Below are 144,179 nucleotides of genomic sequence, written 5' to 3' on the forward strand. Positions count from 1 at the left end.
AGGGGAGCAAGAGGCTTATCAATGCAGAGCCATACCTAGGTAAGAGATCTAACGTCCCACCTTAAAAAGGTCCAGCTTTCTAAAAATAAAATCTGCCCCACCTTTCCAATGGAAATAGCCTTCCAGATAGCATACTGGAAGCTTTCAGTACTGCCTGCATTCTTGAGAGTTTCGTTTTTATTTTGAAGATCATTTTTTCCTTTAAAGGTTTTTTTTTCTCCCTGTTAATTGAAAACAGTACAGTCTAATGGAATGAACAAAAGACTAAGAACTGAAAATGTGGAGGTCTAATCCCTGCTTTGTCAGTGACTACTGCTTTGTGTTCTAACCACATTTCATGGTTTGCTATTTGGGGGTGGAAGAAGGCTCAGCTTTCCCATTTGTAAAATATAGAATTGTGCATGGATAGTGGAAGAGCACTGGCTTTGGAGTAGATGTTTTGTATATATTTCTGTGTCTATATATTGTTTTCCCAATAGATTATAAGCTCCTTGAGGATATGGACTGTTTCATTTCTGACTTTACAAAGGAGGTATTCATTAAAGGCTTGTTGATTGGTCCATGTATTGACTGACAGGAAGCCCTAGGTGTGAATCTTGATTCCCTTACTCTCTATTTGCATAACCTTGGCGAAGTTACTTAATTTCCTTCAATACCACTTTCTTCTCCAATATATAATGAAGACATAGAACCCTATGATCTCTAAAATGCTTTCCAGCTCTAAATCCTACAATCTAGGTGCATGGTAGCAATGTATTCTTCTAGAAACTGAGGGAAGGAAAACTTTCCATCAATCAATATTTATAAAGCATGTATTGTTTGTAGAATGCTCTATTCCAAGGGGGAGAGGGAACTGAGGAGAGAGGAAATTCTAAAGCAGAGTCATAACAGGAATTCTAGAGCCCAGACAAATTTAGTTTACTAGGAGAAAGGGAAAGGGGGGAAAGGAATAGAAAAGGAGAGTCCAAATAGGAGTTTGGGTGAGAAAGACCCAAGAAGAGAAGTGACATAGCAATGGAATTGTGGTGGTAGCAGCTCCGAAGTGGATCTACTACTTAGCTCAGACCAGCAGAGGAGTGGGAAGTGAGTTTGTGAAGTGGAGAAGACAGATGTGGGAGGGAGGAAGTGTGTACCTTGATTTTATATGAGTTTCCTTGGGACAAATCTCTGGCAGCTCTGTGTTAGTTATGTTTCTGAACAAAAGGACAAACTTCCTGCCTTCTGAGAAGTTAAAATCTCACCACCAGACATATATACACACCTATATGTGGCAGAACAGTATTAATATGGAATTGAAAGTACAAGTTAATAGCGATTTTGTAAGTTCTTTAGAGATATAGAGTAAAAGAGCATTAAGAGTTAGGTGGGGTTCAACCAGAAAACCTTTCTGGAGGAAGTAAATCTTTTTTTTTTTTTAAAGTCAATCTTTAAATCAGATTTTGAAGAAATCAGCAAAAGGAGTTATTTCAAGAACACTGTACCTCTGAAGTGGTATGCATCATGTCAAAGGGAGATTTCTTACCCACTGGTCTTTCTATTCCTGCTCATTAAAACAAATTTTAGAGGCTGTGACCTAGAATGATTGTTTGTAGAACCACAAAATATTAGAACTGGAAGAGACCTTAGAGGTTTGTAGTCCAACTCCATTTATTTAACAAGTGAAAAAGATAAGAGTATTTGAGGCCATTTGAGGATTCCCATGTTTTTTAAGGGAAATGTCAAGAAAACTATTTCCAGGTATATCTTAATCTATTAGTAATTAACTGGTGGTAGTCCTGTAGAGCTTTTAAAATAAAGCAACATTCTTGTTCAAATGGATTATTGTATGAGTTATAAATTTTTTTTAAAAAAATGGAGCCAATGGCTAAGAGTCTAGCACACAACTAGTATGTGTATCTTACTTTGTGAGATTTTTTCTATGGCTTTGTTGATGTTAATGACTGTATTAATAAAGCCATGCTCTCTAGCCCAAATTCCCTTGTAATAACCCACATAGTTGTGAAATGACATAGGGAACGTGGTTTTAAGGATGCCTTCTTTGTACCCAACAATGTCATTATGAGAAATATGCTCCAGAGGTAAAGAAGGAAAGAACCCATATGTACAAAAATGTTCACCAGAGCACCTACTTCCGTAGCAAAGAAGTGGAAACTAAGAAGGGTGCGTGTCCATTGGAGAATGGCTGAAATCATTATGATATATAAATGCAATGAATATTACTGTGCCATAGAAATTAGAAAAGAGTATTGCAAACCACTCTAGTATCTTGGCCAAGAAAAACCCAAATGGAGTCATGAAGAGTTGAACATGACTAAAAAACTACTGAACAGCAACATGAAATTAAGAAAAATATGGACTCAGAGAAACCAAGGAAGATTTGCACAAACTAATGCAGAGTGAAGTGAGTAAAAAGACAAAAATAATTTATACTACAATATTGTAAAGCAAAGCAGCTCTGAAAAATTTAGGAACTCTGATCAATGTAATGAGTAATCCGTGATTCATCAAGCTACCCAATTTCTTACAGAAAAGTGATACATTAGAAGTACAGAATAAGACAATATATTTATGGACAAGGTCAATGTGAATTTTTTTTTTTTTACTATATTTTACTCATCCGTTACAAGGGTAGGGATTTTTTTTAGATGAAGAGGGTAGCTAGAAGGGGGGGGGGGTGTGAATCAGTGATAATAATGCCCAAAATAATAAAGGAATAGTGTCACTGAAGCATTTTTTTAATGTGCAAAAGAGAACAAAGAAGTTCAGAGGGAGATACAGAAAAGAAAAGCTTTAAAACTGGTGAATTTACTTTAAGTGTGTGTGTGTGTGTGTGTGTGTGTGTGTATGCGTGTAAAATATGCTGTATGTATAGACATTATTTCATACATAGTTTTCTTTTGTTCTTTATATATTGAAATGTTCCTCTTCGTTGGTGGTTTTTTCCAAGTCCAGAATAACAAAGTAATTTTAAAAAATATATTCTCTAGCCATTCAGCAGAAAAACTAACTAGTTCCAGACTGAACAAACTCATAATTTTAGCCTAGTTATCAAATATAAAATTCGCTGGCATTTAATAGTCTTTGAAACATGATCCCTTTCTATTTTTTATAGTATTCTTATATATGACTCCCTTTTCACATATTCTATGGTCCACATATACTGACCTCCTTTCTGTTTTTCACACATCATGTTCTGTCTCCCACCTCTGAACCTTTGCACTGGTAATCCCCCATGCCTAGAATGCTCTCTCTCCTCACTTTTGCCTCTAAGAATACTCATCTCCTTTCAAAACTCAATCCAGATACCATCATCTGCAAGCCATTCAGTTGCTTGCATCTTCTTTTCTAAGGTTGACTTGTATTCAGCTCTGTACATAATGTATGTCTACTTGTGTATTATGTATGGAATATATTATACATATTAATTATATATTATGATATATTATATACAATACTACATATATGTACATGTATTACATGATATACCCACACATGAACACACATGCTCTGATTCACTATTCAAGAGCCAGGCTGCTAACATCTCCCCATTAAGATTCCAAGGGGTAATCCTGAGGGACTTGGTATGTTACTTCTCTCAACTTTATCACCTCAAGCCCCCATTCTGGGTGTACTCTCCCTCACCTCATTGTTAGCTTCTAGTGACTAGCTACCCAGTTCCTTCTAACCAATTAACATGGATTAACATTTACAAAGGAATATCTACCTCAAAGATACAACAAGCAGAAAAATACAGATATTTCAATCCAACAAATCAGTCATGTTTTCCTCCTTTCCTAAAACCTGGGAAGAGTGGGCTCAGACTTAGCACACTTTCTACATAGTGCTGGTTCCACCAAGTTCACTTCAATATTCAGTACTGCTGCTGGATGAGTCATCTTGATATTCTAGTTTGGGTCCCAAAGGCCATTCATCCCTCCTCTAAGCATCAATGCTGGGCTAATGCAATACCCAGGAAAGACTGAACTCCTGGATTCTCAAACTTGAGTAGCTAACTCTCTTGACATTTGGAAATTTACAAAGTCAAAGCCTCTAGCTCAAGGCTTAAACTTTTTTCCTCTCGGGACCCTTTCAGCACTGCACCTCACTTGAAAGAGTAAATAATAAACACTGATACAGGGAAAGAATGGGGGCTTATATTCACAAGGCCACATGTTAACCACACATAGAAAGAGCCAAAAGCCTCTCCTTTTGAAGTATTGTCTCTTGATGAGCATCATCATGGAAGGAGTCAAAACCAGAAAGAGGACAGACTGAGATGAAGGCCTTTTGAGTGTCACCAGTTCCAGTTTCAAAACTTCAGCCAAAGAGGTTGCCGTCCACTGTATGGATAGTAGGCTAGAACCAGTTTGAAAATGTCTGTGCATGCTCTAAGGGTCTATCCAAGGCTTCTATTACATGTCATAATTACTCTTCTGAAAGAAGGCTCCCCAGACTCTTTTGAATTTCTAAACCATGCCAGGCCCAGTTACTTGAGGATAAGGACTTTTCACTTTTACTTTGTGACCACAGTATATTGCCTATCACATACTGAGGATTAACTAGTAAGGACTTAATAAACGTTTGCTGATTGGTTGATAGATGAATCATGAATTTGGAACTCCCCAAACAAACAAAATCAGCTAATGGATTACAAATACTTTTTGTCAAACCCACATAGTATAAGCACAACTGTTAAAAAATTAGCCCAGAAAATGCAGTGAATCTGTATAAGTGGAAAGTTAAGACAGCCCTTAGAGTGTTAATAGTAGCCAAGGAGGTAACGTATTAGTGAAGGTAAGCCTAAAGCTAGTAATTAGTAGAGGGAGGAGGAAGAAAGAGGGGGAGCAAGGAGCAATGACACATTTAAATGCCTGCACTTCACTTTGTATTGGTATCAGCTTCTGAATATTTCAGCGACACTGCATCTCACAGCTCATCTACATATCCACGGAGAATTGTTGAGCAGAAATTTCTCTTTGTTCTAAGGCTTAGAATCCAACTCAGGCTATAACTTATGGCCAGACTTTGGACCTTCAAAATAGAATGAGCTTTGTGACGATTTGCTGAATGAGCTTTAATCTCCCCTTCAGTAAGGTAAAACCACAAGATTATCCTATAGAACTCTTTCAAATATTCCTATTAACCACTTAATGACAACTGATCTTTATATTTATATCCAAAGGGGATATTGCATTCTATATTCATGTATGAAAAGTTTGAGACTGTATTGGGTTAGATAATTAGGGACACCTGTTTTACACACTCATCTTCTACAATGTGTCTCACATCTCACTCTCTTTCTGTTCTGATACCACTCACGCATCATAATGGACTCCTAAACTAATTTCTCCATCTCCAGTCTTTACCCTCTCAAACCATACTTTTCATCTGTTGGAAAACCTTAAATTGTTTCTATTGTATATAGAATAAACTCCAAAATCCTTAAATGAAAATACGAAGTTATTGATGAGCTGGCTCCATCCTAACTTTAAAGCCTACTTCTTACTATTCCCCTATTCATTTGTAGGGATATAGAAATTTTCCCACTGGCCAAAATAGGGCTCTGCTCCTGACAAATATGCAGAATAAAGGCAGGAATAAATACTAGCTGGAGAATTATGACCTTGAGTCAGAAGGAAAGATAAATTAATGAGGCAAATTCATTTGCTTGCTAAGCCATAGAGGATCTTGGAAATGCCTAATGATAATTAACAGAATTAGTTATCTGTAACAGAAGATTAAAATTTCTGCTATTCATTGGCTCAAAAAGAAAAGACAGAATTTTAGACACAGGGCATTCTGACTGGCTTTTTTTTTTTTTTTTTTAAAGATGGATGTGGTGGCTATACCTAACTTACAGAGCTATGGTGAAGATCAAATGAGGTACTATTTGCAAGGCACTTAGCACAGTGCCTGGCATATAACAGGTGCTATATGAACATTTATTTCCTACTTCAATAAACCAAAATGCTCTCAGTTCACCCTGATGAAGAAGAGGTTCTAGTACCAAAGCTAAGATAATGAGGCAGAGATGAGAAGAGATGGTGACAGAATGATAACTAGCAGATTATGTACCTAGCAGTCACCAGTCACCATAAGGCCATCTGAGATCAAGGGACAGTTGCCCTCAACAGCTTGTGCTCCAAAACCATCATTAAAACAATATCATGTGTTCCATACATGCAAGTTCTTTATGTATGATTCCTAAAGATGTTCATTCTTCCCAATCATAGCATATTTGTGGGAAAATAAGCCCTATAGAGATATATGGAGAGAATGTTCAATTAGAACTTTTCTTATCATGCTATTTCACTAAATCCTTTTATATAAAAATTGTGTCCAGTGACTAATGGGGAAAACATAGAGTGAGGGGAGGGGTTTTGTGGAGTTAGTGGGGAGGTCAGGAAGGGGGGGATGTAGTTGTTTGAAAGGGCTTTCTAGGTCAAACTGGGTTTAGCTGAATCCAAAGGTAGTCAAATTTGTATATTATCATTAACTTTAATCAGAGAGAGAGAGAACACGAATGTACCCTAGGTGGAGTGATGAGGACTCAGAACAAGGTGAATTTATCACATCCACAGAATTCATATCTATTTTATATTTTGCTATCTCAAATTCTTCATTAATTAAAAATTCTCTCATAGCTACTGTTGTGAAAGGTACTTCCTTTGGATCATATGTAATTATTTTTACTTGGAAGATCTTACACTTAAGTTTGACATGTACACATGGAACTTAGTACAACAGAAGGAATAACGTACCAATGTAACCACTCCCCTACTCTCACACCAAACATCTTTTTTGTTAAAACAAATCTTTCTAGTTTACCAGGGGTTATTGTCAAATTAAGAATCCTTCCCCAAGTAGTGTTGGGTGATTTAGTAATAGGCTAACTAGGTGAAATTTTAATAGGGTTTTGTTGTTTTTGATTCTTCCTTGTCTAGTATTTTCCATACTTGTCTTTTTTAACTAGCACCAAATAAGTTTGATGATTATTTTATAAGATACTTCCAGGTCTAAAAGTGCTGAACCTTATCTCCTTTCTTTTTATTATATCTAAATTCCTCCAAAGGAATTTTGTTTCTATTTCGTCTGGTTTTACAAGTTTAGTAATATGATAAGTATAGCACTAAATACATAAATGAATTCAGGCAGTATCATTTTTATTATATTGCTGTGAGTCAAATATGAGCAATAAATATTCTACCAATTATTTGTCTTCATTTTTTAAAGAGTGTTTTGTAATTTTATCTGTTTATGTCTTTGGTATGTCTTGATTATTTCTTCCCCAGGTATTTTATTCATAATTATTTTGAATGAGATTTATTTTCCTATAATTCTCTCCTGATTTTTGTTATCGCTATGTATAAATGACAATGGGAAGGCACTTTGTGTACTGATACTTAATTGAAGCTAATACTTTTTCAAATAATTTTGGTTTTGATTCTTTGGGGGTTTTCTCAGTAAATCTTTAAGTCATCTATAAATGGGGATAATTTTGTCTTCTTCTTCATGATATTTACACCTTAACTTTTTACCACTAGCATGTCTACACTCTGTCAAAGAACAGTGGGAGAAAGGAATTTCTTGAGCAAGAGTTTCTCTCTTTCAAATATTTTTGAGCACGCACACACGCGCGCACACACACACACACAAGCCTGGCAGTTTCAAGGTTCGATGAATGTTGAAATTTTTTACTTTTTTCTGAATTGATATAATCATTTGGCTTTGGCTGGCCTTGCTTTTAATGTAATTATTATATTTGTTTTCCTAATTTGAACCACTCTTGCATTGCCAATACAAATTCAAGAGAGTTTAATCAGGATTTCATTTAAAAATTAAAATTTTTCTATATTTTCATTTTTTGCTTTATCTTTCTGCTGATTTGACTATTAACATTTGGTTCAAGTCCATTTGGTAGTGTTTTCTTTCTCAATTAGCAATAATAATGTGTATATAAGTACTCACTCTTGTTAAACATTTGATAGAATTCACAAGTAATTTCATCTTGACAAAGTTTGAATTTTTTTTCCTACTCTTTTTTGGTAGTTCTTTTGTGGCTTATTCATCCATGCAATTGCGTGGCTCAATATCACAATTTTATGTCCTGTTAATCTCAGTATTTTATATGATTTCAAGTAATCATATATATCCTTTTAGTTCTTGGTTTTATTTGATTATAATTGCATTTAGTGCATTCTAATAATTCTCTTTTAGCTGCTCCTTTTTGTGAATTCACCTCATCCTTTTCATTCTGGAAATTTAAATTTTTCACAATTTTTTTTTTTAACAAGTCCGCTGAAGTTTTCATTAACTTTTTCAATGACCCAGCTTTTAGTTTTAAGCCTTTCCACTGATCTCTTGTTTTCCATTCTATCTTTCCTCTAAATTTTCCACTGTTTCTTCTTTTGCCTTGGTTAATTCTCTGATTCTGAAGACATTTTTTAAAAAATATCAAACATTCAGTTTACTAGTCATCTTGCCCCAACTCAATTTATTAATGTATATTGCCATCCCCTCCTTCACCCAGGACTACTTAACTTTACCTACCATACTTTGTTATGTAATTTCTATCATTCTTTTTCACATCTTAACTGTTGCTACAATTTATTATTTAACTCATTTATTATTCAGTATTCCATTTGTAAGCTTTCACATAAGCCCATACATTTTACTTTTTATTTTTTACCAATTATTTTTATTGCATTATCAGAGTAAAAAAATATGGTCAATATTTCTTCCTTTTTACATTTACACATAATTTCATTGGGCCTTAGTATATAGACCATTTTTGTCAGGTACCATATGATGTTGAGAAATATGTACATTCTTTTTTGTTCCCATTAAGATATGTCTTTCAAATATAATTTCTTTAGTCTGTTCAATTCTATATTTTCCTTTTGAATTTTATTTCCAATAGATATATCCAGGTCTGAAGGAATAATAAAGTCTCCCAGAAGTATTTTATATCTATTTCTTATAATTCAGTTGTCCATACATATTTAGCAATAACGCTTCATTCTTTATAGTGCCTTTTTGCATAACATGTTGTCCCTATTTATCTCCCCTGACATAATTTTTAGTTTTGTTTTGATAACATGATTAACTCTCTACTTCTTGGGTTTTTTTTTAAAGTGAACTCTGGATGCATGATACATTTTGCACTAGCCTCTAATTTTTTTCTGTATGTTTTTATTTTTTTCAATGTGATTTTTGTTTGCAAGGGATTTGGGATTTTGTTTTCTTGTCATTTCTTCTATTATTCATGTCAACATATTGTTTTATCCATTCACCGTTAAGTTTTAGATGGTTAGATTTTTTCCTCATTATTTTGTATTAATTTTTATCTCCTTCTACTTTAAAGGTAGTACTCTGTCCCTGTAACAAGTTTTGTTTGTGTTGCACATTTTGGACATACTCTCCCAATCTCCACTTACACTGACCAGTAGGATCCCCAAAGGGCAGCTACTACCTGCCCTTAGCATCCTAGGGTTAGCCCTAAAGCATAGCAGATTTCTTTTTTACAGTATCCCCTCATTGTTACCAGCTGATATTGCACAGCTAGATATAGTTAAGTTTTAGACATGACTATTTACTCTAAAAATACAGTAGTATAAAAATATTGCTTCCAAAAGTCTGTTTTATGCTTTCTCCCTAGAGCATACAAATTCCAGGAGAAAGCACCCTCAAGCTTGGATAATATATGTGTTAAGGAGATAACTGACAACTTCTCATTCCTGAAAGTCCTTCTAATGGACTTGTTTGCACACTTCTACCAATAAGCTGCTAATCACTTGAATTCCTCATTCCAAACTAGCTTGCTGGTTTTACATATGCCCCACAGAGCATATGAAGGACCAAGTCCTTCAGCCAATCTACTTCCTGTGGCACCTAGTTTAAATGTCATATGTCACTTTGTTCATACCTAGTGAATACTTAAGATATGTTTTTACCTGATAAGGGGATTAGGGTATCGCATCTTGGCACTTAACTTAGGGGGGTAAAGTAACTCGAGTAATTGGTGGTTTATCCTTTTGCCTTTATACTTGACTCAATTTGATGCTTGTTTGCTTTAGAATTACTTGCTAAGTCTAAAGTTCCTTGTGTATGAATTACTATATTATTAATTTATGCTTATTTTTAACTTTCACCTGCTTTTCTTACCCTTCCAAATAAGTGTGTATTTCAGAATGTGTGTTCCTCCCCCAAATCCTTAGCTTAAATAACATTCTATGGTGGCATCCCTTTCCAAGAAGGATTTACTTACTTTGCCCTATTCCCTATTTCTATTACTTTCTACACTATTCCAAATTCTATTCTACTGTTCATGGACTAAAAACTTAAATGTTATTTATTTTAAAAATTCTTTGAGTCTTTCATGATGGACCAAACTTGTAGAGTACATACACATTAGAGTCATTTCATTTATCCCATTTCTATGTGACATGCAGGAATCACTGCATATTCCAAGGTGTGATGCCCAATCCTACCTTCTGTCCTTAACAAGTGTACTCACTCCTACTAAACTCAATATGTCCTATCTCTGGGCTAGTGCTCTCCGGAACAGTCAATATGGTTTGCTGCCCGACAACTCCAGGAGAAATGCCAGGAGAAGAACAGAGGTCTGTGCACAACATTTGTAGATTTTACTAAGGCCTTTGATACTGTCCATCATGAAGGCTTATGGAAAATGTCAAAATTTGGTTGCCTGAAGAAGGTCATCAGCATTGTGCATCAATTTTGTGATGGCATGCTTGCCCAAGTTCTGGATAATGGATGATATTCTCAAGTTTTTCCAGCCACCAATGGAGTGAAACAAGGCTGTGTGCTTGCTCCCATGTTTTTTAGCTTGATGTTTTCAGATACAGCATCAAATGCCTTCAATGAAGATGAACATGGCATCAAGGTCAGCTGTCTCACTGATGGTAAATTCTTCAACTTGAAAAGACTACAAGCCAAGACCAAAGCGGAGGGAGTGTTGGTGCATGACTTTCTGTTTGCAGATGACTATGCACTCAGTGCAGTCTCTGAAGCAGAGATGCAACAAATTATGGATCAATTCTCTGCTGATTGTGTTAATTTTGGCCTAATAATTAACAAGAAAACACAGGTGCTACATCAGCCACCATCCTACCATCCATATGTAGAACCATCAGTTACATCAAATGAAAAGTTTAGAATGCTATGGATAAGTACACTTACCTTGGTAGTGTACTTCCCAGGAATGTACACATTGATAATGAGGTTGATGTATTTCCAGAGTTAGCTCAGTGTTTGGGAGGCTCTGAAGGAAAGCATGAGAGAGAAAAGGTATTAAACTGACTACCAGACTGAAAGTCTACAGAGCCGTTGTACTGATTTCATTGTTGTATGCCCATGGAACCTGGAGAATATACTAGTGCTATGCCAGGAAACTGAATTGCTTCTATTTGAATTGTCTTAGAAGATTCTGACGATCACCTGGCAGGATAAGATAACAGACACTGAGGTCCTTTCTCTAACTAAACTGCCAACCCTTCAAACTCTGCTTCAGAGAGTGCAACTCTGATGGGCTGGTCACATTGTTCAAATGCAAAACGTGCACTTGCCAAAAAAAGATTATTTTATGGAGAACTCACACAGGGCAAGTGTTCACATGGTGGTCAGAAGAAGCGATACAAGGACACTCTCAAGTCTCTCGTAAAAACTTTGAAATTGTGTGACATGAGAGGCACTGGCACGGGACCACATCAGAGATGGTACTGTGCTCTATGAGCAAAGCACAACTGAAACAGCTCAAAGGAAATGCAGGATTCACAAATTTAGAAAATTCACCTCAAATGTTCACATGGACTATTTGTGCTCGACCTGTTGTACTGATCTGATCAGTCACAGTCAAACACACTGTAACCTGACTCTAGCATAATGATGTCATTTTGGTCCTCTTTGAGAATGAAGGACAACAACCAAACCAATTTTATCTCCCAAACCCATTACCCCTTCCTCAAACTCTTTTTATTCTACTTAACAATACTTGTTGGAAGGCTAAAGAACACACTGTTCCTCCTTCTCTGCAGGGTGCTAGCTCATCTTCTCTTGTGCTCCCTCTACCAATTCCAGTGATTCTCCACTGTTATTCCTCATACCCTCCAAAAATATTGCTTTACCTACAGGAGAATCTCAGATTTAGTTCACATGAAGTTAATTCTGTCCTTCATTTTCTATGACTTTAAGATCAGCTTAAATGGCTAGCCCTTAAATCCTCCTTAGCCCATGATCTCTTTGTTCTTTTACCTCTTAATTTATTTAAACAACAGCCTTAGAAACTTAAGAGTTTTACTTCACTACTTAGTTATTTTACTTCACTACTTAGTTATTTTCATGGTAGTTATACTTATTTACTTTTCTTGTGTTTCTTTTCTTTGGAGTATTTTCTATGGCAAGGATAGTATAAAAGGAGGAGACTAATCATTGAATTAAACAGAAGATACTCTTAGTTAATCTGTGAGGAAAACAGTCACACACATGTTTGTTGAATTGAATTTCATTTCTCAAATACTAACCCATTTTAAATAGAACTACTCGTGGGAATATTTGGCAAAGAAATAATACTTTTTTGCATTTTTTAAACCAACTCATCCCAAGTTAAGATTTGGGTCTCCATAGTAAATCAGAAGAAATGACACTGGAATTGTAGTAGAAATGGTCACAAATCCTTACTGTTGCACCTGGTGGGTATATCTAGGGTGTCTTTCTTTTGGAAAGCTTAAAGGATTTTATTTGCATCATTACTCATTTCTAACATTGCTGGGAGCAAAATACAACATAATTTAAATTTTTACCCAGTAAACTGAGGCAGACTGCAAGCAAGTTACATTTTGAGGTTAAATAGTATGCCAGATTTAGAACTAAGACTCAGATTAAGCAGACAGTTGCTATGTTAGGAAAAAAAAATAATTCCGTTTCTAGCTTTATTCTGTGTCCTTAAAAAAAACACGAAACCAAGGGAGGTAAAGAATGGGAAACATTTAATACAGTGGGGAAGATGTTTAAAAAGTGGAATATTTTTCAAAATTTTCCCCCAAAGGAACTTTAACCAAAGAATCATCTTTTTCATGTCATGTTCTTATCTATTTCCACCCTTGCTCCACAGTCTCCTCAAAGCTTCCTTTGCCAGGCAATTTTAGCTGTATTATAAACATACTCTTGTGAACAAGAGCAGTAATTCTCATAGATGCAGGGGATCCTGCTGCTGATGACAATCAGTCCCAGGTATCCATTTACTTACCAGTTGCTGTTGGTTCCAAAATAAGTTGTTGTTTTTTTTTTTTTTTTTTTTAAGCGAATCCAGGCTTAGGCATCCAATTGATAAGTAAAACTAAGGAATGCTTGTGTTTTCACAGCTTGTACCTTCTAGGTGGTCAAAAGTCACCGAGCTGACCCCACCTCAGAAAGCCCTCATCATTGCATTCATCTCTTAACAGCTATTTTTGTTTAAGTTCAGGATGGTAACCTTTCTTCCAGATTCACGTTTAAAGATTAGTCTTACAGAGGGGCTATGAGCAATTTTTCCAAACTGAAACAAAATGTGTATTTTCCCTGTTATTCTGTGCTAAACTTTCAACTAGATGGTATGAATTTCAACACTTGGCAACAGGAGACATTAGAGGTTCTAATGGAAAAGGTGAGGAAAGAGTTATACTATTAAAAATGCAACTGAGCCACTATCCTGGGGAAGGGAAGAGTCAGAAAACTCAGTATTCAAGAAGGTCCTTTGGTAGAGGGGGCCTTACTTCTAATCCACTGGGCACTAACTCAAAGTGGCACCTATGAGACTTGAATGACAGCATTCTTTCCCTAGATCCAAACTGATCCACTTTCACTAGAATAGCCCTGGGTGGTTCACAGCCTCATAGATACAGTAGCCAAAAAAGACCTTGAAGACTACTGAGTCCAACTCTCTCATTTTACAGACAAGGAAATTAAGAATTGGAGATAATAAAACCCTTTGAGACACTGGGACTCCACCAGGTTATATTGTTCTTAAGTGCTTGAGGCAGTATTTGAACCACCAGTCCAGTGTTTCATGCCTGGAATACTCTCCCTCCTCATCTCTGTCTCCTGGCTTCCCTTTAAAACAGCACCTTCTTTGGGCAAGAAGCCTTTCCCATCCTCCCTAATGCTTATCCCTTGCCTAAGGGATTATCTCTAATTTATCCTGTCAATATTTTGTATGCTCGGCATGTTGTCGTCCCCCCCCTCCCCCCCCCCCCCCCGTTAGATTGTGAACTTCTTGAAATCAGGGACTTGTTTTTTTAAATCTTTGTATCCCTAGCCCTTAACACAGGACCTAGCACAGAGTAGGTGCCAAAAAACCAGAAAAAAAAGAACTTCCCCCCCAAAAAAAGCAAAACAAAACAAAACAAAAAACCTGCACGAACCTGACTATTACAGCAGATTTAACCTAATGGAAATTACATTTTAATGTGAACATAAGTTTGCTATGATGAATTTCTGTGGACACAGCAACACACAAAGATTTCCATCTAAGGTATGGAGGAGTCGGAAGCTGTATTAGCAAGAGGAGCATCGACTTGAAGGCAATCTAATTCTTAAAGTACAATTTTCTCTTTTTCAAATAAAGCCCTACTAACTAAGGCAAAAGGGAAAGAGCACTCCACAGACAACAGGCCATCCACATGTGTATGACCAAAAGTTTGTTGTACTTTAAGATATGTTTTAAAATATTAAAACAAACCATAACTCTGTCTTAGTGTCAGGAACATTTGGAAGCCACAGTCCTGTGCTGAAAGATAAACCGAGAAACTCTATGTAAGTCTGAACACTTTCACAACTGCACACATACCAAGTATTTATTATAAGTGTGTACTACTGTTACATAGGCAGGTGAGAAGAATGACTCTCTGGTGCAGATTGTCAGGATGTTTTATTGAGAGCTGGACTCTTGCAAGGAAAAGCAAGGTCAATGAGAGGGTAAAGTTTGGGTTGATTATTTAAACTTCTGAGAGGGTGAGTGCCATTTGGAAATAATGTGTTTCTTATTAAATAAATCTGTCTCACAAGATTAAGGTGCTTCACTGGTAAGAGCAGACAAAACCAATCTGAAGTACTGAGAGGTTGGGAGCAAAAGGTCAGGGTCATGGGTTAGAGGCCCCGAGGCACAAAGTGCCCCAGGTTGAAACTGAAACAGAGAACAGGGAAAAGATGCAAACGAAACTCTCTTTCCCTTCCAATTTTAGGAGGCTTTATTTGCGTATAAAAACTATTTCTATGTCATTGTTTCCTCTACCTCCCCATGACTTTATATATATTTTGCATTTATCTACCTGCATATATACCAGTTTTCTACAGCAGAAGGTAAGTTTCTTGAGGATAGAGACTTTTTCCCCCATTTCTTTTTTTCTTTACATTGCTAGTACCCAGAACAAAGGATGCTACATGATAGGGAAGTTTCTAAAATTCTGAAATTATTAGCTTTTGTATGTGTTCTCCATTAATTTATGTTTCTCTTTATAGAAGATGGAAACAGGGAGATTCTTTGAAGAGAACCCTTAGAATGAAGGAATAGCTTTTCCCTCCCTTGACAATTCAATTAGTGTTGACATTAAAATGAAGTTATTAAGTTTTAAATAAACAAGGATTTGCTGTGACTGATACAGAAGCATGCCATAAATTTTTACTATATATTTTATGAATTGTCAAAAAGCTACTTTATATCCATTTCCCAAATACAATAGGCAAGTGGTTTTGTTTTGTCTTCTTTAAAAGTCAGCTTAAAATTCACAGGTTCAGAGCTTCTAACTAGACTCTAAAATTGCGTGGCTTGGGACCTTCATTTAGCAAAATAAAGTTCCTGTGCTTTTTTCCCCAGTGTAAAATATTTTTTCATCTCATTAAGAAAAAACAGCATCTCTTTATAGCTAGAAACTGTAATATACATATGTATGTATTTATTTTATAGTTACACAGTATCTGTATTTCTGATTCAATTCTAAAAACAAAGGTTATGAGTGCTTTCTTTATAACATGCAAAATTCCTAAAATGAAGAGGAAAACCTCTTGCTTAGAATGGATATAGAACTTAATTGGAACCAAAGTCTTAGGAAAAAAATAATTGAGAGTCTCATCAAAAGAGCATGATAGAAATGGCCCAAATCCAAAATGTATTAGCAGAAGAACATTCTTACTTTGGGGTTACTATTTTTCCCCAGATTGGTGAATGAACAGATTGCTAATAAAATATATCTATTTAATAATCATTTGACCTCTGGACTTTTATAGAGTAGAGAAATCTTGCTCAGTCTTTTGAGGACAGTCAGACGACAAAGCCCAGTGATAAATGATGAGAACAGTTCACACAATAGCCCACCTCTACTGCAACATAAAGGATCCTAGGAGCTCCTTTCAGTCTCAATAATCCCTGTCAGAATCAAGATACTCCACAGGATCATGAAAATGCTTAATGTATATGGTGAATTTAGATAATCTAGAGGTGACAGTACATTCATAATTCTTGGCCTTTTCCCATTAGGAAAAGACTCAGAATGGAGGAAATATAGACTCTCAGAAAGTTTCTTAAGCTAATAATGCTCTAGAGACCTAGAAATATATGGAAAAGATTCTTGATTTTCTTCAGAAAGGAAACCACAGAAGTGCTTAAGTTTGCTTGGTGAAGGCAGCAGTTTGATTCCTCAAAAAAAAAAAAAATCACAAAATCTCAAGGTCAAAAGGGACTTGAGAGGGTCATCTGACCAAACTGAGCCCGAAAAAGAGCCCTTTCTACAATGGCTCAGACAAATGGAGATCCAGTATTTTTTGAAGACCTCCCTCCAGGGAAAGGGAAATATACTGCCTCCTGTGGCATCCTGTGTAACTTTAGGATAGATACTTACTGTCAAATAGAGGGATAAGAAATGGAAGGAAGCAGTGTCAGATTTTGTATTCTTGGTCTCAAAGAGCATTGTAGACTGTGACTACAGCCATGAAATTAAAAGACATGTGATCCTTAGAAGGAAAGCTGTCGCAAATTTGTATAGTATTTTTAAAAAGCAGAGACATCACCTTGTCAAGAAAGGTCCATATAGTCAAAGTTATGGTTTTTCCAGTAGCAATGTATGGCTGTGAGAGTTAGACTATAAGGAAAGCCAAGTGCACAAAATCGACACTTTCATATTGTGGTGCTGAAGAAGATTTTGAGAGTCAAGGAGGTCATATCAGCCAATACTTAAAAAAGTTAATTCATGCTATCCCCTCAAAGGTCAAATACTGAAGCTTAAATACTCTGGCCACATAATAAGATGTGACCCCTTGGAAAAGACTCTGATGTTAGGGAAGAAAAAGGAAAAGGGGACAGCAGAGGATAAGATATTTAGATAAGATCATGGAAACAACAAACATGAAATTGGAAAAACTTTGAGAGATAGTGGCGGATAGAAGGAACTAGTGTGCTGTAGTCTATGGGATCACAAAGAGTTGGACAACCAAATTGTTAGGCAGTCTATATAGAGCCATAATTTGCCTTTTCCAACTGGCACTCATTATTTCTAGTTCAGTATTCTAAAGCCAACAGAACATCATCACTAGTGCTCCCTGTGCCTTCTTTTGTCCTCTTTATTATCCAAACCATTTCAATTCCTATTTTTATGACACCTCTTAGAATGAAACATGAGAAAAATGTAAAAAAGTAATGTCAAACTGAAATAGAAACAGAGGTCACTAAACCGTACTCAAAGATCCCTATGGGCTACATACTAATTTAGAAAACCACACATTAACATCTCTACATTCTATTGTATTTTTTTACTTCTTGTTAAATGTTTCCCAATTATATTTAAATCTGGTTCAGGTGCACTGGGGAATGCTGCTGGCATCACCGTTTGAATCCTTTGGTTTAAAGGACCGCAGAAGTTTGGACATAGGTATAGAAATTCAGGACAAAAGTTGCCAGCTTCACCCCAACTGTATGATATTACTAAGTAAGGCACTAGGGTAATCTCCGATATTAGTTGTCAGAAGCATGAGAAGAACTGAAAAAAAAATTTAGTCACCCCAACCCAATATGAAGTGTCTCATTGAACACTCAATGAGAGATTGTAGTCACCACCAAGATTTCCCATTCTCCATCACAGTTCTTGCTCTATTTGCTCAGTCTTGGTTCTTTTTTTTTTTTTTTTTTTTTTTTATTTTTTTTTTTTATTAAATTTATTTATTTAACTTTTAACATTCATTTTCACAAAATTTTGGGTTACAAATTTTCTCCCCTTTTATCCCCTCCCCCCCCAAACACCAAGCATTCTAATTGCCCCTATGACCAATCTGCTCTCTCTTCTATCATCCCTCTCTGCCCTTGTCTCCATCTTCTCTTTTGTCCTGTAGGGGCAGATAGCTTTCTATACCCCTTTACCTGTTTTTCTTATTTCCTAGTGGCAAGAACATTACTCGACAGTTGATCCTAACACTTTGAGTTCCACCTTCTTTACCTCCCTCCCTCTCCACCCCTTCCCTTTGGAAGGCAAGCAATTCAATATAGGCCAAATCTGTGTAGTTTTGCAAATGACTTCCATAATAGTTGTGCTGTATAGGACTAACTATATTTCCCTCCAACCTATCCTGTCCCCCATTACTTCTATTCTCTTTTGATCCTATCCCTCCCCATGAGTGTCGACCTCGAATTGCACTCTCCTCCTCATGCCCTCCCTTCTATCATCCCCCCCACCCTGCTTGTCCCCTTATCCCCCACTTTCCTGTATTGTAAGATAGGTTTTCCTACCAAAATGAGTGTGCACTTTATTCTTTTCTTTAGTGGAATGTGATGAGAGTAGACTTCATGTTTTTCTCTCACCTCCCCTCTTTATCCCTCCACTAATGAGTCTTTTGATTGCCTCTTTTATGAGAGATAATTTGCCCCATTCAATTTCTCCCTTTCTCTTCCCAATATATTTCTCTCTCACTGCTTGATTTCATTTTGTTTTAAAGATATGATCCCATCCTATTCAATTCACTCTGTGCACTCTGTCTCTGTGTATGTGAGCGTGTGTGCATGTGTAATCCCACCCAGTACCCAGATACTGAAATGTTTCAAGAGTACAAATATTGTCTTTCCATGTAGGAATGTAAACAGTTCAGCTTTAGTAAGTCCCTTATGACCTCACTTTGCTGTTCACCTTTTCATGGTTCTCTTCATTCTTGTGTTTGAAAGTCAAATTTTCTTTTCAGCTCTGGTCTTTTCATCAAGAATACTTGAAAATCCTCTATTTCATTGAAAGACCATTTTTTCCCCTGAAGTATTATAGTCAGTTTTGCTGGGTAGGTGATTCTTGGTTTTAGTCCTAGTTCCTTTGACTTCTGGAATATACTGTTCCATGCCCTTCGATCCCTTAATGTAGAGGCTGCTAGATCTTGTGTTATCCTGATTGTATTTCCACAATACTTGAATTGTTTCTTTCTAGCTGCCTGCAGTATTTTCTCCTTGACCTGGGAACTCTGGAATTTGGCCACAATGTTCCTAGGAGTTTCTCTTTTTGGATCTCTTTCAGGCGGTGTTCTGTGGATTCCTTGAATATTTATTTTGCCCTCTGGTTCTAGAATCTCAGGGCAGTTTTCATTGATAATTTCATGAAAGATGATGTCTAGGATCTTCTTTTGATCATGGCTTTCAGGTAGTCCCATAATTTTTAAATTGTCTCTCCTGGATCTATTTTCCAGGTCTGTTGTTTTTCCAATGAGATATTTCACATTATCTTCCATTTTTCCATTCTTCTCTCTTTGTTCTGTGATTTCTTGGTTTTGCATAAAGTCATTAGCCTCCATCTGTGCCATTCTAATTTTGAAAGAACTATTTTCTTCAGTGAGCTTTTGAATCTCCTTTTCCATTTGGCTAATTCTGCTTTTGAAAGCATTCTTCTCCTCATTGGCTTTTTGAACCTCTTTTGCCAATTGAGTTAGGCTAGTTTTCAAGGTGTTAATTTCTTCAACATTTTTTTGGGTCTCCCTTAGCAGGGAGCTGATCTGCTGTTCATGCTTTGACTTCATGTCTCTCATTTCTCTTCCCAGCTTTTCCTCCACCTCTCTAACTTGATTTTCAAAATTCTTTTTGAGCTCTTCCATGGCCTGAGCCCATTGGGTGGGCTGGGACACAGAAGCCTTGATTTCTGTGTCTTTGCCTGATGGTAAGCATTGTTCTTCCTCATCAGAAAGGAAGGGAGGAAATGCCTGTTCGCCAAGAAAGTAACCTTCTATAGTCTTATTTCTTTTCCCTTTTCTGGGCATTTTCCCAGCCAGTGACTTGACCTCTGAATATTTTCCTCACAACCACCTCACCTCCTGATCCTCCCAGCCCGTGTTTGTGGTCTGAGATTCAAATGCTGCTTCCAGCCTCAGGGCTTTTGGCGGGGGCAGGGCTGCTATTCAGTATGAGATTATGATCTGGTGCTGAGATCGGGGCAGGGCCACCTCTCAGGCTCAGTTCCCTCAGGGGGTTTATGCGCAGACCTTCCGCAATGGATTCAAGCTCCCGTCCGCTTGGGGAGCCCCTGTCTGCAGCCGCCTCTCAGCTTCTACCTCCAGGGGGGGGCCTGAATTATGGGGGCACCCCACTCCCCTCTCGACCCGCCAAAGAGACTCTCTCACCCACCCCTGTCACCTGTGGGTGGAGGGACTTGTGCGGCCGCTGGAGATCCCGACCCTGAAGCCTGCTCAGATCTCTTTCTCTCGGTGCTGCAGCCGTGGCTGCAGCGGGTCTGGGCTGGGCTTTGTGTCTGCAGCGCGACGGACCTTTTGCGAGAGGTTTGCAGATCCCTCTGTGGGTGGAGGGACCCGCGTGGCCGCTGGAGATCCTGTCTGTGAAGCCTGCTCGGATCTTTTCCTCTCGGTGCCGCGGCCGCGGCAGGGCTGCACTCAGCTCCCAGTCCCGGCGCCCAGTCCGCGGCGCGAAGGACCCCCCGCGAGAGGTTTGCAGGTCTCTCTGGAACAGAAATCTCCCTCGCTCCTATGTTCCGTGGCCTCTGGGTGCGGAATTCGCCGTGAGTTACTTCCCTGTAGCCATTCTATGGGTTGTGGGTTCAGAGCTATGTGTATGTGCGTCTTTCTACTCCGCCATCTTGGCTCCGCCCCCCAGTCTTGGTTCTTTTTACCAAAACCAATCCTATGAGAAATAACATTAGTAGTATCTCTGTATATTAAATCAATAAGATTTATTATGTACTCATTACACCTTGCTAAATGCTGGGGATATAAAGAAAGGCAGAATCATGTCTCTGCCCTCAAGGGGCTCACAATCTAACAATATGCAAACAACTATGTATGAATAGGATTTATTCAGGAGAAACTGGAGATAATCTCAAAGTGAAGGTCTTAACATCAAGAGGAACCAGAAAAGACTTCTTGCAGGAGAGATTTTAGCTGAGGCTTGAAGGAAACCAAGAGGTGAGGAGGGGGAAGAGCCAGTGGAAATGCAGGAATCTGAAAATGGACGCGCACACGCACTCACTCATGAGACACATGGTTAGACTTATGTTTTAGAAACATCACTTAAGCTTCTGATTTAAGGATATATAGACTGGCATGAGGAAAGATGCAAGGTAGAGAAATCAAACAGCAGATTATTCAGTTGTCTAGTTGTAAGTGATGAGGGACTGCATCAGGGTAGTGTAAGTATCAGAAGAGAGGTCAGTTTTCAGACCAGTCTTTGGCTTTGAAAAATTATTTACATAATGAAGAGAGCACAAGCACATACTTCTACTTAACGCCTGTAGTCCAGGAACCACCTATCAAAGCAGTTCCTTCTCTCTTGAAATACCAGACAGAAATAAATAGGCATGGTATAATGCTTTTGAGCACAATGTAGGCAAACTGCAAAATAAATAAATGATCATGAGGCCTTCTCAGCCTTACCACCACTATCATCACTGACTACCTATAGTCTAGGTGCTCAGCACCATGACACAGTCAATTCCTAATTGCCTAAGGTCATTGGAAGCAGGGATAGCAAGTATTAAAATCATCAGAAGATTTATACTTCACTTTTGGCAAACATCTCAATCCACTTTCCTATTAAATTTTTTGCTAATGCCATAACAATCAGAAAAAGTTTGCGTCTACTGAGTCTTCTCATTCTTATCAGTATTAGACAGGTTATAAATGTCATTAAGTAGCTCCTCATTAGACTAAAAAAACTCCCAAATCACTGAAATTTGGTGCACCAAATTTCAAAACATTGAAAATTTCTATCTATCCTCTGTACTTAACTTAATACCAGAGTTACAGTTATATGACTTCAATTTTTAAAAATTAAAAGAGCAGCAAATCCAAATTTAAAATTCCAAGCCTGCCATTTTGTCAGAGTGAAATAATTAAAATAATCTGGCATAACAGAAAGTAAGGCACATAGACATGTTTTTCTAAGATGTGCTAATGTTACACATTATATAAATATCAATGATTAATAATAGTTGGCAGTTTTCAAAGTCTGCAGAAAGGTTTCAAATCTCAAAATGTTTCTTATTAGAGCCAAAACAAGAAGTTAGCTTCTCAAAGATAACATTCCCTATTTTTAAATTCTCTAGTCACTTAAAATTGAAAGCATCATTTGTTCCTTTTTTCTTACTTCCTCTAAACTATTGAGAGCTTTCAAAATTTTGACATATTATTTTGAAATAATTATACTAATGTGCCCAAACTGTTTAAGTGTTCAGCAGAATTGGTAACTTTAATCATTTCTGGAGTGGATTTAAATTCTCTATAACAGTCCTTTAGGCCCCCAAATTCAAAATAAGAAAGGGGCACAATGGATAACACAACTCATTACAATCACATCCTGCCACATTTATGCCATCGTACTAGGTGCTAGAAAGAAAATTTACAACAAATTAATATTTTTCTAGAGGAGAAGACTAACTACTAGGAGGAATTAAGAAAGATGGCAGTTGGGGTGAACCTTGAAAGAAGTTAGGAATATCAAAATGTAGCATATTACTGGCAAGAGAGGGAGAGCTAGGAGTAGAAGTAAAGGATAGTTGGGGGAACAACAAAGAATCCAAAAACGTCATTTCTATTTTATTATTGTAGTTGAAATAGACTCAGAAATCAAAAAAATCTGGTTCTAATCTCAGCTAGAAACTTACAACTAATTAGCTGTTAAACAGGTAGCCAGTCATTCAATCTATTAATTTCCTTAGACATGTGACATGCAGGGCATGGGAACCACCTATCAAAGAAGCCCCTTCTCTCTCCCTCCTTTCTAAGTCTTCTGTCATACATGGTGATAAAATGATCATTTATCTCATGAACCAATTCAACAAGAATTTATTAAAATTGCCTGCTACATATCAGATACTTTGCTGGATGTTCTAGAAACTAAGACAGAAGTATGATAGTCCCTGCTTTCAAAGAACTTAACTTTTTACTAGGGGGTTACACTATGTTCAGAGATAAACATAATCAAGAAATATACAAATAAAATAAATAGTCATTTGGGGATAGTTCACTAACCACCAGGGAAATCAGGAAAGGCACCTTGAAGGACATGGCACTTGAGTTGAACTGTTTAAAGGATTAGTATTCAAGAACTAGAGGTGAGGAGGGAGAGCATTCCAGGCATGAGCAACCTTCTCAGGGGGAGTTAAAATGTAGGACAATTTGGTGAGATTATTTAGTGTATGAGGGAGAATAATATGTAATCAGCCTAGAAATACAAGATGGAGATAGATACTGAGGGACTTAAAAAGCCATACAGAGGAGTTTGTCTTAAGTACAATGGGGAACCACTGAAGCTTCTCAAACGGGGGAGGAGAAATGCTCATATATGAAGAATATCAAGTTGGCAAAATACGAGACTAATGCAGCAATCCAGACAAGGCCAGAAGGGCCTGACCTATAATAATTGTGGAGTGAGTAGAGACAAGACAAATATGAGAGAAGTTGAGATCTAAAACTGACAGAATTTGGTAAATGTTTGGACATGTGAGAGGGTCAAAGAGAATGAGAGATCAAGGATCCTGGTTAATAAAAATGGGTAAATGGAAGAATTGAAGTGCCCCTTAACAAAATAGGCAAGCAAGATAAGGGATGAATTTAAGAGAACAGATAATGATTTCTCTTTGGCTATGTTGAATTTGAGATGGTTATGGCACATCCAGGTACAAATGTCAAGAAGGCTGCTGAGATGTAGAACTAGAACTGAAGAGAAAGATGGCGCCTAGATAAGCAGATTTCTAAGTCACTGGCAAAGAGATGAAAATTGTGCATTGGAACTAATGAGATGACCAATAGAGTATAAAGAGAAAATGTTTTTGCACAAACAAAGCCAATGCAACCAAGATTAGAAGGGAAGCAGAAAACTCAGAAACAATTTTTATAGCTAGTATCTCTGATAAAGGCCTCATTTCTAAAATATATAGAAAACTGTCAAATTTATAAGAACACAGGTTGTTCCCCAATTGATAAATGGTCAAAGGATATGAACAGGCAGTTTTCAGAGGAAGAAATTAAAGCTGTCTATAGTCATATGACAAAATGCTCTAAATCACTGGTTAGAAAAATGTAAATCAAAACAACTCTTAGGTACTACATCACACCTATCAGGTTGACTAACATGACAAAAGAGAAAAATAATAAATGTTGGAGATGTGGAGAAATTGGAACACTAATGCATTGTTGGTGGAGTTGTGAACTGATCCAATCATTCTGGAGAGCAATTTGGAACTATGCATAAATGACTATTAAACAGTGCATACCCTTTGACCCAGAAAAACCACTTCTATACTACTGTATACAAAAGAGTTCGTAAAAATGGGAAAAGAACCTACATGCACAAAAATATAGTAGCTCTTTTTGTGGTAGCATAGAACTGGAAAATGAAGGGATGTCCATCAACTGAGGAATGGCTGAACAAGTTGTGATATAAGAATGTAACAGAATACTCTTGTACTATAAGAAGTGATGAGCAGAAGAACTTCAGAAAAATCTGGAAAGAGTTATATGAACTGTTGCTGAGTGAAACAAGCAGAACCAGGAGAACACTGTACACAGCCACAGCCGCATTGTGCTATGACTGACTCTGATAGACTTACCTTTTCTCAGAAATGAAAGGATCTAAGTCAGTACCAAAAGACTCACAATGGAAAGTGCTGTTCACATCCAGAGAAAGAACTTTGAATGCAGATGGAGAAATACTATTTGCTCTCCTTTTCTATTGCTGTTTTATTTTGTTTCTTCTTCCTCATGGTTCTTCTCATTATTTCTAATTCTTCTTTACATCATAACTAATGTGAAAATATGTTTAAAATTAATGTATAAATAGAACCTATATAAGCTTGCTCACTATCTTGGGGAGAGGGGAAGAGAGGATGGAGGAGAAAATTTAAAACTCAAAATCTTATGGAAGTGAATGTTGAAAACTAAAAATAAATATATTATATTAAAAAGAAATACAACCTGAAAAATAAAGAGTACTTAATAAATTGTAAAATGTAAAAAACGGGCTTACAGAAAAATAGAAAAGGAAAAGACTGAGTCCAGGATAGATTCCCCTGGTACAAAGGGTAATAAATGGATGATGAACCTGCAACAGAGACTGAGAAAGAAAAGCCTGAAAAATAGGAAGAGAACCACAACAGAGCAGGAAAAACTCAAGAAAGAGATAGTGATGCTTAATAAAGGGTGGTCAGTAGTGCCAAAGTTCCAGAGTTCAAGAAAGCTGAGGAAAAAGCTAATAGATTTAGCACCAAAGAACTCAGCTCTGATCTTAAAGAAAGGAGTTTCAGCCGAGTTTGGGGGTCTTAGCTCCACCTGTGAAATCATAATCAATTCATGCTTCTTATCCTTTCCAATTATTGCCTACACCTCATTAAAAATTTCTCATAGAGAAATACTTTCATAGACAGTATTTACTCCAAACCTATGTTCATGTCCCATGATTCATAGACAAATATCATTACTGGAATTACTGACACAGAGAATCAGAGCTAGAAGGAATCTTTAGAGACCATTTAGTCCAAGGGTGTGGAACCTGTGCTCTGAAGGCCACATGTGGCCTTTTCATTCTGTGAAATGTGGAGTCAGTTAAAGGGCCACACTTGAGGATCCAGAAGACTACATGTGGCCTCGAGGCCACAGACTCCCCTTCCCTAAACTCTAATCCAATCTCCTCATGATAGTACATAGAGAGAGCATTTGTTAAATGCTTACTCTACCAGCTCCTATGCTAAGTAATGTGAATACAAATACAAGAAAGCAAGACATTCTTTATTCTCAAAAGCTTACATTCTAATAGTGGAGAACATATAGTAAGAATAAATAAATGGAAACTGGAAAGGAGGAAGGGGCAAGAAGAGATTAATCAGAGGGCAATATAGTAGAGAGGGAGATTTCTGTTAAGAACTCACTCATGAATGAAGTGAATCAAGTCTGGGGTCCTTTCTAAAATGGTGGCCCTAGAGAGAAAATCACCCTTCAAGAAAGGAGGACCCCAAAGGAAGAAGTTTCTCTGGGTGCCAAAGTGTCAGTCAAAGAGAAAACTGAGGTTTCTGGAGAAAATCCTCATTTTACAAAAGAGGAAATGAGAATCAGAAAAAATAAATAGCTTGCCCATAATAACACAGGTATTAAAGTAGCAGAGCCAGGATGCAAACATTTACCCAAATCCAGTCAGTGGTTTTTCCATTGTACCACAATCAAGTTTTCCAAAGACAACTTTCTGCAATGTAGGATAACTGAAAGCATTATTAGATACCCCAAATGTGACCAAATCCACTTTATTGTCCATTTACAGATGATCAATAAACTGCAAGGCTCCCATGATTTCTGGAATAAACTAGCAACAAAGGACTTAGAAATTCCAAAGCAAGAAGGACTTAGAAAGTCTTGTCAAAGGTATGACCACCATTAACATTATTAGCAATGTCCAAAGTCCTTTGACATACACTGCTTCAGAACTTCTAGGAGCTTTCAGGAAGTTCACTGTATGATACTCGCCTCACAACATAAATCAACACAGGGGAATGCAAACATCTACACCCAGAGAAAGTCACCCACATGAATAAACTCCCCTGAGTTTTACTTCTTTGTCATGCAGAGATCTTACCTGATTCTCTCAGTCTCTCTTCCAGCAACACAGTCAGATCTTCATTGTTAGCCCTGGGTCAAAAAGTGCATTCCAGAAGCCTACATTAACTCTGTTTTTACAAACTGGCTATAAGAAACCTCATGAAATGGAGATCATCTGTTGTCTTCATAACAATGATAAGCAAGAGCTGCCTCCTTCCTGACTGTAAAACTAGCAGCACTTGTTCAAGATACAGAATACAATTGCATGCAATGATCTGGGCAAAAAGTTTTCTTTATATGCACAAACTGCATTATCCATGTCACTTACCAGGCTTTGCTAAAGTACAAAGAATTAATGGTATGATAAAATTGAAATTTTCAAGACTTTCTTTCATAGGAGTTGCAGGTGTCCTGACCTGATATTATTCCCATAACCCTATGACTAAAAAGTTAGCACCATAAGATTCACACCAGTTTTCACCATATGAAATAAATACTGGAAAGCCAACTTAATTAGATTCTTCAGGTCATACTAATTTTAGTAAGTCTTATCACTAGTGGATTTGAACACCATTTTTTTGGGAAACCCCTTCAAGGTGAGGCACTGAACAACCTGGAATCTGGCAAGTAGATCTATTGAAAGAAACACCTCTGGTAATTCTGCCTTAGAAATACAATGGAAGGGTCCAACCCAGTTATTTACAATTGACACTGCAGTTAATAGTTTTTAGTGCAAGTCGACCAAGCTAGATAATTTGTGGACAGTGACACCTTAGACTAAGTCTTACCAGGGAAAAATATTTTTGGAAGCAGACTTCATGCAGCAGACAGGTAACCCCAGCATTATAGAAAAAGTCATGTCAGGGAATATTGTTGTTCAGGTGTATCCAACTGTTTGTGATCTCATTTAGGGTTTTTTTGGCAAAGATATTGAAGTGGTTTGTCATTTCCTTTTCCAGCTCATTTTACAGATGGGGAAACTGAGGCATAGAGGATTAAGTGACTCATCCAGGTTTATATAGTTAGTAAGTATCTGAGGATGGATTTTAATTTGAGAAGTCTTCTGATTTCAGTCTCAGAACTCTGTCTACTGTGCCGCCCAGCCACTTCTTATCAAACAGAAAAACTGCCTGAAAAATACAATTCATTCTCAAATTTTAAATTTTAGTTATCTTCCCATAAAAGATCTTGATTATAGAGAAACCACATTATTATTACAGAATAAGTTTATTAGATCCACATTTGAGAATTTTTCTGATGAAAGAACTCACTAAATGCTACATCTCATGGCCTGAAATTGATTGTGATAGGAAAACAAAATATAGAAAAAATATAGCTCATTCAAGGTTACTCAGTATGGAAATGCAATTGTTTTCCATGGTAAGTGACAAAGAAGCCTTGATCAAGAAGTCATTTTTTTCATAACAATTCCACATGAAGAACTTATCATTTATTGTAGACTCATCAAAATGGTTGAATTTTCTTTTAGTTCCACTTTAATCCTCCTCTGAGTCCATTACAGCTTTCATTAGTTATATGCAACATATGTGGCTATAATACAGATTAGTATTGTGGAAAGGATTCTGGACTTAGAGGACATGGCTTTAAATTTCACTTCTGATGTTAAATTTCAGTTTACTGTGTGGTGCTGAGCAAGTCACTCAAGAATGTTAGTATAAAGTACTCCCCTGGCTTCATTTTCCTTATTTATAAAGTGGGGAACTGGTTTCTGACCTCCTTTCCTGGGCAGTGCAGCGTAACAGTGAATTGAGTGCCAGCCCTGGAGTCAGGGTAACTTGAGTTCAAATCTTGCCTCAGATACTTAATAGCTGTGTGACCTTGGGCAAATCACTTAACCTTTTTGCCTCAATTTCCTCATCTATAAGATGAACTGGAGAAGGAAATGGCAAATCACTCTGGTATCTTTGCCAAGAAAACCCCAAATGTAGTCACAAAGAGTTGGACGTGATTGAAATGACTTTACCACAATGACTTCCCTTTAAGCTCTATATCTAGGAGACTATGAGCCTGTGTCACCATTATTCCTCATCTCCCTTAAGAAAATTGTTAAAGTGAAGGTCTAACGTTGTTTGCCACTACTTGGAGCTGATAGCTGGGGAACCATAAAAGTAGTGATGACAAGACCTAATTAAGAGAAGTTGTAAGCAAAAACTCACACATCCCTGAAGGATGTTGAATGCAAGGAAATTTTTTGTCAAGCATATCTTTGCTGCTGACCTCTGTGTACAATGCTCTGGACTCTGGATTAAGTCTCTTTACTTTCCCCAGTTGGACTTTGTTCTTCATACTGTTTCTGATTCTACTTCTCCTCTGGATACCACTTCTGGCCTTGGCCCTTATGAGCCTCTATCTCAGTCAACCAATTCTGGCTTAACACTCAATGTTTGTAGTCCCTAACTAGGCGGGAACTTTTTAACCATGGCCTTCTCTCATTATCCAAAAAGAGAAGCTTCAACCTGTATCATAAAATTGATTCAGTCTTAATCAGTTGATTGATCAGTCACAGCATCTACTGAGCACTTACTTGGTGCCAGGTAGTATGTTAAGTGCTGAGGATACAAATAAAGAAATAAAACAGTCTCTGCCCTGAACAAGCTCGCTTTCTAATGAAGGAGACATAGACACAGACAAGTACCTACAAAAAGAATAAAAGGCAATTTGGGGAGGAGATGAACTAACAATTGAGCTTCCTGAAGAAGGCAACACTTTACTGAGTTTTTAAGAAAAACGAGGATTCCAAGAGGCAGAAGTGAGGAAAGAGTATGTTCCAGGCACAGGAGAGCCAATGCAAGGGCATGGGCATGGGAAATGTGCTTTCCATGAGCAGAACAGTGAATAATCCAATACTGTGGGAGAGCAGAGTGAGAGGAGAGTGGCAAAAGTACTTCTTTAACTCCTAACAGCATGAATACTAGGGTTTCCTACCAAAAACACCCTGAAACAAACTGTTGAAGGAGTTAGCCAACATGGTTTGCTTTCTGTCTACTTTTAATAATATAAGCCTGCACAACTGCTTAAAAAAACCTAAAATCCTTTCCTAATTTTCTCACATCAGAACAATATGAGGAATTTTGAGACAAAAAAGAATATATTTAGGATTCTACTCTATCTGTACCTTCCCTTTGCTTCCTTTTTCTCAAAGATGATTTTTTTCCTAGGAATCATAAGGCTAGACCAAAAGGGGTTCCCGACATAGATGAAGTCATAGTGCCTTGAATATCTGGAGTACAAGGAGGCTGGTGTGGCACACTCATGTTGCTCAACACTGAAAACATTTCCTTTAAAATGGAAATACATACAAGATGACCCAGCAAGCATCTGTTAATCTTATATTATATTCAAGGAATACCGATACTTTTGGGGGAAACAAGATAAAAATAGTCCTTGCCTTCATGGAGCATACATTCTATTGGGTCCAGTCATGTTGGTCTACTCGTTGTCCTATCCAAGTGGTGTTCCATCTGTTGTCATCATCACCATCACCATCACCATCACCATCACCATCACCATCATCATCACTGGTATTTACATTATGCTTTAAGTTTTATAAAGAACTTTACAGATAATATCCCATTTTATCCACACAACAACCCTGAGAGGTACTCCCATTTTATAATAGAAATTTTTTTCATGGGCTGTCCCCAAGGCATGCAATGCACTCTATCCTCATTTCCACATCTCAAAATGCCTGGTTTCCTTCAAAATTTAGCTCAAACACCACCTTCTATGTGAAGTCTTTCCTGATCCCAATTGCTACTAGTACTTGGCTGCTTTCTAAAAACCTTGATTTATTATGCATACATTTGTAGGTATACATTTTGTCTTACCTATTAGAATGTTGAACAGCTAGGTGGTGTAGAGGATAGAGCATCAGACCTGGAGTCAGGAAGATAAATCTTCCTGAGTTCAAATCTGGCCTCGGATACTTACTATCTGGGTGACTTACTGACCTTGGGCAAGTCATTCAATTCTGTTGGCCTCAGTTTTCTCATTTGGAAAAGGAAAAGACAACCAGTCTAATATCTTTGAGAAGAAAAACATAAATGAGGCCACAAAGAGTTGGATATGACTGCAATATGAAATATGAACAACAACAACTGAATGCCAGCTCCTTCAGGGCAGAGATTATTTCACTGTTGTCTTTGTGGCGTGTTTACACCACACTGGAGGTACTTTAAAAGTGCTTGTTTATGGATTGACTGACAACAGTAAATATTAAAAGCATCTTCTCCAGAGTCATGTGGCATTGATTTTTCAGCGACAATTGCTGAGGACTCACTAGATATCTTCTCTAGTCACCAAGAAGTGCTGAAGTGTAGTTACCTTACATCTTTATGTCCAAGAGTATTAGTGAGAGACAGTGTCACTCCAGGGTTCCCCCTTAATGGTTGAAAGGTCATGTTAACTAAGGGGGAGGAGTATTTGAAAAGGCAGAAGGATACTGTAGTTCAATGTGACTTCTTTCATTCCTTTTAAATTTCTGTTAGTGTTTTGTTCCTTTGGAGTTCCTCTAAGTGTACACCGCAGGGATTTCTAAAGTGGAGTTAGCCAGAATGACTTTTGCAGGGATAAAATACTGTGATATGAAGAAGTTGATCGTCTCTTTTCTTTTTAAAGAAATGGAACACAATAAAATGGAAATAGGATGCTAATCCTCACCATTTTGTCCTTAATCTTCATTTGACAGTTCTATAATTTACTTCTACTTTTTAACCTTGTTAATGATTGATTAAAATTTATTGTCCCATAGCAAAATGGTTCTGATTTGGTTAAGATAGGCAAAATGGCTATGGAGATAATAATTTATAATTTCAAGCATTTCCAATGACTTAGTAATATGTAGTGATAAGATCAGATATCTCCTCATATGTGCTTTTACCATATTTGAAATAAACAAATTAACCAAGGAATGGTCAGTTCATTTGTACTCCCCAGATATGACCTTAACCTTGAACTGTGAATGGAGTTTATGTTAAGGAGTTTGGTTTCTTATCTGTCTATCAAGGATAATAATATTATAGTCATTCTCCTTAGGGAGAGCACTGGATCTTTGTTTTCAGGTGATTATAAGCCAATTTAAGAAGCCCAAGGGAAAGAACTCTCTTGTGTAAAGAGGGTGTGGTCCAAGCCTTGTAAAATAAACAGGATTCAGTGCTAGGTCAAGCTAGAGTTCATACAACCCAAGTGCAAGGGCTAAATAGAAAATAAAGAGTCCATACAAGTGGTCTATAGCTGGGGAATTTTAGTAACATTCTACAAAGATGAATGTAGGCATAGTGAGATATGGCTTGCAAATTCTCTGCCCATTAAAAAAACAGTAGCAACATGTTAGCCACACTCTCCTCACTCTAGTGAATAAAAATTGCCATGGTCCTATTCTATGGGGTCATAAACATTTGTATGAAAATTATTTGTTCAGGCAGAGTGACATATGAATAGGGAGAAACTGTTTTATCTGTTCTCTCCCTAATAGACTCCTGTGGTATATTAGCCACCTAAATGGAATGATGCAACTGGAGAGAAAGACAAACCACAGAAGACATTGTGTGTACTATTATATTCCATATGCAAAGATTCAAAGATATCATAGATACCATATGATCACAATGAACATACCAATGATCAGTGCCTAACATGTGGAAAAATCATTTTAAGCTCTCTCTAAAAACCCAACAGTCATTTGCAGTTTGTGTCTAGCATCCAATTCTATAAATCTACCTGTGTTTTCAGTCTAGAAAAACCTGATTCTAAGAGGAAAGGTCATTATCATTATTAACTTTTATAAGAAAATCAGTACATGTACCAGTATCTATTTAATAACTGAGACATCATGAATGTCAGACTTAACACACTTTGCAGGTTGCTAATAACTCTTTAAGTGTACCCTTGTCTAGAATTGAAGACAGTATTGGAAATTTTATATTATCTTGCTCTGCTGGAAAGCATTTAAAAGTATTTCTGTAATAGCTAGGTTAAAAAAATACAGTGACTTTTCACAACTTTACCTAATTTTTGGTTCCTTCTCAAAGTTGATGATACTTGAGCATAATTCATGAGTCACAGAATATTGGAATTGGCCTGGATTTAGTAAAGAGAATGTCCTTATTGCATACAATCCATGGCAATAGTAGGACATCATGAATTTTTTTTAAAGTAACATTTTCGGCCATGTCAAAAGTACTTTTTTAAATTTCTTAGTGGTTGGATACTATATGCATATGAAATTCATTTATTCAGAAACCAAACCAAAAACTTTCATAATTTCTGCATTACAAAGCCTTTAATTCAAGTCCAGTGATTGGTTAAGAGAGGTTGCTTCTTTTTCTATTATATATTTAAATTAAAAGAAGGATGATGTAGTTTCTACTAATGAGTTTTGTAGGGCTGTTTTAATATTATGCCCCTTAGGAGATTTCCTTACTCAGTATGAAGGCCTCCTAAGAGATGCTTGTGCACCTGATTAATTCATAAATGGCATTGAGGGCTGCACATTTGCACAATCCTAGTTAAATCATGGTACATGGCAATTTCTCTGTAGGTAGCATTGCAAATTGTGGTGCTGATATTATGCACCCAATTGCATCCTTCTACCCCAGTTCCATTTCCCTGCCATAAATTCTAATAGGATATACTCATCTATACTAATACTATCCAAATAAAGGTCACGTATTATATAAAACCTGGGTAAGCTATAATCAGCTTTATCCTCCACTATATATGATTGTATATTATGTACTCTGTATATGTGTGTATATACATATTAATATATGAAGGTATATGTATATAGATTCTGTCAAAGACATCTCATTTTAAGGATGAGTCATATCTGGGGACTGCCTGTATTCATACTAATTGTAAATTTTAGATGAAACATCAAATTGAGAAGTTAAAGATACATAGCCATGAGTGTATTTCAATGATCATAGGAGGAGAATAGCTTGATGTGCAACTAAAGAAAGACAATACCAGAATGGAGAGAGAGCTAACCTTGGAGCCAGAAAGAAGTCAGGAAGACCTGACTTTAAACCCCATCTCTGACACATATTCGCTGTGTAACCTAGGGCAAGTCCCTCAGCCTCTCAGTGTCCTAGGCAACTCACTAAGACAATAAATTGCAGGGAAGGTGCCTACCTGTATTGTGATTTTCTTATCTGACAGTTTCTGATACCACTGAAATAATTTATCCCTATAAAACTAAAGCTCCCTCTGAAATTATTAGTGGCATATATGTCACTGAAAAAATCAAGATGCCTATGCATTTTAAAAGAATGATCAGTGGTGTAGTGGGACTGCATTGATAATGCAATTGCCTTAGCAGAGAGGAATAGGAAAACTAATTGATGCCACTCTTTAGTTTCTTAACACTATTAGTTTCTTTATCTCTCAACCATCAATTGAGTGAATAATACAGTTTGTCACTATCAATTAGCTAATAACAACTACTAATAACAACTATTATGTTGTGTTCAGGTAGACTTGGACCATAAGGTCCAAGGATCATAAGGTTCAATAACTATAATATTCTTTTATTTCAAGTAATCTAAGACATCTACCATATTCTAAAATCTTGCTAAATAGATTTGTTTTCCCCATAGATAATAAGGAAAACACAAAGCCAATTAATTGGTCTCAGGGCACAGAAGAGCTCAAAAATGATTTTGAAAACCAAATAAGAGAAGTAGAGCAAAAATTGGGAAGAGAAATGAGAATGATGCTAGGAAATTAATGAAAAATGAGTCAACTGCTTGCTAAAGGAGACCCCCCAAAATGCTGAAGAAAATAATATTAAAAAAAGACTAAAGTAAGTGGCAAAAGAGGTTGAAAAAGCCAATGAGGAGAAGAATGCCCTAAAAAGTAGAACTGGCCAGATGGAAAAGGAGGTATAAAAGCTCACTGAAGAAAATAATTCATTAAAGATTACAATGGAACAGATGGAAGCTAATGATTCTATGAAAAATCAAGAAATTATGAAACAAAGCCAAAGGAATGAAAAAATACCAGACAATGTGAAATGGAAAAACAATTGACCTGGAAAATAGATTCAGAAGAGACAATTTAAAAATTATGGGACTACCTGAAAGTCATGATCAAAAAAAGAGCCTAGACATCATCTTTCAAGAAATTATCAAAGAAAACTATCCTGATATTATAGAACCAGAGGGCAAAACAGATATTGAAAGAATCCACCAATTGCCTCCAGAAAGAGATCCCAAAAGAAAAATGCCTATAAATATTGTAGCCAAATTCCAGAGCTCCCAGGTCAAGGAGAGAATATTGCATCAAGTATTGCGGAAATACAATAAGAATAACACAAGATCTAGCAGCTTCTACAGTGAGGGATCAAAAGACTTGGAATATGATATTCTAGGGGTCAAACAAGCTAGGAAAAAAAACCAAGAATCACCGACCCAGTAAAACTGAGTATAATACTTCAAGGGAAAAAATTGTCATTCAATGAAATAGAAGACTTTCAAGCATTCTTCTTGAAATGACCAGAGCTGAATAGAAAATTTGACTTTCAAACACAAGAATCTAGAGAAGCAAGAAAAGGTAAACAGAAAAAAGAGAAATCATAAGGGATTTACTAAAGTTGAACTGTTTACATTCCTACATAAAAAGATCATATTTGTAACTCTTGAGACTTTTCTCAGTAATAGGATATTGGAGGGATTATATTATGATATCATATCATGATTTGAGATGACACCCAGAATACATTTCTCTTGGAGGACACTAGGACAGCACAGTCTTCAGGGAAGGAAATGCCAGATCAATGATGAAAGTCCTCAGGTTCAACTGGGCACTACAAGTCTGAAACTTCCAACCAAGTCCTTCATTTTCCCTTGAGGAAATGCATGCTCCATAGGCCTTGGCCTCTAACACAAAAAAGCCTTTCCCATAAATAGTCCAATGGATTTTTAATGGGTTTTTTTTTTTATCATTCTCAAATGTTTTGAATACATACCATTTTACCATCATTTTTTAATTCCAGAGGCAGCTTCTGTTAACTGTCATAGTTAGAAAACATGCATGTATTTTGGTATGTAACATTAGCATTAAGACATTAACTAATGTCCAGTGATCAATGGAAACTAACATTAGAAAAACCTCTCATGACATATAAATAGGTTAATTTACCAAATAATTAGTGAGAAATAAAATCACAAAATTAAAATGTGTTCATGATATCAATGGATTTTTTTCCCCTTGTGTTTTGGTTCACATTAAGTAAGGGTGAACAATCCCATAGGGAACTATGAATGCTGAGAGGAAATATGTAATGGAGAGGGCTAGGTTTGAAGTCAGAGGACCTGATTCTAACTGTTCTGCTACTTACTATCTGTGAAATCTTGGGCAAACTTACTTAACCTTTATATGCTCCAGTTTTTCAACCATGAAATAAGGGAGTTGGACAAGATGGTTTCTAAAATCCCTTTCTGTTCTAAATACAAAATTGTCAAGACAAACAATAAACTGATAAATCAATCACTGATTTGTAGCACTTCCTGATTTCCTGATGCTAAGTAGTAAAAGCTCACACTAAAAATTTAATAATTGGGTCTCAGAAGCCAATCTGAGCTGGCTTCTGCATCCCCTGGATGCCACTATCTAAAGGAAACCTTGAGTAAGATTCAAAATTGATACCACCCAAGTTACATTCAACTCTAATCCTTAAGCCACAATCTTTCTAGGGTTAATAACTTAGGTCCTGATTTGTTATCAATCTGATTTCTGTATCACTTACTTACCTTCACTCTCCAGGCTCCAACACCAGAAAATCAGAATGTGCTTAAAGGGAATATCTATATTCCATGTCACATACTCCTTCCTTAGAACAGAGCTAGACTGAGTCATGGAAAGAACCTTAATCACAGGGATGGACAGAGTAGGGCCAATATTCTGCAGCACTGATTTCTTCCTATTACTGCTTCTGTTGCCACTGCTGACATGACAGCCAGGTAATAGAGAAAGAGTCCAAAGCAGGGAAATACCTAAGAGCTAGCATTAAATGGGTATAGAACCTATCTTCCCACCATGAGGAAGCATTCCCACTGGCTCTTCTCTGTTTCCTCCAAGTGAATGGGAATGCAAGCCAGGATGAATCTGCTTAGACTAAGCTCCATGCACATGCACTAGAGAACTTCTTATAGCTGAATTAGGCTCTAGCTCTATTAGGCCTGGAATATAAACTCCAACTCACCTTGTGATAAGGCCAGGTCTGTACTTGTACTTAAAATCACAATTAAATGGCAAACATTATGGGAGTGAAACTTTACTGACAACAAAGAATAATGATAATATCTTCTATGGATATAGCAACTAAGCTTCTATCTCTTCCAATTGATATTAACACGGTGTGTTCTATGACAATTTAACATCTTAGTAGCAGTCTAATAACCCTACTAAATCGTAGACTGTGTGCCACCATAAAGACCTACTATATTAAAAATATTTGCATATAGCATTTCCTTTTTCTGAAAATTTACGAATTTTAATAAAGTTCCCTAGATTTTATGGCCCACCATTATAATTGTTCATAATATAGTAATATTATTTAAATAGATTTGAAATTACATGAAAATACTTTAAAGTGAAATCTCATCTTCCCATTTTCCCAATACCCTTTAGCTGTTGATTTTTACTTTCCACCTAGAACATTGAGTAATGGTATCAGATCTTTTCTGATGGTTGTCTTAGTCTAATAACTAAACATGGAAATTCAAATATGTAAATATGTTTAAAAATACATATATTCATATTTGCATGGGTAACTCAGCTTGATCTAGTACTATTAGTGTAATATCTAGAAACAATTGTTTCTAGGCCAAAAAAAACTTATCAGAAATGTTAACCAAACATTAAGATAATGAACAGTGATAATACTACAGTTTAAATCAACAAAAGATATTTAATTATTTATTTGAAAAAATATTTCTTATACATTAAAAAAATATGAACCTGAAATATAACTAAACATTATTTTAAAGATTTGTTTTAGGCAATCTTCTTTCTTGGAATAGATAATTTGAAAGCTCTCTTACTATATCTGTCCTTCCCCCATCTCTCCTTCTCCCCACTCCCATACATTATTACTTCTATTTTATTTGGATATGAAACTTCTATTTGAAAATTCATAAGGGTTATTTTGGATGGATTAATGAACAATATTGCCTCAATTCTTCATTTTACTTAGAATAGACAACATCAAAGGGAAAAAAACTGGAGTGGGAAATCCATAATATTCCAAAGAATAGGGTAAACTGATCTGCCCTGTAGGATTTAAGCAGAGAGCCAATTTTTAAAAGAGATGTGACAGTCATTAGGCAAATCCCATGGGCCTTAGTTCTTCTGGAGAAGGAACAGGTAGGCTATATGAACTCTAAGGTGCCTTTTTCCCCTATAGGCCTGCTATTAAAAGAGCAACATGATCTAAAAATAATCATTGTGACTTCATAGGGACTTTCAAGTACAGATGACAGAGTAAATGCAGATAGGGTATGTGCAGAGTCCAGTCAAACCTGAGTTCAGATATCCTTTTGAATACTTGCTAATTGTGCTGGTCACTTAACCTTTTATGTTTCTCAAGCAACTACCTTAGATTTACCTACCTAGCAATACAAGGATTTAACCCAGCAACTTCTTCAAGCTGGGAAAATTGCTGATCCTTTGAGTAGTCAGTTATGAGCTTTCTAAATGCAATCTGCCTCAACTGTTTTAATAAAGTAAACATTTGGGACAATGGACTCAATTCAACTCAATAAACATTCATTGACAAACTACTCTGTGCTGGACTAGGTAGCAGAAATATCAGTATAATACATATCCTGATCTCAAGAAGTTTATAACCTAATGTTTGGAAAGACAAATGTAGATATAATTGAAGGAAAGGAAATTTTCTATGCCCAAAGGGCTACAAAAATGTGCATACCCTTTGACTTAGCAATATCGCTTCTAGGACCATATCCCAAAGAGATCATAAAAATGGGAAGCGGTCCCATATGTACAAAAATATTTGTAGCAACCCTCTTTGTGGTGGCCAAAAACTGGAAATCGAGGGGATGCCCATCAGTTGGAGAAAGGCTGAACAAGCTGTGGTCTATAAATGTAATGGAATACTATTGTGCTATAAGAAATGACGACCAGGAAGACTTCAGAGAGGCCTGGAATGAACTGATGCTGAGTAAAAGGAGCAGAACTAGGAAAACTTTGTACATAGCAACAACCACAGTGTGTGAGGAATTTTTCTGGTAGACTTAGCCTTTCACAGCAATGCAAGGACCTAAAAAATCCCCAGTGGACTCGAGGAAAAATGCCTCCCACATCCAGAGAAAGAACTATGGAACTGGATCGCAGAATGAAGCAGACCATTTTCTCTTGTATTAGGTTTTGTTTTGTTTTCATGGTCTCTCCCATCCATTTTAATTCTATGCAACATAACAAAGGTAAAATGTATTTAAAAAAAAAAGAATGAAAGAAAAAAAAGAAAGGAAAGTGTTTTGTTTTTCTTTTTTTAAAGGCAAAGGAAAACTCCAGGAAATGTGATATGAGAAATTTGGGGAGGGAAAACTCACTTGATTGCTTTTACCACTGAGTGAAGGGAAGACTTCATTCATGAAAGAGGCATTCCTGACAAGAGTTTTAAAACAGCAAGAGCCCCAATGAATGCAGATCGTAGGTTCATAGATTTAGAAATGGAAAGTACCTTAGTGGCCACTGAGTGCATCCATTTTACAGATGGCAATACTGACAGAAACAGAGAGGTTAAGAAACACACTTAGTCATACAAACTAGTAAACTAAGGCAGGATTTGAACTGAGATCTTCTTGACTCATTGCCTCTACAGGGTACGGTTGGGGAAGTCAATTTCAGGTATGCAATGACAAATATATATTAGTATTTTGACTGGACCTGTGATTTCATCAGAATAGAAAATTTCTTTTAAGAAAATTTCTGTACTTTGCACATTCTTAAATCCTGGAAGAGTTACCTAGAGCCCTGAGAGTCACTTAGGATCACAGATCCAGTCTTCCTCAGATGTGAAATTCTAACTCGGGTCTATGTGATTCCTAGGCCAGCTCTGTACCTATTATACCACACTGCTTCACACCTATATTGAAGATTGATTACACTTAACGATATTAATACTTGGGGAAACTTTTTTTTAAAGTGACTCTCTACAACTATTTTGACTTCACTAAATTGTACTAAACTCTTTTGATGACTTTTGCTAAGAAAAAAAATGGCCATTCCACAGAGCTTGCAGTAGCTATATAATTTTGAAGATGAGAATGGAAGTTATTTAAAGTTTTAACAAAAGTTTGGAGCACTGAAATTTCAGAAAGACACATCCTAATATGTCCACGGGTGGATAAATGAGTTAAAATAAACAACTTCATAATTAGGAATAATAAGAAAAATAACAATAATTAACATATGTAGCACTTGGTTTGCAATGTGTTTTATGCATATTTTCTCTTTTAATCCTCACAACAAGCCTGCAAGGCAGGGGCTCTTATAATCTCCAATTTTCAGATGAGAAAACTGAGGCTGAGAGTATTTAAGTGACTTACCTACCATACCACCCACTATGCATTCAAGGCAGGATTCTCTCTCAGGTATTCCTGACTCCAAGACTCTATCCATTATAGATCAGCAGATGGTGTAACAATCATAGACTTGCATTACTGAAGAGTCCAACCAGTCCAGGCCCTCTAAATGTAAACAAATGGATAGAAATATTCAGACTTTGAATCTACTTCTTTGTAGAAAATTAGTAGTGAGAGCTATGTCTGAGATATGATCTCAGAATGACATTTAACCTGAATAATTTTGGTACCCATAGGACAAAGATGAAGTAGTTACTAAAATCAATAAATATGAGTAAAGTAAAGGAAAACATAAACCAGACTGAAACATATTTTCCAGACCAAAATTTTTAAGTCTTCTGTATTTTGTCATTTGTTAAACCATAAATAGTTATAAACAGAGCTGCAGTTCAGGGCGCCTTTGTTTCTAACATAAATAAGGTATATGGCACCATTCTGTAAGTGAGCCAGAAAGAACTATAAGTTACCAAAATTACATGTACATAAATGTACACACATACATATACACATATTTCTGTATATATGTATGCATACATGTATGAATACATACATATATCTATGTATATGTTTTCTAAAGTATCAGACTCTAATTAAATATAAGAAACACACAAAACTCCAGAGGCAGTAAGAATTTGGTTGGGAAGAGAGAGGAAAAAAAAGACATTTTTATTCCCCAAATAGAAGTAGCTCCTTACAAGGAGTCCACCACTTATTCTACCTACTACACTGAATCCAGCATAAAAAAAAAAAATCTCACAAAATGAGTTTTAAACCATTTTTAGTATCTATTCACAGTTAATCTTGTTTGGTTCTCACTAAGTAGGTTATATGTGGATGATAACATCCACAATGAAAAAGAGTTTTCCTTAAATAATAATATTACTCTATCTTGACACCTCTAAAGTAGAATGAAACCGAACAATAAATGAGAACAAAGTGCCTAAGATGTGTTTTTTTCACTAAAGGGAATGATATCTAAAATTGGTGCTTTTCCTAACCTTCACAAGGGTAAATTTCTACCTTAATGCATACTGCCCAGGCAAGATAAGAGTCCAGGAGCTGAAACTGACCAATGTTAGTTTCAAAGTCATGATTTCAAATGACTTTTCACCAGTCCCTCAATAAAGAGAGTATTAAAAGAAATTAAGGTATAATTCCTGAATCCTTCAAACACTTATAACAGAAACCTTTTCTATGGAAAAAAATATTCCACTATAGGTTTCTAAGTGCAGTAAACAATCGCTCCCAGCTTACAAAGCCTGCAGAGGTCAGTATAGCAACAGCAACAAAAAAATTACATATCTAACTGAATCAATTCTAAATTAATATCATTAGATCATATACTTATCATGCACATCCTTCATTATATTGAGCGTTAAAATACATTTCAGATTAGTTCAGATGTGCTGTTTTTGTTTTATTACATCCTTTACAAAATTTAACTGTTTCAAAGGAAACTCACATTTTGAAGATCATCTTATTCATATGAAATAATAGCAATGAATTTAATTTCAAGGCAATAAGCATTTTATTCATCTATTTTTTCATGATATTCAAACACTTTATGTACCTAGGGTAGGTTCAGAGATCTGACAAATGTTATGTACACTTAAATTGGGTGGGGCACTTTTTAGGAGTTATAAAGTACATTTCATACCAGTCCATTTAACCCTGTGATTTTTTTTGACATCAGGGTCTCTATGCAGTAATATAATTGGATTCATAAATATATTGCTGAAATTCAAGCTAAGACACTTATGGCCAAAATAAATTTTATAACAATCCATTAACACTTCTCAGACCCATTTTACAGCATTCTCTACATTCACTGAGAATAAGAATTTCAAACATGGGCATGGTAATGTATACGTGTGTGTATGTATATATATATATATATTTTTTTCTCTTTTCATCTAAATATTTTTTCCTATCTTTTTTCTATGCAAAAGTGAAGGACTGACACTTCAGCCAACGACATTGCCCTCACTAAAAGTTGTCTTCTCCATGGTGACCTGTCAATGACCTTGGTTATGACATTGAAGAACTATGCTCTCCAGGGGTGAGAAGTAAGTCGGCTTCAATAGCTTCTCTGCTCCAGACATGTATAAAACAGAGACTGTAAACATATACTGTAGGTTTATTTTGGCTCGAGTTAAGCTGACACCATCAAACTCATTTAGCTTAGCACTTGCAGACACTATGGCAGTATTAGCCTTCTCCTGAAATCCAAAAGGTTAAATGCAAGCTTGTCTAAATCCAGTGAAATTGGACTTTCTGTGGCACAGCCATGGCTGGCAGTTGTCTGTGGCAAAATGAGCTCCTCATACATTTAAACTTCAAGTCGTTTATCCCACCAAGTGTTTTCCTTATGCCCCTGAATGCAACAATAGATGAACTAAGAGTGGAAAAGCAATCTTTAAAGTCCTGTGAAGTGGGGGGAAAAACAAACATACAAAAATAAAGCCTTTTTTTCATTTAAGAACTTTTCATGAATAAGGTGTAGGTATACACAGAATTATGGGATCTCATGTAGAGGATGAATTTTTATGATATACAAGCAAAAGTAAGTACTAGTTAAATCACATGTATCTCCTACTTTTTTCTTTCTTGTATGTTTTATTTAAAATTTCAAAGCCTTCTTTTATAATCACATTTTCCCTAATATTTTTATACCCAGATCCATGGGAAGCGTTTAGGAGAGGATTGCCAAAACCTGTGAAAAAAAGCTGGAGGGGACCAGAAGCCCTTCTGCACATTCTCTTGGGGGCAAGATGACAGTAACATGCTTCCTAGTTCATTTTCTTCTCTGTTATAACAACTGGCTGCATCTGTACCTCTGGCTACATAGAGGTCAATAATATATCCCTGGAACTAAGTTTAGTATTAGCTCCTCAGCAATCTCAAAAGGCCCTTGGAGAAGGCACTTTTGTCCAAAGACCACAAGGGACACATCTTAGTAAGTCTATTACACTGGGACACCAGCCTGTATTTGAATAAAAATTTCCCCAAATTCTTCTATCCTCTAGATGAAAATTTTTTGGCCTCAAAATTGGAATTATAGATGACCTTCAGCTTGATAAAGGAAAACTGTTTTTCATTAAGATGAGAAAAATAGAGCATCTGAAATATAAGCACTTAGCAATTATTTGTTCTGATTATCAGGGCCATAAGCAGCTTTATCTATTCATTCGTTTACTTATTTGTTCGTTTATTTATGTGATCATTCATGCAACCATTTATTTATTTTTATTTTTACTAATGGGAATCCAGAAATGGGATCTTGAACATTCTTAAACATAAGCTAGCTCTAAGTTCTTATTTTAGAGATGAAGGAAATGATGTTCAAAGAGTTAAGTGACTCATCTGAGGTCATGTAGTTAGTAGGTGGCAGGGCCATAATTTGAATGGATATTTTTCTTACTCCAGTCCTCAGGCTATTTCTGAAACACCAAGCTACTGGACACATTCATTTGCAATGGTAAGGAGGGAGAATTTCTGGCCGGGGATCTGGAATCCTCAAATGGAGCAATGTTCCATGGTAATCCCAAACCCATAAACTCACAGAATTAAAAGGGACCTTTGAAATCAATTAACCCACTCTTTTCATTTTAAATACAAGGAATCTGAGACTTTCAGAGGTGATGCCACTTCCCTATGGTCACACTCCTAACAAGCTTCTGAGGCAAGATCTGAACTTGGGTCTTCCTGACTCCAAGATCTCAGGTTCATGATCTAGTGTGACACATATAACCCAAGACCATGAACTGGCACTCTGTGTTTACATGGACCAGGCTAGATGTTGGGAACTTCTGCTGAAATCTTTCTTTTGGCTCATGTTCCCAGGGGCCAGCAACTCCAACTGAGTGTTTTTGAGGCTTGGGATAAAGATATAAACTCATGTTTTTTTGTCCTCTCAACTCTTGTTGTGCTGGAGCAGCCAGCTCCTGGGTCTTGAAGATTGCTTTTGATAAGATAAAATCAGGCATTTGATTACATTTGAGGGGAGGACAGAGCCAAAGACTTTTGTCATGCATTGTGGCCATTAAGGTAATATACACACCATTATAATACAAACTTGAATATCATAAACTCAGGAGAGATCCAAATAAAACACCACCAGAGATGAGGTAATTTCTAGTTTTGAAGACCAAGGAAGGACATCAAACACTTCTAATCTGGCTCAGGCTTCAAATTTTCCACCTCCACCCTGACACTCTCATGTTTCCATGGAGGGGTTCCTCCCCAGAGCCTCCCTCCAGAAGGTGCCCACACTGGCCATGCTCACTTCAAACTAGACTCAGACTTAAGATTCCTGAATTATTTTTTCATCTCTTCTCCTCCCCTCTACCAGCTTTCCAGCTCCCTTTTAAGTGCTGTCTTCCCGTATTAAGTTCGGGAGTGTCTTTCTTCCTACTTGTTGTATTCTACAGTTGTATTCTCATAGCTTATCATAGCGCTTAAAACGCTGCGCTTAAAGCAGCCCTAAGGGCTTATCAATAAATGCTTTATCTAATCTAATCTACAGTTATGGCTTGGAGGTGGAAATCAGAGAATATGAATGCAATGTAAATGATCCGTGTCTCACAGGGCTCTGTGCTGAGCCTTCTCTTTTCCCTCTACATTATTTTACTTGGTGATCTTATCAGCTCCCAAGGATTCCATTTTCATTTCTCTGCTGATAATTCTCAAGCCTCCAACTGCCCTTTAGACATCTCAATGGATGGCCAATTGACATCTGAAACTCAACATTTCCAAAGCTTAACTCTTTATCTTTCTCCCCCTATTCTCCCCTCTACCTAGCTTCCCTGTTACTGTGAAGTAATCCAGTCACACAAGTTTGCAGTCTTGGTCTCATCCATGACTCCTTCCCGTATCCAATCTGTTGCCAAGTCCTGTGTATTTTAGCTTAGTACCATGTTTTCTCTCCTCTGATATTGCCACCACCCTGGTGTAGGCCCTCATCCTTCACATCTGAACAACGGCAATAGTCTGCTGGCTTGGCTTCCTGCCACAAGTCTTTTCTCACTCTAGTTAATCCTCCATTCAGCCAACAAAGTGTTCTTCCTAAAGCATGGCCATGTCATCCCTCCTGTCCTCCCCACCTGGTTTCATTACAGCATTCAGGATCATCTGGCATTCCATGCAGAGCCATCATAACCTTTCCTCCTTCCACCTTTCTACTCTTGATACATTTCATGTATGCTCTCCTCCTCTTCTTCCACATATTCTGTGGTCCAGCGACACTGACCACCTTGTTGCTTGCTGCACAAGACATTCCATCTCCTAACTCTGGACATTTCTCCTGGCAGTCCCCTGTACCTGGAAGGCCTACATCATCTCTTCCTCTTGGCTTCCCTGGCTTCCTTCAAGTCTCAGCTAAAAATCTATCTTCTGCATGAAGCCTGTCCTCATCCCTCTTAATTCTAGTGCTTTCCCTCTGCTGATTATTTCAAATTTATCCTGTATATATCTCCTATATACCTAGAAATTTTCATGTTGTCTCTCTCCATTAGACTGAGACCTCCTGGAGAGCAGGGACTGTTTTTTGCCTTTCTTTGTATCCTCAGTGCTTAGGACAATGTCTGGCACATATTAGGCATTTAATACTGACCAACATCAATTCTACTTTTGGCCAAATCTTGAGGGCTCTTTGGTCAGAGATTTATAAAAAGGATATTTGGAAGTAATTTACTGGGGGGGAAGAGAAAGGAGGAGGGGGGGTAAAGGAAGACTCTCACTCTTACTAGACTTCTTTCACTTTTCCCATCTTTATAGGCATCTTTCTGGGGGCTTATTATACATCAGTCTCTTTTACCACAGGTTGGAGAATTGAGTCAAGCAAGAATGAATCTTCAGTCACTGAATCTATACCAACCCAGCATTTCAAGGCACTCCTTAAAGTTAACTAACTTTGACTAAGTCCCATACTGCCTCACCTACTAAATATTTTCCTTTCATTAACAATAATACAATAAAAATATTTTGCTTCGGAGTTCAAAGGCATCCATTTTATGCTTATGCTTTCACCTCATGGATGAACGATAAGTTCCCAACTATCTATCAGGCCCATAGCTGTAGCTTGGAATCAAGGCAGGCAAGCAGATTAAGTTGAATTGTGGAGAAGAGGAAAGGAGTCAGAAGAGGCAGGCTACAGCCATGTGCAGTCAGTCATTCTGGGAGAGTGGGCAACCCACTCCCTCTTCTTATGCACTAACACCTGCTGGCTTACAACTCTATTCCCCCACTCTTTTCCTGGGGCCACTTCTTTCCCCTTGCCCCACTTCAAACTCCAATGGGAACACTGAATAAAGTAAAACTCTGAGACGTGGGGACCAATTCAAAAAGGAAGCAAGTCTCTCCAAATATTGGTGACTTGACTAAAATTATAGCCATCCCACCTGTTACAGTTCTAATCAGACTAATAATAATAATGAGTTGGCATTTTTATAGCACTTTATGGTTTGCAAAGTATTTTACACATTAACTTATTTCATGCTCACATCAACCCTGTGAAGTAGGTGCTATTATTACCCAAATTTTACAGATGACAAAACTGAGGCACAGAGCAATTAAGTGATTTGTCCAGTATCACAGAACTAGGTAATGCAATGGATAGAGTGCTAGACTTGAAGTAAGAAAGACCTGAGTTCAAATCCATCCTGAAACACTTATTACCCGTTGGACCCTGGGCAAGTTCAGTTTCCTTATTTGCAAAATGAATATAATAATAGTGCTCACCTCCCAGGGTTATTATATGGCTAAGATAAGATAATATTTGCAAAGCACGTTACAAACATTAAAGTGATATATAAATGCTACCTATGAATATGCACTAGGATTTGAACTCAAGCCTTCCTGATTCCATGTCCAGCACTTTATTCACTGAAAGACATAGCTGCCTAGAACCATTATAATTTTATACATAATTAAGATTGTACCACACAAAATGTAAAATTTTATATTCAAAAGCATCATATCGATTGAGATTGAGAGTAGCCATGGATTCTTATGCAAGTTTCCATACTTCAGTTAAGTTTGTATGTAGATACAGAGCAATGAGAAAAAAATACAAATATTCCTCAAGGTTTATGCAACTCTTTCTTCACAACTACTCCACAGAACGATGACAGAATTAGTCCTCCCATTTTACAGACAAGGACATCGGGGAGCCAAGATGATTAGTGATTTGTCTAAGGTCATACAATTTGTGACAAAGCCACAAGTCCAACTCAAGTTTCTCCTGAGTTCATATCCAAATGTTTCTATTCATATGAACTTCCAGAGGTCTCAGCTCAGCTTAAAGAGAAAATTAAAGTTAGTTCTGTGAACACAAATTGGTTTGTTGCTTTGGGATGAATTAGTTCATTCAAGCAACTGGTCAAGTCATGAGAAGGCAAAGGCTCTCACATGCTCACAGGAGTGCACACATACACATACATATGCACAGAACAATAAAACTGGTTATTTGGTACTCTGTAAGCAAAAGGCATTACTATTTTTTCTCTCCCTCTTCCAGTGGTTAGAGGCTTGCTTTTTATTGCTAAGGCATTTTGTGGGAGAAGGTTAGTTATATTCCATTTCCCCAATTGTGTAACCTACTTGAGAGTTTGAATCACAATCAATATATTTCAACAAATATTTTAAATTGGTCCCTAGTTTGTATTCTTCTTGATTTGAATAATCCACAGCTGACCCTATTTGTGCAACTACGTCTAGAATATTTTCTACTTTTTTACATATAGAATAGAGCACTTTAAATAGCCATATGAAGACTCTGAGATTTCTCCCTCTCTGCTTTTGCCCTCAAATTCCAAGATTTTATATGGTTGCAGAATGTGTGACTTTGAGGTACTTCCATCTGTATTTACTTATATTCTAGCAAAGCATTTGATAAGGTATGCTACCCTTATTGACAAGATGCAGACACAGATTAGTTGATAATATATTTATTTAGATTCAAGAGTGTGTGGATAGCTAAACTCAAAGAATGCTTGTAATTGTTCAAGACCAATATGGCAGGAGATGTCTGGTAAAATACACAAAGAACTTTGCTTAGTCCTGTGCTCTTTAAAACTTTTATCAATGACTTAAATGAAGGTATAGATGGCACGCTCACCAGAGGGACAGCTTATTTGATGATAGAATTCAAAAGTATCTTGACAAGTCAGAGTATTGGGATGAATTTAATAAAATGAAATTCAGAATGAAAAAATATAGTCCTACTCTTAGGTATCAGCTTTATCAATAGAAGATGAAGATATCACGGTTAGATAATACTTGTACTAAAAAAAATCTGAGGGTTTCATTGGACCTTCGTTATGTTGTACTTATGTTCAACACATGTCAGAAGTGTGATATGGTAGCCAAAAATGCTAATGTAATGTTGAGCTGCATTAAGAAAGGCAGAGTTTCTGAGAATAGAAAAGTAATAATTCCAATGTATATAACAGTAACAAGCTCTTATATAATACTTTAAAGCTTGCAAAATGTTTTGCAAAACTATTTCATTTGATTCTTCCAATAATTCTGAGCAACAGGTTCTATTATTATCTCCATTTTATAGATAAGGAAACTGAGGCAGCAGAGGGTAAGTGACTTTTTCAGGGTCACCTAGCTGGTAAGTAATGTCTGATGTTAGACTTAAGCTCAGGTCTTTCTGACTCCAGGTCCAGTCCACTATCACTGTGCCACCTAGGTCTTTGTTTAGCTTTGGGTGTCATGGTTCAAGAAGAATACTGAAGTGTCCAGAGACAAGCAATCAGGATAGTGAAGGGGCTCGTGTCCACATTCTATGAGGATCCATTGAAAGTACCAAGTATGTCTGGGCTGGAGATGAGAGGATTCAGGAGACTATGACAGCTATCTTCAAGTATTTAAAAAGCTGTAATGTGAAGGAAGAATTAGACTTATTCTATTTGATCCCTAAGGGCAGAACTAGGAACAAGGGATAGAAGTTAGAATGAGGCAAGTTTAGGACTGAGGCCAAGAAAAAAACTTCATAACAATTAGAACTATCCAAAAAGTGAGATTGATTTATCTTAAGAGGTGACATCTCCCCTCATCTCTCCTTGGAGAACTTTACACAGAAGCTGAATGTCCATTGAGAGTTGTGATAGGTTCAATATCCTAACCCCCTCCCCCATGCAAGTTAGACTAGTTTTTCATTAAAAGGTATTGAAAACATGCTCAAGACTTGGTTGATTCAAGGGACTATCACGGCCAATAGTTAGCAACCCAGTTCCATTTAACCACTTAATATCTACTTTTTTCTGGAGGGATATTTATTTCACATCTATACAGAGCACAAATGCACAAACATTTTCCCCAACACTTCAGCAGCATAATCACCCCCATCCCAACATGGATACACATACTGCTTCAGTCTGTGGTGGTGGTGGGTAATTAGGCTTGTAACTTAATCCAGTTCCTACATACCATTAGGGTCACCAAATTCATGTACAAATGTGGCCTTCCTAGCAAATGATAGCTCATTTCAGTTTTCTAGCATGAGTCCAGAAGGTTACTCCCAAAGATCTCTCCTTGTTCCTCAGGGTATCCTTCCTGTGAAGCCTCGCCTAGTTTCCAACATAGGGATTCACATGGCTCACTCTCCTAGTCTTTGAAACTACCAAGAATGGGAACTCCACTCCCTGAACCCAAAGTGGAAAAGAATGAACAAAAAAGCCAAGGAGGCTTGGCTACAATTCTTAGGTGCTTTATGGCTTTAGAGATTCCACAACCCCTTCCCTTTATAGCCTGGCATGCAGCAGAATGGAATGAAATGAATAGCAACCAAGAGAAAGTAGGTGAAGTTGACAATTCTTTTTGAATGCATCCAAACTCAGAGAGCTTCTCTTTCAGCATATGATTATAACCAACTGAAATACTGAGTGTTCACAAGTACTGCAGCTTTTAACGCATTTTCCTTACACCCTTCTCTGGGAAGCAGTCTTCCATGTGCAGAGATGTCATCTGCTCCTCAGCATCCTCCTCCACATGGAGGAGTCCTATGAGGCACTATGCATGTATGTCAAATTCCCAATACATGATCTATGATGGAATTTTGTTTTGGACATAGGAATTTTGATGTGATGAAACTATTTGCATGGAAAAGTTCAATAGGCACTTGGAGATATAAATGAAGTTTAAGGAATAATTTGGCTAGATAGATAATGAGGAAGTCATCTATATAGAGATTATTACTTCAGTTATAAAATGGATGAGCTCTCCAGTAGATAGAGAAGAAACATGTGCCAACCACTGAAACTTTGCAGACATACTTAGGATCTTCTTCATCATCCAAGAGAATAGGGTTTTCAATAGGTTCCAGTGCTACAGAATGGTAAATGATGAAGAAGACTGAGGAAAAGAGCACAGGATTTAAGTGTTAAAAGATAAATGATCATATCTGAGAATCTAGCTTGCATGAAAGGCTGAGGTCAGAAGTCATATTGCAAGGGACTGGGAAATGAGTAAGTAGTAAAGATATGGAGCTAGAGAGTAGAGACTACTCCCTCCAGAAGTCTGATCCCAAAGGATAAAAGAGAGACAGAGAGGGTAATAATTTGAAAGGATGAGAGAATTAAGAGAAGTTCTAAGTTCTTTTTTTAAGGTTTTTAGTTCCTTCTGGGGGGCTCCATTTTGAGGACAGACATCAGACATCCATGATTTATTCCCCTCCCATTGTATCCTCAGCACTTAGCTTAGCACCTGGCACACAATAAGCACTTAATAAATGTGCTGCCTGCCTATTAGGTAGGATGTGTCATGCCTTGAGCATGTTTCCAGGTAGCAAGGAGGAAGCTAGTAGATAGATATTAAAAGTAAGAAGGAGGAGGAGCAGGCTAAGGATTTTTGACTGGAAGAAAGGTTACCTCATCTTCTGAGGCTGGAGCCTGGAACATTCTCCTTTCCAACTTAAAACTCTTAGAAATTCTCCAGCTTTCTCTAAGACTCAGTTTAAACACCACTCCCTTTTTCTGGTCCTCCCAACTCTAAGTGCCATCTCTCCTAAGGTTACCTCCCATCTCTTCTGTATATATCGGGTACATTCTAATTTATTGAGATTGTCTATCTTAGAATATAAGTTCCTCAATAGAAGAGATCGTTCTTGCTTTTGCTCTGTATGTTCAGTACTTAGCATGATGCCTGGCATGTAGTATTTGTGAAAGAAAGACTCATAGGGACATTCAGTTGGTAGTTGATCAGGTATTAGAAAAACCTGAAGTAGACAGTTGTTTGGGGGATTATAAGCATGGAAAGGAAGACATCTGCTGATGCTGTCCACAAAATGTAGATTTCTTTGGTACTATGTTTTTACAATGAGAGAGGAAGGGATAAAGCCTAGTAGCCTAGAGGGGTGTTCTCATAAGCAATTGTGGTGGTAAGTGGTTAGAAACACACTGCTACGTTTAGCATGTAGTGATCTAGTGACTGTTAAAATAATTCAGTGCTGTTTACTTCCTAGAACATAATCCAGTCTAAAAGATGGCTAAACTGGACTGAATTACATTGGAGGAGATGGAGGAAGACAAAATATAGGAAATCAGAGGAGACCACAGAAATAGTACAGGGATTTGGAATTTCTTCTTCAATAGATGACACTAAGTATCTTATTATGTGGATGCAAAACACTGCTTTATTAATTATTCTCCATGCTCCTGCTGTAGTCTGCTGTGGAACACATCCTTCCAAACTTCTTTCACTATATAAAGTGAAGAAATTCCAGTCCTGATAGCTACAGCTATCTCAGGACTTAAGTCCATTTTTCCCCATCTAAATACTGTTCAGGATATTTTGAAAGAATGAGCTGGAGCCCTTACAATCTGCCCATGCCCAAGGTCAGCCATCCTGTCAGGTAAGAAGAAGAATAGTTATGGGGAACAGGGAAGGAAGAACTCCCCAAATCCCTGCATGTGCAAAAGCCCCATTACCTGTTTTCTTTTTATCCCTACTCTTCTGAAGAGGAAGACTAGTGAAATAAGAATTCGTCCAAAGCCACATGAGTAAAAATGAAACTGTGTGTTTTTCACACACTTCAGAAGAGACAGAGGGATAAAAATGAGGGCGAGCTCCCTATAGTCATACATGCCCAGAAGTAGGGAAACTCTGACTTAGCCACAAGCCAAATAAGCTGCTCCTGAATAATCAAGAGTTGGTTCTAAATCCTTAGAGATGTTCTTTTCAAGTATGTAAGATGGACTTTTGATTTCATCCCTGGGACAAAGATTGAGGTTATTTTTGCAACTCTAGCATAAAGAATGAAGGAAATCCTGAAAGTAGACATCTTGTGTAACCTTATTTTAAATATGTATTTTAATCTCTTCTGTTTTTCATGTAGTGGACCCTCAACTCCTTAGAGTTCCAAGGTCCCTGGTACTTATACGTATGTGGTAGCCATACAGAATAGTCCTTTAAAATAAATTCCCCAGACACCTACCTATCTCTGCAATACCAAGATATTTAAATATAAATATTATACTAGAAATTAACATAGAGATCAGTAATATCAGTATTGGAATGCTTTCTATCAATCTGGATCAAATACCTCTCTGTCTTAATAGATAGTCTTCATGGATAATAGTAATTTAAAAAAATTTATCAATGGCAATCAGCCTGAGTCTTTTCAAACTTAACTAAATTGCTCCTTAGAAAGGAAGTTCATCACTTGATTTATAATTTCCAAGTTGGTAGCATTTACCTTGAGTTCAGCATTTCACCACAACAAATGCTAACTGGGGAAAAATAGCTGAATAATTGTGCTAATTTAAAATTTAGTCAACAAAGACTTTAAAAATCTAATACCCCAAGAAGTCCCATTCACTTCCATTCATAATGAAGTATTGGCAGAAGCCTTTAGTGGGATACTAGAAATTAAAGAGACAGCTTCTTTCCTTTCTCTTACATCTAGCATGACAACAATGACATAATCATGAATCAAAAATATCCCTTTGCAAATGGAAGACATACTATATAACATATTCATAAATCCTATAAATGATCACTTCCTAAGCTTTTTCAGTTTAATTCAAAAGGCTATCTCAGAAGATATGTGCTGAATCTTTTTTTCCCACTTTCCATGTGTCAAGAACTGTGCAAAGTGATGGATATTTAAATACAAAAGTTAAGATGTTCCCTGCCTTAAGGAGCTTACATTCTAACTGGCAGACAACACACAGAAGAAGAATGGTTTTGAGAGAGGGCCACTTGGTCCAGAAAACTACTCATGTGTTGAGTCTACCCTAAGAGAGAATATTAACACACCCCATACAGGAACAATGGTGGAGTTGATTTGATCATGGTTCATAGTTCCTTAACTGGACAAGGTATGGAGAGAAAATGTTCCAACATGTGGAGGCAAGGTGGTGGGTGGACAGATTGAGGAGGAAGTACTAAGAATAAGTGAAATATAGGTGAAGTTTTCTTGAAATAATATTGTAAGAGAAGCTCTTGCTAATCAGGTGACAGGTTATAGGTTGTAATGACAGAGATGGAGCAACATACACACTGGTAATCAAAAGGAAGTGAGGTACTGAGCCTAATTCAATATTCCTCATTTACCTGTGTTTTTCACATGATGTAGTGATGCACGCACTGAATATGATATCAGAAGACAGACTTAAAAGCAAGCTCTACTACTTGTATGACTTTAAACAACTCACTTGCTTTGGTCATCCTTTGACCTCAGTTTCCAAAACCTATAAACAAAAATGAAAGGATTGGCCTAATGAATCCGTAAGGTCTCTTCCTTCTCTAAACCAGTCAGTTAGTCAGCAGTAAACATTTATTAAGTGCCTACTATGTACCAAGCACTGTGAAGATCACCAAAGATTAAAAGGAAAGCCAAAGACAGTAATTGCTCTCAGGGAGCTCCCAGTCCAATGAGACAACATGAAAATTAGGTACAAAAAAGCTATACAGAGGATAAGTAATAAATGATCAACATAGAGAAAGCACTAACATTAAAGGAGTGGGGATGGGAGTGATCAGAAAAGCCCTGTGACTCTGTATTCTCCAGGATTCGGGGATGGCTCCTTTGTTAGGGCTGCCCAAACCACCAATTAGCAGAAGGCCTGATGTTATAAGGAAGCCAGGAGATAATGAAGCTAGAATACATTAAGGAATGTTATTCCATCTTCCAGGCATAGGACACTGTACTGAAATAAAACTCCTAAACACAATACAGCATCAATTTTGGAATGAAAACAAAGGGATGCTAAGATACAGAAAACACCTTGACAAGAAACCCCTGAATTTGATTAAATAAAGGTTCAAGTGGTGGAATGAAAAATAACTGAAAAAGCAGGGAGTACCATCTCTTCTGGCCAACATCATTCAAAGCTGCGAAAAAAAAATCATTTAAGGAGAAAAGAAACTTGGTTAGGGAAGGAAGGTAGATCTGGACGTTTATTATTGTGTAGAATTCCTTATCTGCAATAATATTTGTGCACATCCTGCCATATGAATACTTGGATTGGGTCAGTCATCAAAAACAGTTGGAATCAACTTTGTTTTTGGCAAAAGAGAAAGCAGTATGAGACAGAGCTGTCTGTGTGAACTGGCACTGATATAAGGACCCATTCAGCCATGAAAAATCTTCTCTTCTTATGGGAAACAAAGAGAATTGGCTCAGGTTCATTGGATAACCTGACAGGTCTCAGTGCATTGTACTCAGGAGGGGTTATGAAAGATTGCAGGATGACCCATTTTGAGTCAGAAGAGATCTTACGGGTCACCTAGCCCAATGTGCTCACTTCATGGGTAATGAAGAAAGGCACAGAAAAGTGAAGGGACCGGCCCAAGATCCCTCAGACAAGAAGGGGCAAACAGGAGTTGAACCTAGACCCTCTCATCTCTAACCAGGCTCTCTCTAGAGCACTATAAACTGATTCTTAGTAGTGATCTGTACTTATTTGTCTATTTGTATTCCAAAATTTGTGTGCGCCAGGACCCCTTCACAAGTGTGTGTATATACACACACATGCATATGTATATATGTATATATATATGCAACTATATATATATGCAACCACCTATCTGTATCTATCTCTCTATATACATATAAATACACCACACACAGTATGTGTGTGTGTATATATATACATACATACATATACATAAAAATAATAAGAATAAAACATTTGTAACACTTGCTATGTGCCAAGAACTGTGCCAAGTGCTTTACAATTACTATTGCACTTGATCTTCACCAGAAATCTGGTAGATAGGTGCTATTATTATCATCCTCACTCTGCAGATGAGGAAACTGAAGCAAACAGGAGTTAAGTGACTTATCCAGGGTGATACACAGCTAGTAAGTGTCTGAGACTGGATTTGAACTCTAGGCTCAGATCTCACTCTACTGCATCCCCTAGCTGCCTCTGTGTGTGTGTGTGTGTGTGTGTGTGTGTGTGTATGTGCACGTGTGCTGTAGTTATTCTATGAGTGAGGGATAATAAGTACACACAGATCCGCTTCCTCAGGAAAACTGGCAGTCAGCTTTCAGCAGAAAGCACACTAATCAATATATATATGTATGTGTATATATATATATATATATCCTTGCTGAAAGCAGAATAGGGCATGTGGACATGCTTTGCTGATAAGTGTCCTTAATAAGAACTAGAAAAAAAATCACAATTAAAAATGGGAAGAGAGTAGTAGTTGATTACCTCTCTCCTGTCTATCTGTCTTTTTATTTCTTTCCTCTGCGTATAAGGCCTGAAGAGTATCCAACAAGGCATCTCTCCAGACCTAACCCACAACTAATGTTACTCAAGTTATCTACTGGAGTGGCAGTGGAATATCAGCCTAGCTGTTCCAGGCTGTATCACCAACCAAATGGCAAAACTGGCTCCTAGGAATATCCCTAAATTTCATGTATGAATCTACTCATCAGGAAGGCATAATACAATGAAGTTCACTCTCTCTGGCCTCCCAACCCTGACACACCCACATTCCACCACCACTACCACTGTCACCATCACTAGACACCCCTAAATAATGACAGTGACTCAAATCAAATGACTATGACAGAAACAGGATTTTTTTTAAACTTTAAAAGTACAATTAGTAAAGACCTCCACAAAATTATGCAGTCCTTAAATGTCTCCATGTATATGAATTATGTGCCATTAAGAAATTTCTTAAAAGATTTCATTAGCTATAAAATAAAATCGCTTTGAGCCTTAGAATGTTCTACTCAGGTGGAGACACTCATGCCTTTGTGATATTTCCGTGACAATTTCTATTTTAAGTGTCAAAAACAACTCTGCTATCTGGAACAAGTAGTGTAGTATTCTCTCCTTTTAATATTCTAATCGTGAGGTGTAAAGTGAAATGGTTGCACAGTGTAATGGTGGTAAAGAAACTGAGTGTCAATGAGACGGGAAAGGTGACAGACACAGAATGAGTCCCCAAGGTGCTTTCCAAGTGCATTGGATAAAGATTCCCCTGGGAAATTTTTCTCATTAGTTCTAAGACACAGTTCAGTAATTCAATAGCACCAGGTTACCATTAGTCACAAGACCAAAATATGTTACTTTCCATGCTTTAGTTCCTTTATTTGTATATGTCATTTTCAGAGTGAAAATTATGAGCTCTACTATCATTCAAAGCTATTCAGTAACTTGTTTACATACTGAAGTATGATATATGACAAGCAGAATCTATGACAATTTTATTATGAAAGTGAGATACTAATAACACATGGGAAAAATAGACAGGGCAAACTAATTCAATATAGTTAGTAGTTCCCTACAAGAAATCATATCAACAAACTCTGCCTTAAGTTTTTTATGTCCTAAATATAAACAGCAATTCAGTAGATAAAACAAAACAAAAAAATAACTAAATTAAAATGCGGATTTATTTACAATGGAAAAGTGTGTTTCCCTCAAAGTTCTTAGGTTTTCTTTTGGGCTTCTTGTTGCTGAAGTCAATGTTAGTCACTGTTCATTGAATGACTCGATTTATGAGATTCCATTTATAAAATGGTCAACCTTCAGTGACTACTCCTTCTGCTTGAGACATGTATTAAGGTCTTTCTTACCAAGATATAAAAAAAATTGCACGATGCCATGATCAAACATGGAAAAGAGTACTTTTTATATCTCTCATTAAAGCCCTATGTATAGATACATGTGTGTGTGCGTGTGTGTGCATGTACGTGTGTTTGGGAGGGAGGGAAAGAACCTCAAAAACACTGGTGATTAGTTAATTTTCTGAGTAATCATTGAGTAAAGATGCTAAAATGAATATGTTATTATTCTCAGTGTTTTTTTCTCAGCCATAAAAAGGTACTTATTTCATGGTTATCAAAGTTAACTGCACTCCCACTCAGAACTCCAAGGGATAATGGGTTAGAGTGTTGTCTATCTCATTACCCACCAGGTCAGGAGAGGAAGGAGTATCTGTCCCCACTAGTCATTTAAAACCTCCTAGTAACATTAGGGAAGTAGTAATGAAATACGGAAAAATGAAAATTAGGTGGGTTAACAGGTTGTTGAATATCCTTTACATAAAAAACAAGGCTTGTTTGTGTTCATTTGAAAAGGTAATACTTCCCCCCCCTCTCGCTCCCGGGACTTTTATTTATTTTTTTTGCACAAACAGCCACTATTCATTTTAAAAAACAACACCAGAGTGTTCTTCCTAAAATGCTTACTTAAAAAGACAGTTTTCCCCCCATTATGCTCCCAGGTAAATAATTTGAATTTATTCACTTAGGGAGAAAAACAGAATGACAAAATGAAAGAAGGCTTTCAGTAGGTGGAAACAGTACGTTCCTTGCTTGAATACCAACACAAAACACCCCCAACTCAAAGTACTCTCCTACTTGCTACAGATTTGTTCAATGAAATCCTTCTAAGCTATTACTTTGACAAGTAAATTGAAATATGAATTTACCTGTTAAACTATAAAGAAGGCATTCTTTTTTTTCTATAGAAGGGGAGAGATTTCTAAATGTGTTGATTAGAAGCTTTTCCTAATAGTATCCACTTCCTATCTAAACAGTAATCATTACCCAACCTTCCCCCAATAATTGTCCAATATTTACTCCTATTTGTGTGCTACTCATATAATCGTCATGGACTTAGCAATGGTGAATATTTATAAGTGGTTCATATTAAAGTAGTTGTCAGCTGCAGCCACAGTTCTTCACCTTCTGTCACTCTCAGATATCAAGAGGACGGATTCAATCACTTTCTTGTCAGGCTACCTTTCTTCCTCTGCATCCCCAAACCCCCCAACACAACAAAATATAAATGAATGAAAAGTGCTAATGATGCCTCATTACCAAGAGGTATCAAGTTTTTTAAGGTCCTTTGCTGACTAAATTTTAAATTAGCACAGTTATTCAGCCATTTCCCAAGGTAGTGTTCATTATGCTGAGCTGCTGAACTCAGGCAAACTGCAAAGATAAATACATACACACATATACATACATATGTATATGTGTGTGTGTGTGTATGTATGTATTACGGTCTCCATGTCTGTCTGCTTTCCTGCATCACCAACCTGGATCATGTTTCAAAGTATAAGTATATATATTTGAACCTATTTGTACTAAAAAAGAACTCAAAAAGCTAGGCTAGGCAAATTTTATACATAAGTTAATATACAGGCAATTCTTACATATGTATAGTCTCAGATAAAACTAAAGTCAATATAAATTGAGCATCATTCATGCATTTTTTAAAAACTGATTACATAAAATGAGTTTTCCTGGCTAATCAGGTTGAGTAGAAGAGATAATACACTGACTAAGGGTATACTGCAAAAGATCCTCTACGATAGAGATTCTTTGGCAGGCTGTACATCTCAGAATAAAGCTTTTCAATGCATAAAATACATAGAATACAAAAGAAATCAGTAACAATGAAACATCAAATATTATTTTATATTTATCTAATTTATCTTGCTAAAGATATTTGGTATTTTGATAACTTATCAAATACTACAAAAAAAAGTTCATAGGCTTTAGACTAAAAACCTCTTCCTTAGAATTAGCTGTAAAATGTCAATGCTGTAGCAAAAATTGTCATCTCCAGTTATTTTGATGGTTCTGATTCAACATAACCTTAAAAAGTCTTTATTGTTGTTGGCTTGGCCTGACTGAATCAGGTTTCTGTTGACCCAGTGTTCTGTGGCCTTTGTAACCTTTGAGAAGAAATTTTTTTGTGGATTAAGACAATTGATGGAGTTATATAGAGCTCTACAACTGTTCAAAGTTTCGGAGAAAGGTTCAAAGGTTCAGAAGGTTCAAAATTTCAGAGGCACAAAATGCTCACTAGGACTTTTAATTCCACTATTGTACTTACAATTGATTTTTTTAAAAATCTTTTGTACTCTGTATTGTAAGAACTGTTCATGTTTACAAATCACAAATTCTAGGTAATTATTAAATAAATAAGTCCAAGAGCATACTTACACATTAATGAAATTTGAAAGCACTTTTTGGTGTTCTCATCATATCATGCCCCTGGACATAAACAGAATTGATAGAGAGCCCAGTAATTGTTTGAAATTCCAAATTAAGTTGGTGTGTGTGTGTGTGTGTGTGTGTGTGTGTGTGTGTGTGTGTGTAGAAATTACAGAGTAGTTTCAGATCTTCTTGGGTAAAAGGAGTTTCCATTCTATAAGTTTCCCACATGGATTAAATTCCAGGTCCTGATGCTTCCCCTCACCCCCACCAATAAAAACCCCAATAACAACTAAAATAAAGTGAATTAGCAAATCATAATATCATAGACCAAGGATTATAAGGGACCCCTAAAGACAACTAGTCCAGCCTCCTCATTTTACAGATGAAGAAACCAAGACCTACTGACCTGACTGAGGTCACACAGCAAATTATTAAACTTTTTTTAAAATTTGGGATTATAGATCTAGAAATTAGAAGAAAGCTTAAAAGTCATCTGGTCCAGCCCCTCATTTTACAGATGAGGAAACTGAGATTCAGGGAGATTAAGGGATTTGCTGGTCACACAGGTAGAATAAAAGTGTTGGGGACTTGGAACTTGGCCTGTGAAGGGTCAGCATTCACTCTCTGTGGGGCACCGTAGTCTGAAAGTATTCGGCACATCTGCTCTTTGTATTGGTTCTAATGAGCCTGTTTTTCAAGGCACTTTTGCTATCTTTTGTAAACCCCTCTATTACAATTTTAGCTCGGTAACATCTTTACATATGTTCTCCCATGTGCCCAAAAGCAGGCAGACAAATGTACAGATGCACATATACACTGATACAAGTCAGGCTCCACCACGCAGATAGACGAATGATATCACTTTTCCTGAGACACCAAAGGCATGACTTTCAAGCAGTTTTAAATTTCAAATCAGCTTAGTCCATATTTTAATCCAGACATGTTAGTTTAACACCAAGCCACACCAGACCTTTTAAAGTTCAGTGGCCATGATATAAAATTCTTCACTGTGTTGCACCAATAAATTGAAAAACTCAGAATAATTCTCCATAATCACTGCACCTATGGTGAAATTAAACAAAGGGTTAGATGGTGGTCCTCAGTCAGGTGTATACGCCCTTACTGCTTGGTTCAAAATAAACACTCAGGAAATTAACAAGGATACAGACATGAGCTAGTTGATGGAGTTCATGGAGGGACCTGGTAAAGCCAAACGTGCCATTATTTCTTTTGGACACATCACACATCGGTAGATGAAAAAAGGGCAAACCTCTCCAGTGAAGGGGGACCACCTTTGCTGCTAAGTTATTTAGAGCTTGTTGTTCTTAGTTTTAAACTAGGCAATCCAAAGACAAAAGCCACGTGATACCTCCCACATGTATCTCCCATTCTTTTCATATTGTCAACAGCTCCAGAGATAGCGCTGTTCTTTTGACAGCTAAAAGCAGATGTGTGGGTTAAGTATGGGAGCAATTCAAATGTCCATAGTAAACTGCAGGGGGGCAGAGAGAGCTCAGAGAGCAGCGGCGTTAAAGTAATTGACTAATACAGTAAGGATATTAAAGTCATTTAGTACCAAAAGGGAACACACTGATCCCTGACCCTCAGCCACTTTGGAGTAATCTAGTATTCAATCCAGCGTGTAATGACTGCCAGGCCTGTCAATCCTCCAGGCTCTCCAGTCAAATGCCTGTGGCTACTATTGGCTTATGGTAAAAGGACAGAAATGCAGGGAAATGCCTCTCAATCAGAATATGATGTGATAATGTTATTGCTCCAATGTATTCTATATTGTCCCTGCATAGTTTAATCTGTTGAGACCCATGTCAAAAAATTGCCCTTGTTCCCCAGAGGTCTTTACTCAACCTTTTAGTAATACAAGTGGATTTGAAAGGAGAGGGGGTACCTCACTTGATGAATTGTTTCCAGTTAATATAAAAAAATAATAAGAGGTCAACTGTGGCTTAAAGGCTAAATGAAGGTATAAATTAGAGTAAGTGTGCTAGTAATCTGATTAGTAAACCCTTAGTCCTCATTTACCCCAGGGGGCAAAATACTTTACAATAAATAATATTGACACAGAAATTTATTTACAGGGGTGGTGGTGGTGGTGATTTCAGCTGGTTTAAAGAGGGCAAAGGAGCTTTAAGGCGGAAGATGTAAGGACAAAAGATTTACTTTGTTTTGCTCCTTTGAGTCCTTAAAAGTTGGGCAACTTCTGGGAATCTTGCATTTGAAATGAGGCGCTTTGCATTTGAAATACATAATTATGGCTACAGGCTGAGCTCTCCACTTAAATGAGAGTGCTGGAAGCTGAGGATTTCTATTTTTTTATTTTATTATTTTGATTTCACTAATTAAGGCGGTGAAAACTGACCCACATAGAGTCTCTTGAAGTTAAAAAGTCAAAATTGGGTAATAACAATTCAAATCTCCCTTTATGGCTTAATAAAGAATCTTTGTATTTCCTTAGTCATTTTCCCCTGTCTGCTTTTCCAAGTCCTGCATGGAGGAGGCATGAGAAAGCTCAGGTGATCCTAGTATGCCATTATTTTTAGAGAACATTAAGGTTACATAAGAGGCAATTTGCCTACTTTTTGTTCTGTGCAAACCTACAACACTTTTCACAGGAGAAGGCATGCTACTTTAAAAAAAAAAAAAAAGGCAAAAAGTGAGTACCATCTCCTGAGGAGTCTTGCTTGTAAGTCTGAAATAACTTTGGTGTCAAAAACAAATGACTTTCTCCCAATTTCTGCCTGTCCTCTTGCAGTTCAGCGCCCCAAAGTCATTACTCAGTGTAAGGTTATATTTATAAAACCATTCTGCACACTCTACCTGCTCTTTACACTTGAGAGATTATGAATTTTTGTGTACAGTTTTCTGGAGTGGCTCAGGGACAGAGGAAAATCATCCTTCTGCCTTGCCTGGCTTCCTAAACCTCAGGAGTAGAGGTGCTGGGCAGATTGTACAAACTGGGAGCGGGCCCATCAGGAGATCTCCAACAATTTTTCATTAGTTCCTAGGACAAGCCATTTTTTTTTAAACCCACAGGCAATTGTTTTCCTAGAAAGTTAAGCTGTGCAGAGATGGGATAATGGTGTGCTCTTGCCACCTAATGACACAATTATTGCCTATCAGAAAGGAAACTGACCTTTGTCATTTGGAGCATTGTTTTTCATCATTGGGCTGTACCTCCCTGGAATAAAAAGAAGCTGTTGGACTGTTGGAGCCTTGTTATTTGTAACTCTTTGATTATCTATGGAAGGTGTTACAGCCACACTAGTGGAAGAAGGACCTCTGCTTAACCTGCTGGGAAGAACAGAACTGTGGGGCTGCCAGAGGCCTCCGAGGGTCATGTAGTCCATCCCCCTGCCATCTGACATGACGCTAAGCTGTCCCATTCAGATGACCCATTTTCATCAAGTTCCAGAGCACAACCTCCCATTCTGATCCTTCTCTATTTTCATGTTACAGAAATCCTTGCTCCTTTCTAAACCACAGCTATAAAGCGATGGGATTTATCCTACCAGCCCTACACTCGTTACTTTATCAGCGTACCTTGTACAACCTTAAATCCCTCCTGACAGCTAAAATTTTATCAGTGGAAATAGTAGAGCCAGTTACCATCCTCTATGTAATAATCTCATGTATGTGAAGACAGTTGTTAAACCTCCTTTCGGCACTCTCTAGGCTAATAATAATAATTATGATGGTGAGTTAGAAGAGAATACTAACAATTCACATTCCCATAGTGCTTTAACATTTACAAAATGTTTTCCTCACAACAACCTTATGACAAAGGTAATAGTAATAGTTCACATTTATATGGCCTTGGAAGGTTTAAAAAGTGATTTTTTCTCATTTGAGCCTCATGATAACCCTCTGACATTGGCAGCATGGTTTTGATTCCCATTTTCCAGATGGAGAAACTGAGTCTCAGAAAAGATCAAAGGGCCCTACAATGATCACAGACTTGGAAATTCAGGGTGCCTTCAAGCCATTTCACTCAGACCACTAGTTTATGGGTAAGTAAACTGAGGTCCAGTGAGGTGGGTGACTTGTACAAATTCGCACAGATAGTATGTGCCAAAGCAGAGACTGGAACCCAGGTTCTCTCGTTGCAAACTGAGGAGTTTTGTTTTTTTTTGTTTTGTTTTTTTTTTAGTTCTACAATGCTGACTTTTCCAAGATTAAACTGTTTATATATATATATATATATATATATATATATATATATCAGAATTCAGACTGGAACTCAAGGTTTCTGAGTCCAAGATAAGAATTATTTCCAATGTACCATGGAAAAAAATAAGAGATTGCTCTGAGTTTTGTTCTTGTTATTGTTCTGTTACTGGGATTATATTGATTTTGGGAACTCCCAATGAGGAAGATCCCTCTACTAAAGATGACTATCAAATGTTCTGCAACTTGTTCTGCAAGGGTGGGAAAGCTGTGACCTCTAGGTCCTCAAATGCAGCCCTTTGACTGAATCCTCTAAATAAAAGGATTTGTTCTGTACAACCTAGACTCAGTCTAAAGTCACACCCAAGAACCTAGAAGGTCACATGTGGCCTTAAGGCCTCAGGTTACCCATCCCTGTCTTAAATAAATCATGTATTCTTAACCTGAGGTCTATGAACAGCTTTAATAAATTTTATAAATTTCCTATACATTTAAGAATATTATTCTGAGAAGGGGCCACAGGTTTCACTGGATTGCCCTAAAGGTCCATATCACCAAAGAGTTAGGAACTCTTAGCATTTCCTGGGAAACTGAGAAGTCACTAACCTTCATATATAAGCAGAGGAACTTGAACTCAAGCCCTCCTGAAGCCTCCTCTGAGGCAACAGGTCTAGAGAACATGGAAAGAGTAGAGGACCTCCAGTAGCTGCCCTATGCTGATCTAGAGCTTTCTCCAGGGCTTAAAAAATTTAAAGCTTTTCCTCCGCTAATTATTTCTTATTTATCCTGCATAGAGTCTGCTTTGTGTATATTTGTTTGGGTATATTGTCTCCCCTATCAGAACGTAAGCTCCTTGAGGGCAGGGTCTATCTTTTGCCTCTTTTTGTACCCTAGTTGCTCAGCACAAAGCCTGGCACATGGTAGGCACTTAATAAATGCTTATTAATTCGTTATTTTTGTAGATCATTGTTTTAGGAAAAGCCTCAGCCCTGCTGCACTTTACTCCTAACTCTGGCTCCCTCTTCCATAGCTTTATAAAGCATCCCTCTAACTTGCTGGATAAAAGGGCTCCTCCTGGGCACCATTCCACTACCTATCTTGTTTACTGCATTAGAATATAACCTCTTGAGAGCAGGAACTGTCTTTGCTGTTGTTTTTGTATTGCCAGAACTGTTTGGTGACATAAAAGCTTTAAAACACTTATTCCTTCACTCATTCATTGGTTCATTCATTCATTCATTCATTCAGGGTATGGAATTTAATTGGTTAACTCTTAGTAGGAACAAAGGTGATTCAGCAAAACCCCTCATCGCCTCTCATCTAGACTATTATAGCTATCTTCCTAACTGGTCTCCCTGCAACTAGCTCCTTGCCTTTGCAATCATTCTCCATCCAACTGGTAAATTGATATTACTAAAGCAAAAGTATCACTATGTCACTGCCTGGCCCAAGAAACTTCACTGACTCGTTAATGAATTTAGGGCAGGGATTCTTACTTAGTCTGGCTCTGGAAAACTGTTTCCCTTAATGCTTCATATTTAAGTATAATTTAATATTTTGTATTTCAAAATAATTATTTTTCTTGGTAATTCTATGTATTTTGTTTTATGTATTTAAAAACATTATTCTGAGAAGTTATCCTTAGACCGCAACACACTGCCAAAGGAGTCCCTGACATAAAATGTTTAACAACTCCTGCTCTAGTATAAAATATAAACTCATCCAATTGGCATTTTGAAACCTTTCCAATCTATTATCAGCCTATATATTGCCAGCCTGATTACATGTTACTCTACTAACCTCCACACCCACCCTTATTCTACACTGCAGACAAACAGTACTGTTTGCTACTTTTTGTAGAAGACAATGCATTTCTCATCTCCATATATTTGTATAGGTGGTCCCCTATGCTCAGAATTATTTTGTCCTCTTTTGTTTTTTTTTAACCTCTCATTATCAGGTAGCTAGGGGGCACAGTGGATAGAGTGCTGGGCCTGGAGTCAGACTCATTTTCCTGAGTTCAAGTCTGGCCTTAGACACTTACAAGCTGTATGACCCTGGACAAGTCCCTTAACTCTGTTTGCCTCAGTTTCCTCACCTGTAAAATGAACTAGAGAACGAAATGGCAAACCACTCAAGTTATCTTTGCCAAGAAAACCTCAAATGTAGTCATGCAGATTCGGACAAGATTGAAAAACAATTAACAACAACTACCTTCCCTATTCTCTTGGAACCCTTAGCTCTCTTTAAATCTCAGTTAAAGTACTTCCTTCCACAAGAGGTCTTTCCTGCTGTTAGTGGTCTCCTCAGGACCCTCCCAAATCACCTGGCATTTATTTTAAATATATTTTGTATTGGCTTATCTATTGTACACATTGTTCCCCCAGTGGAAGGTGAACTCTTTCAGGCCAAGATTGTTCTGTTTTTGGCTTTCTATCCCAATGCTTAGCACAGGGTCTGATACAAAGTAAAGTGTTCAATCACTCCTTGTAGAATTGAAGATTCTCATATGTGTATGGGTAAATATATATTTGCACTCACATAAATGATATGTGTATGTAGATAGATTTCCAATCTTATGAATATATGCACCTATAAATGTATAGCATGCTTCTGTTATACAAAATTATCCTGTAACATCCTTTATATATGAAGATAACAACCCTTAAAAAACCACCAGTAGAGCATGAACCTGGAATTGTTGTGAAAATGCACATAAATTTACATAGCTGAATACACACACACGCACACCCACAAATGGCATTCTGTTATATTCATAGTAATTTTTAGATAGATGTTTTTCATTAATCAAAATTATGTACATATTTATACATGTGCATTTGTATCCTTAATGAGTATATGTAAGAAAGTATGTTACAGATATATCAAATATTCTCAACATGGAACGTTACAGGAGTCTTTCATATGTCTGATTTGTATTGAGTCATACTGTGGCAATTTAGAAAAATCTGTGTTCAGCTCCAAGATGAAATTAATTCTTTTTGTCACTCAATAAGTTGAACTTGAACTTTCTGGCTGGAAGGTGGCAATAAGTCTAACCTATATCGAGACGCTTAACACCTAATGGAGAGAGGAAGACAGCTTCCTTCCTTTACCCTCAACTGAGTGAGTTAGAATGTTTTCTCAACAAACAACCAATCAAAAAGCATTTACTAAGTGTCTATTATGTGCCTATGTACTAGGCAGATACAAAAGAGGCATTCAATAGGTATGAATTCTGGCCCAAAGGAGCTTATAATCAGTCAACAAGTATAGTTAAAATGAACACAAAGAAATAGTGAATTGCTGAGTTACATGATGCTCACCATAGTAGGTGGGAGATGGAAAAATTAATTTGGAGAAATGGAAGACTTCACAAAGGACATGGGACTGAAGCGAGACCTTGAAAGATGGATAAGCTTTGCATAGGTAGAAGAGAAAAGAGGGTGTTACAGGTGGGGACAACAGCATGAACCAAGGCCAAAAGTAATTAATGTGTATATGCTCAGGGATGATTACATAACACATCAGACTGGAAAAGTAGGGCAGGGTCACATTACTACTTTTTAAAAAAAATAAGTTTTATTAATGCCTTTCACATTTCTATCATATTTGTTCAAAAAACCAGTAAAAACAAAAAGTATTACGGGGTCTATGAATGACAGTGTATGTAACAATTTGTACCTAGGCATTACCTCTCTGCTGAGAGTGGGAAGATACATTTTAGTATTTTTTTGTGGGAGCAAGATTGGGTATTAGAATTACTAAGAGTTAAGTTTTCGTCTAGTGTTCTCTTCATTTATGTTACTGCAATCATTGTAATTGTTGATTGTTCTTCATGTTTTGCTTATTTTTTTTTGTATCAATTCATACAAATCTTCATAAGCCCAGATTCCAAAAGGTCTTAAACGGCACCCCTCCCTCTCAAGTTGGCTAGTATCTTTAAATAGATGAGTATGCATTACAGACAATATTTTAAATTTTTTTAAACTGGATTTTCATAATGTTTTTGAACAAAATGGGCAAGGAGTGATGAAATACCAAGTGGCAGCTCCAACAATGGTTCCTACCTCCCTTCAGTGCTGCCTTCTTACTTATACTTCAGAACTCCAGTGAATCTGTGATTTCTTCAAATATGAGTATTTTCTTCACGTGTGGTTCCAAAGGAGTCAACCAGCTTCCACTGGGACTTTCTCATCCCATGCTATACCTGTCAATAATCTTCCATAGATTCCCCCATAGAGAATTTCCCCATGTTTTAGACACCATCCTCTAGGTATCTTACATTTTGAGGGCAGTCTAGTTTGCCTACCTCTCAGCACATCCCTTTTCCCCATCATGCTTTTCCTGAGATATATCCCTTATATCATTTCTTGACTCTAGGTCATTCCTCCAAATATTTACAGTATTCGTTCCTGGGTGATCCTTTTAGTCATTCACAATCATAATTCTTCATAGATTGTGAAATTCCACAATTAGAAATCACAGGTTCCCTTTCGTTTTCTTTTTTATTCAATGGACTAAAGACTGGCTCAAGAGCCACCTAAGTGTTTGTTGAGTGACTCAGAAGCAAACCCCTCTAGCCTTTTATTTCACACATTCAAACTACATAATTTTATTCTTGCAAAATCAGTTATTTCTTTTATAATCCTCCCTCAGATACATTTTGATCCAATAGTACCAATTTGTAAACATACTCTAAACAGGCAATGCAATCTTCCCCAAGTTAGATTTCAAACCCCCATCTATACATACAATGCTTAAACACACACACACACACACACACACACACACACACACACACAAATTTGCAGACACCTCTCCCCTCCCCCTTTTATTACTTTGGAATAAAAATGCAAATGAATTTATTAGCTTAAGACTGGCACCAAATGGAAATTTATACACATACATTTAAAAAACAGAACCCTTGAAAATAAAGCAGTTGCAGCCTATTAATTTTCCTCTTTGACAGTTTTTAAAATTCCCCTAAAAAAATGAAACAGCACGAATACTGTCAATATATCACAACAGCCACATTAGGTTTTGTGATATACATCATAATATAAAGAGTACTATTAGAGCACAACCTGGGAACCATTAAATCATTCTAAATCACTGTTACATTCCATTAGTGTCAATGGTGAAACCACATAATAGGCTTTATTACAAACTTCACCTTGGTAGGCCATTGTCTCTAATAACCACTTCTCTATGATGTGGTATCATACCCAGAAATCCAGGGAGATAATAAAGGCTCCCTTATTTCTTTTTTATTGGATGGGTAAAGTTAAATTTAGCTGTAAGTAAAAAAAAAATCTTGAAGCTTTGTTCACTAACTGCAAGTTGCTGCTATTTGGACAAAAAAAAAATTAGGCAGACTTGGGGAGAACAGTTTGAAATAAATTTAAAACCTGGCAAAGCTGAGGCCAGGGTAGGTTGGGCAGTCCCAGCAATTACGATGTCATTTCTGAAATGCAGTTTAGTACATTTGCGCTCCTCTTTACACTTTTGTTCAGGAGCAGGGTATTGATTATAGAAACACTGCAAGTTTCAAACCTGCCCTTTCTCTCCTTCTCCCCCAGTTTGAGCCGTACCCTTTAAAAAAGCCGTTTGGGCACCTCTTTGAGGTGAGCCGAGTAAGGACTGCAGCTCCAGCTGAGATCAATTTTCAGATGGTTCCCTGAAAATTGTTGTACAAACTTACACTTTGGGCTTTGTTTTGTTTGATAGTTTTTAAAACCCTTCTCCTTTAAAAAGAGATCTTCCTCAGCCCCTCCTCTTGCTCCAGATCTTATTCATAATTGCTTGATTTTATTTTCCACATAGAATTATATTGAAAAGCAGCGCCACGTAGGGACATCTATTTATAGAACACACCTTTCTAATTCTTTAAGGGAATTTTAGGATGAGCAATGAAATATGTAAAAAGCAAATCCAACTGGATAGGTGAGTGCTTTGTAATGAAGTCCACCCGCTGAAGGGCAGGAGCTTCATGTTTCCTTTTGAATTCCATTCTCTTAAATTGTTCCTAAGATTTTTGAACATGGCTAAAACATTATCTCTCTCCATCTGTGTCTGTTTCTATACCTCTGTAGCACTAGAGCATCTATGTAGAATATTTCTCTCTTTCCCTCTTTCACTCTCCTATCTCTTATGTCTATCTGTGTGTCTGTCTATCTATTTAATGTAATGGTGCACAGTGCATGGTGGACTGACATTATAATCAGGACACCCTGGTTTCAAGTCTAGCTTCTGACACATATTAGCTCTGTGACCAAGAGCCAGCCACTTGACCTTTTAGGGCTCTACTCTAGCCCCTTTCCAGGAAATTATCCAAGATTATAAATTATAGTGAGTTGCTGAGATGAATCTGTGGAAGGAGTTTCCATACCAGTTCACTGGCACTAATGAAGTCACAGGTCCAGACCACCCCCCAAAATGAAAATATTTTTATTATAAATATTTCATATAAATAGGCTCTGATTCCTTAGGAAGTGTTATGGTCTAAATCATATTTCATGGTTGCTTTAAATTTTTAATTTGATCATCTTAAGGGTCACTGTTGTCTTTATTTTTCAAGTCTGGTCTCAGAAGAAGGTGACTCATTAAGGAAAAGAAAATGTTTGGAGAGCAGGTTGGTAGAATTTGAAATTGGGGCCAGTAGGGGATGCGATCTGCTGGAGCTCTGATTCTTTCAGAATGGGAGACTCCTAGTATGGAAATTCCGTCTGTTAATACAAATATGTAACTTCCCTGTAACTTGGAGTCTTCTAATATTTTTGTAAAGCATACGTTAAGTGTGTATATGTATGTAGAGGAAGCAGCATGGTATAATGGTTAGACGGCTAACCAGGTATCAGAAATCAGTCCATCAATCCATAAACATTTATTACATACCGAGCATGTGTCAATCACTCTGTTAGGCCCTGAAAATTCTACTTCTGACTCATAAGAGTTAAATAGCCCCAAGCTAATCACTTTACCTTTCATTGTCTCACACAACAATCAAGAGCAGACATTGAAGAGGCACAGATTTCACTGTCAGAGAGAGGATGCTGTCTACCTCCATCAGCTTTCCACATTGATGAAATTATCAACTTGGATAAATATACACACGCATGCATGTACACATGCATGGAAACACATTCATGCCAATGCATATGCGTACAATATGGCAAACACACACAGAGATGTGTAATGTTCCCTTTAGAAAATGTTTAGGTCATTCAAGGAGGAAAATGGATGATAAATGAAGGAATAAAAGAATAGATGGATTAATTTTAGAGGATTAATTAGGTAGTTATTATGTACCAAGAACTGTGCTGAGCACTGGGGATATATAAAAAAAATAAGGCATTCCTTGCTCTCAAGGAGTTCATATTCTAATTGAGAGAAACAACATAAAGGAGTTTAGCTGCAAGGAAGATGGAAAGGCCTAGAAAACCTAAGAGCATGGGGCCGATGATAAGGCCCAAGTAATCTTAGGGTGCATCTGCACGTTAAATTCCAGTTCCCAGGGTTCTGAAGGTCGTAGAAGAAGGGCATGGTAAGGCTCAGAGGAACTTGAGATGCAACTGCATGATACATAAGGTCAGGACATCTTCCATATCAAGGTAAGCCTTGTAGTTGGTTATTTTCAGCTCATGCAAGTGCCAGGAAGAGCACTGTAGCTACTCCCACCCCAAGGGGCTGCTGGAGTCAGGCAAACCTGGGGTTTTCAGAAGCAGGGCAAAACAAAGGCCATGTACAATTCTGCTCCCCCTCTTAGAGTCAAATCTTTCCCCTAGTTTTATTCAAGCAGGCCATTTTTCTTCTTGCTAATGTCCCTTAACTAGATTTGCTCTGCAAATTTATTTCCTTCATTTTCCTCAATCTCCCCTATGGTTAGACTTAGAAGTAAAGTTGGTATGCTGTTCAGATATCAAGGCAAGGAGAGAGAAAGACCTGGAGTATGTGGGAAAAAATATTTTGTGAGTATGGAAACAGAAATGAGTCATCAGGAATTTCATAGTAAGTTTATTTAATTTAGAAAGAGGCAGAAACAGAATAGCAAAGTGTAAGACTGTATGTTTCTGAAAGAAAGCAAAAAGACAACTTGTTTAAAGGACATGGCACATGAAGAACCAGTAAAAAGGGGCGAGGAATGAGAGCAGTGGAGTGGCTAGGCCTCTTAAGTTAGCAACAGGATTCAGAAGATGTTTAAACCTCCCAATTTTGATATTTTCCCATTAACGGATTTAAGGTGCTAGGCTAATTCAAATAGGGTTCCTAGGATATTGGTTACTCACTGACCTGGTTCTCTAAAGTTGGTACTTTAAAGTATCCAATAGTAATGTTTTACAGTGAACTTATCTTCCAAAATATCACTAAAGCAGAGCATCTTAACCTTTTGTGTACCATGGTCCTCTCTGGCAGTCTGGTAAAACCTATAAACTCCTTCTCAGAAAAATGTTTTTGCTTTGTTTCAACTCATAAATGAAGAAAATGTTAAATTTCAGTTAGAGGTTTGTAAAAAAAAAGAGGTCATTTCCCCCCCAACCAAGTTCATGGATCCCCTGAAATCTATCCATAGATGACCTCTTAAGGGAACCCCTCCACTAGAGATAAGGGTTAATAAATTAGGGCACAGAAATGATGGCATAAAAAACAAGACAGAAAGTAACATTTTTGTGAGGAAGGCTTTTTGTGAGGCTGTGGGCAGAGTAAAAGCACTAAGTTTGATTTAATTTCTTTGTTGCCTAAAGGAAGCCTTTTAGCTAAAGCCTCACCTCTAACCTTGTTTTCTACTTCCAGGGTGCATTGTGTCTCTCTTTTTTGTTATATGACTGGTTTGCAATGCCATTGATGTTCACAGGGAAGTGAGAGAATTACTGTTTGAAAAGAACATGTTCTACTTTGTGATGGTTGGTTTTACTTTCTATTTTTGTGATTTTTTTCCTTTCTTTCTTTTTGCCATATATGGGGAAAAAATGCCAGTAGAGCTCAGGCTGTTAAATACTTTGAAAGCCTCATTCCAGTAAATAATATTACACTACTTTAGAATGTTAAGAGTTTGCCTGCAATTGGTTTTCATTTTCCTCTAGTGTTAAGTTGGCACCTCAGGCACTGTCCCTCCTTCTGAGATGTGTCACAATATATCATGCATTGGTATCAAAATTAAAATGAATTCATTGTTAATTATAATTTTTAAAAAATAGCTGACTTTCGGCTGCAAATGATTAACATGGTAGACTAGCTATGATTTGATATTGCAACTGTTACCAGAGGTTATCCGCTACTCTCATCAAGGAAAAAAAACATCATTCTAGTCATGATGAGATTAAATAAGATGAAAGAAGATACAACTTCACAGGCTATCTGGCCAACATCAACATTACACCTGAGGCTATGTCCCTTATGATTTTTTTTTTCAAGGAGTTGGCTACAAGGAAAATCTACTAGTCAGAAGCAGAGGAAAATTCTTTTTTTTTAAACTTTTATTTTTATTTTCAGTTCCAAATTCTTTCTGTCCCTCCAGCCTTTTCCTGAGAAGGAAAGAAATAAGATATCCATATATATGAAGTCATGCAAAGCCTATTTCTCCATTAGCCATGTTCTTAAAGGGAAAAATAACACAAAAAATAAAGGAAAAAAATGCTTCAGTCTGCACTCTGAGTCCATCAGTTCTCTATGTGGAGATGGATAGCATTTTGCATCATGAATCTTTTGGAGTTGTGGTAGATCTTTGCCATGATCAGTTACTAAATCTTTCCCAGTTGATTATCTATAGTATTGCTGTTGCTGTGTAGGTTGTTCTCCTTGTTCTACCTATTCCACTCTGCATCAGTTCATATGTCTTCCCAGGTTTTTTCAGAAAGCATCCCCTTCATTATTTCTTATAGCATAGCAGTATTCCATCATGTTCGTGTACTACAACTCATTCAGTTCTTCCCCAAATGATGGCCTCCCCTTAGTTTCTAATTTACTGCCACCACAAAAAGTGCCTCTGTAAATATTTTTTGTCCATATGGCTCTTTTTTTCTTTTTCTTTGATCTCCTTGGGGTATAGACCTAGTAATGGTATTGCTGGGTGAAAGAGTACACATGGTTTTATAGCCCTTTGAGCATGGTTCCAAAATGTTAATGGCTGGACTAGTTCGCAGTTCAATCAACAACGCATTAATATACTTGTTTATCCATGTTCTTTCCAGAATTTGTTATTTTTCTTTTTTGTTATTTTAACTAATCTGAGATATGTGAGACTGTCCCTCAGAGTTGTTTTAATTTGCATTTCTTTAATCAACAGAGATTTAGATCATTTGATTTCTTCCTCTGAAAACTGCCTGTTCATAGCCTTTGTCCACTTGTCAAGTGAGGAATGGCTCTTATTTTTTTTTATAAATTTGGCTCAGTTCCCTATATAGTTGAGAAATGAGACTGTTATTAAAGAAATTTACTGCAAAAAAATTTCCCAGTTTTCTACTTTTTATCTAATTTGGCAGCAGGTACTGGTTTTGTTTGTACAAAATCTTTTTAATTTTATGTATTCAAAAATATTTGCTTTACCTCCTGTGATCATCTCTGTCTCTTCTTTGGTCATAAACCCTCCCCCTAGATATGAAAAGCAATTTCATCCAAGTTTCCCTAATTTGTTTATATCATCACCTTTTATGTGTAAATCATGTACTCATTTTAAGTTTCTCTTTGTATATGGTGTGAGATGTTGCTCTATGCCTGGTTTCTGCCAGACTACTCTCCAATTGAGGGCAAAGTCTTTAGGCACATGACAGTTCTAACTTCCCTGTTTCTTTCATGGGCATCCAGTCTCCAGTGTTGGAACCTAAGAATCATTATTCATTTTTCCTTCTTCTTTACATGCTATTTCCAATCAGTAGCCAGTCTTTTAAGAATCTTCTTCAATATCATCACTTGAATCCATCTCCATTTTTCAGCTCAAAAAGCCACCATCATAATTTAAGTCCTCACTACCTCTCACTAGGACAACAGTAAAAGCCTCCTAACTGTTCTCCCTTCACCAGTGAAGGTCCTTCTTTCACCAATCGAATTCTAATGCATTATATTATATTACACCTTTGTTCAAAAAGCTTCAATGGCCTTCTCTTCACTTTAAGAAGAAATGCAAATGCCTCGATACTTTTCATTTTAAGTATTAAGAATGTGGTTCTAGGTGTTTCCTCAACCATTTCAGATTACTCATTTCTCATACTCTATATTAGCCAAGTTGATTACTTGTAATTTCCTATCTTATAAGGCATTCCATCTCCTACCTCTTCTCTTTCCTGGCTTCCTAGAATGCCCTGTCAGCTACACTGCTCTTCTGAATAGGCTTTCCTGATCTTCGATCCTCCTCAAATCCCACTGGTAATAAATACTTGGTACTTATTTATTTTTGCATACATTTTATCCATCCATATAGAATCAAAAGTCCTTGAGGGCAGGGAGTAGTTTGTCTTTGTCGTTGTATTCCAGGTATCACATAGGTTCCCAGAAGGGGTGATATTGTTGCCTAGGGGCACTAGAATGAGCCAGAGGGGTGGTAGGTACACATGGGGGGAACTGAATAAAAATAAGAGGGCAGTAGAAGAATTAGGAAAGAAGAGAAGAACATTTTGAAAAACTGTTAGTGCATGTTTCATCTGTTGCGCAAGAGTTAAAGTTGCAGTGATTACATTATTTTCCAAATAAATACACAAAATGTAAGTTATAACTGATCAGTGGTCAAGTGTGCCAACTGCTCTTAAGAAGCAAACTCTGGCAGGCAAGGATGAAATGCACTGTTGAGAAGTCCAGTATGCATCAGCAGGAATATGTGTGTGTAATGACTTGTTTATAATATGATACTATATGGTTACATGACACAATATTGAACCATCAAAATTTAATGCAGGAAAAAACTACAAATTTATAATAAATTATTAAATTTAAGATGTATTGTTACAAAAAGTAGATTTCTAAGGGGGTGCTGAGTAATTTTTCTTTGAAAAGGGGGCATTAGGGCAAATATGTTTGGGAACCTCTGGTCTAATAAATTACTGGGCACATAGTAGATAATAAATACTTGAATGAAATAGTGTATTATCATAATTTTATCAATAATGAAAGAGCACATCTTTGAAAGGACGGTGTCTTGGCTCCTATCACATAACCACAAAATGTTGGAGTTAGAACTCAAATCCTGGTCATTTGACTCCAAATCCAGTGTTGTTCCTGCAGTGACATGAAGTTATTTCATCATGCCATCCTATTTTGCCTTTTCATATAACAACATTTTTGTGCAGTCAAACAACAGCAAAATCCCCTAATGCTTGACGACATAAAAGCAGTCTTCATACTCATATTTTTAAAATCTTTACACAACATTTTTCAGCCTTCATACACATTACTGCCCTTCATATACACTATGATCCAGTAACAATGGCCTCGTTTCTGTTCTCTGCACACAACATGCATTTTCACTGGTTGTCTCTGATATATGGAGTTGTTTGTTTGTTTTTTCTCCTCAGCTCTACCTCCTGGTTTCCCTGAAGTCTTAGTTAAAATTTCACCCTCAGCAAGAAGCCTCTCCTAGTCACCCTTACTGATAATGCCTTCCTTCTGAGATTATCTCTAAATTTTCCTTGTATCTTATTTGTAGTTTCCATGTGTCTTCCCCCTTTCCACTCCACTGGATTGTGGGCTCCACAAGAGTAGGTACTGTTTTTGCCCTTCTTTGTTTCCCTGGCATTTATTAGTCAGTCACTCAATAGTATTTTATTAAATACCTACTATGTGCCAGACACTGTGCTAAATGGGAAATAAAGAAAGGTAAGAGTCCATCTCTACTCTCAAATGAGCTATGAATAGGAAATAATATACACTTAGAAGGCACTAGAATCAAGAGATTAGGAAAAACTTCCTGTAGAAGATGGGATTTTGATTGGTACTTAAAGGAACCCAGGGAAGACAGTGCTTGGCACACAGCAGACATTTAATAAAGCTTGTTTGAGTTGACTTGGTAGGTCCAGTAAGAGGTTTAGAAATAAGATTTTCTTTCTTTCCTTCCTTCCTTCCTTCCTTCCTTCCTTCCTTCCTTCCTTCCTTCCTTCCTTCCTTCCTTCCTTCCTTCCTTCCTTCCTTCCTTCCTTCCTTCCTTCTTTCACCAGCTCTGGAGTCAGGAAGATCTGAGTTTAAATTTGGCTTCAGGTATTTAGCATTTGTATGATCCTAGGTATAAGTGGAGATAATAATAATACCTACCCCCCAGTGTTGTTGTTAGGATCAAATGAGATAATTATAAAGTACTTAGCAAAGTGTCTGGCATATAGGAAGTGCTATATACATGTTGCCTGTTATTATTATTTATGTGCCACATGATCAGTGGGGGTGGTAAATAGGTTGGGGAAGAAACTCATTAAAAGCCTTTTGCTCCTGCCTAACAGATCCCAAATATTTTTGAGAACTATATCCATTTTAATTTTTTCATGGCCTTAAAAATCCTGGAGCAACTTATATTACTATCTACAAAATCAGGATTTTTAGGTTGAGATTTTAGTTAGTCAAATATATTATGAAATCTTTGAAGTGACTGGCTTCTGTGAGAATATAGTTGTGATATGAACACATCTCTATAGATTAGATAGAAATCACTTATTTCATAAATATCTTTTTGCATAAAAAGTTTCTGGAGTTTTTAATGTATATAGGAACCATCAGATAAATGTTTAAACCTAAGTTTTCTTCATGAGGGTGCCTGAGCCAAACTATTTTCCCGTAAGTCTTCATATAGACCACACATATATTGAAATATAGGGAATTTCGAAGTCTTTAACTTTCTGAGACAATCACGAGAGGTCTAAAGACTGTTCCTGGAAGGAGACAGTTAGTAGTATTTCATGCAGGCTTTTTATGACTCTGTGTTAGAAAGCTGTTGTGTTAAAAGAGGAAACTCATCCTATTAATCCAGTCCTATAACCTTGAGCTATCAAGACTTTTAGATGATAATGCAGCATGCGTCTAACATGTATATTATTCACACAATAAGCTTTTTGTCCATTAGAAATATGTTAATGGTGCTGATTATCTTCAATATAGCTAGCAGAAGATTATAGCTTTCCAAATATGTAGAAAGCTAAAAAAATAAAAATAAAAATCATAGAGCATTTGTGCTTGTTAAAATATACATTATACCTATCAATCACTGGTCATCAAGTTTTTATGAAGAATCTCCACTGTGCTAGGTTCTAGGGTTACAAATACAAAAGTAAGACAATCTCTGCTCTCAAAAAGCTTTTGGTCTAATTTTTTTCTATTTATAGGCTAAATATTTTCTTTTATCAAGGATATCTCTGTGAGGAAGGCTTTCTTATTTGCATTAGTACAATACTTTGGCCTGCTTGTTAAAGGAAGACGTATGAATAAAAAAGTGATAATAACGTAGTCTTTCTGTAATCTGGGGGCTACAGGAAGCTGTTAAAAGGAAAACAAGAAGAAAAGAAAGTGATTCTATTTTTTAAAACCAAAAAAAAACTAAATTCTAGTGCATTTCAATAACTTTTTTTCATTTCAGGCATTGTATCAAAGCATTGTATGAAGACCAATTAGATGTCTAGAAACTGAGCTTTTAGTCTTTTCACTGACCTTAGTCACCCTATGCTGCCATGTCAGGGATCCATGAACCAAGGCAGATTGTCTATTCATGATTGACAATATCTGCTCTGAGAGTTAAGGACAGGTTGATTCCTTTCCTTGAAGGAAAACTCTCCTACTTGTTATATGCTAATATACTCTATTCTACAAACCTGAGCACTTAAGGAAGCACAGAGTTAAATAAGGGAACAGATATAAAAGTGCATTGGAAAAGTTACTCATTTTACAAATGTAAGGTAGCTTCTTCAATGGGCCAAAAATATTTTAGTCAGATAGTTCCAAATTTGAATTTCAAAATTTTTGAGAAGTTGAAAAATACAAAATGTCATTGTAAAAACTGCTACCTATGTCTATTGAGTTTAATTCTTCCAGTAAGTATTTGTGAAAGTGCTTGACCTTTTGTATGAGGTTCAAGTTTCTATCATGCCTTTCAAATCACCTGCTTACTTTGATTCTTTGTTAGGTCCATAATCTCATCTATATGTGTACAAATTATAACCCATCCATGTCCTCTTATCCTGTGTACTTTTTATCGTGCCCTCTATCTACCCCAATATATTGAAGACTTTTCTTACAAACCTTTTAATATTTCATGGTGTAGAAGTTGTCATCTGCTACCCCTCATTCTGACTACATATGTAGCTCATTTTGTTTTCTCATTATGCTCCAAATCATACAGAAAGCTGGAGAAGTAAGGGACCTAAGAAACCATATAGTCCAATTTATTGGTCTCCAAAGTCTTGATAATATCATTTGTGCTTATTTTTACATATATCACCAGTGCTTGGCACACAATAAGTACTTAATAAAATGTTTCCTACCTGTTGGTTAGTTGCCTATTTGTCTCCTTCTTGGATGGCAATCATTGGTAGAATGTTTCATTCTTCTTCCATCCAGTGTTGCCCTTCTGGTAAAACACAATTTTGATTTTTTTGGCAGACTTAAAGCAGTGATGCCCTGAGCCATCCATACTCTTGCTCAATACCCTTTCCTTACAATTACATCATGAGCTCACCTGCTAGAATTAAAAGTTGATCCTGTTCTCATTGAAGCAATATCAGTTGCTGAAGTTTTATAGTCCTTGACGAGAGAATGGAATTTTTCACAGTTGTGATTTCACCTAAGGAATATGGGGATCCCATCTGTAACACTGGAACAATCTGGAGAAACAGTTGCTAAAAAAAAATCAATCCTACAAGCTCATGAAATTAAATATTACCTTTAGTCTTGTACTTTGTGTTGCCTTGGGGGGACGAAGGGGAAGGACCAAAGGTGCTCGCTAGATATAAATTAATCAAATCAGAACAATAACACATCCCACGACTAATGCACAATAAGAGGTAATTTGCTAAACTCCCCTTTGCAACCTGGACAGTTAGCAAATTACACAAAGTAAGCAATTAACATCACTTCAGCAAGAACAGGCCCAGCATTTTCAAAGAACATATCAAATTATAATGTTATAATGTTCAACACATCCCATATAGTAGGTCATTATGTGGGATAATTCGGAATAAGACAGACTCAGTTTTAAAAAAACTGATGACTTTTGTGAGAAAACACATATATATGTATATGTGTATATCTATATGTGTGTATATGTGTATGTATAAAACAGTCCATTCATTTAGGTGGGTTCTTTATTATGTGTAAAAAAGGAAACCAATTTAATACCTTCACCATATTTGTGGATTCATGTTGCAGTTAAAAAAGGAACTTTTGAGTTTGCAAAATTGTGTTTGAGTAGCTTCCCTTTAAAAAAAGAAATTTAAACATAAAATTCCATACTCTGTCACTGTAATTACATTCCTGCTATTTTGTCATGGTGTAGGTAGCTGTACAACTTCAAAACTTTCAGGAAAATATACCCTATTTGTACACAAACACATATAATACACACACACGTATATGTATATATATGTGTATATATATTTAATCTATTTAATGTATATATGCATTTAATATATGTACATATATGTATTTAAACTATTTTACCCACCCACCATGCCATCCCTATAACTCCAAAATGTGAACAATCTCAAAACCAACTTTCTTAGTAATAGTTTCCACTTATAATTAATTTCCTATATCCCGGAAATTTTAAAATGTTATCGACATTAACTTTAATTAAAAGCTTATAGAAAATACATTTTTCCCATCTATATAACTCAGAGGATTGGAGATTTTAAGTTTCAAAATTATCCCCTTGAGTACCAGACCAAAAGGAACATCTTTGCAACATTTACAGATGAATGAAAATAGAGAGTTATGGAAATCTAAATTTTAGGTTACAGGAGGGAAAATTATTTTTTTAAAAAGGGGAATTTATAAAACAATTACTTATTAAGAGGTGAGGAGGTGATTTCCCCTTGTTGTGAATAGATTCAAACCAGGGTCACTTTAAATATCAGAACTCCCATAGTATACTTAAAGATCCCTAACTACTTGACAAAGAGACAGAGTGAAGAGATATTTAGAGCTAAAACTAGCAAAGCTCCTGCCAATTGAAGAGCAATCAGAAATGAGAATAAGGACCTCTGAAATTTTAACATAAATCAATGGGAAAATATGATTTGCTTCACAAAAGATTGATTTACCCAATGTTTCAGGAGCATATAGAGTGATAAAATTTTGGAGTAGGAAAGAACCTTAAAGAACAATTTTTCTATAGCAAAATATCTGGGTATATTACACTGTATATTTGTATATAGAAGGCACAGTTCAAAACAACCTGCTTTGAAAACTTGTGTTTTGAAAATATAATTTTTGAAGATTTTTTGATTAATTCTTGAAAGCCTGAGTGAGGAGACTTAGAATCTAAGAATTTCAAAGCTAGAAGTGATCTTAGGGATGATTTATTCCAACCCTCATTTTACACATGAGGAAACTGAGGCCCAGGGAGATGAAGTATCTTGACAAGGTTAAATGATTTACTTAGCTAGTCCATAGTGGAGTTGGATTTAGATTATGGATCTCCAGGATTTTAGTTCTGAGCTTTTTCCATCACACAATGAATAGTTCCAAGTTACACTAGATATCCATTTCTCTTTACAGTGTGTTTTTCATTTGCTTTGAATTGTGGGCCATTTCAAACAGGTCTAAGTTACATTTCATATTCTGTATATAATGGCCAGGTCAAAACTGTACCCTTGTCGAGCATGCTGGGAGTTGTAGTTTTCAGCATCATACACATATGGATTGCTTGGAGTTGTACAGTCTTGCAAAATTCCACTCACCTGTCAAAAAATATTACTTGCCCCAGGCAAGTGGTTGAATGAAATTTTGCAAGACTGATCTATATAGAGCATACGGTGACAGCCAGTTACAATTTCTGCAATCTGGAGGGAAATGGTACTATAACTACATGTCTCCTTACCCCTCTACTTCCACAACACACACACACACACACTTACGTACATGGAACATTTTCTATTTCAACAGTGAAGCAACCAGCAGGTAAATAATTACCACACACCGAGTATTATTGTGGGTATTATTAGTGGTTGTCACTGCACACATAGTATGCACAAAATATACACAGAAAAATTATATACACAGGCTTTGCTCTTTATCAAATTCAAGAGAAGAGTGAAAGAGCACAGGAAGACAGCCCTGTGAGAGATAAGCAAGCAGGCAGCTTTTTTTTAAAGTACAGAAGATGATAAATAGTGCTTCCATATGGAACCTTAGTTTACACCGTTAATTCTCTCAGAGACTAAATATGATGAATGTTATAATACCAGAACTAAAACAAAGTCATCTTTAAATGATGGCTAAAAAGAGCAGTGACAACTGAAGGCCCTGGTGACCACAGAACAAGCCCAGTCTGGCCTCTAGAGAAAGCCTGTGATGGCTTGGACTGGCCATTAGGGGAAGATTAAGTGCTCTTGGTTCCTGAGTTGGTTAATTATACACTCAAATCTTTCCAGTATATCACAGGAGCCAGGCATTTTGCTTTTGAATATCTGTATACTGACTCCTTGGATTGCTTATTGGTGATTTCTCTTGACAACTTGAACCTGAGCATTAAATCCCATTGGCAACAACTATCTGTCAAGAGCAAAAAAAATAAGATTTGTGTATTTAGTTTTCATTATAGAAGTGCTTGTAGTTGAAAAAATATGTACCTGTCAAGTTTTCAACATCTCGCTGGGGATGCAAGCAATGCTGTTGTGATTTCAAAACCTGGCTGACAAATTCACGTTCCAGTAGTAAAGACAAATCAAGGGTTTTTTCTTTTTTCTTTTTTTTTCTTTTTTGCTTTTTTCACCGCTTTGACAGTCATACATAACAATTTGAGACCTAAGTGCCACTTTGATGCACTATTCCATTATTAAGTGGCACCGTCACTATAGGATGGATGACGGGCCTGTACTCAAGGCATTGTGAATTAAACAGCTTTCTACAATGGGGGAAACTGAATGGCCTAGAGAATTCTGAAACATTTAAAAAAATACCAGCAAAGGATATAATTTACAGTAATGCCAGGTAGCAAAATGCAAACTATGGAAAACAAGATACTTTAGAGCAGCATCTTTAAAATGAAGATCAAACGTTAAATAATTAGCAGCCATCCCTAAACCCACAATTACACATTTTGAATGTGACTTGCTTGATGAACCCTGAAAAAAAGGCAGCAGTTTGAAATGAAGATATGAACCTTTCTTAAGTGACAACCATTTGGTATCATATTAACAGACCAGTGTTCTAATGGTATTTCCTTCTGCCTATAGGTAGGGTTTTCCATTGAAGTAATATTGACTTAAAGTACTTACATTAATTCTTTTGTCAATAACACTACAGAAAATCAATATACCTGGAATTAAACAAAAGTTTTTGGCCAGAAGGCATGCTAATCTTGCCATGATTTCTGTGCCAATTCATTAATCAATCAGCTACTCTCAGGAACATGAGCTTCTTAAAATGAAGAGTGGAAGAATCTAAGCATAAAACCACATAAGTCCTCAACTCCTTTAAGACTTTCTGCTCTTGACTGAGAGACAAAACAATTCCATAGCCATGCTGAGTAGAACTTGTGCTATATTTTTAGTTAGCAAAATTTAAGCAGATACTGCTACTATTAAAATAAAGCAAAAATATTCTTGCTTTGCCTCAGAGCATGATATGTCACATATCTTTAATTTTTAACATTATTAAAGGCTAAGAAATGTTTTTTTAAAATGGTGATTGTCAGATGACCAAAAAAAAAGACACCAGACAATAAAAATTCTATTAATTTATAAACTTCTAAGATATTTGTTATAATACTTATCTCTGTGCAGTCCTGACAACTCTATCAGGCTGATCTGTATCTCAGAATGGGCTGTGAATTATCATTTCGGTACTCAATACTCTGGATCTGCTTTTCCTCCCTTTTTATTCTTTGGCACTGGAAAGACAAAATGGAATTGTCCTTTTATCCACTTTAAGTTGTAATCCCACAAAGCAAGGAAAAACACATCAGAAAAAAATTGGTGCTTTACCCATGTTATAAGGTAGTAGGAAAAAGCTGTGGCCTAATGAAACTAATAAATAAATAAAGTGAAATAAAAATGTAGTTTCTAATGCAAAAACAGAATTCTTTAAATGACAACAACAAAAAAGAGAGCAATTTCATTAGTTGTCTACTGTACCCCTTCTGAAGTGCTTAAAGGAGTAAAAAAAAAACATAATTATAGGAAATAAAATAAGGATTTCTTAGTTACAATTCCCGGCCCTTTGCTGATTGCAGTAAATTATAAATTATGCAGTCAATGTAGGCCAACAAAAGAAGACATCTTCAAATCTCAGTCAAAGGTAATTACTTAAGTCGGCTGAATGTTCCCTTTTCATAGAGTGTGATCTCTCTCTGACAGCTCACACTGACAGATGACCTTCTCGGCAACGTTCTTATCCTTCGGATCATGAGCAGTGTGCCTCTCTCCCTGAATATCTCTATATATTTGTGACACTAAGCTTTCAAATACAGCTATTGACAAATCAGAACATCAGTCTAAGTGCTGGTCTTCCTATCACTCACAATAAAGTAGCTATCACTTGTGGTGGTGTAGAGCAAGCACATCTCTGAAAAATGAGTTCTCACCAAGTGCTAATTTGACACAGCTCGCTTGCCTTCCCATAATTGCTCTGTCATTGTCAGTTGGCAGTTCGGGCTCATTCCTGGAAGCTGTGCCGTACAATTGGATACAATTACTCCCATTTACCACCACTATTATGCCACTGATGTTGCCCAGTCCGCATATTGACATGCCTCATTAAACCTGGATGCAGGCCATTAATGAACATTGTTAGCATTTCTCTTAAACTTTTTTGCCTCTAATAAACAGTCAGTGTTCCATGAAGGAGCACTGCCATCCTTGTGATATGATATTTATTATCTTATGGGGGAAGGGGACTTTGCAAATGGAAACTATCCAGATGCTGTGAGAAAGATATATCGTTAGATCAGTGGAGAACAGCACTGATCAGGAGGACCTTTTCCATCAGGGGCAGCCCACCATTAACCAAGTGACCTCTTCCATCCAAAAGAAGACAAGAAGGATAAACATGATAACCTCTCAGTGGTCCAATCCCAGCAGGTTTCTCAAGGTTGCTTTAGTGCCAATACCTCTCCTGAGCCTTCTCTTACCCCCAGGTGGTGCTGTGTGACACGATAAAGATAATTTTGCCCTGGGTCTTCAATCCATTATGTCCAGCTAACTTCAGCGTGCATTTTTATTCAGAGATAATTATGTGTTGATCAGAGAAGTCAGCGGCTGTCACCCATGTAGCAGGCACACCTGCGGTGTGACATAGGTGGTAACGATGGCATGCTCTTGAGCTGTCATGACAGGGACAGGGACTTTATTATGTATATGTCACCATTTCTCTTAAGAAAATTATCCTTTCCCACACAATGACAATAATGAACCTTTACAACACTCATAAACTTCATTTCCAGGGTTTCTTCTTGACCTTCATTAAATACATACTGTATTCATTGAAAACACCTATAATTGCATAATGCACTCAGTCTCTCCAAATATTCATAAATATGTCCATGTCTATATGAAGCAATGGGATGTAATCAATTGAGAAACCTGGGACATTCAGATGGAAAACTTAGGAAATATAACTTTAACAAAAGAAATATGCCCTCTTTGATACAATGAAATACTCTACTATGTTTAGAATGCAAATGTCACATGGTTGAAGAATGAATAGATAAACAGGTGCCCATAAAATGCACCTTCCTGGACTCACAATCATCTAGTCCACCTGCATGGTAAAGAAATTGAAGCTAGGTATTAGAAACCAAAGCCTTTTCTCAAAAATCAACTTCAAGATACTTATAAAGTGCCCCGTAACTTCAGGAAAGAGTCCAGCTCATTCTCTTGGTATATGTTTTGTAAAGAATTCCTATCAAGTCAATAAGTATTTCATCCATGGAGGAGACATCTGCATGTGTATGGATGTGAATGAAAAGCAATTGTCTTGTCCTTAGCAGGAAGTCAGTTCATTCATCCATAATAGAATTAATAAGAGTATAAATATTTTAAATCATGTGACATTGAGCCGAGTTAAATTCTGAGAACATAATCCATTAATTTGATAACTTGCAAAATAATGATCTGAAGACTAATTTTTGCATGATTGTCTTTCTTTCATTCATTTAATCCTAAATCATTTGAAAGAATCAAGGAATCCGAGTTGGAAAGGATCTCAGAGGCCAACTAGTCCAAACTAATCCACACAGGAATACCACAGACAAATATCCCTGATAAGAAGTCATACAGAAATCATAGAACAGGTAACAATACTAGTATTATTATTCTCAAGTCATTATTCCCTCCTTAGGGTTTTTTTTTCTTTGCTACTTAGAATAGGAAGAAGAGCTATAACAAAGAATACCTTGCAACTATCCAAAAAAGATAATCTATACAGGTTTCTATCCTGGCCAGTTTATATGAAAAAAAATGGAGTCTTCAGTAGACTCTCAAGCACATGGCCTGGAAGACTACATGTATGTAGTTTTGAAAATTTTCCAAAATGACCCCTGCTGTATCTGGGACTCTCTCTCAATTTCCAATAAACCACAGTAATTTAGAGAGCCACAAAATCATAGAATTTCAGAGTCTAATTCATATGTGAAAAGGAATCCCTTCTCCAATATTTCTGAAAAAGTAACCATCAAGATTTCAAAATTGGAAATCCAACTGTTTACCAAAACAGTATATTCCAGTTTTGGACAACTCTAATGGTTAAGAAATGTTTCTTTATAGTAAGTCTAAATTTTTTACATAGAAACTTCTACTCATTGCTTCCAGTTCTAGTTCTCTCAAGCTAGCAGAACAAGCCTCATCTCTCTTATCTAACACCCCATCAACATTCTGGAAGATGATTATTTTATCTTGTCCAATCCTCTAGTCCCAAGTCTCGCCCAAGGCACCACCATCCACCCACTTACATAGGCCTTCCACTTTGGCTCTGGTGTCATCCTAGGCAACCTCCTTATTTTAGATGAAGAAAACTGGGGCCAAGAGAAGTCAAGTGACTTGTCCAAGTCACACAGATATTAAACAATGGAGTCAGGATTTTAACCTGACTCCCAAGTCCCACATTCTCTCCATAACCACTCTCACACAGATTTAGTGGTAGAATTTTAATCTCCATCCACCATTCTTTCCACTATACTTTACCACCTCTTTTATATTCATCAATGCTCTATCTCAGCTCCAAAATGGAGGTGATCCTCCATCATCTCCATTCTACTGGAATTGTGTGTTTCTGACAATCTATCCAATGGCTGCTAGAACCTGATTGCTGCTATTTGAATATATTGTTATGGTCTCCCTGAGCCAATCTGATAATAAGTCCTATCATAACATCCCACTCTATTCTGTATCTCTTGTATCTGTTCCTTGAGATAACATACATCCAGTAAAATATTCTCAAAATGAGGCTAGCAAGATTGTTGGAAATATTATTGGGCAGTCTTGTAATCTCTGTCTTCAGGAGGAAGCCGATTCTTACTCTAGCCAGCTTAAATCACTTTACTGAGACTATCTTTTTATGCTCTTTAACCTTCTATTTGATAGTATGCTCCTTGATGGCAGGTACTAAATGCCATATAAACTTTTTATCTCATCTAGTGCTTACTACATTGTTCAACACATGACAGATGATTAACAAATGTTTTGTGGCATCATGTATTATATCTTATCTATCAAACTATTTTTGAAATTTTGAATTTACTTTGAAATATATGTGGCAAGGCTTTCTCATAACTTCCTTTAGAGTATGTCTCTCTAACTCCTAAATGTCGGACTGCAACATGAAAATTTCAGGAAAGCAACAAGTAGTTTACTTTGTCTAAACAATAATAAAAAACAACTGTGTGGTTCCTTCCCCTAACACACCATTATAGAATGTTAGACTTAATTAGGTCTCCATATGATTTAAGTTCTGAGCTCATGTGTTGCTCTGAATTGAAATTAATACATAAAAATGATAATAAAAGATAAAAGTATGTTAATAATAATAATATAGCCTACAGATATTCTAGGAATTAAATACAAAAATGAAATCTTTTTCTATTTTTAAAATTTCAATCCATTTTTCTTCCTTATCTGGTCATTTTTGATCTGTTATTTGCAAGAAGAATGTAATATACTTTCATGTGGTCTAGTTCATTCTATTTTTTATTTCAATGGCTAATTTAATCTCAAAGTCAGTCTTTTTGTCTCTGCTGAGCCTTTCAAAATGTTTCAAGGGCAATGATTCTTTCTGTGATGTGGACACCTACCTGTTATGTGGAACAGACTGAGATCTCCAACTCATGTCAATTGCTGGCAGGAACAATTGCCTGTGAAACTAGTAAACCCTATCTGTGTTCATATGTGACTGCTTTTTGTGTGCATCTGGATTAATGCCAATAAATAATTACATTCGTGAATCAGAAAGGCATTGTTTTAAGTCTGTTCACTGTGCTGTCATGGACAAATAACCTCTTTGTGACTTTATTTGGCTTATAAAATGGTATTGTCAATATAAAGCTCAGAAGAGTGTTGTGGGGATTTGTTGGGCTCATAAAATTTACATTCAGTCCAAAGCTTTCCTCTCTCCTTTTTTACTCCCCTGATAAGGGAAGATGGTACAAACAGAGGCACATAAGCTTCCACGTATAAATATGTGCTAGATTTCTCTTAAAAAAAGATTATCTCCTTTATTCATGCAGTTTCCTCCATGCAATTGAAAGAGGGATTGTAGTTTGAGTCTAGGGTGGTCACTCATGCACTGTAAAATAAGGAGTATAGGAGAGGAATTTCTTTTAGTTGCCAAAAACATAATTTAGTTGAGTAGACTATACACTTTGAAGAGGTTTTAAGAGTTCAGCTTGTCTTACTTAGAATAGAATTACTTGCAATTAGAAGGTTGTAGAGAGATGGATGTTCTGCCCCTTCTTGCAAGATTTTAGGGGGAAAAGACTTCAACAAACATTAAATAAATACTTGCTTTGTTCAAGATATTATGCTGAGTTCTGGAAATGTAGAAATGTAGTTCTGAAACTGTATAAATAACCCTGATCTCAAGGAGCTTGCAATACAATGGGGGAAGTGAAACAAGAATAAATTATATTTAAAGAGTAAGATAAATGCAAAGATTTAGCCCAAAAAAAGCCTGGGAGAAATTTTGGGAGGGAAAAACTACTTTAATTTATGAAGAAGATATCAGTCAAGGATTCATGGAAGAGGCAGCATCTGAGGGAGCTTTGAAGGAGAGAGTGTTAGATTTGGAATTGAGGGGTTGTCCATTCAAATTACATGGGGAAAGAATGAGCAAATGCATGGATATGGAAGAAGTCAGAACAGAAACAAAGGATGGAGAACATTTTATATATACATGCACACACAGATACACATATATATGATGTGTGTTTGTCCTTCACTGCTGAAGAAGATCATGCCATCCAAGAAATGGTGACATGACTTGCACTTGACTTTGTTTTGAGTGAGGGAGGGCTGTACAGGTCACCAGCCTCACTTCTCCTCCAGAGCCATCTGAATCCAGTGACCAAATATTCATCAGGATGACTGGAGATGACCCAGGATGAGACCTATTTTCTGTCTCTGTTTCTACACAGTTCTTTCTTGAGAAAATCCAGTTTACACACATCAAGTAACTCTTTTGTTCTTATAATGCTCAACTTGAATTCTTCAGAGAAAAATTCTTCCAATGGTATATGACTCAGTCATATAACATCCATCAAATATACTGTTACTAAAAAATGTGGACCTTTATTCCATGGAGGAGCTAAGAATCATTAATATAATGCAATTTCACAGAAGTGATTCACCCATAATTCTTGTTCAATGTTTGGTCTAGCTCATTGTGCACAAGTGTTTTCTGTTTAAGATTTTATATACATACATACATATATATATATATATGCATACATAAGATTTTATGGCTAAGACACAAAATCAAAATTATATGTAATATAAGCACATACACATATATGTACACACATGTATGTGTACATATACGTGCATGTGTATGTATATTAGCCTAGCTCTAGTTGTCTATACAATTGCATATTTTTGTTCAAACAATAAGCATTTTTCATCCACTTGGATTCACTTGTGTGCACAGCCAACCAAAACTTTTTTGAATCATTACATATCTCATAAGGAGGTTTTGCTATGCTCTGGGGCTGTAAACAACACAATGACATCCACAAACAGAAAAATCTTGATAATTTCACCATTTATAGGGAATCATAATTCCATTTAGACTATATGGTTTATATCTTGCATGATTGAGGTAAATACTTGGCAAATGACTGCTCTACGCCTTTCCTGGTTTTACTATAAGAGAGTCAAAGAACAAAATTACTTCTATCTTTTAAGGAATCATATGATTTTAAAATATGCAAGGAAGACATTTTATTTGAACATCCTTTGCAGCAGGTGTATATTCTACTGAATTCAGTGTATGTGTGTATGTTTGTGTGTGTGTGTGTGTGTGTGTGTGTGTGTGTATTTAAATAGTCATCAAACAACTTGCAGAGCAGGAAGGATATTGTATTTTCTATATATTTCAAAGTATTAATGCAAAGACAAAGTATGCTATAAAATATCATATGTGAAAGCCTGCCTATTTCCTGCATAATCTTTCTTGTGATTATTCTCACAAAGATTTTGTATACATGGAAAAATAAGCAAATGGTCAGTAGTCCAGCAGGGCATTGTCTTGTCTCTCTTTCTCTATTAAAAATTTTGAGTACCGCCCCCCCCATCCTGTGGTAGCCTCTTCTCTTTCATAGCACCTTGAGAATTAAACGCTGAGTTTTCTATAAACTTGTTTGTAGGGGCGGAGCCAAGATGGCGTAGTAGAAAGACGCACATACACATAGCTCCGAACCCACAACCCATAGGACAACTACAAAGAAGTAACTCACGGCGAATTCTGCACCCAGAGGCCACAGAACATTGGAGCGAGGGAGATTTCTGTTCCGGAGAGACCTGCAAACCTCTCGTAAAAGGTCCTTTGTGCTGCGGACTGGGCGCCGGGACTGGGAGCTGAGTACAGCCCTGCCGTGGCCGCGGCACCGAGAGGAACAGATCCGAGCGGGCTTCAGGGACGGGATCTCCAGCGGCCGCACAAGTACCTCCACCCACAGGTGACGGGGGTCGGTGAGAGAGTCCCTTTGGCGGGTCGAGGGGGGAGTGGGGTGCCCCCATGGCTCGGGCCCCCTCGGGAGACAGAAGCTGAGGGGCAGCGGCAGACCAGAGCTCCCCAAGCAGGCAGGAGCCTGGATCCATTATTGAAGGTCTGTGCATAAACTCCCTGAGGGAACTGAGCCTGAGAGGCAGCCCTGCCCTCACCTGAGCATCTGAATTTAATCTCACACTGAATAGCAGCCCTGCCCCCGCCCAAAGCCCTGAGGCTGGAAGCAGCATTTGAATCTCAGACCCCAAACACTGGCTGGGAGGATCAGGAGGTGAGGTGGGTGTGAGGAAAATATTCAGAGGTCAAGTCACTGGCTGGGAAAATGCCCAGAAAAGGGAAAAGAAATAAGACTATATAGAAGGTTACTTTCTTGGTGAACAGGCATTTCCTCCCTTCCTTTCTGATGAGGAAGAACAATGCTTACCATCAGGCAAAGACACAGAAATCAAGGCTTCTGTGTCCCAGCCCACTCAATGGGCTCAGGCCATGGAAGAGCTCAAAAAGAATTTTGAAAATCAAGTTAGAGAGGTGGAGGAAAAGCTGGGAAGAGAAATGAGAGACATGAAGTCAAAGCATGAACAGCAAATCAGCTCCCTGCTAAAGGAGACCCAAAAAAATGTTGAAGAAAATAACACCTTGAAAAGTAGGCTAACTCAATTGGCAAAAGAGGTTCAAAAAGCCAATGAGGAGAAGAATGCTTTCAAAAGCAGAATTAGCCAAATGGAAAAGGAGATTCAAAAGCTCACTGAAGAAAATAGTTCTTTCAAAATTAGAATGGCGCAGATGGACGCTAAGGACTTTATGAGAAAGCAAGAAATCACAGAACAAAGCCAGAGGAATGGAAAAATGGAAGATAATGTGAAATATCTCATTGGAAAAACAACTGACCTTGAAAATAGATCCAGGAGAGACAATTTAAAAATTATGGGACTACCTGAAAGCCATGATCAAAAGAAGAGCCTAGACATCATCTTTCATGAAATTATCAATGAAAACTGCCCTGAGATTCTAGAACCAGAGGGCAAAATAAATATTCAAGGAATCCACAGAACACCGCATGAAAGAGATCCAAAAAGAGAAACTCCTAGGAACATTGTGGCCAAATTCCAGAACTCCCAGGTGAAAGAGAAAATATTGCAAGCAGCTAGAAAGAAACAATTCAAGTATTGTGGAAATACAATCAGGATAACACAAGATCTAGCAGCTTCTACATTAAGGGATCGAAGGGCATGGAATAGGATATTCCAGAAGTCAAAGGAACTAGGACTAAAACCAAGAATCACCTACCCAGCAAAACTGAGTATAATACTTCAGGGGAAAAATTGGTCTTTCAATGAAATAGAGGATTTTCAAGCATTCTTGATGAAAAGACCAGAGCTGAAAAGAAAATTTGACTTCCAAACACAAGAATGAAGAGAACCATGAAAAGGTAAACAGCAAAGAGAAGTCATAAGGGACTTACTAAAGTTGAACTGTTTACATTCCTACATGGAAAGACAATATTTGTAACTCTTGAAACATTTCAGTATCTGGGTACTGGGTGGGATTACACACACACACATGCACACACGCACACACACATAGAGACAGAGTGCACAGAGTGAATTGAAGAGGATGGGATCATATCTTAAAAAAAAACGAAATCAAGCAGTGAAAGAGAAAGATATTGGGAGGAGAAAGGGAGAATTGAATGGGGCAAATTATCTCTCATAAAAGAGGCAAGCAAAAGACTCATTAGTGGAGGGATAAAGAGGGGAGGTGAGAGAAAAACATGAAGTCTACTCTCATCACATTCCACTAAAGGAAAGAATAAAATGCCTACTCATTTTGGTATGAAAACCTATCTTACAATACAGGAAAGTGGAGGATAAGGGGATAAGCAGAGTGGGGGGGATGATAGAAGGGAGGGCATGGGGAGGAGAGTGCAATTTGAGGTCAACACTCATGGGGAGGGATAGGATCAAAAGAGAATAGAAGTAATGGGGGACAGGATAGGATGGAGGGAAATATAGTTAGTCCTATACAACACAACTATTATGGAAGTCATTTGCAAAACTACACAGATTTGGCCTATATTGAATTGCTTGCCTTCCAAAGGGAAGGGGTGGAGAGGGAGGGAGGTAAAGAAGTTGGAACTCAAAGTGTTAGGATCAACTGTAATGTTCTTACCACTAGGAAATAAGAAATACAGGTAAAGGGGTATAGAAAGCTATCTGGCCCTACAGGACAAAAGAGAAGACAGAGACAAGGGCAGAGAGGGATGATAGAAGAGAGAGCAGATTGGTCATAGGGGCAATTAGAATGCTTGGCGTTTGGGGGGGGAGGGGAGAAAAGGGGAGAAAATTTGTAACCCAAAATTTTGTGAAAATGAATGTTAAAAGCTAAATAAAAAAAAAAATGAAATGAAGAACTTGTTTGTACTTTCATTGCTTCTGGCTTTTTTATAAAACAATATCACTCATAATCTACTATCCTCCTTCATAAAGTTTTAGAAAAACTAAATATCCCAATTGGATATGGCTCTTTTCTTCTACATCTCATTATTTGTCAAGGAATGAATAAGTGAAAAACATTTATTAAGCTTTATTAACCCCTTACTATGTGCCAAAAATTCTGCATAGGACATATGTATGTACATGTATGTGAATATATATGTATATGCCTATATGTACATGAATATACACGAACACATACATACATGTGTACATATCTACCACATTTTATCAATTTCATCTTCATAACACATCTTCTCTACTTCCCTTCTCTGTACTCACATAACCACTACCTTAATTCAGGATGTTCTTAATGCTTGCCCTGACCATCACAACGTCTTCCTACTTGGTCCCCCCTGTCTCAAGTTTCTGCCTGAAGTACAAATGTGAACATTTCACTCTCTTGCTCACTAAACTCAAGTGGCCTCTCATTCCTTTAGGATGAAGTGCAAGCTACTCTTTTGTCACTGACAACTCTTTGTTGACTATTTGGAAGATGGATTAAAGTGGGAAGAGACTTGTAGCAAAGCAACCAATTAGGATGCCGTGGCAAAAATATAGGTGAGAGGTGATAAGAGTTCAAGCTAAGGTGGCTGCTGTGTAACTAGAGAAAAGGCAAGCAATTTCAAGAGATATAGTGAAGATAGAAATGATCAGATTTGACAACTAGTCATGTGATGTGTGTGTTCGCCCTTCATTACTGAAGAACCATGCCATCAGAGAAATGATGACATGACTTGCGCTTGACTTTGCTTTGAGTGAGGGAGGGCTGTGCAGGTCACCAGCCTTACTTTCTCCTCCAGAGAGAGACATCTGAATCCAGTGACCAGATATTCAATAGAATGACTGGAGATGACCCAGGATGAGGCAGTTGGGATAAGTGACTTGCCCAAGGTCACACAGCTAGTGAGTGTCAAGTGTCTGAGGTGAGATTTGAGCTCAGGTCCTCTTGACTCCTGCACTGGTGCTCTATCCACTGCACCACCTAGCTGCCCCAACACACACACACATATATGCATATATGTAGAAAGAGGAGGAGGAAGAGGAGGAGGGAGAGAGAAAATAGCAGTGTAAGAAAGATTAGACAGGTTTAAGCCAGATTACATAGAGTCTTGGATGTTAGAGTCAACTCAGCTTAAACCCAACAAACAATTGTTGGACACATATAGTAATGGGTGCTGCTTGAAATATGTAATAAGTCATGTGATATAAGAAGGTTAAGGAGTACAGGATGATGACAAGGTTTGAAACCTAGGTAACTGGAAGGATAATGGGATCTTTATCAGTAATGCAGAAGTAGGAATGAGAGCAAGGTTTGGGAGGCAAAGATGATTTCTTTTTTGGACACCAAAATTGAAATGCCTTTGAGAAATCAATTTAGAAATGTCTAACAATCAAATGACTGAAATTCAGGGGAGCGACTAGCCCTGGATAAATTGATCTGAAAGTCTACTATATAAAGATAATCATTGAAGATATGAAAAGTGAAGTGGTAATGAGAAAGAATAGAGACCCTAGATTTGGGGCAGAAAGAGATCTAGGGGTAGAGTGGTACAAGTTGACTCAAATCCCTGGAAGATCCTATTTCTCTCCAAGGGAAGTCTTCACTTGCAAATACAATTTGATAGAGATATTCACTAACTGAGTAAAGCTGGAAACGATGACAGGTATCTTAGGAGAGAAACCTAAGGAAGAAATGTTACAGTGAAAGAATGCTACATTTGAATACTTGGGAGTCTACCTGCTAAGACAAACCCACAAACTATATGAATAAAATTATAAAACACTTATAACACAAATAAATCAGATCTAAACTACTGGAAAATTATTAATTGCTCAAGGATAGCCTGAATTAATATATTAAAAATGACAATTCTACCAAAATTAATTTACCTATTCAGTGCCATACCAATCATATTACCAAAAATTGTTTTATAGAGCTAGAAAAGAATAATAACAAAATTCATCTAGAAAAACAAAAGGACACAAATATCAAGAGAATCAATGAAATAAAACATGAAGGAAAAGTAATTGAGCAGTCCCAGATCTCAAACTATGCTACAGAATGGTAACTGTTAAAACAATCTGGTAGTAGCTAGGGAATGGAGTGAAAGATCAATAGAATAAATTAGGTTCACAATACACTAAAACGAGACCATAGTAATCTATTGTTCAACAAACTCAAAGATCCAAGATCTAGGGACAAGAAATCACTATTTGCCAAGAGTTGCTGGAACAACTGGAAAGCAATTTGGTAAAAATTAGGTATAGAGCAACATTTCATACCATCAACCAAAATAAGGTCAGAATGGGTACAAGATTTAGATATAAAGAATAATATAAGCAATTAGGGGAGAATTGAATAGTTTATCTGTTGGATTTATGGATAAGAAAAAATTTAAGACCAAATAAGTACATTACAGGATGTAAAATGGTTAATTTTGATTATATCAAATTAAAGACCTTTTGTACAAACAAAACCAAGGCAGTCAAAATGCAGACAAAAGCAGGACACTGGGGGAAAATTTTATGCCAAGTTTTCTGATAATGGTCTCATTTCCCAAACATTAGAGAATTGAGTCAATTTACAAAAAAAATATCCACTCTCTAAGTGATGGATCAAAGGATATGAACCAGCAATTTTCAGACAAAGTAATCAAAGCTATCTATAGTCATATGAAAAAATGCTCTAAATCACTACTGATTAGAGAAATACAAATTAAAACAACTCTGGGGTACAACCTCACACCTGTAAGATTGGCTAATATTATAGAAAAGGAAAATGACAAACGTTGGAGAGGATATGGGAAAAAATGGAACACTAATGCACTATTGGTGGAATGATCCAACTATTCCGGAAAGCAAAGGGCTAAAAAATGTGCACACCTTTTGACCTAGCAATACCACTATCAGGTCTCTACCCAAAAAAAATCAAAGAAAAAAGAAAAGTACCTATACGTACAAAAATATTTATTGCAGCAATTTTTGTGGTGGTAAAGAATTAGAAATTGAGGGGATGTCCATCAATTGGGGAAAAGCTGAATAAGTTATGGTATATGATTGTGATAGAATACTATTGTGCTGTAAGAAATGAGAATGGGGATGGTTTCAGAAAAAAACTTGGGAAGACTTACATGAACTGGTTTAAAGTGAAATGAGCAGAACCAGAAGAACATTGTACACTATAACAGCAATATTATATGATGATTAACTATGAATGACTTAGCTCTTCTCAGCAATAGAAAGGACATATGATGAAAAATGCCATGCACCTCCAGAAAAAAAAATGATGGAGACTGAATGTAGATTGAAGCATACTTTTAAAAAGAAAGTTTCTTTATTATTCTTGGGTTGTTTTTTGGTTTTTTGGGGGTTTTTTTGGTCTGCATTTTCTTTTGCAATTTGGCTAATACGGAAAGGGAGCGAAAGTTGGTGTCTTTTTGTTCACAAACGACTGCGCACTCAGTGTAGCCTCTGAGGATAAGCCGAAACAAAATATGGATCAATGGTCTGCTGCTAATTTTGACCTAACAACACCAAGAGCAAAGGGTTCTTCTCCACTAGGCAACACCTCACCATCCATACATGGAAACATTAGTTTTCAATGTTATGGCTAAGATCATTTACTTTGGGAGTATACTTCCTGAGAAGTACACACAGATGATGAGGTTGATGTATACATTGCCAGAGCTAGCTGACTGTTTGGGAGTTATCTGAAGAAAAGTGTGGGAGAGAAGATGTATTAGACTGCCTACCAAACTGAACACCTCCAGAGTTGTCATGCTGACCTCATTGTTGCATGTCTGTGAAACCTGAACAGTTTAGCAGTGTCTTCACAAGATTCTGAAGGTCACCTGGCAAGATAAAGTACCAGGTACTGAGGTCCTTTCTGGAGCTGAACTGTCAAGTATTCAAAGTCTACTGCAGAGAGAACAACTCTGAAAGGTTGGCCATATTGTCTGAATATCAAATGTACATTTGTTTAAAAGGCTATTTTACGGATAATTCACATGAAGCAAACGCTTTCAGGGAGGTCAGAAGAAGTGATACAATAACATTCTTAACGTCTCTCTGAAGAACCCTGGAACTGATTGAGAGCCATAGGAGACAATGGCACAGGACCTTCCAGCATAGTGTGCCCACATCAAAGAAGGTGATAGGATCTCTAAGCAAAGCAGAATTGCAATACCTTAAAAGAAATGTGAGATGCGCAAATTTAGAGACATTTCCACTCCAAATGTTCATGTGGACTATTTGTACCCAATCTGTAGTAGAGCCTTCTAAGCTGGTATTGGTCTGATTAGTCAGAGTAGGGCACACTGTACCTTGACCTTAACATAGTGATTTAATTTTGGTCCTCTTCTAGAACAAAGGACAACAACCAATATGGAAATGTTTTACATGACTGTCCATCTATAATCTACATCAAATTGCTTGTCTTTTCAAGGAGGGGTAAGGTCAGGGAGGGAGGGAGATAATTTGGAACTCAAATTTTTAAAAAATGAATGTTAGACATTTTTGTTGACATGTAATTGTGGGGAAAAAAACTATATTTGGATAAAAATGTGAATTCTAGCTCTATCATTTATAACCTGTGGAACGTTGGTCAATTCACTCAACCTTTTAGGGTCCCCATTATTTTCATCTGTAAAATTAAAAGGACCGAGCTAGCAGGCTTGTTTTCAGTCTTTTAAATGTTTTACAAGTGAAATACAAATTTCTATTACATACAGCTTATGTTTTTTAAAATTATGCAATAATTCAATAGGGCAATTTTAAAGTTGACTTGCTTATCTGTTTTTCCTTCTAAACTTCTGTTCTCTTTCATGCACTTTAAAACAAGCTTCATTGATCCTTTTTCAGCTTTTTCTTTTTTTTTTTTTTTTGAAGGCCATATGGTTGCTTCTCTTTCACTAAAAATCCTCCTCCCTACCAAATACTAAAAGAAAAAAATATAATTCTTGTAACAAATAAGCTTATTAAAAAAAAAAAACAAATCCACAGATTTGCCATGTCCAAAGAGGTTTGTCTCATTCTGAACTTTGAGTACATCCCCTCCTCCACCTTCTGTAAGAAAATGAGTGCTATGCTTCCTCAATGATTTTCTGGCATTGTGTTTTGTCACTGCAATGGTCAGAGTACTTAAAACTTTTCAAAATTCTTTCTTCTTTAAAATATTGTTACTAAACAAATTGTTCTCTTGGTTCTGCCCACTTAACTCTGCATCAATTCATTCTAGTCTCACCAGGTTTCTTTGAAACCATTCCTTTTGTTATTTCTTATAATGCAATAATACTCCATTACATTTATATAACTATTCCCCAAATTGATAGGTACTTCCCATTCTCTCCATATATATGCTACAATAAAAAGTGCTGCTATAAATGTTTCTTATTCATATGGAGCTTTTTCCTCTTTTGTTGAACTCTGAGGTAAAGACTAGATGGTACCAGAGTATTCACAGTCTACTGACTTTTGGGGCATAGCTATAAATTGCTTTCCAGAAAGACTAGGCTCATTCCTAGCTCCTATCACAGTGCACCAGTGTGCCTGTTTTCCTGCAGCCCCTTCAAAAACTGTCATTTTCCTTATTTTCCATGTTTGTTAATCTGATATATGCAGGGTAGAACCTCAGTTTTTTAAAATTTGCATTTTTTCAAGTGACCATTAGTCATTTGGATTTCTTCCTTTGAGAAATGCTTGTTTGTATTCTTTGACCATTTATTTACTGAGGAATGGCTATCATTCTTATGCAATTGAATCAGTTCTTTATATATCTTAGAAATCTGTTTTTTGTCAGAGAAGCTTGATGCAAAGATTTTCTCCAAGTTCACTATTTGCCTTCTAATTGTAACAATATTGATATAGTTTTTATAAAAACTTTTAACTTCCATGTAATCAAAATTACCCATTTTATATTCTATAATCTTCTGTTCCTTGTCTGGTCATGAACTTATCCATAATCACAAAAGGTATTTTCTTCCTTGCTCCTCTAGTTTATTATGATGTCACTTTTTATATTTAAGCCATCAATTGATTTGGTGTTTACTGACATATATGGTGTCAGATCTTACTCTAAACCTAAATTCTGCCAGACTACTTTTCAGTTTTCCCTGCAGTACTTGTCAAATACTGAGTCCTTACCCCAGTAAGGACGGTTTACTTTGAGTTTACTGAACACAACGCTACTTTGTTCATTTAGTTCTATATGTTGTGTACCTAATCTGTTCCACTCACCTTTCTTTTAACCAATAAAAAATCATTTTGGTGCGTATTGCTTTGTGGTATAGTTTGAGATCAAGTACTGCTTAGTCCCTTCCCTTTCTTCTTCATTATTCTCTGAGAGAATCTTGAACTTTTGTTCTTCCAGATAAATTATATTATTTTTCTAGATTCCCAAGGTAATTCTTGGTGGTTGGTAATTACCAAATGAAAGAATCTAAAGTTATTATTGAATGAAGAATTATTATCAAATGAAAGGCTCTGACCCAACAAATACATGATTTGCATGTAAAATTTTGACAAAGTACGAAGATTCATTATAAAGGATCTAGCATCATATGCATCTAAGAAATAATCATACATATTTGTGAGTGTTATTTTAAAAACATGTAACTAAGTCATGTAACTTATTTCATAATTGTGACACAACTGGAAAGAGAAGTTATTGATATGTGCTATAGCCCACTTGGATTAAAGAGGAATTAGATGACAAATGGAAAACAGAAGACAAACCTGGCATGGAATGTAGTAATTTCTCACTTTAACTGAAAATGTTACTAAAGGAATTGTTTGTGAAGTAAACAACATGACTTCAAGAGGAGACCAAGTCTTCCTCAGTTTTTAATACAGTAACAATACTTATAAATCAGAGGAATGTTGTGGATGTGGTCTATTTAGGTTTCAGTAATGCATCTAACATCACTTATACTATCCTTGTGTATAGGCAGTGTCATAATGGTTGACTCTGTGTTTGAAGTCAGTGAAACCTGGGTCTGAACTTTGCCTCTGACACTCTAGGCTGAATGACAATGGGCAAGTTACTTAATTTTTCTCAGACTCAGTTCCTGAATCTGTAAAATGGGGATACTAATATCTACAATATCTACCTCACAAAACTGTTGTGAGACTCAAAGGAAATGAATGGACAGCCTCTTGCTGAACTTAAAACACTAGATATATATGGTAACTGTTGGTGGTGATAGTGATAGTGACTGGCCAAGAGAGGCTGAATGACTGGACTGAAAGAATAATAATGATGATAGCTAGTGTTTATGTTAGAGGGCAATGTGGTAAAGTAGACAGAGAGCTGGCTTTGAAGAAGCTAAGATGTGTATTAAAGTACTGAATCTGACATGTCCTGACTGATGTTAGTTTAGAGGGAGAATGCCAGTGGATTAAGTCAGAGATCTGTCTTTGGCCTTGTGCTCTTCAACATTTTTATCAAGGCTTTACAGGAGGTCAAAAAGGCATGCTTGTTAAGTTTTCAGAGAGCATTAAACTAGAAGAGAAAACAAATATACTGGGTCACAAAGTCAGGATACAAAAAGATTTCAACAGGATAAATCATTTGATGACACAGAATAGAAATAAATGTAAAATTATATACCTATGAACTTGATTTTTTTTTTTAACCCAAGTACACAATGAGGAATGTGTAGTTGGATAGTAGGCTCTGTGGGGGAAAAAATCTGGGTGTTAGGTGGGCTATCAATTCAAAAGGAGTCAATAAGGTGACACGGCAACCAAAAATGTTGACAGTATTCTTCATGCTACATTAGGAGAGACATGGTTTCCAGATATGGGACAAGGGGCGGAGCAGAAAGATTGTTTTTTTTTAATTTTGTCTAAGTCGTCTGTATTTGTAGTACTGTGTTTAGTTCTTTGTAATTTTAGGTGAGAAGTAGCCCACCTAAAAAAAATACCAGAAGAGAGCAGCAATAATAATGAAAAGATTAGAGGACAGGCCGCATGTGGAAGAGGAGGTGGTAGGGAGCCTAGCTTGCCTATTTAGACACGATATGATAAGCATGACAGTTGCTATCAACTTACCTGCAGGAGGAGTTTGTTAGGAGCATGCCTGCTTAGTGCTCTCGAGATATCGTAATGGACATCTTACATTTAGTTTCCTTCTAGCTGTTTGTAATTGTATTCATATTTTATCTGTCCCCTCCTCTGTCTCCAACCAGAAGAGCTAATGGTAATAATTAATAATAACTGAACTGTAGCTGTAAAGTGTTCTTTATTGATAGAGCAGGACTCTCTTTATTTAAAATCAACACTTCTTGAAAAGGGGAAATGGAGGAACTCCAGGTAACACTTTTTCTAGGTATGGTAGAGCTTGAAATGCCTCCAGCTCTTGAGACAGGGCAGATCAAAGAAGGCCCAGATCCCAGCAAGATGAAACATGACTACGATGGCAAAAATGGTGAGAAACACAGATATCTATTTTATTCTCCCCATCTTTATCACTTACCTTCCAAATGAGACACATACAAAAAAAGCAGAAGCTTGGGTCTCCTCTTTTTCTACTTTTAGGTCTAAAGAGGACTGCTTGGCCCTTCTTTTCCTCTTTAGTAGTTTCATGGTAGCTCCCAGACCTAAGACAAGTACTAACTGTTAATTCACTGTCATACTCCTTTTCTAAAATAGTTTTTTTATATTACACCTTTCTTTCTTTAATAAGATTTTTATGTTTCTACTGAGCTGGAAATTTCCCAAGAGTCCATATGCTCAATGGTCCCTACTGAATATATCTTTATCTCTCTTGAACAAAATAGTATTTGTTTATTTATCTGGGTTCAGCCTATTCAGTGTCATGGTGGACAGGATGATGGGACTTAAGAGTCAGGAAGTCTAGTTCTAATATCATTGAGACATATTATGTTAGCTGAGTGACCCTGGGTAAGCCACCTAACCTCTCAGTGCTTCAAGCAATGAGAATCTAGGACTATAAGTTGTGAACAAGTTGCTGCTCTCCATTATCAGGAGAGTTTCTAAACCAGTGGTTTTCTACACTGGTGAAATCACAAATCCCGACTTTCCTTACTCCCCAAAGTAATGGCTTTCAACAGGTATTAGTTATTGTAGTCTCATTAAACCTTTCTAAGCAGGGGATATGATACCAGTCGTCAGGCATATGAACGTCTCTGTCATATAGATTTGACACCTGAAGGATGAATTAGGAGAATGGGTGAAAACAGATTTAGACTCCAGAAAAGAAAAAACTTAGTAGAAAAAATTAGAGCTCTCCAAGAGTGAAATTAACTGCCTTGGTAAGGAGTGGGTTCTTATTCACATTAGGTCTTTGAACAGATGCTCAGGTTAGTACTTAGAGATGGTACAGAGGGGCTAACTGGTTAAGAACAAACTAGAACAAATGACCTCTGGGTTCCTTGTGAATTTTGAGATTCTGTGAACAATCCATTTCTATAGATAGGCAAATTAATTGCATTTGATTTAAATTAAGAAAGCTAGTGTAAAGAAAGACTGTTAGCTTGTAGCAAAGAGCTGCTCATCTAAAAGCTCTAGACAATGGTTCCTTAGTTAATTTTGAGAAATACTAGTGCCTTTCTTAAATGTGTATGCCCTGCTAGCCCTATACAGAGACTTCATTCATAATCAACAGTGCAAACTAGGGCCATGTAATTCCTGCTATAGTTGGACTTGAGAAGCTTGAGTGCTCCCTTATCTGGTAATGAACACAACAGAAGTTCTGTTTCTGCAACTAAAAATTGAGAAAGGATCAGTTAACAATCACATCATTGTATTAGTGAGTCTTGCAAGTCCCTAAACAATATTTCTTACTCTGTAATGGACAATGAATTTATTTTAAGGAAGTTTAAAAAACACTGATGCTTTTTGTTTCTATAACACAATAATTTCCCAGTTTGCCCCTGAATTAAACCCTCTCTTGTAAAGGTGAAGCAAAAAAAATGGATGAAGAATTTAGTTTTTTCCACAGAAATTCATTTATTGAGAGGTGATAATGATGGTCATCAGGGGATAATTTTCTATAATCGGTATATTATACTATATTATAATGTTGCATAATCTACATATAATCTATGTCTTTGAAGCTTAGGACTCAATGTATTTTCACACATATACTCAGTGAAGCTGCATCTACAATACACTATGCAAATATATATTTGACCATACAAATGTCTTAAATGTCTCCAAGTGTTCTCTGCGCCTTTTCATCTCTTACACCCACAACGCGTCAGGACTACTAGAGTAAGTATCTCCAAAAAGAGGCAAATATATGTTGCTATGGCCATTCCTTTGGTCAGGCTATCACTGCTCTCTAGATTGCATTCCTTCTTCACTTCTACTCTTCCAAATCCCTGGTTCCCTTCAAAGTTCAGCTCAAGTGCCTCCTCCCATCAGAGCTGTTATCGCTCTCCCCTTGCTGGTTTGTTTTTTTCATTTTCTTTATTGTGTATATGAAACTCCAGAAATTCCTTGTTGGCCAGGATAGTTTTGTCCTTGTCCTTATTTCCCAAGTACTTGGTATAATCCCTGACAAAAAGCAGACATTTAATTCATTTTGTCCAATTAAATTGAATTGAGGTGAGTATTTTAAACCAATGTGTTTAATGTGCTTTCTTGAGCTAAAAAAGTAACTCTTAGAGGAAAATCTGAAGGCATCTCTACATGCTCTGGTCATTATGAGACTTTAACCATGGCAAATCTCCAAAGGGCATTCATATGATCATACCTATATATCCAGACTGGACTTCATAAGGTTTCCAACTAAATGTCCTAATTTTACAGATAAGGAAATTGAGACCAGGAAATTTAAATGACTTAAAGCTACCTTTTCACTATTCCCTGCTCATGATGGAAAAACTGAAAGTGGGAAAATATACTTTAAAAGTTCAAGAAGTGAGACATTCCAAGATTCTAAATAACACTTGCAAAGCATGTTCCACTGAAACATTTCTGGTGAGTGATTAGTTAGGTGTCAAGGCCATACACACATTCTTACATATCAACCCAGCATTCTTACACCTTACACGCCCCCTCTTCCACCCTACTCAGAGACTCTGCCCCCCCTGGCTGGTCCATCTCTTGCCTCCCAGAATTTTCAATGGTTATCCCCCATGCTTGGAATGTTATGTTCTCCCTCTTCATCTCTGCCTCCTGGCTTCCCTGAGTTCCTGCAAGTTCTAACTAAAATCCCATTTTCTACAAGAAGCCTTTCCCAATTCCCTCCTTAATTCTAGTATGTTCCCTCTTGACTACTTCCAATTTATCCTGTATAAAGCCTGCTTATACATAGTTATTTTCATGAACCTGAGTTCAAATGCAGCTTCAGACACTTACTGGCCATGTTACCCAGGGCAAGTCACTTAACTTCTGTTTGCCATAATCCACTAGAGAAGGAAATGACAAAACTGATGGGGAAACTGAGATCTAGAAAGAAATTATTAGCATAATGAAAGAGAAACAATTTTCATATATTTGCAGAGGAACAAGAAAGAAAGAGGGTAGTGGTTAGGGGAGAAGGAAATTTGAAGAAAAGTTTACTTTTTCTGTAACGTTTTCTCTTGGCCTGACTCCACAGGTTTCACTTATTTAACTACTGACAGTTCCTCAAAGCCCTGGTCAAATGACCATTTGTAAAAGGAGTTTTTGTGAAACCACTTCCTACACTTTAATTAACTTGTAGTTTTTTGTATACATGTCTTCTTTTGCTCATTAGACTGTAATCTCTTCAAGGATGAAGACTGTTTTATATATTTTTCTATTCCTCACAACTACATGAGCCTTGTATATACAGTAAGTACTCAGTAAATGAGTTGATCAAGGTAAGTGATAAAGAAGATAGGAAAAAAAACAAGAAATGTTCCATGAATGGGGGGGAGCACTTCTTTTAATTTTTTATATGTCCTTTTAAAAAACCTCTCAGTTGAATATGACAGGATGATATTTTAAAAAATAAAATTAAGGGATGAGAAAGAGGAATGAACTAGAGAAGGGAAAAGGGAGATGTAAGTTGGGCTAAAATGTCTCACATAAAAGGGACATTAAGGAGCTTTTATGCTGGAGAGGAAGATGAGGGAGGTGGGAGGGATGTTTGAATCTCACTCTCATCAGACCTGGCTCAAAAATGGAATAACATACACACTCAATTGGGTATAAAAATGTTTCTTATCCAACAAGAAAACAGGAGAGGAAAGATATAAGAGAAATAGGGGGCAGGAGGGGGGGCTTGGGGAATAAAGCTGCTGATAAAAGAGAGGATGGATTGGAGGAGGTTGCAGTCTGAAGTAAAATACTTTTGAAGATGGACAGGGTGAAAGGAGAAAGTTGGATAAACAAAGGTAAAATAGGATAGAAGAAATACACAATAATCATAACTGAAAAAATTTTACAACAAATTTCTCTGATAATGGAATAATTTCTCAAATATATAGAGAACTGAGTCAAATTTATAAAAAATAAGAGCCATTCTCTAATTGATAGATGGTCAAAGGATAGAAACAAGCAGTTTTCAGATGAAGAAGTAAAAGCTATCTATGGTCATATGAAAAAGTGCTCTAAATCACTACTGGTTAGAGAAATTAAAATTAAAACAGGCCTTGAGGTACCACCCCACATGTATCAGATTGGCTTACATGACAGAACAGTTAAATGACATATGCTGGAGGGGCTGTGGGAAAACTGAGACACCAATGCACTATTGGTGGAGTTGTGAACTGATTAACTGTTCTGGAGAACAATTTGTAACTATGCCCAAAGGGCTATAAAACCATACATTCCCTTTGACCCAGCAATACTACTACTAGGTCTGTATTTCAAAAGGGTAAAAAATAAAAATGTACAAAAATATTTATAGCACGTCTTTTTGTGGTGGCAAACAAATGGAAACTGAGGGGATACGCCCATCAATGGGGAATAGTTGAACAAGTTATAATATATGATTGTGATGGAATACTACTATACTATAAGAAATTACAAGCAGGATACTCGCAGAAAAACCTGGAAAAATTAACATGAACTGATGCAAAGTGAAGTGAACAGAACCAGGAGAACACTGTACACAGTAATAGCAATATTGTATTTGATCAACCATAAATGATTTAACTATTCTCACAATACAATGATTCAGGCCTTATGATGAAAAATGCTATCCATCTCTAGAGAATGAACTGGTGGAGTCTGAATGCAGATTGAAGCATACTTTTTAAAACTATTTTTCTTGGAGTTTTGTTTTTTTGGTGTGTGTTTTCTTTCACAATATGACTAATATGGAAATGCGTTTTGCATGACTGCACATCTATAAAACCTATATCAAATTGCTTGTCATCTCAGGAATGGGGAGATAAGGGAAGGAGGGAGATAATTTGGAACTCAAAACTTGAGAAAAATAATTTTTAAAAATATTTTATATGTAATTGGTTAAAAAATCAAATACATTTAAAAGCCAAAAATAAAATAAAAATTCTCTCATAAAAAGTCTCATATTTGATCTCTGTCATCCACTTCCTTCCTATACAAGACTCAATTTAAAAACAAAACAACACAAAACTCTTGTGGGAACATCTTGGAAGAGACTCCTAAGAAAGATGGGATATGATTGTGAAAGGCAAACTATTGTTATGAATTTTCAACACAAATGAGGAGATTCAATTGAATCAAAGTCCTTGTCTATTGTGACATTTATAAAACTGAATTGAAAAACATTTTAAAGCTGTAATTATGAAGACTTTTAAAAGGGGGAATAAGCGCTAATCACTTTTACAAATATTATCTTATTTGATTCCCCCCAAAATTTTGTTTAGTAGATGAAATTTTTATCCCCATTTTACAACTGAAGAAACTGAGGCAAACAGAGCAAGTGTGACTTGCTCAGGGTCACGCAACTTGCAAGTGTCTAAGACCAGATTTGAACTCTGTGTATAGAGGCAGATACAAATAAACTTAAAACGAACTCTCAGTTTTGAGGGTTATACAGATTTACTTTTCTCATCCATTTTTCATATAATAATTATGTGAAAGTTAGAAAGTTTATTATTATTAATAACAACAGTATCTATACAATTCCAGTTGCTACATACTTTCAGAAATATAAATTTTATTATATAATATTTGGGAAATGTACCAACAAAAACTCTTATAATTTTAATTCAAGACTAGGCCCAGTACTCTAAAAAAATTATAGAAAGATTAATGTTTATTTTGCCAACATGGAAGAGAATTAATTGATAGATATTTTCTGACCACATGAGAAAACCTGAAGAAATATTCTTGAAATGACCATCACTTCATCAAGCAAAAACAAAAGCTGACAATAGATACATGCCATTGTAATCTCTGAATGTAACAAAGGTGCTTTACCTTCAAAACATATATGATATCTGTATGCATTCAATGAATATATATTAATGAAGAAGCACCGAACATTACCTAAGTCATATATCTGTTTACAGAAATGGAGGGATTTATAATGGTAATTCAGGATCTGGGCAGGATCCCAGAGTTATTGACAAATGCAACTTAGGCAAAGAAGGGTTAGAAAATGTATAAATACATCATTCTAGGCCACAGCAATTTGTCACTTACCAAATACATAGGAAATAAAACTTGGTAGTGAGAATTATGAATCAGATTTCTATCTTTCAAAAATTAACATGACAAATCCACGCATTACAAAGTATCCTTGATATTCCACATATAAACTGTTCTGTAACTAGACCATTATCACAAACAAAAACAGTAGCCAGACAATGCCCAAATATAACACTGACACATAAAAATTTAAGCTATATCTTCATGCCAAGTTCTTATAAAATACAAGCTAAATAAAAGGGAAAGTTTTCAAAACACAATAACCTAAAGAAGAAATAAAAATCATGTGAGAACATGATGAGGTACATATCACTTTGTCTTGAAGAGGCTTTCAGGCGAGCTTATCAAGTATGAACTTACATCCCAATACTTTTATATAATTATAAAAAGCACTTACTTTATCCACCAATGCAATAGTCTGAAAAAAAATGTGAAAATATCTGTAGGATAATGATTTGTTGCAGGACTATTTCCATCTGAATTACATAAAAAAAGATGAAAAGATTGAAATAATGAAAATTACAAAAGCAGAGCTTTCATCCACTTGGCAAAACAGTCTATACAATAAGAATAATTTTATAATTATAAATTAATAAAGTTTACAAAGTGCTTTGTATTTTAAGAATTACTTTGTATAATATATATTTAATATAGTTATAATGTATGTTATTGTCATAACAACTGGTATTTATATAGTATTCAGGCTTACAAAATGCTTTATATACAACACCTCATTTAATCCTCACAGAAACTTTGTTAGGTAGGTCTTATCATCACTCCAATTTTACGAACCTGAGGCTTAGAGAGATTAAGTAACTTTGGCACAGTCACATAGCTGAAATGTATCTGAGTTGGGATTTAATACTTGTGACTGGATATTATAATATAATACCGGGTATTCATGCTGCATATCCCAATTCAACCATCACTGAGGAAGGAATGTAGGATATATTAATTTTATACTTTCCCTTATATAATAAAGATGTTCATCTTCTGCTTTTGAAGAGGATCAGTGACATCACAGGTGATGACTTTTCTTGCACTTAAACTGGACTGAAGTGAGGCAGAGTTGCTTAAAGTTATCAGCCTCACCCTCTTCCAGAGTCATCAAAGTGCAATGGCAATACAGAAGTCAGGATGACTTGTGATGGCCCATGTCTGACCAAGCTCTAAGAGCCCCACAGTGCCTGCTTCAGCCACCTTAGAGGCCACTGAAACAAACTGTTCTCAACTGTCCATTCTGCCAGGAGAAGTCTTCACATACTTGGGGTAGACATATTTCTAACTCACCAGTGGGTTTGAGTCCTATCAGTTACCCTCAACCTGTTTTTGCCCATCTGCTAAGCCAGTATACTGGGATGTGGCAGCTACACATACTACAGTTTCTTGGTGCCCATATATAGATAGTGAGAAACTGAAATTTAGGGGAAAACACCCTCATAAAATATAGGCTATCATTCATTCTCAAGGAAGTTTTCCATCACGAGATGCTTAAAGGTAATCACTTACAGAAGGAAAAAAGTGAACAATACCAGTATCTCTTGCAAACTTGAAAATATGAAGAATCCTGTTTTCTCTCTCTCTTTTTAAAACAGGCTTCAAGCATCAAGTTTCAAGCTGAAGGATATTCAGGCCAGATAAATCTTTACACCAAGATCTTATAAAGAGTGATTAGTTAACATCTTTTTAATGATGAATTAATGAGCAGTAAGGCATTCGAACTCCAATATGTACAGAGCTCTTTATTTATAAAGATACAGGTTCAGCAAGAAGAGTTCTGTGACCTTTGTGATGCCTGCAAAGGTTGGGTTCAGTGCAGGGAACACCCAATCAGTCTTTCAAGGTTAACTACACATGCCATTGCAGGAAATGAAACAATTACTAACAAATTTTATAGGTATATTCTGTCAAATTTAAAAGCCAATCAGGACCCTAAATGAAAATTATGCCCAGAGAAGACATATCAAGAAGATGTGCATGTGTGTGTGTGTGTATGTGTGTGTGTGTATTTGAAAAGACTCCGTTCTGAAAATAGGCAATGAACATATTGTTTGGAGAGAAAAATCCAGATGAAACCTCTTATTCTGACTGAAAGGGAAACCCTTGTTCTGTGAGTGTGAGTATTCAGAAAGGACAGCCTCTAATCATCTGGGCAACCCTGGCACAGCAAGGGTACATGATTCATTATTCTGTAATTAACTTTTAATTAACTTTACTCTGCTTTACTTATTTTAGAAAATTAAATAAACTTCATTTTATTGCTCATGCTAAACCAATGAACAGAAGCTAGAGTTCTGCTCTAATTAAAATAAGCAATCTAGCAAAATTGTGTGTAAAGCATAATGAAGAAATGTTTCTGTACAATTGGAGATATTTCTTATGTTCTGTAACACTTTGATAGGTTTTTCAAGTATTTCCATTAGTTGAAATACTAAAGTTCTTTAAAATGTAGGGCTTTTGTTATCATCACAGCATAGTCTCTGTCAGAAAAGGGAAGACAAAATTAATCTAATCTTTCAAATTACATGAGTTTGAGAACTGGAACTTTTTTTGGTAGAAGGTTTTTAATGTGTTTTATCAGTGGACAAACAATTGCAAATTTGTGATTCCCAAAGTATCTTCAAGGGGAAGATATACAGACAGTTTATATTTTTCAATTAAACTGTCCTTACTTTTTGCCCTACAGGATACTTCTTATCCAAGACATGTCTTTGTGCCTTTACCTTGGCTATCCCCCAAACCTGTAATACACCTTCTCCTCATCCTTCCCATCTCATACAATTCCTTACTTTCCTTCCCGATTCAGCTGAAGTTCCATCTTCTAGCTGAGGCCTTTCCTGGTCTTACCAGTTTCTAGTGGTGAGCTCTCTCTCCTCAAACTAACTTTTATTTTCTTTATGTTTATTCAGCATCTACTGTTATCATTACATTTTGTTTCCTCTGATAGCAGGCAAACTCCTCAAGAGCAGGGACTGTTTGATTTTTATCTTTGTATATATAGCAGCTAACGATGTCTGCCTATTGTAGCTATGTAACAGATGTTTGTTGATCAATTGATTGATTAGCAAATCCTTTCTCATGTTACAGTCACCCGCAATTTATTTTTTTTGAAGGGATACCTGATGTAATTTTATTGGTATAAGGAATTTCCAGTGAGAAAACTTTCTCTACCAAGTTATATCAACACCTGCCTGCAGAAGAGCTGCCTGGGGCACTAAGTAGTTAAGTGATGTGTAAAAGATAGGATTTCAACCCTAAAGTTCCTGACTCTGAGACCGGGTCTCCATCCACTATATCATACTCTCATAGTCCTGATAAATGTTTATGGGGTAAGCTTCAGTCAAGGAAATTGAATAACAAGCACTCCTACAATTATATCAACAATGCATCATAAAAGATAACTAGACATAAAAGTGAGTCATATTTAATTTGGGGAAGATGAGCTTCAATCCTCCTAATATAAGGTTCAAATGAAATGTCCAACTGCTTCTGCCTCACCTGACCATAAGTAACACCATGTATGTATATTTTCTTTTACAATTAATGCATATCATAAACTCGTCATTTCTCAAAGTTCGAAAATGCATTTTTTCCATTAGAGAAGATGCTGCTCTCCTCCTAGAAGATGTTGTTCTTTATTCTAGGGAGGGTAATATTTCTGCTACATGCTGACCTCATCAGGTCAGGCCTGGAGCCCTGTGTTCAGCTCTGAGCCTCACATTTGCGGATAGACATGGATAAGCTGCAGTGCATCTAGAAGAGGGTCACCAGGACGGTGAAAGGACTGAAGGACACACCATACCAGCACTCGCTGAATGAATGAAATCTGTTTGGTAATCATAAATTAAGAAACAAAAGGGAATATAGAGGTCATCTAAGGAGAAAGGCAGAAGGGGACAAGTATTTATTAAATGCCTGTTATGTACCAGGCACCACACTAAGCACTTTATAAATCTTAGATTAGTTGATCCTTACAACAACCTTGAGAAGCAGGTGCTATTAAGATCCCTTCCTTTTTTTTTTTTTTTTAACAGCTGAGGTACTTGAGACAGACAGAGGTTAACTGACTTACAAAATCACAGAGATAGCAGTGTCTGAGGCCAAATTTGAATTCAGATCACCCTGACTCCAAGGCAGTACTCTATCCACAGTTCTGAACCCTTCATTTTAGATGTGAAGTGGGATACCCCTCTGGGGCTACTTCCCCAATTTCTACTCTCTTTGATAAGTTGGGACTCCAAAGGTAATACCATTACTATTTCCTCAGAGTTCTAGAGTAATCCTAAGAGTTGTTGGGGTTTCTATTTGTATTAATCATGAGCCTCTGTCACAGTGCTCCTCTTGGATTATCAGCCACCTTTCAACTTTTTGAAAGGATATTAACTAAGCAGGTAGAGAAAGGACAGTTGTTGCAGAAACAAACCCTTCAGAAATCCCTAGGGAAAGTGAGCTCAAACTTAGCCTCTATGACCAAATGGTAAACTCAAAGTTACAGGTTCCAGGGGATCTTTTTCTCCCTTCACTGAGTTCTTACAAAGCTCCCCTTTCGTGTCACTTTTGGCTGGGCTCTGAGGGTCAGAGCCATTGTCAGTGTCAGCTGCCTTTCCTTAGGGTGTCTAGCTTGTCCTCGTTAAGTCTCCCAGAGTCTGATAAAGATGTTGCACAGGCGCCCTGCTAGAGATCCAAGCGACTACCAGACCTTATGACATTTTGAAATTCACAGATCATCAGGTCAGTGGTGGGAGAGAGGGTGAAAATCAAGGTGGAGAGAACCCTGGGACTGGAGCCGTCAGACACTTACTAGCTATGTGACCTTGGGCAAATAAGTCACCTAACCTCTATCTGCCTCAGTTTCTTCAAAGGTAACATGAGGAATCTTAATAGCACCCACTTCCCCAGGCTGTTGTGAAGACTGACTGAAATAATACTTATAAAACACTTAGCACAGAGCCTGGCACACAGAAGGCACTATATAAATGCTAGCCATCAACATCACTATTGTTACTGTGATGATTCTTATTAGAGAAAACTCTCCCTTCTGTCATCTCCCTGTCATATGAAAGACAGAACTAATACAAAGGAGTAGAAATTGTAGAAAAGTAGATTTTAGTTTAATAGAAGGGACGACTTCCTAACAATTAGATATGTTCAACAAAAAACAATTTGATTCAATTGACACTTTTTAAGCAGTTTGTGAAAGACCCAGTATCTACCAGGGTTTTTTCCTTCCACCCCATCATAAGGAGTAGGCTCGATTTTCTCTTAAAGTCAACAAAGTCAGATCTCAATTTGAGAAGGATAGGGCAAGGCTCAAATTGTGCTTAGTTTCCTCAAGTCCTCTGGCTGTACTGATGTGGCTTCCTGTCCACCTAGGAGAATAAATGGTCCCACCCACATGGGATCAGCCCCTCAGATTTGGCTGATGTCCTGTTGAACATTTGTATTTCCATAGTCTATCAAAGCTAAATGCTACTGGATCGCAGATATCTTGAGGCAAATGGAGTATTTTCTCTGTAATTAGCTATAATTTCTGTTAACTATGTTTCCCACATTTTTAGGGGTTCAGTAACTAGGAACACATTTCCATTTAATATCCAATAGTTTTTACAAAGGAATATTTACTTCAAAGATGTAGTCAGAATAAAGTACAAACATTTTCCCCAGCCATTAAAGGTATAATTCCCTACACACACCACCTCAGTCTGGTCAGGGGACAGCAAGGAATAGATTCAAGGATTAGCTCAGTTGCTACATAGCACTGATCCAACCAAATTCATGTTGAAATGAGGCTGAAGACCTAAGATGACTGGTGAACCCTTGCTGTCCAGGGATACCTGTTCCTTAAGGTGAGACTGTTGTATTGGTATAACACCTATACTGAATTCCTGGACTCCCATGTCCCTGTCCATTGTGCTCCCAATGAGGCCATAGACTCCACTCCCTGAACCTTGGGCAGAAAAGAACAAATGAAAAAGACAAAGGTCTATGTCTGTTGCATAAAGGTATGTGAGGTGGGGTGGGAACAGAGGGAAGAAGGAGACTCAGTATAAGGGCTCAATGTGTATGAATGAAGGAGTCACACAAATGTAGTTGAAGCCATGGCTGGAGCTGACCCAGGCCCTTTGAAAATGTTGGCTATGCAATCAATGGAAAAAGACTCCTTTCCAACATGTGGTAAGCCAGTATAAAATTTCTTTGTATGCACCAGGCCTCCAGACTCCTGGAAGAAGCTCCCTTATATCTTCTGTGTGATGACACCATCTTAAGTGGTCTGGGCATGCACCAGACCCCCTTAGACATGCTTGTCCAAATATAAAACTGGACAGGTATGAGATGGATTACTGAATTCAGGAACCAATTTGGCTAAACATTGAATACAGGAAAGGGAATAACATCAGATAAGACTGGAAAACAGACAAGACCCAGACTGTGAAGTGTTTTAAATACCAGATAAAGGAATTTGCATTTCATATCTAGTTCTCATTTTTCCTCCTATACTTCACTTCTGCATCACAAGGAGGCAACTGGAAATTTCCAAATGAATGTTCCTCAGGTATCTCAAAACTCAAAATGCCTAAAACAGAACTCATTGTGTTCCTCTCAAAATCCACCCTTCTCTTTAACTTTCCTCTTTTCCAGATACTCAGTTTTGCCACCATCCTCCATCCTCTTCTACCCCATCCAATCAGTTGCCAAGTCCTGTCGATTCTAGCTTAAAGAACATTTCTCATATATGTCTCCAGGACCTCTCCCAGGGCTAAAACATAATTCATAATCTCTTGGCTGTACTGCTGCATAGTAATTGGTGTCCTCACACACAATCTCTCCCCTCTCCTATCCATCCTTTATACGGCTGAAGTATAGAACATATAGCTCCCTTCCTCAAGAAACTTTAGTGAATCTATATTGCCTATAGGATAAACTACAAACATTTTTGTTTGGGATTTAAATTCTTCCATAGCACAGTTCCAATCTAGCTTCCCAAAACTGACAGTACATTAGTACTCTTCACATACTCTGGTGTTTCAGCCAAACTGACCTACATGATACTCCATCTCCCACCCCGGTTACCCCCTCCCTGTGTCTTTACACTGGACTAAAATGCTCACCTTCTTTTTGTCTCTTGGAATCCTCAGGTCCCAGCTCTGAACCTATCAAAGGACACCTCCTATTGGAGGCCTTTCTTTATACTAAAAGTTGTTAGAGTTCCTCACCCCCAGTGAAATGACTCTGTATTTACTTTATACATATTTTGTATTTACTAACCTTTATATATACCATTTCTCTTTGGTAAATTCCTTGATGGTGGAGTCTATTTCATTTTGTTTTTATATCTTCAGTGTCTTCCAGTAAGGATGCAAAAACAAAGTAGGCACTCAGTAATACCTGATGAATTTAATTGAATTAAACTGAGAATAATGGAAAGAGGGAGTCACTGAATTTTTGAGCTATTTGAGAGTTACTCATACAGATCTTAGAACAGACAGAATGGGCTATCTTGAAAGACAGTGAATTTCCACTTGAAATTTAATCGGACTTCATTGGAGGTCTTCAAACAGAGACTAGACTACCATTTATTAGGGAATGGTGTAAAATGGAACTATCAACCAGATAAATGGAGTAGATGAATTGTAAAGTCCCTTCCAGCTGTTAGATTCTGAGTTCTCTGAACCTATCATGACTCTAATACCTTATTTAAATGCCACTTTCCTTTCTTTTTACTCAATCTACTTAGTGATCAGTCCTTTCAAAAATGGGCTTACTAGAATCCTAGAATAACATACCCTCATGATTTTTCAATATTTCTGTTTTGTCATCCATCACCTGTAATACACTCCTACTATTTTATCCACCACAATCCTGAGGCAACCAAGAATTGCTCAAGATAGTCAAAGAACTATACTGATTGAGTCAACTAGTCATACCAACTGGTTCTTAGCAGGGCTATCACTACTGCTCAGAAACATTCATCTTTTCCCTAATAGTGCCATTCTGCTCAGTGTCACAAATTTCAATCCATTATAACCAATGAAAGGACAAGGGGTGCATAGACCATACTGGGATTCTCAGTTCTTAATTAGGCTTTCATGCCATCCTGGAAAAGTGGTTAGTAAGATCGACTGACTCTAATGAGAGAGAGGTAGAGAGAGACAGAGGGAGAGAGAGAGAGAGAGAGAGAGTGCATATGTGTTGGGGATATGTATATATATATGGGGGGGGGGGGATCTAATCCAGGCCAGTAGAAGGGACTAGCTGAGTTGCAGAAGTTAATGTCAGACAAGGGTTTCCCCCACTTGCAAAATAGAGCATTGTTTGGGTTTACTAGCTCTGTACAAGGGCACAAATTTTGTAGGTAGAAAGATCAGATCCACAATCACAATAAGCCAGGCACACTTGGAATTTGTTTCTTGATAAGTTCCTGAATAGATAAGCCCTCCCTGTGGATTAGCAGCAAACATTCAAGTTCTGGACAACCTTGTCTGCTGATAGGCATGGGCATGACTAAGGTGTTTTTTTTCCCTCTTTAAATAAATTTATCTATTTTTTGAACATGTCTTTTTCTTTTCAAAGTTTAAGTTCCAAATTCTCTGCCTGTCTCCACCCCTCACCTACCCACTGAGAAGGCAAGGAAAATTATATCAATTATACATGTAAATCATGCAAAACATATTTTCATATTAGCCATATCTCAAAACAAGCAGTAACAACAACCAAAAAAAGTGTGAAAGTTTCATTTCAATTTAAACTAAATTTACATCTATTCTCTCTTTGGAGATGGACAGCATTTTTTCATCATGAGTTCTTTGGGATTATCTTAGTAAAGTTTTTCACAATTGATCACCATTAGAGTATTGCTGTTAGCATACACAATGATTTCCCAATTCTGGGAGATCACTTTGTATCAGTTTATATAAATAAGTCTTCTCATGTTTTTTCTGAAACCATTTCCCTCCTCATTTCTTACAGCACAAGAGTATTCCATCACAATCATATACCACAACTTGGTCAGTCATTCTCCAAGTTGTGTGCATCTCTTCAATTTTTAATTCTTTACCATTATAAAAAAGAGCTGCTATATATATTTTTGTATATAGGTCCTTTTCCTTTTTCTTTGATCTCTAGTAGAGACCTAGTAGTAGTACTGCTGGGTCAAAGGATATGTACAGTTTTATAGCCCTTTAGGAGTAGTTCCAAATCGTTCTCCAGAATGACTGGATTAGTTCATAACTCCACCAAAAGTATTAGTATACCTATTTGCTCTCAAACCCTCTAGTATTTGTCATTTGTGACAGGTATGAGGTGGTACCTCAGAGTTGTTTTAACAGTATTTTTCTAATCAATAGTGATTTAGAGCATTTTTTCGTATGACTGTAGTTTAGATTTCTTCTTCTTAAAGCCACCTGTTCATATCTTTTGACCATTTATCAATTGGGGAATGGCTTTTATTTTTATATATTTGAAACAGCTCCCTACTTAGTTGAGGAACTAGGCCTTTATTATAGAAACTTACTGTATAAATTTTTAATATTAGTTCATTGTCTATGGCACCTTTCAGCAAAATGTAGTTTCCTTGATTTTCTCTTTTACTTGCTTTTGCTTTATCGGAGGCTGTGATTATTACTCCTGCCTTTTTTTTTTTTTATTTCCTCTGAAGCATAATAGATTTTGCTCCAGCCCTTTATTTTAACCACGTATGCACTTCCATCTGGCTTCTAATTCATTCTGTTATCCACTTCTGTTTTATGGGTAAGCTCATCCCATTCACATTCAGTTATGATTACCAACTGTGTTTTTTCCCTCCATTCTTATGTTTATTCTTTCTCTCTTTTTATCCTGTCCTTCCTCTAAAATCTGTTTTGCTTCTGACTACTGCCTCACTTAATCTGCCCTGCCTTTTATCATCCCCCACCTCATGTATTTCTTATTCCCTTCCCCTCCTATTCCCCTACTGACTCAGATAGATTTTCATACCCAACCTAGTGTGTATTTATATTCTTATCTCTTTGAACCAATTCCCATGAGACTGAAATTCAAGTAGTTCCTGCCACCACTACTCTTATTTTCCCCTCCTGTCCTTGAAGGCAGACTGAAAGTCTCCACATGGGATATGAACAGGTATTAGATATCTATCCCATAGGCTATTTTACATACCTCAGGCTTCCTTTTAACTACCTCCCTATGAAGGGCAGAGAAAAAGTCAATGGGAGCCATGAGGATGGAGCTTTTTTAAAAATTTATTTATTTAATTTTTGTTTGCAACAGATACTACCACAAGATTTTGAGTTCCAAATTTTCTCTCCATCTTTCCCCTCCATCCACCCTGACAGTGTGCATTTTGATTACTGCTTCCCCCAATCTGCCCTCCCTTCTGTCACACCCCTCCTTTCTCTTATCCCCATCCCCTCTATTTTCTTGTAGGGTAAGATAAATTTCCATACCCCATTGCCTGTATATTTTATTTCCCAGTTTGTAAAAACAATTTTTAATATTCCATTTTAAAACTTTAAGTTCCAACTACTCTCCCTCCCTCCCTCCCAACCCATCCTCACTGAGAAGGCAAGCAACTCAATATAGGTTATGCATGCATAGTTATGTAAAACACTTCCCTAACAGTCATATTGTGAAAGACTAACTATATTTCCCTTCATCCTATCCTGCCCTTCGTTTATTCTAGTCTCTCTTTTGACTCTATACCTCCTCAAAAGTGTTTACTTTTAATTAGCACTTCCTCCCAATTGTCTTCCCTTGTATCAATCCCCTCATCCCCCCTTATCCCCTTCTGCCCTACTTTCCTGTAGTATAAGACAGATTTTCACACCAAATTGACTGTGCACTTTATTCTCTCCTTAAGCCAAATGCAATAAGAGTAAGATTTACTCTTTCCCTCTCACCTCCTCCCTCTTCCCCTACATTGAAAAAGGTTTTTCTTGGCTCTCTTATGTGAGATGATTTTCTCCATTCTATTTCTCCCTTTCTCCTCCCACTGTATTCCTCTCTCACCTTTAATTTTATTTTTTAAATATCATCCCTACCTATTCAACTTACCCTATGCCCTCTATCTATATGTGTATAATCCCTCCAACTACCTTAATACCAAGAAAAATCTCAAGAGTTATAAATATTTTTCCATGTAGGAATGTAAACAGTTAAACTTTAGTAAGTCCCTTGTGAATTCTCTTTCCTGTTTACCTTTTCAAGGCTCTCCTGATTCTTGTGATTGAAAGTCAAATTTTCTATTCAGCTCTGGTCATTTCAACAAGAATGCTTGAAAGTCCTCTATTTCATTGAATGACCATTTTTTCCCTTGAAGTATTTTACTCAGTTTTGCTGGGTAAGTGATTCTTGGTTTTAATTCTAGGTTTGACCTCTGGAATATCATATTCCAAACCCTGTAATCCCTTAAGGTAGAAGTTGTAGATCTTGGGTCATCCTGATTGTATTTCCACAATACTTGAATTATTTCTTTCAGGATGCTTTCAATATTTTCTCCTTGACCTGGGAGTTCTGGAATTTGGCTACAATATTCCTAGAAGTTTTCCTTTTGGTATCTCTTTCAGGAGGTGATCAGTGGACTCTTTCAATATCTATTTTACCCTCTGGTTCTACAATATCAGGGCAGTTTTCTTTAATAATTTCTTGAAAGATGACATCCAGGCTCTTTTTTTTTTGATTATAGCTTTCAGGTAATCCAATAATTTTTAAATTGTCTCTCCTGGATCTATTTTCCAGGTCAGTTGTTTTTCCAATGAGATAGTTCATATTGTCTACTATTTTTTCATTCCTTTGGCTTTGTTTTATAATTTCTTATTTTTTTCATAAAGTCACTAGCTTCCATCCACTCCATTCTAATCTTTAAGGAATTATTTCCTTCAGTGAGTTTTTGGATCTCCTTTTCCATCTGGTCAATTCTGTTTTTTAAAGTATTCTTCTCATTGGCTTTGTGGATATCTTTTGCCATTTGTGTTAGTCAATTTTTTAAAGTGTCATTTTCTTTAGCAATTTTTGGGTCTCCTTTAGCAAGCAATTGAGTTGTTTTTCATGGTTTTTTTGTATCACTCTCATTTCTCCTCCCAATTTTTGCTCTACTTCTCTTAATTGATTTTCAAAATCCTTTTTGAACTCTTCCATGGCCTGGGACCAATTAACACTTTTCTTAGAGGTTTTGGATGGAGGAGCTTTGACTTTGTTGTCTTCTGTTTGTATACTTTGGTTTACCTTGTCACTAAAGTAAGTTTCTAGAGTCTGATTTTTTTCCTGTTTTTGCTGATTTTTCCCACTATTTATTTGATTTTTGAGCTCTTTATCAAAGCAGTTCTCTGCTTCCAGTGGGGGTGGGGAGATATACTGTCAGCTGCCCACAATCTATGGGCTTAGAGCTCCAGAAACAGTTGCTACACTCTCACTGGCCCTACCACTGCTACTGCTGCTGTGGGCTCCTCTACCCCTTCCACTGCCCTGGGATTGCGGTTCACCCACTATACTCTCACACAGGTCCCACAAATTTTTTTCCACTGACCTTCCTATTCGTCCTTGGCATTTTGGGGTCGTGAAATCTAGAAACTGCCACAGGTGCCCGAGATTCAGTCTCCTCAAGTCCTGCTCATGTCCCATCTGTGCTGGTATGGCCCACACTAGACTGCACTCTGCTCCCAGTGTGGCACAATAGATGCTTCCTGGTGACCTTCCAGGCTGTCCTGGGCTGGAGATTTGCTTCACTCTGTCATTCTGTGGGTTCTACTGCTCCATAATTTGTTTAGTCATTTTATACAGTTATCTGGCTGAGTTTGGAGGGAGAGTGTTAGCATGTCTGTGCTGTTACTCCACCATCTTGGCTCCACCCCTGAGGATGGTGCCTTTGTAAGAGCCCAGTTCATTGCTCATTCATTGTTCACAGCCCTAACTTAGGTCTACCATGACTATGGCTCCATTTAAATGGTAAAGGATATTGTAACTTCTTAGGTGTTTTTTTTTTTGTCTATTAGTTTTTATGAAAAAGGATCTTAAACTCATTAAACCAAACACTAATTCGGCAGTTCCTTTCCTAAATTTCATATTGTTTTTCACAGGACCACTATAGTCTTAGTCACTCAGCTTCAACATTTTGAATACAAATTTGACTCTTTTGCCACTAGTATCCAACAGTCACCAACATATCAACTCTATCTTTAAAACGTCTTTCATATTTGTCTGCTCCATTACATTTATACTTTATTACCTCTGATCTAGATAACTGACATTACTATCCTGGTTTTAGTCTCCCGTATCTTGTCCATCCAAACCATTCTATACACTGAAGTTAATCAGTTAATCTGACCATGTCTCCCCCTTATTCTTAGACCTTTAATGAATCCCCATTGCTTTTCAAACTAAGTCCACAATCCTCATAACATTTTATAATTCTTCAATGTAATTCTAATCACTCAACTATTCATATACAGATACACTATCCTTCAGTCAGAGTGGACTTGCTTGCTGTTCTCTGAACTTTCTATTCTTCTCACTTTTATTCATATTGATCTCTCTTCCTGGAATGTCTTTACTCTCATCTTTATTTCTTAAAATTATTACTCTGCAAGGCCCAGCTCATTCCAGAAACCTTCCCTTGTCCTCACCTCTAAATTTGCAAAATAACATTATGCCTTGGATTGTAGTTATTTTTGTACTTGCTCAGGGGAGGTAGTAGAAAATGTTTAACATATGTCTCTCTAAAACAAAATGTACTCACTACAAAATTTTAAGTTTAATTTGCATTATTAGTACTTTATTAAGTCTAGATAAACAAAACAAAAAATAAAAAGCCTCATTTATAGCATTTACTGATTTCCAAGATGTAAATGCTCATACTGAAAATTTAATGGTTTGAGATGGCTCTAGCATATCTTTGAACTACTAAATCCATCTCTCCCTTCTAGTTTTAGACTTCTCCAGGGTGAGGAGTGTTGTCTTGTTCAACTTTGAAGACTAGACAATATCCATCAGAGTACCTGGCATAGAGTAGGTGCTAAATAAATCTTTGGTGAATTTTAATTTTAATTCATATATGAATAAAAGAAGAAGTTGCAAAAAGTTGCTGTGTGCTAGAAAAATTTAAACTTCTTTATAATCTCCATGCCTTGTTACTGGTAATTTTTAAATATCCTTAATCACTGACATTCATTCTTTCAAATGAAATGGGTCCCCACATTTCCTCTGTCCCCTGAAGACAAATGGCAATGATTGTCCCTGGTAAATTTAATATAGCATTAATTTTTTGAAAGTATTGTTCAGCATATTACATAAAAATCAAAGAAACTAAAGGTAAAAACCCTGATGAAATAGTCTGGTTTGTTTCTAAGTAATATGGCACTATTCTTTACACTTTAAAGGTCTAATGCTTCTCTTCAAGCCATCAGCATTTTATCTTAAAAGGTGACTGCATAATCACATGAAGGTAATGCTGCTTAAAGTTTATTTCCTCTAATCAGGTACAAGCTTTGCCCAAAATTATTCCTGTTGAAGTTCATGAGTTTCCCATTCTCATCCCTGAAATTTTATTGAGTTCTGACAAATGGAAAGCAAAAGAAATGTTAAATGTAACATGGATAAAACAGAAAGAATAGTAGTTTTTTACAAATACTTGCAGCCTATTTTCAAACAATTAATGAAAGCTGTTGAATTCTCTGGCCATTACAAGTGCTAGCAGGTTTGGGGTAAGCACCTTTAAAGATTCTAGAAAAGGGAAGGAAATAAGCATTTATTGAGCATCTACCACACAGTAGGCACTGTGTTAAGCATTTTATAGAGATCTCATTTTAGCTTCACAATTACCCTGTGAGGTTGGTGATATCTATTATCTCTATTTTGCAGTAGAGGATACTGGAGCAGATTGTTGTCTGTCCTTTGTTTTTGAAGAGGAACAATGACATCAAAGGGTGATGTCTTGACTTATGCTGATGTGGATTTAAGTGAGGCAGACTTGCAAAAAGTTAAAACATCTGGCAATGGCCCAGGATGCAGTGAATGACCTTAGCATCGTTGATGCATGACCAAGTTCTAAGCTCTCTACAGCACCTGCTTCAGCTACCTTCTTGGCCACTGGAACAAATTATTCTCATCTGCTTGAATGGCACAGTCTTCACCACAGGAAGTCATCATGTGCTTGGGGTAGACATCTCCCTAACTCATCGACAGATCTGAGGCCTGTTGACTACTCTCAATCTGGTATAACCCTTCTGTTGAAATGGTATACTGGAATGTGACCACTGTGCATACTATAGCTTCCTGGAGCCATAGGTAAGGGCTGGGTGAAGGTGGCCACCAAAAGTGGAAGAGCAACCCTGAAAAGGGCTCAGCAAGCTCTCATACTAAAGGTATTAGTCCTCCCTGAACACCTCATACACCCCAACTGAAGCAGATAAAGTTTAAGTGACTTGCCTAGGATCTTATAGCTAGTAAAAATCTAAAGCTGGATTTGAACGCAAGTCTTCCTAATTCCAGGACCAGAGCTCTATACACTGGGCCACTTGTGTGCCTCAGAATGAACCACTTAGAAAGTTTCTTCTTAAATTCTCTTGTATGGAAACTCTGGTAGAAAGAGCACCAGTTATGAAGTCTAGAGGGCTTGTACTCTAATCTAGCCTTTGTAACACTGAAGGACCTGAGGTAAATCTCTAAATCTCTCTGGGCCCTCAGTTTTTTCATCTATAAACTGAGAGGGGTGAGACTAGATGGCTTCTAATTTTCTTTCCAGTTCTAAATTTGTAATCCTACAGCTACTAACCTGTTGTGCAAAATTAGAGAATTTTAAACCAAACGGCTTAGAAAAACAAACACTTTGTTTCCCACACCGACTCATCTATAATCACATTTTTATTTCCCTTCAATGATAAAAATGGAAATTAAGAGCATCAGCAGGGAAGGATTGGTACCTCAGCAAGAATAATTTAAGAATCTGTTAGTTTATAGGGTAGAGTGACTTCAGGAGTATGCTGGTAAATGTTTAACAACTGACTCCCTGAAAAACTGTACGCTGGACACACAAACAATCTGCATTATTGATATTTTCTCCATCACTTTCTTAAATCTGGACAATCAAGACAATACATCAAATACTGATTTGTAGCATTTGCTGATTTACAAGACATAAATGATCACACTGAAAATTTATAGATAGATTCTCACAAGCCAGTGTGAGCGAGCTCTGCCTGGAACTAGTCTTGGTGACAGAGTTTATAAAACAATGCTCTTCTTCACTAGAAACTAGAGAATGGCAGCATCAGAAGGGTCGTTTTGGATTACCTAAACATGCTCCCTCATTATATAGTTAAGGAACTTTAAGGCTTGAGAGGAGAATGAATGAAAGAAAAAAAATATTTATTAAGCACTTACTATATGCACTGCTTTAAATGCTGAGGATACAAAGACAAAAGTTGGATAGACCACACCCTTAAGAAGCTTACATTCAATAAGGGGAAAGAATATATTTAAGAAAGTGGCAGCTAGGGAAGTAAATTTTAGTCTGAGAAGTCACCTGGCTATTGAGTGGAACAACAGGGCAGTCAATTGATACCCTCATTTCCAAAATGGGTAATGTTGATTTGATTGCAATTTTTAGAGCAAGAAAGACAGAGTGGAATAGGGTAGGGATGTTACACAGTTGCAGATTGGATCATGCCTTGGGTACAGAAAATGGCTGGGGTAAAGTACAAGTGGGCCAGCTAGATCTAATGACATCTCCAGAATCAGGTGAAGAAACTTAATGAATTAGTGGCAGGACGTTAGAATTCAGGGTCCAGATATCTATTTTGGTCCCCTTTGCAGTGTGCCACACCATACTATCTCTCACCTTGGAACCATTTTCATTCTGCACTGATGACTTACATGTTCAGAAAAGTACTCTTAACACAAATTTTTTTTGCCAGTCTAAAGTCAAATCCAAAGGAAGTGATGTAAAAAACTATATGAGAAATTGAGGGATTAATAAGGGAATTGCTGAATGAGTTGTTTTATATGATTGTGACAGAATACCAATGTGCTATAAGAAATGACAAGCACGATGACTTCAGAAAAACCTGGAAAGACTTGAATTAGCTGATGTAGAGTGAAGTCAGAAGCAGAACCAGGAAAACATGGTACAGTAATAGAAATGTTATATAGTGATCAACAGTGAATAGCTTAGCTATTCTCAGCAATATAATGATCCAAAACAATTCCAAAGGACTCATGACCAAAAAATACTATCTACCTCCAAGGGAAGAACTTGATGGGAATCTGAATGCAGATTAAAAACACACTATTTTTCACTTGTATGTATACATGTTGACTTTTATTCATAACGTGACAATATGTTTTGCATGATTGCATATGTACAACATATGAAATTACTTATCTCCTCAGGGAGAGGAGAAAGGAGAGAGGGATGGAGACAATTTGGAAGTCAAAAAATCTTTTAATGCTAAAATTGTTTTTATATGCAATTTGGAAAAAATAAAACATTTTTTAAAAAATCCAAGGCTTAGACCTTACTATCACATGAATAAGAATGTATCATTGGGATAACAAGAGGGTAATTGGTTTGAATTTAGAACAGTATTTTCTTTAAAAACAAAACCAGAAGATTTGTTAATTATTAGAAAACTTTCCTTTCAAATCAAATGACATAAATATATATTTTTTGAAAAGTGCTTAGCACTGTGCCTGGCACATAGTAGGTATTCTTTATTCCCTTTTATTCCCTTCCTCCCTATTTATTTCCTTTTATTGCCAGAGGAAGAAAAATTATATTATTTGTAGTAAAAAAAATGTCATATTTTGGCATTGCTTCAGCAAAAGTTTCACATCTGGATTTGCTCTCCGTGGGGACAAGAAATGAATCTTCAGTCACCAAAACCTTCCATTTTTCATAATGTAATAATTTGTGGCCAACTTCAACCAAAACATGCCTACACTGGTAACTCACCACTGTTGGAACTAGGAATTTATTTTAACAAGTAGACATCATCTATACTGAAACATTGTTTTCATCCTTCTAAATCAGTGTGGAGTTAACTTAGGATAAAAGGTATTATAGAATCCCAGAGACATTAAGAGACCACCTGGATCACTCATCCTCACTAAGCACCATCTTTCAGAAGTGCTAACTTTCCCTCTGCTTCTTCTCTATTACTCTCACTTCTTTACCTCATTTCCAGATTCTCTCTAAAGGTTAAATTCACCCTTCTTTTCGATTTCTAATGCACATATCATACTGTTGAGAATTATTTAATATAAAGCCAAAACACTTTTTTCTTTAGTTTCAGATCAATGCTTTTTGTCCTTCCATCTTCCAATGCTCTGAATAATACATTCTTTCATTTATGCTGTTACTTGGAAGGTATTTATAGACTATGATCACGTTCCCCCTCAATCTTCTCTTTTCTAGACTATATAAATGTCTATGGTCATATATCTCAACCTCCATTCACTTGTATCATTTTTGTTGCCCTTCCTTTTTATTTTCTATCACTTGTCTACCTCTCCACTACTTCTACAATGCCAGGGTCAGTCTCTGTGTGCTGTACTCTGTGTTGTTAGGCTAGGAAGAATTTTGCATCAGAAAACAAAATTTTCTTTTTCTTTCTGCCATAGTGCCAAACTGAATTAACAGCAAGTATTGTAGATATGCTTCAGATAATTTCTTATTTCCTTTCAATGTATTTGTATGCATTTCTGTGTAATATCACACATATGTACAATATCAAACCAGTGGTGTGAAGGATCTCTCTTGAAGCAGCTCCTGAGAAACAACTGTTAAATTTTCAGTGTATTTTGTACCTTGCAAATTGAGAAACTACAAATTAGGTTTCATTTATTATTTTGTTGATTGTCTAGACCTAAAAATTAAATTTAAACTTTTAAAAAAGGTCAAATTTAAAAATGTGTCTCACACACATATATGCATACATGCATACACACACATACACATACTTTATTTTTCCAGAGAGATAACTGTTACCTATACTTTCACTGATAAAGGGAATTCCCAGGAAGGAAACTCCAATATCTCCTCTGCAAGTTTCAGTCTTAGAGTTGCCCAGAGCACTAGGAGGTTAAGCAATTTTACCAGTCACAGAGTCAGCATGCTCAGAGAGGAAACTTGAACCCCAGTTTTCCTGACTCATATGCTACCTCTTATAGCTTAATAGTCTCAGATCTCTGGGACATTGGAAATCCTCCGGTGAGTTGTGAGGAGAAGCAAATACAAAAATGCAGTTATTGAGCAATAACTAACCTAACTCTTCTTTTCTTTAGTATTCCAAAGACTATGTGGTAGGGTTGCCACATGTTTTATGTAGGTCGAGTTGGTTTTCTTTTAAGGAGACAGGGATACTCATCATAACTCCATTATGATAACTCCATTAGTTTGGTAGTTTGGTATCCTTGCCACCTAAAGCATAAAAAGTCCAATTATGGGGAACTGCATTGAAAGTTTTAGCAGAATATCTCCATTAGAATGCCTTTCTGACACTGTGATCAGTTGTCCTTGTGAATACAAAGGTGGAGGGAGTAACATTTTATCCATTAGTATACCCTTTTACTTTATGAATTGCAACATTTACAAACCATTTTAAATGGAATTGTTTTATTACATTTTATGGTCTGTTATATTCTAACCTTGAGCCTGAGTTACTTGACTAGCCTGAGTTAAACATGACCAGGATAAACTAGCTTCAAATATTAAGTGCTATATTTATTCTCTCTCTTTTTAAAAAATATGCAATTTTTTTCAATGATCTATGTTACTGAACTGATTTTTATGAAATTTGGCATTGAAGATTATTTTTAAATGTATTGGGCAGTTGAGTACAGGTCTATTAACAAATATCTTCTGAAAATGGGTTCCAAAGGTTAATGATGCAGCTATAATTCCAGAACAGGGGTAGGGAACCTGTAGCCTTGAGGACACATGTAGCCCTTTAGGTCCTCAAGTGCAACCTTTTGACTGACTCCAAACTTCACAAAACAAATCCTTTTGGAATCCGAATTGTGAAGTTACTTCTATTGTGAAGAATTGTTCTATTCTAGAACATTAATAACGAGATAATCAATGAAAAAAGTGGTGATTTCTTTTCCTTTCTTCCACTTTCCTTTTTTTTTTTTTTTTCTTTCTTTTACTTACTAAGATGGAATTCTGGAGCTATAATTTAACTGGATTTTGGTGAAGTGGTTGATAAATTATCTCATATTACTCTTGTGGAAAAACATTGAGAGATACAAGTTAGGTGATAGTAAAATAGATAGATTCAGGGTTTGTTGAATGGTAAAATTCACCAAGTAGTTGTTAAAGGTTCAATGTCAACTTGGAAGGAAATCTCCAGTGTAGTCCCCCAATAATCTGCACATAATGCAATTATTGTGTTTAATATTTAAATCAGTTAATTGGATAAATATATAAATGGAATACATATAAATATGCAAATGGAAGGAAGCTACTGTAGGATAACTAGCAAACTGGACGACAGAATCAGTTTGCAAGAGTATTTTGACAAGCTGTAACAATGAGTTAGATTTCATAAGATGAAAATTAATAGGAACAATTATAATGTCTGACATTTCATTTCAAGAAATCAACTTTCACAAGATATGAGAAGCAGGGAAGAGAGCAAATATTTATTACATGATGTACAAGACACTGTGCTAAACACTGATGAAGCAAAAAGAGGCAAAAGACAATTCCTGTCCTCAAGCACTCAACAGTGTTTGATATGTCAACCACAAAAGCTTCTGAAATCTTGGACTGCACTTGTTAGTGTATTTTTTGATAGAATTAATGTATTTTTAATGGAATGGGAAGATTTTTCCCATCCATTAATAGGCCTATATGACCTGCTTAAGTCACATGGACTGCCCACATAAGAAAAGGTGCTGTGTTCTTTGAGCAAAACAGAATTGAGACAGCACAAAGTAAACGCAGGATGCACAAATTTGGGATATCCATCCCAAATATGCAAACAGACTATCTGTGCCCAACCTGTGGTAGAGCATTCTGAGCTTGTATTGATTTGATCAGCCACAATTGGATACACTGAAATTTCACTTAATCATGGTGATGCCATTTTGGTCCTCTTCAACCAAGTCACATGGAAGCCTAAGTCACATGATGCCTGTGATGGGAGGAGCTTGTTAAATAGGTTTAGCAGGAAGAGGCGGAGCTGGAGCAGAGCTGAGAGGAAGTTGGTCAGACTGTTCAAAGTTGGGAAAGACAGAGAAAGCAGGCAGCTGGGGCAGCAACTAGGGTCAGTGGGAGGGCTTGTTTGTGACTTGTTTAAGGGAACTGATTTGTGGGAAGACTAACAGAGGGAAGGCTTGGGGATGGTGTTGCTCCATGCATTGTTACTGTGTACAGATGCCTTTGTTACTATGATGGATTTCGCTTTCTGGTGTTGGGATTTGGCTTTCTTGTGTCTGAATAAATGTTTTGGTTCTGTCTTCCATGTGGAAATTCAGTTGTATTTTGTGATTGAGAATTGTGCTGGCATACTCATGGCTGCTGCAGGCACTGTGAATATTGCTTTGGCATTACAACTGCCTTAAGAAAGGGAAAGCTTCCAGCACTGAGAAGGCAATAGCCCTACTGTACTCTGAAGTGGTGCATACTCACACATGGAGTACTGTGTTCCTTTCCAGATACTAAAATTTAAGAAGGGCATTTGTAAGATGGAGAGGATTCAGAGGAGGGTAAACAAGTTTGTGAAGGGACTAGAATCCATGGCATATGTAGATACCTTGAAAGAACACAGAGGATATTTATCTTGAAAAAGAGAAGGCTAAGGGTATACAATGATTGCTGGTTTTTAAGTACATGAAGGATCTGAAGAGAGACTGACTTTGTCCTAGTCCTAGAGGGCATAAGTAGAAATAATGGATAGAAATCTCAGAGGCGAATTTAGGCCACTGTTCAAAAAACTTCCAAAAAATTAGACCTATCCCAAAGTGGGATGGAAATGGGCTCCTTCCTCAGTGGAAGTCTTCAAGTACAGAGACAGGATGACTACTTGATGGGCATGGTTCAGCATGTCTTTTTTGCAAGCCTAACAATGAAGTAGAGAAAGAAAAGGAAGGCCATATCTTGGGGGACTAATTCTGCCTCATGATCCTGGAAACCAGGATAATTCCAACAACTAATATTCATGCAGCACTTTAAGATTTAGAAAGAGCTTTATAAATATTATCTCATTTAATATGTACAACTACCCTGTGAAGCTGGTTACTAGTATCAGGCCCAATTTATAGATGAGGAAACTGGCTTAAAGAAAGACTTAGAGGCTATAGAAAATGATGAAAAAGACTGGGTAGCTCAGAAATCAGTTTACACAAATGAGATGATTCATTAGAGCAGGGGTTCTTAATTTTTTTTTGTGCTCATGCGCCCTTTGACAATCTGCTCAAGCCTAAGGACCCCTTTCAGAATAATGATTTATATACACAAAATAGTAAAATTATAAAGGAAACAAATCATATTGAAATAATTATTAAAATGTTTTTAAAAATAAGTTCCCGATTACAGGAACCATAAAGCCTCCCAATGCCAAAGTGCAATGAGTGAACTAAATTAAACCCTGCCTCTGAAAAAAAAGCTAAATGACACCAAAGCAAGTCACTTAACTCTCTAAGAAACTCTTAATCTTCTCATGTGCAGAATCAGTACAATAAGATCTGAAATTCCCAACAACAGATTTCTTGTGACAATATAAAATCAATCAAGTATGTAAAGAATTTTGTAAATCTTAAAGTGATATATAAATACATTATGATTGCTCATAGAAATTAATGCTTTCTTTGGATATTTTATGTACTTACCATATTATATTTATATTCAATTTACTGTTGCACTGATTTCATTAAGCTCCAAGTTCCTCTCTTTTTGTGTCTGGGGAAAGGGTCTTTTAGAAGCTTGACTGCTTAGCTGTGATTTGGCAGATACCATAATTAGATACATTAGTCCACCAATGTAACTCCAGTTAAGCTATCCTAAGGAATATCATAAATTAAAAGCTGACCTTTCAGTGGTTTGGAATAGGGGTAGGAGAGCATAATGCTTTACTCTTTATTTTTTATTTTATTTTATTTTTTTTATTTTGTAATGTTTAACAATCACTGCCATACAATTGCGATTTTATCCCTCCCCACCTACTCCCCACTACCCCCCTCCCTCCCCACGACTGCATACAATTCTGTATAGATTCTACATATACTTTCCTATTGAGTATATTTTCACTATAGTCATGCTATGTAGTCAGACTAAGATAAATGAAAGAAATCGTATAACAAATCAGAACATGATACACAAACACATACACATACACAAACATGATCTGCTACAATATGTGAGTGACTTCCATATTTCTCTCTCTGAGTGTGGCAGGCATTTTGCCTTGAGATCCTCCATTGGGATTTTTTTTTTTTTTTTTTTTTTGGTAAGAAGTTCTTGTGTTATTACAAAAATCTAAGTCTACCAGAAAAAACTCTCACACACTGTGGTTGTTGCTGTGCATAAAGTTCTCCTGGTTCTGCTCCTTTCACTCAGCATCAGGTCATATAAGTCCTTCCAGGCCTCTCTGAAGTCTTCTTGTTCATCATTTCTTATGGCACAATAGTACTCCATTACATTCATATACCATAATTTATTCAGCCATTCCCCAATTGATGGACATCCCCTTGACTTCCAGTTTTTGGCAACTACATAGAGTGCTGCTATAAATATTTTTGTACATGTGGGACCCTTTCCTATTTTTATGATCTCTTGGGGATATAGTCCTAGTAGCGATATTGCTGGGTCAAAGGGTATGCACATTTTTGTAGCCCTTTGGGCATAGTTCCAAATTGCTCTCCAGAATGGTTGGATGCGTTGCAGCTCCACCAACAATGAATTAGTGTTCCAACTTTCCCACATCCTCTCCAGCATTTATCATTTTCTTGTTCTGTCATGTTTGCCAATCTTACAGGTGTGATGTGGTACCTCAGAGTTGTTTTGATTTGCATCTCTCTAACCAATAGTGATTTAGAGCATTTTTTCATATGATTATAGATAGCCTTAACCTCTTCCTCTGAAAATTGCCTGTTCATATCCTTTGACCATTTATCAATTGGGGAATGACTTGTATGATTATACATTTGGATCAGTTCTCTATAAATTCTAGAAATGAGGCCTTTATCCCCGAGCTTAGCTGTAAATATTTTTTCCCAATTTACTACATCCCTCCGGATTTTGGTTGCATTGGGTTTGGTTGTGCAAAAACTTCTCAGTTTAATGTAATCAAAGTTATCCATTTTGCATTTCATAATGCATTCTATCTCTCCTTTAGTAAAGAATTCTTCCCTTCTCCATAGATCTGATAAATACACTATTCCTTGCTTCTCCAGTTTATTCATGGTATCAATCTTTATACCTAAATCATGTACCCATTTGGACTTTATTCTTGTGTACGGTGTCAGGTATGGGTCTATGCCTAATTTCCGCCACACTGTTATCCAGTTTTCCCAGCAATTTTTGTCAAACAATGAGTTCTTATCCCAGAAGCTGGGGTCCTTGGGTTTATCAAACAGAAGGTTGCTATATTCCTTGCCTACTGCATCTTGAGTGCCAAGTCTATTCCACTTGTCTACCTCTCTGTTTCTTAGCCAATACCAAGTGGTTTTGATAATTGCTGCTTTATAGTACAGTTTGAGGTCTGGTAGCGCTAGGCCACCTTCCCAAGCATTTCTTTTCATTAGTCCTTTTGATATTCTGGACCTTTTGTTTTTCCAAATGAATTTTGATATTATTTTGTCCAGCTCTAGAAAGTAATTGTCTGATAGTTTAATTGGTATGGCACTAAATAAGTATATTAATTTGGGTAGAATTGTCATTTTTATTATGTTAGCATGGCCTACCCATGAGCAACTAATGTTTTTCCACTTACTCAAATCTGACTTTATTTGTGCAAAAAGTGTCTTGTAATTGTGTTCATATAATCCTTGGGTTTGTTTTGGCAGGTAGACTCCTAAGTATTTTATACTGTCTACCCTAACTTTAAATGGGATTTCTCTTTCTATCTCTTGCTGTTGGACTTTGTTGCTAATATATAGGAATGCAGAAGATTTGTGTGGGTTTATTTTGTACCCTGCAACTTTGCCAAAGTTGTTTATTAATTCTAGTAATTTTTTACTTGAATCTCTTGGATTCTCTAGGTAAATCATCATATCATCTGCAAAGAGTGATAACTTAGTTTCTTCTTTGGCTGTTTTAATTCCTTGGATATCTTTATCTTGTCTAATTGCTACATTTCTAGTACCATATTAAATAATAGTGGTGATAATGGACAACCTTGTTTCACCCCTGATCTTATTGGGAATGCATCTAGCTTATCCCCATTGCATATAATGCTTGCTGAAGGTTTTAGATAGATACTGCTTATTATTTTATGGAAAGTTCCCTTTATTCCTACATTCTCCAATGTTTTTAGTAGGAATGGATGTTGTATTTTGTCAAAAGCTTTTTCTGCATCTATTGAGATAATCATGTGGTTTTTGTTAGCTTTGTTGTTGATGTGATCGATAATGCTAATAGTTTTCCTAATATTGAACCAGCCCTGTAGTCCTGGTATGAATCCTACCTGATCATAATGTATTAATCTTGTGATAAGATGCTGTATTCGTTTTGCTAGAATCTTATTTAAAATTTTTGCATCTATATTCATTAGGGAAATTGGTCTATAATTTTCTTTCTCTGTTTTGTCTCTTCCTGGTTTGGGTATCAAAACCATATTTGTATCATAGAAAGAATTTGGGAGGACTCCTTCTTCCCCAATTTTCAAGAATAGTGTATGTAGTATTGGAATTAACTGTTCGTTAAATGTTTGATAGAATTCACTTGTGAATCCATCTGGCCCTGGAGATTTTTTCCTAGGGAGTTCATTGATGGCTTGTTCAATTTCTTTTTCTGAGATGGGGTTGTTTAAGTATTCAACTTCCTCTTCTGTTAATCTGGGCAATTTGTATTTTTTAAAATATTCATCCATCTCGTTTAGATTATCGAATTTGTGGGCATAAAGTTGGGCAAAGTAGTTTCTAATTATTGTTTTAATTTCCTCCTCATTGGAGGTGAGTTCACCCCTTTCATTTTTAATATTACTAATTTGGTTTTCTTCTTTCTTTTTTTTAATCAGATTGACCAAAGGTTTATCAATTTTATTAGTTTTTTCATAAAACCAACTATTGGTTTTATTTATTAATTCAATAGTTTTCTTAATTTCAATTTTATTAATCTCTCCTTTGGTTTTCAGTATTTCTAATTTGGTATTTACTTGGGGATTTTCAATTTGTTCTTTTTCTAGCTTTTTCAACTGCAAGCCTAAGTCATTGATCTCCTCTTTCTCTATTTTATTTATGTAAGCATTCAGAGATATAAAACTTCCCCTAATAACTGCTTTTGCAGTATCCCATAAGTTTTGGTATGTTGTCTCACTATTGTCATTCTCTCGAATGAAATTGTTGATTGTTTCTATGATTTCTTCTTTAACCCAACCCTTCTTTAGAATTAGATTATTTAGTTTCCAATTGATTTTTGGTTTCTCTTTCCATGGCCTTTTATTACATGTAATTTTTAATGCATTATGATCTGAAAAGGATGCATTGATTATCTCTACCTTTCTGCACTGGATTGTGAGATTTTTATGTCCTAGTACATGGTCAATTTTTGTAAATGTTCCATGTACCGCTGAGAAAAATGTATATTCCTTTCTATTCCCATTTAATTTTCTCCAAAGATCTATCATATCTACCTTATCCAGAGTTTTATTTACCTCCTTAACCTCTTTCTTGTTTATTTTGAGGTTGGATTTATCGAGTTCAGAGAGGGGGAGGTTGAGGTCCCCCACTAGTATAGTTTTGCTATCAATTTCTTCCTTCAACTCCCCCAACCTCTCCTCTAAGAATCTGGATGCTATACCACTTGGAGCATACATGTTTAGTAATGATATTGCTTCATTGTCTATGGTGCCTTTTAGCAGGATATAGTTTCCATCCTTATCCCTTTTGATTAGATCTATTTCTGCTTTTGCTTTGTCTGAGATTAGGATTGCTACTCCTGCCTTTCTTACATGAGCTGAAGCACAATATATTCTGCTCCATCCTTTGACCTTTATCCTATGTGTATCCCCCCGTTTCAAATGTGTTTCTTGTAAGCAGCATATTGTTGGATTATGGCTTTTAATCCATTCTGCTATCCGTCTCCGTTTTATGGGAGAGTTCATTCCATTCACATTCACAGTTATGATTACAATCTGTGTATTTCCCTCCAACCTCTTTCCCACCATTTGTGCTTTTAGCTCTCCCGTCTCCCTTCCCCTCCTCAATAGTATTCACTTTTCTCCCCCTCCTCCTGCAGCCTTCCCCTTTTAGTCCCCTTTACTCTTATTGCTTCTTTCCTCCCTTTTAGCCACCCTCCCCTTTCTTCCCCCTTCCCCTCCTACTACCTATAGAGCTAGTTAGGCTTATCTACTTAAGATTATTGTTCCCTCCTTTGAACAAATCAGATGAGAGTACCTCTCAAACAATGCTCATCTCCCTCCCCTCCTTCCCTCTACTATAGTTTTGTACTTCTTCCTGTGATATAATTTGCCATTTTCTGCTTACCCCTTTCCACACCTCCTATTACATTCCCTTCTCATACTTAAATCATATTTTTGACATGACATCATTTACTTTATGCCCATTCCCTCTACATATATCCCTTTTATCATAATAGCTGCACAGTTCTCAAGATTAACAGGTATCATCTTCCCTTATAGGGAGGTAAACAGTTTGCCCTAATTGAGTAGCAAGTTTTTGTTTTTGTTTTTTCCCCTCTGTTTACCTTTTTATGATTCTCTGGAGACCTGCATTTGAAGATCAAATTGTCTATTGAGTTCTGGTGTTTTGGTCAGGAAGCTCTGGAAATCCCTTATTTCGTTGAATGACTTTCTCCTTGCCTGAAATGTTATGCTGAACTTTGCTGGGTAGTTGATCCTTGGTTGAAGTCCCAACTCCTTTGCCTTACGGAATATTGGGTTCCAATTCTTTCGATCTTTTAATGTAGAAGCTGCAAGGTCCTGTGTGATCCTGACTGTGTGTCCTTGATATTTGAATTGTTTCTTTCTGGCTGCTTGTAGTATTTTCTCCTTCACTTGATAGCTCTGGAATTTGGCAACTATATTTCTTGGGGTTTTGAGTTTGGGATCCCTTTCGGGAGGGGAACGGTGGATTCTTTCGATGACTATTTTGCCCTCTGAGTCTAGTACTTCTGGACAGTTTTCCTTGATGATTTCCTGGAAGATATTGTCCAGACTCTTTTCTTCATCATGGGTTTCTGGCAGGCCAATAATTCTTAGATTTTCTCTCCTGGATCTATTTTCCAGGTCAGTTGTTTTTCCAATTAAATATTTTACATTTTCTTCTATCTTTTCATTCTTTAGATTTTGTTTGACTGATTCTTGTTGCCTCATTGAGTCATTAGTTTCTACTTGCCCAATTCTAATCTTCATCGTAGTGTTTTCTTCAGTTAGCTTTTCCATCTCCTTTTCCATCTGACCAATTTTTCCCTTTAAGGAGCTATTTTCTCCATTTAATTTTTGTACTTCTTTTTCCATTTGACCAATTTTCCCAGTTAGGTTTTGGGTTTCCTTTTCCATCTGATCAATTTTCCCAATTAGGTTTTGGGTTTCCTTTTCCATTTGATTAGCTCTTCCTTTTAGGGAATTATTCTCTCCAGTTAATTTTTGAACTTCCTTTTCCATTTCTTCAATTTTCTTTTTCAGGGTGATGTTCTCATCAGTGAATTCTTTTTTTATAGTTTTAAAATCATTGGCCAGTTTTTCTTTTATATCCTTCTTCAGACGTTCCAGGTAATCTAGTTGTGCTTGCGAGAAATTCATAGTCCCATCTGAGGTTTCAGATGGAAGTACAGTCTCAGCTCTAACCTCTTTGGTGTTTGTGTTTTGGTCCTTATCCCCATAGAAAGATTCTATGGTTTTTTCACTTTTCGTCTGCTTTTTCCGATTCATGATGTTGGCTGAGTGTTGTAGCTTTTGGTTCTTTCAGTCAGAAGGTACAGATCTTTAAGTTGAGCTGATGTGTGTCTAGGCTAAAAGCAGGCTTTTGTTTTTTGTTTCCCCGATCAACCCTGGGGTTAGCTTGTTAGGTGTGTGGGAGGGGTGGTCTGGTCTCAGGCTATCTCCTCAGCTGACTTGAGGCAAAGGCAAGGTCAGGGGATGGTGATCCCAGCTTCCCTATTGTCTTCCCTTTTCCCCTGGAGGGCTGGGGCACGCCTAGAAGCTAACACGTGTTCCCGCCCCTCCTGGGGCTCGTCTCCCGGCTCTGAGGCTTGCCTGGGTCTCAGTGCCAATATTCTCTGCCCTGGGTCATCTGTCCCTCCAGCCGTCTCCGCCACCGTAGGAAGAATTCCCCTTTGCCATTTTTCCAGCCTCTGGTGTTATGAGACCACTCGCCCCCTTCTGCTGTTCCCGCTGATCCAGGATTAATCTGGGGAAGAATTTTATGGTTCCCTCACGGTCATCAGGGGGGAGGAGAGAGCACTTACTGATCACTCTGCCATCCCAGTTCCTGGAAGTTCAAGTAGTGACCCACCGAAGTCCGTCTTCAGGCTGAAGATTTCAAGGGCTGCTGCGCTGATGTCTGGCACTCAGCGGCTCTCACCGGCTTGGCCTGGCTTATCTCCTGCTCCGCTGGTCTCGCCCGCCACTCTCGGGCTCCTCTGGTCCCCTCCGCCCTGCCGTGCTGACCGCGCTGCGCTCTGCGCCGGGGTCTTGCCCCCGCGGAACAGATCCCTCCCGTGGACCCTCCGGTCCAGCCTGGGCTCCGAATCCGTCAAAGTCCGTCACCCACTGGATTCTACACCTCCAAAGTCTGGTCAGACTCTCCCCCCAGAGATATCCCGCTTTACTCTTTAGTCAGAAAAACATCTCATGTTTTAGTTTGCTTAGATTGGGTGGGTATTTTTTACTTACAGGGCAGGAACTCTGATTCAAGACTGGGACACACAATGAGTAAGGTTGATGTGGTTGAGGAGACAAATTTCTGTTACAAACAGGGCAGGACCTCCTTGATTTAAAATTGACTACTTCTTTGGAAAAAGGGATTGCCTCAATTGTCCTTTAGATCTCTTAGAACTTGGTATGAATAATACATAATATCATCTCTACCTTTCATAAGAGTTGTCCCAGAAATAACAGAACCTTGAAAACTTAAGTCTTCTGGAGTTACCTTGTCTTCATCTTTTCTCTACCTGTGTGATAGAAAAGCAAGACCTTTTTTTCTTCTCTGCTTTCTTTATCTTCTTTTTTTCTCTGGAGTATGAAATAACAGGAAGCATGGTGGTTCCTTGCCTTTTCTATCAGCAGTGGTCAATAGAAGGTTTCACTTCTGGTAGGCAAAAGCAAATAGTAATAACCAGCATTCTTATATTCTTATTCATATTCATTCATTTTCTTTCTCTCTTTCTCTCTCTCTCTCTCTATCTCTCTTTCTTTCTCCCATTCTCTGGAAATCTGTGTGATTTTGCATCTAGGTATTTAAGGGATACCTAGGAGCACTGTGGACAGAGCACTGTGGCTGGAGTCAGGAAGACCTGAGTTCATATCTAGCTTCAGACATTTAGCTGTGTGACCCTGGGCAAATTACTTAACCTTTGTTTAAATTTCCTTATCTATAAAATGGATATAATAGCACCTACGTCCCATGATTCTTGAAAGATGAAATGAGATACTAATTGTAAAGCTTTTAGCACAGTGCCTTGCCGCAAATAAGCACTACATAAATGTTAGTTATTGTTATCCCACAAGATCCAGGAAAGCTATCCTTTTAGAAATAATCGTGTTTTATTTTGGTTTGTTGGAGATTACTGTTAAGAATCAATTCACATTATGTCACAGTTATTTTCGATAAATTTGAATATTGGCACTGAATTAGGAATTTTCCTTGATAGCCCATGAACTGAAAAGCCCCATCAAATACCAACCCCCTCAAGAAAACTGTGTGTACTTACTTGGTTGAGTTCTGTCCACCAAGCACTTTATTGACCACAATTGACAAATATACTTGAGTGAAAAGGAGAAGAATAATTAACACATTTTGAGTTTCACAGCCTTTTTAAACAGACAGAAAGGTATGAGTAATTGGATTACTGGTGGAGAAAATCAGACAATGGATTTCCAACAAAGTTTGATGCCTGAATGGAGGCAGTTGGAAGCTCCAACATATCTATGTAAGTCAATATCTAACATTCCCATCAGAGAGAAAAAAGATTAAAAACTCTAACATGAAACTATAGCAAATAATTTCTTCCATTTGGAACTATACAAAGAATCAGCCAAAAGACCACCAACAATAGAAAAGGGGGGCTACAAGCAAAGCCAGTGCCGGCACAGACAAAAGAGCATGCCTGGAGAAGGGTTAGAGAGAGCTGGCCTGTATAGCTCTCTGTCTGCAGGCCACAAGAATGTAGAGCCCTCTGCAAATTCACAGGGGTGACAGTGACTGACAATCCCAGATGGAAGCCATGGGCACAGCAGTTTTCACTGCATGGATAGTTGCTTCTTCCCAGAACTTTACAACATTCTTCCGTCTCGAATACTTGTTGCTGAACTAGTTAGAGGCCTGGGAGTCATTGATCCCACATTCCTTGGTGAGCACCTACCATGTCTCTTCACTGGAATAAAGGTTACTTAGGTAGAAGCAGAAATACTCATTTAAGATTTCAGTGAACTGTGTGATGTAGTTATGGCATTTTCTTCTGGCATCCAGGAAACAAGAATACAGGATCTTGACAGCTTTACATGTGTTCTGTTTGAGCTACATCTGAATGACACTAAATTTTCAGTAGATGATGCCAACCATATATTCCATCTCCTTGAGAGCCACAGGTTGTGTGTGGCTCTGCTCATGAAACAAGTTCAGTACACTGGTGCTGAACTCATTACATGCCTGTTTGTACTACTCCAAATTTAAATGGTAGATACAGGCACCCAGGATACACATGACAAGCCCAAACAGATTTGACCACTCCTCCCCAAAGCACAGCAGAAGCCAGCCCTAGAACAAAGCCTCAACTAAGAGACTGAAGTTGGAGATATAAGTAAACAAACAAAAAACCCAAAAAGGCCCTAACCAATAATGAAAATTTACTGTGAATGTAAAAGTCCCCAGAGAGAAGGAGAGAGTAGTTCCATAACAACCACAATTAGACGCTCAAAGGAAAAAAAATTGATTTGCCACAAGGACTATAAAAATATATACAAAAAATGAAGCAAAATATTATTTAAAATGAGAAAATAATTAGGAGAAAAAATGGTAAAAGGAAGTGGTAAAATTTAATTTAAAAGATGAACTGTCTGAAAATTAGAATAGATGAAATAGAACAAAATCAAAATACTAGAAAAATGGAAGAAACTGGAAGGCATCTCATATAAAAAAACAAGTGATGTGGAACAGAGGAGTCAAGGAAATATAATTTAAGAATCAATGGAGTCTCTAAAAACTATGATTTTAAAAATCTTTGACACTATATGTTTCAAGAAATCATTAATCAAAACTACCCAGATCAATTAGAATCAGAAGAGAAAGTCAAAAATAGAAAGAATCCACTGACCACATCCTTAAAAAATGCCAAATGAAAAAGTTAAAGGTACATTATAAATTCATGTTTATTCTACCTCAAATCAGCACTTTCTTCAGCAAAACACTCATTTTATTTCTATCTAATTGACTGTGGTGTTCAGGGAGGATTAGGACCTCTGGTGTGAGGGCTTGCCAAGCCCCTCTCAGACCTGCCCATCAACCTCTAGGGTCCATCTTTACCCAACTCTCATCTATGACTCCAAGAAGCTGTATTATATACAGTGGCCATACCCCAGAATACCATCTTAGCAGATAGGCTAAACCAGGTTGGTGGTAATGAACAGGCCTCAAACTTGTTGGTAAGTTACGGAAATGTCTACCCCAAGCATGTGAACACTTTCCTGTGGTGAAATGGGCAGATGAGAACAATTTGCTCCAATGGCTATGAAAGAGGCTGAAGCAGATGCTGTGGTACACTTGTGGCTTAGTTGAGCATCAAAGATACTAAAGTCATCTGTTACATCCTGGGCCATCACCAGTTATATTGATTTTGTCCTGACACTGTACTTCAATGGTTCAGGAAGAGACAGGCAGGCCAAAGACTTTGGGTAACTCTGCCTCACTTAAGTCCAACTCACACACAACACATCATCCTAGATGCCACTGATACTCTTCAAAAACAAAAGATGAACAACCTCATTGCTACCTGATATTGCTATCCACAGAAGCTATTTCAAACTTTCTCTTCCCTCCTTAAGCCTCCCAATATCTCCCTCTTTTTCTAAACTGAGGACTTGACCTCTTACTTTGCCTGAGAAAATAAAAGCCATTCAATGTAAATTCTGTTTTGCCCCTCCTATTTATCTCAAAATCCTTTGACATCTTCCCAGATTCTTTCCTCTTTTCATCCCAGCAAGGCCAACCTGTCTACATGTGTGGTCCCATCTCCTATCATCTTCCTCAATAGATTCAATCATCTCAATCAACCCTTCTCTCTTGAATTTTCAAGTCATTCCTTCTCAAATGTCTTAAATAATACCCTTATCCCATCCTAAATAGATAGATAGACAGATCGACAGACAGACAGATAGACAGATAGATGGGAGGATGAATAAAACCTCTATACGCTACTACTGTCTCCTCAAGCCATTATGCCAAACTCCTTGAAAAAGCTGTCTGTACCTGTTGCCTCTATTTCCCCTCCTCTACTTTGACTCACTCCTCAATCTTCTATAATATGTCTTCTTGTCTTATCACTCAACTGAAATTGCTCTCACCAAAGCTGCCAGTGATCTCTTAATTGCCATAGTAGATGGTCTTTTTTTTTAAAGTCTACATCCAGGGGGAGGAGCCAAGATGGCGGAGTAGAAAGATACACATATGCTAGCTCCAAACCCACAGCCCATAAAATACCTGTAAAGAAGAACTCCCAACAAATTCTGGAGGAGCAGAAGCCACAGAACAATGGAGTGGAGGAGATTTCTGTTCCAGAGAACCGTGAAAAATCAACACCAAAGGTCTGTCACGCACAGGACCCGGAGCAAAGACCAGACCTGCCTTGGCCACGCAGCACCAAGAGGAGCAGATCTGAGCAGGCTTCAGGGACAGAATCTCCAGAGGCAGCGCAGGTCCCTCCACCCACAGGCACAGAGGTCGGGGAGAGGGTCTTTTCGGCTCCTGAGTGGGGAGCAGGGTGTCTCCATGGCTCAGGTCCCCTCGGGAGGCAGCAGTGGACTGCAGCTCCCAAAGCAGGCAGGAGCCCGGATCCATTGTTGAAGGTCTCCACATAAACCCTCCTGAGGGAACAGAGCCCCATGTGGGGGCCCTGCCCCCACATGAGCACCTGAACTTAATCTCACACTGAATAGCAGCCCTGCCCCCACCCAAAGCCCTGAGGCTGGGAAGCAGCATTTGAATCTCAGCCCTCAAGCACTAGCTGGGCAGATCTGGAGGCCAGGTGGGTGTGGAGAGGAAACTCAGAAGTCAAGTAACTGGCTGGGAAAATGCCCAGAAAAAGGAAAAAAAATAAGACCATAGAAGGTTACTTTCTTGGTGAACAGATATCTTCTCCCATCCTTTCAGATGAGGAAGAACAATGCTTACCATCAGGGAAAGACACAGAAGTCAAGGCTTCTGTCTCCCAAACATCCAAAATAAATATTCAATGGGCTCAGGCCATGGAAGAACTCAAAAAGGATTTTGAAAATCAAGTTAGAGAGGTGGAGGAAAAACTGGGAAGAGAAATGAGAGAGATGCAAGAAAAGCATGAAAAGCAGGTCAACACCTTGTTAAAGGAGACCCAAAAAAAATGCTGAAGAAAATAACACCTTGAAAAATAGGCTTACTCAATTGGCAAAAGAGGTCCAAAAAAGTCAATGAGGAGAAGAATGCTTTCAAAAGCAGAATTAGCCAAATGGAAAAGGAGGTTCAAAAGCTCACTGAAGAAAATAGTTCTTTCAAAATTAGAATGGAACAGATGGAGGCTAATGACTTTATGAGAAACCAAGAAATCACAAAACAAAACCAAAAGAATGAAAAAATGCAAGATAATGTGAAATATCTCATTGGAAAAACAACTGACCTGGAAAATAGATCCAGGAGAGACAATTTAAAAATTATGGGACTACCTGAAAGCCATGATCAAAAAAAGAGCCTAGACATCATCTTTCATGAAACTATCAAGGAAAACTGCCCTGATGTGCTAGAACCAGAGGGCAAAATAAGTATTCAAGGAATCCACAGATCACCTCCTGAAAGAGATCCCAAAAGAGAAACTCCTAGGAACATTGTGGCCAAATTCCAGAGTTCCCTGGTCAAGGAGAAAATATTGCAAGCAGCTAGAAAGAAACAATTCAGGTATTGTGGAAATACAATCAGGATAACACA

General features: G+C 37.0%; 1 long non-coding RNA gene across 1 annotated transcript; it reads right to left on the reverse strand.

Moving 5' to 3' along the window:
- Window positions 1–11,201: 11,201 nt before the first annotated feature.
- LOC140533350 (uncharacterized) lies at window positions 11,202–80,818 on the reverse strand. The gene is made up of 4 exons (XR_011976884.1): window positions 79,919–80,818; window positions 79,725–79,810; window positions 40,635–40,775; window positions 11,202–11,284 (listed from the first exon to the last, which is right to left on the reverse strand). It is a non-coding gene; the product is annotated as an uncharacterized lncRNA (long non-coding RNA).
- Window positions 80,819–144,179: the final 63,361 nt, after the last annotated feature.

This window comes from Notamacropus eugenii, chromosome 3 (genome assembly GCF_028372415.1).
Source record: "Notamacropus eugenii isolate mMacEug1 chromosome 3, mMacEug1.pri_v2, whole genome shotgun sequence".
Classification (NCBI taxonomy): Eukaryota; Metazoa; Chordata; class Mammalia; order Diprotodontia; family Macropodidae; genus Notamacropus; species Notamacropus eugenii.